The sequence below is a fragment of the Gymnogyps californianus genome, chromosome 17 (assembly GCF_018139145.2).
Source record: "Gymnogyps californianus isolate 813 chromosome 17, ASM1813914v2, whole genome shotgun sequence".
Taxonomy (NCBI): Eukaryota; Metazoa; Chordata; class Aves; order Accipitriformes; family Cathartidae; genus Gymnogyps; species Gymnogyps californianus.
The window spans coordinates 14,304,130-14,448,308 of NC_059487.1; the positions used below are offsets into that span (position 1 = coordinate 14,304,130).

The 144,179-nt window shown below is 44.6% G+C and overlaps 3 protein-coding genes across 4 annotated transcripts in view; all 3 read left to right on the forward strand.

Annotated features, from left to right (window-relative positions):
- Positions 1–6,008: 6,008 nt before the first annotated feature.
- NTSR1 (neurotensin receptor 1) lies at positions 6,009–68,037 on the forward strand. Its single transcript, XM_050907582.1, has 4 exons — positions 6,009–6,677; positions 52,239–52,440; positions 65,460–65,550; positions 67,788–68,037. Exons 1-4 carry the CDS (start codon positions 6,009–6,011, stop codon positions 68,035–68,037), a joined length of 1,212 nt encoding a protein of 403 aa, XP_050763539.1.
- A 61,991-nt stretch (positions 68,038–130,028) lies between these two features.
- MRGBP (MRG domain binding protein) lies at positions 130,029–135,898 on the forward strand. The gene is made up of 5 exons (XM_050907224.1): positions 130,029–130,260; positions 130,871–130,992; positions 131,551–131,632; positions 133,307–133,381; positions 134,451–135,898. The coding sequence occupies exons 1-5, from the start codon at positions 130,029–130,031 to the stop codon at positions 134,639–134,641; spliced, it is 702 nt and encodes a 233-aa protein (XP_050763181.1). The 3' UTR covers positions 134,642–135,898.
- Positions 135,899–137,612: 1,714 nt separating this feature from the next.
- Positions 137,613–144,179, forward strand: part of OGFR (opioid growth factor receptor) — a 12,229-nt gene continuing 5,662 nt past the window's right edge. For both annotated transcript variants that reach the window (XR_007767426.1, XM_050907437.1), the window contains exons 1-5: positions 137,613–137,895; positions 142,505–142,549; positions 143,279–143,341; positions 143,659–143,743; positions 144,129–144,179. The exon at positions 144,129–144,179 is cut by the window's right edge and continues 28 nt beyond it. Coding sequence is in view for 1 of the 2 variants with exons in the window: in XM_050907437.1 (XP_050763394.1) it covers positions 137,674–137,895; positions 142,505–142,549; positions 143,279–143,341; positions 143,659–143,743; positions 144,129–144,179 (466 nt within the window). In the remaining variant the exon portion in view is untranslated. The remainder of the gene's footprint in view (positions 137,896–142,504; positions 142,550–143,278; positions 143,342–143,658; positions 143,744–144,128) is intronic.

Genomic DNA, 144,179 nt, shown 5'->3' on the forward strand with positions numbered 1-144,179 from the left:
AAAATCAGCAGAGCTTGAGGTGTGAGATTGTGGTTCGGGGATGTCAGGCTGGGCCAGCGTGCACGGGGCTGTGAGCTGGTGCCTCTGCAGGTCTGCTAGGGTCTGCGGGACAACTCAGCCAGTGCCTTCGGAAAGAAATGTCCCCAGGCGAGCCCACGGAGAAGTGTTCCCGACAGTTCCCTGGCCACAGGGGTGCGAATAAACCCTTCCTCTTAGGCTGACATTCGCTATCGGAGCAGCAGGTCCTGCAGCAACATTACCAAGGGAGCAGCAGGACAGAAACGGGACTTCCCCGTGCTGCAGGTCAGGCTGTGGCCAGGCGGCTGCGCGATGCCGTTGCCTGTAACGGCAGGGATGGAGCTCAGGAGCCTCTGCAGCCTCTCGTTCTTCCTCCTGGTAATAATCAGGAGGGACCTTCTCATCACTCTCAGAGGCTGCAGACCAGTGTTAGCATCCTCTCCTCGCACGGTGAGAGGGATGCCGGCGTGGGCTCGGGAGCAGCCCACGCTCAGGCAAATCCAGGGTGCCGGTGCTGCGGAAAATGGGAGGATGTGGGCTCTTAAAGGGAATAATAGCAGGAACAAACCAGATTGCAGAGTACAAATAATATGTATTTACAGCAGGTCACAGTGTGCTTTGGAAGACATGAAGTGCCAAGTTTTTGAGTCTGCTGAAGTGGCACAGAGTGACTCGAAGCAAGTGTAGGGCGTCCCAGGAAAATTTCCACTGGGAACCTCTCTGGGGCTGATCCTGCTGCCTCCTGCAGCCCCGGTCTCCCCAGCGTAAGGAAAGGGCCTTTCTGGATGTAAGGGACCAAGGCAGAGAGGGGTGTCTGAACAAATGTCATGTTGTTCAGTGACACATGGCCAAGGAGAAAGCCCTACCAGCCCATTGTATTTCTAGCATTTAATAAAAAGACTCACAATAGGAAAGAGCACAAAGTATGCTCAGTGTTTTGTGTGTTTCCTGAAATCCAAGGAGTTTAATAAGGATTTGGGAGCATTTCAAATGTATGGGAAGGTCACTGGGAAAAGGCAGTAAAGAGTGTTTGGCTGCCAGGGATTTTCACTGTGCTGCTTTTTCATTTGCATTTCAAAATTGCCAGGCATGCTGAAATTTTGAAAAACAACAAGAATTATTTGAGGAGGGGTGGTGAGAAAATGAGGTTAATCTGCGCCTCCTGAGATTTCCTGAAAAATGTGGGTGCGCTGTAGGGGAGAAGGGACGGTGCTGAGCTGGGAGCTGGGAGCTGGGAGCTGGGAGCTGGAGCTGGAGGGTTCCCCGGCAGCGAGGGCTGTGCTCCGAACCGGCACCGCTGAGCGGAGCTGTTGGAAGCGCTGCTGGGAGAGCCCGCTGAGGCTCCGGAGAGCCAGGGCTGTAAAAGCAGATTAAATCCTTTAGAAATAGAGTAACTGCCCGCCTGCCTGTGCATTGAGAGTGCCAGCACCGTGCTTGGGGCTGCGGCGGAGGCTCCCAGCTGCAGCAAGCGCAAACTCTCCCTTTGTATTCCCCTGTCCCTTCTCTTTATGTTTGTTCCTGGAATAAAAGAGAGGATTTCCAAAGGGAAACCCTGTGTGCAGTGCGTGAGCACACCTGCCTATGTGTTGAACGCTTATATTGCATATATGAAGATAAAAGTACCTTTTTTGCCATGAGGAATCTGATTTGGGCTTGTTGCAGTAACAAATCAGGGGACCAAAAACCTACTTTTATCTCTGAACTAAAGCAGTTGATATCTCCTGTGTGCGTCCAGTTAATGTACCAGTGTCTGTTTGAGACAAATATTACAGCCAGTACATCCATTAACTTTAAAGGAGTTTTGCCAAAGTAAAGGACTGAATTTGACCATGCAGCACACAGAAGATAGGACCTGTAAAAGGTGTCTGGACACCTCATGTCCCAGCTCTCCCTTCCCAGAGACTGATTGTTCGTCGGGGTAGTTCTCTTACCAATATCATCATACACATCCCGGTGTGTTCTGCTCTTGGGGTTGCCTTTTTTTTTTTAAAAACCTGCCCAGGGACACAAATGCTGGGGTGTGTGATCATTGCTCTGCTCTGGGTATGGTCTGTCCGCTTTGCCAACCCACACACGAATGTGCTCACACTGCAGAGCCTCAGCAGGTTCCTCTGCTGTGAAAATCAGAGGCAATAAATATCCCATGCATCAACTGTTGTGATTTAAAACACTCTTCTGAAATCAGTTCAGCCAAAGGCAGTAAATAACATGCAGCCACTGGGAATATTTTATTGCTCATCCAAACTAGCAATACTTTATTTTGCAATATGTTGAGTGTAGGAAGGGATGCACTTCCATGCCTGTAAGTAACGATAGTTAATATTGTCAACAACAAAGCTGCTATATGTCCCTTTTTCTATCACCCCTTTCTCTTGTTTTTCAAGTGCAGCATCCTTAAAAAAGCCCCGTGCACCCCAGGATTTTACCTTCCTAACCCACCTTAGACACTCCTGACTTTTAGGGAGAGCCTGTCTATAATGAGTCCGCTGGGAACTGATTTTATAGGCTTCAATCAAGCCAGCGTTACCTGACTCAGCAACCTGCTCTAACAGGTATTTGGGGCTGGATGCTCAGACCTCAGTGGGAAAAAGGCTGACGCTGTCTCTTAGCACCCACGTTTTGCAGAGATTTCTCTCTGCTGTTTTCCGAGCCCTTCAGAAAAATCCCACCTGGAGAAATCAGGCAGGAATAGGATTAATATGAAAAATTCCTAGGGGTCCCCAACTGCAACTGGAAAAAGCAAAGATGAAAAACACTTGGGTCAACATAAAAGGGAGTGAGGCAACCTGTGGGCCTCACGTCTTGGTCACTGTGGGACCCTCAGCTCAAAGTCCAGGCAGTTTTAATAGATGAGGTCTTTGGGTGACATTTTCCTGCAAGATTTTAAGTAAATGCCTTGCTGTAACATTTGAGATCAGATGTCTCTTGGTTTCCATGATTCTTTTCCTTTTTAAGCCACAGACACACACATACAAAATATATTAAAACGAGCCCAGCTTAGCTAAAAGGTCGGCTAGTTCGGAAACAAACAGCGGGGATTTAGGTTGGATGCTTTGGTGCACAAGAAGAGAGCGGTGCATCTCCGGCTCTGCTTTTGCTTGAAGGGGAATATGGATTAAAACCTTGCAAGGAGCAGAAGCGAAGGCAAGAAGAGATACTTTCGTCATTCATTTCATTATCCCACACCAGCAAAGGGACTTCACACATCCCCCAGGCCACGTCCTAGCAATGGGGAGAGTAAAGAGGTGCTGGACAGATGTGCTACGTGGCGAGGAGGGAACGGGGTCAACGTCTTCCTTTGGCAGGGCTGAACCTCCGCCTGCTCCAAGGCCGGGGCTTGCAGGGGATCAGGTGTAGACCAGCAGTAGGTGTCCAGCTCTGTAAAAGCGACGTGAGGACAGAAGGTAGAACCTGCCTGGACAAAAAGCTTTCTAAAAAGAGAGGGGAGAGGTTGATCTCTTTCCTTATGGAGAGAGACAAGACTTTCTTTTACTTTCTCCTCTACAAAAAGTAACCCACACTTCTGCATGGGGAATGGCAAGGCTGCATCCCAGAAGACGAGCTCTTTGCTCAAACCCAGGCCTATGAGAAAAAGAACAGAGCAGAGCTATCTCCCCGTGATAGTGAGAATGCTTCACATGTGGCTGAGACAGACTTGCCAAGGAATTAAAGGAATTTATTAAATTAATTAGCTCATAGAAATATGCTGCTGAGGCCTTTACTGATGGGAGCACTCAGCCCATTTGTTGGGCGGTTGGTACTCTTCTAATGCACTTTTACGGAAGGAGAGGTTTGGCTGGTACAAACTGCACCAGCCTGCTAAAGTGTTGATTGTAAATCAACAGCTCCATTGATTCTGGGTAGCTGATATTTCAGTGTGTAATTAGAATGATTTTTTTAACTATATCTTTTGATATTCCCTGCCAGTACTTGGCATGGCGGGAAAGTGGAGGTGGCAGCACATGGAGCACTCGGGAATGGCTCTCGGGACAGAGCAGAGGGATGCAATACTCTCCTTGTTAGCAGCTGTGCTTGTGCATTGCCTGCGTGCAGAAACATGAGGCAACAGAATCCAAAACAGAGCATTTCTAGAGACAGCTATTGATACAAACGTGCACATCCACACTGTAAAATTAGACCAGCAGATGGGAATCTTGCTTGTGGGGATAGCAATTGCTTTCCACAAGGCCAAAATGAAGTTACAGGACCAGGAAGGGACAATAACTCTTCATTATAGACAAAGATCCCAAAGGAACTCACTTGCTGCCTCTGTGGGAGAAGTGCTTTAGTCCAGGAGCATGGGTTTGTGCTTGGACCACGCGGCCATTAGCTCCCCCCAACTTGGGCATTGAGGAACAGAGACACCAGGCACCCAGGAGAAGGCTTGCACCCCAGCTGCTGCTCTCCTTCAGACATCGGTACAACCCACCACTTATCTCATGTTCCGCTTTCCTTCTTTGGGATGAATGTTCTTGATCCATCCCAAGAACCCGTCCAAGGACCAGGAACAAAGGGTGAGACCAGCTGGGAACACCAACCCTGACAAACTCCTCTCGGCTAATAGAAATTTCATAACAGAAGCTTTTAAATGAAAGGAACATTGGTGTTAAGAGATTATTAGTCATTCTTTAAACTAGTGTGGGATGAGTGCCAGAAAACACTTCTCTCCGAATTTGTATGAACAATATGACTAAATAAATATGATCTTGGTTAGTCCTCCATGGCGATCCTATCAGATGGATTTAAGAGGAGGAAAGTTTGGGGGAATATTGACTCTTGGCAGATGGCTGTGGAAAGTTCATTATTTGCATGCAGAGATTATTTTATTGACTGCAGGATTAGACATCTTCTTGCATCAAATAGATAAGCAGTCTGCAGGACCTTGGTGAACACAGAGCCCTCTGGCTGTTGGGAACCAGGTACTCAATATCTGCTCATGAATGGGTTAAATTATGGCTGTCTTTGGATAAATCAGTGATTCCCTGAATGGGATTTTCCTGGATCTCCTCTATGCATTTGTGAAGATTTTATCATGAAGACAACTGAGTGGACAAACACTTCACTGGAGTTTTACAGGGCGGCTGGCTGGCTCAGTGCCCTGGGCCTGAGGGGGTAACCCCACCACAGACCGCTCATCCTCGGGGGGCCCTTTCCTGTGGGGGATCCCCTTGTCACCTTCAGCATCACCAAGGCACCCCCGCAGCCCCTGCCCCTGCAACAGGGCAGCTCAGAGAGGATTCCACATCCCCAAATCTGAGGATATGGGGATAAGGGAAAAGTCACTGCTGTCGCGGCTGTGCCATGGCGCTGAGGGTGCCCCAGGCAGATCAGGGCAGAGGTAGATATTTTTTTAGGTGCTTTTCCCCCTCCTTTAAATGCCTTTCACCCGAATGCAGGTGAGTGGGTATTTGGGGACTAGCGGGACATATGGATGCCCAAGAGTGCTGGAGTGGGGAGGGGGCCGAGCCGAGGGGTCGCCCCCCCCGGGGCCGGGGGAGGGCAGGGGCAGCACCGGCGGGGCCGGCGGGGGTTGCGCGGTCGCCGGCGGTTGCGGCGTCTCCCGGCGCGGCTGTGCGAGGCGGGCGGGGGTGGTGTGGTGTGTGGGTGTGCGGGGGGGTGTGCGTGTGCGTGTGCGTGTGCGTGTGTGTGTGTGTGTGCAGGGAGGCTCCTGCCCTGCCAGGGCACATCTGGGAGCCGGGAAGCTGCAGGGAGGAGAGAGCCGGAGCTGCGGGCTGCTCACAGCCAAGGCTGCTCCGGGCGGGGGGGGGGGGGGAGTGTGTGTGTGTGTGTGTGTGTGTGTGTGTGTCTCACACACGCACACGCACACGCACACGCACGGCAGCCCGGGAGCGGCAGGCGCCTCCTCCCCGCCGCATTAAAAGGAGCCCAGTTTCCACGCCGGGGGCAGCGGCACGTCGGGGCGCGGCGGCGGGTCCGAGCGCGGCGCCGGGCGGTGCTGCGGCCCCGGCGGGGCCGGCCCGGCCCCGGGGATGCACCCGAACGCCACGGCCCCGGCCGTGCCGGGCGGCCCCCTCCACCTGCAGCCCAGCGGCTATGCCAACGCCTCCAACCGCTCCGACCTGCTCCCCAAAGGGCCCGACGAGGAGGACCTGGACGTCAACACCGACATCTACTCCAAAGTGATGGTGACCGTCATCTACTTGGCTCTTTTCTTGGTGGGCACCGTGGGTAACTCCATCACGGCGTACACGCTGGTGCGCAAGAAGTCGCTGCAGAACCTGCAGAGCACCGTGCACTACCACCTGGCCAGCCTCGCCTTCTCCGACCTCCTCATCTTCCTCCTCTGCATGCCCATCGAGCTCTACAACTTCATCTGGGTCCACCACCCCTGGGCTTTCGGGGGGGCCGTCTGCAAGGGCTACTACTTCCTCCGGGACGCCTGCACCTACGCCACGGCGCTCAACATCGCCAGCCTCAGCGTGGAGCGCTACATGGCCATCTGCCACCCCTTCAAAGCCAAGAGCATCATGTCCCGCAGCCGCACCAAGAAGTTCATCAGCTGCATCTGGATCGCCTCCTTCCTCCTCGCCATCCCCATGATCTTCACCATGGGGGAGATCTACGGCAAGGACCAGAATCCCGACTCTCTCATCTGCACCACCATCGTGGACGCCTCCACGCTGAAGACGGTCATCCAGGTGAGGATCCCGGCGGCCGGGGCTCCCCGAGCAGCCGGGGCCGGGCAGCCGCCTCCTTCTCCGGGCTCCGGTGGCCAAACTTGGCGGAGACGGGCGGGACAGGAGGAGGAGGCTGGGAGGGGGGGACCGGCTCGGGAAGGGGGGTGTCCCGGGCACCCCTGAAGGGGCAGACTGGCCCGGGGTGCGGGTAGGCGAGATTTGGGGGTGGGGGGTGGGGGGTGTCTCGGCTCCGCTTGCTGTGCCCCACCCCGCCCCCCCTCCTGCCCCACAGGGCCGGGCTGAGACCCTGCACCGGGGTAAATCCTGCACCGCCGTTAATCCGGCCCCGGGGCGGTGCAAGCCCCCTCGGAGCTCCTCTCCCGGTGCGGCCGGTGCCCGGAGCCCCCGCTGTCCCGGACCGGGAGCCCCATGTGCCGCAGAGCCCGGGGCAGCCCGGCCCCGCTCTGCTGTGCGGCTGCTGGCTCGGACCGGGGATGCTCGGGTCCTCCCCAAATGTGGCAGTTCATCGCCAGAAAACCCACAAATCTCCACCCTTTCTCTGCATCCTCTGCGTCTCCTTTCCTTCTGGTGGAAAGCCGCCAGCAAGATCGAGGGAAAAAAAACCCCATCTCTTCCCCCTCTCCCAGTTTCTTGGATTGATCCAGAGCCCATTTCGTCTGTGTAGCGGCAGATCCTTATTACAGAAAGTTTTGGGAAGAAGGTGTAGCATAGGCAGCCGAAAAGGGACTGCATCTTCAAAGCCAGAGGCTGGTATCTTTGCTGTTTTGGGGAAATCCATAGCTGGTTTAACTAGCAGACCCCTCCTGACTTCAGAAAGGCTTTGCTGGTCTCCACACACTGCTTAATCTAACATGCCCATGCGTGGAAAGGATTTCAGCATCACTTGCTGCGCTCCAGTGCTCTGAGGGGTTGAGGCATTTGTTTACTGGAGCATTAGGCTTGAAAAATGTAAGAGACATGGAAGGAGAGACAGAAAGAGCAAGACACCGATCTCCACAGTCCCTTTGCTGCCAGGCTCGCATGCGATAGCTTCTCAATCTTTTATTTTGAACATGAATTTCAGGTGGGTTTAATCAGCGACCAATGAGAATTTAAAACTGCATGTGTACTAAAGCCTTGGAGATGTCCCCACGGTTAAAGGGAGGGAACTCAAATGGAAACAAATCAGAACCATTTCTCCCACTAAAAGCGGGCAAGGGTACATGCAGTTAGATTTAAGCCCAGAGCCTGTAGATGTTTAGACATGTCTCTCCAAGTTTTCCCCTGGACTGCTCCAGTAAATGGAAATCCACCCCGCACAGAAGCCCTGGATTCCCTCTGCGTTTTGCCTCGAGACCTAACTTTCATCTTGAGATGGTGGGGGCTGTATTTCTCCTGTCGGTGCTTTGTAGATTTTGTCAGTGGCAGCCCAGTGTACTTAACCCAAATTCTCTACTCTCTAAGGAGACGTGAGCCATCTGATTTGAGAACAATGTGGCTGAAATGCATTATTTCCAGTCATCTTCCTCCTAGGATTAAATTGATGCTCATTGTTACCATGATAGGGCTAAAAACCAAGGATTATTTCCTAGCCATGACCGTAGAGATTACAGTTTAAACAATGCTCAACATATTTTACAGTCTTGCTATTATTCAGGCTATACCTTATCCTGTTAGCCAAGTAAGAAGTAGGCAGATGTGAACGCACAGTATGTGAAGTTCACCTGTAGGCTTTTCCTCATGGTTTTTTTTTTTTTTTTTTATTTCACTTGTGAATTAATCTAAAAGTAAAAAGAAAGAAGCAGCTGTTGGGGAAAAAAAAACCCAAACCCTACCATACTGTTCCTTCTCAGGGGATCTGGCTACAAAAGTAGATTTGCTCAGATAGGAAGGGTGTTTAATGGCTTCGCTCCATTCCTCCGAGCAGAGGGAAGCGGCACACGACGTGATGCGGGGCCCTGGACCGGGGAAGGCTCCAGAGTGAATAAGCAAAGCAGCTGCAAGTCAGGTTTGAAGTGCATTAATGGAAACCATTGCACAGCGTGTGAGCGGGCATTCTCACGTTGTAAGCTGTGCAGAGGTTTTAAAAAAGACAAATAACGGAAAACTTGTGAAAGAAAGGGCAGTGGTAATGTGGAGAGTGACGTGCAGAGGTCTTGCTGGTCGGAAATCTGGAGCCCTGGTCTTTCGCAGTGGATTCAAGCTGCTTTACAGCAGGTCTTTGCATCTTATTGCGTTCATTTTCTGTCTTTAAATTAAGCAGAGCAATGATGCACTTGCTCAAGCTGGCAAATCACTTGTAATAAATCACTCAACATATTTCACTCCTCTTCCTGTTTGGCAAACTGTCTAAAGCAAATTGGGATTTTTTTCGGAAGCCATTAGTTCTCCAAGAGGTTTTATTTGTTGACTGATTGAAAGCCAGTCCCAGAACAGAGCAGTTGTAACCATTTATAGACTCAGAGCCCAGTGTGAGCTATGGTTCTGCTGGGATCATTGCAGGAGCACACTCCTCCCTGCACTGGAACAAGCTTCCCAGGATGAATATTTGAGTGTATTAATTTGACATCTCTGATTTTGAAAAAGTTCCTCCGTATTTGCTTTGAATATTTAAGTTTTAATGGGCATTCCTGAGTGAAACTAGACTGTGTGTGAACAGCCAGGTTTCCTTATAATAAGAAAAAAAAAGTAGCTATTCAAACAGCACTCGGCGTATTTGATTCTTGCTCATATTACTTACCTTGTACCACTTAAGCTCCACAACAACTGTAAGAAGTAATTACTGGTGTTCTTCTAGTAATTACAGATGGCTGAGCGCAGCACATACTGATAAGCAGGAAGAGCAGTAAGTGAGATGTTCTGCGGGGTGTCACTGTGTGTCACCACGATCAGTACGGCCGGGCACTGCACATCTCGCCTCGTGCCATCGAGACGTAAGCTCCGTGTGGCCTCCGATACTTAATTCTTTAGAACAGTACTATTTCCCAGCTTTGTTTATCCCGATCCTTCCAGCTACTTAAATCAGCCTGTGAATCTTGTTTATTATATATTCTTCATTGCCAAGCTTGCCTGTTACTTCTGTCAGTCAGGGACGTCTGGTTTGAATATTGGCATCAGCATGGGATCTGGTAGCAGGAATAAGTCCATTATAGCCACATTATTTAGATCTAGTTAACACTTTAACTGGCAGACATCCTCTAACACACTGCAGCCAATTTTAGGGTTTTTTTCCACATAAATGCTTCCTCTTAAAGCCATCCCCATACAAGTAAATTCATGTTTTCATGCCACTTCAGCTGGAGGAGGTTTTAAAAGCTACTCATTGTGGCAGCAACAGATCAGAGAGCTCTGAGGCAGAATGAGCTGTTTCCCCTGTTCGCTTGCGGGTCGGTGCCTGTGGGTTTGGCTACTTCACAGCCTTGCTGTTGGCTCTGGGGCCAGGTCCCCCGAAACAGGAGCCCGCCGAGTGTCCCGTCCCACCGCGTGCAGCCCTGCGTGCCGTTAGCATCATACACTCTCAGCCCTGTTTTTCAAAAAGGTCTGAATATTAGTGGCCAGATGGCTGCGCAAATCGATTTTCCTTTATTGCTTCTTACTTTCTTACCTTCATACCTCTTTTCTGGAGAGGTCCTTAGTGGACCTGGGGGAAGAGGGGAAGTTGAAAGAAATACCTACAATCCTGGTGCACCATCAGTCCCAGCACACAGAGTCAGGCAACTCCTTGACCTAAAATCCCAAGATTTTAACTGAGCCTGGATTGGGCACACGTGCGAGGGGAGCCTGGGTGTGGGCAGCTCTCTGGCACCCCATAAGTCACGGGAGAGAGAAGAACGTGTTTTCCCACTGGCATGGCACAGTCTGTGCTTGGACGGCTCTGCTGCAAAATGTCCCCTAAGTTATGGCAAGTGCCTGGGTAGATAGTGTCTGACACATGCTAATGTTTTATTTGCACAGACAGCTGGTGTGAACCCATTTATTAAAACACATGGCAGCAGGCCCTGCGCCTCCATAAACTGTCACAGCTCCATCAGCTCCAAGTTGCTCATTTGCTAGGGCAACTTCTTGGGAAGCACATTGGGAACTCCTCTGGACCTCCTCACGGGTTTGGGTGGACAGCTGTTTTGCTGCAGTTCCGCTCTGCATCAGCCCACCATTGTGAGGCTGCAGCTCGCCTATCCCTCCAGATCCCTTCTTTATTATATTTTATGAAGTCTGCTCATAGTTCAGATGATTTGTAGAGTAAATAACTCTGCACGTGAAACAACCGCTTGCCCAAGGAGGTCCTCTGCTTTATTTCCTCCTACATTTCTTCTTGCGATGCCTTCGAAGAAATGTGCCAAAGAGGCTCAGGTCTGAAGGGGATGGGAAGGAAGGACCAGGCATTGGAGCTGGGAGACACAAGGTGCAGCCTGGCCTCTCGGCATCCATTATCACGCTCTCTACACACTCTTCCAAGGACATCTATTCCATCCCCATTTGTCTGAGAGGCCCACAAAGTTATTAATTCCATGCACAATGGTGCAAACACTCCCTTACACTTTCCTCCGGTGAGGAGCACCTCGGCGGGGTGGTGCGATGAGCTTTCTGCCGCGATGGCACGCGGTCGGTGCTGTGGATGGCAGGGCTCTGCCCACTGGCAGATCTGTGGTGCCGTGTAAATAAACATGACAAGCATCTCTCTGTAGTACATGAAAATAGCAACCCATAAAACCAAATGGCTGAATTCTCTCCAGGTTTGCTGGCAAATCATATCCAGGATTAGTCAATGGCTTCAGTTCAGGAATCCTGCGTTTACAGTGATGTTGACTAGAGGAATTGAAGTTGGTCTCTTTTCCTTAGGTCGCAGCCAAATTCCTACTATGGCTTTTAATAACAGTACTGTTTTAAATCACTCACTGCAGCTCCATGCAGTGATAATCCCACCCGTTGGGCCTGGCTGATAAAACTGTTTTGGCTACACACACAGGATCTCTGCCCACCAGAGAAGCCCACGCCTGGGTGCCACTAACCCCTCTGGCAGCACGACAAATCGGCACCTTCGAGGCAGGACTGTGTCCCGTCAGGTCACGGTGCTGCTAGCCCCTCGGGTAGGCGGGAAAATGAAGATGCTAGTATTTAAATATGTCTGGATCCGTTCCCACAGTGATGGAGAGAGACACCCGCCCCAGTGGGGATGCTCATCTGTGGTGGCGTGAGCATCCCTAAAAAGCTGCCTTTTTTCCACAGACTACGCAGGGAACCCAGAGCTTTAATTCAGCGTACGCCCGACAGCCCAGCCTGCCTAATCCCAGCCCGTTTACACCGTGGTCCGTCTTGCAGCTAGATCTAAATTAAATAAGCTCTTGTGTTCATTGCTTTATATAACCACTTGGCCTGCTGTGTTTTGCCAGTTCTTACATAATTTCTTCTTTTTTTTTCCCCAATTGATTTTAATTCACTTGATTTCTTTTTCCCTCCCTCTTCCCGAGATGTCAGCTGGAGGGATAATAAAAGAATGAGGAAATGTGGCCGATCAACTTAGCTCTTAGGTTTTCCTCTTAACAGCAGTTTGTAAAGGCAGAAGAGACGAAAGTAATCTAGTGGTTCCTCTTCCCAGAAAAAAAAACCCAAAACCTGCAGCTGCCTTTAATCTTCTTCCAGATCATTTTAAACAGCTATTTAATTGTCTTCTCCCTACTTCCCCCCTCCTCTCCCTTAAAGGCTTTAACTATCGTCTCTGTGCAGCATCTGCTTGAGACTCACAGATGGCACTTTCGCTTCCTGACATTTAGAAACGCTTCTGTGTCCTGCCCGAGGCGCCCGTGATGGGCAGCATCCCACCGCAGGACACGTGGGTGCCTGGGTGGGGGACAGAGTGGCCTTTGCGCTTCGACGGTGTCACCATTGCGTTTTCCCTACTGTGAAATTACCCCTTGCTGAGGGGCACGGGACAGCGGGTGAGCAAAGGTATCTGGAGAGGCTGGGGAGCGTGGTGGGGTCCAGGGCTGACAAGGTGGGAAGGTCTGAGCGTTGTGGCCATCTAGCCCTAAAGCAGATAAACATTAGATGCCAAAACCAACAGTCCCAGTGCTGACATCCCTCCTGTCCCTTGCATTAAGCAGATGAAGCTGGGTTATTACGTTCCCAATCTGCCTGGTTGCTCTCTGGTATAAACCGCTCGCGCCGTGTGAAGCTGGAGATGTTTCCAATGCCCGTCCTCCCCCTATTTCCATACCCCACATCCCTCTCGCAGGTGTCAGCACCTTCAGTCGGGCACGGTAGAGAAAAGCGGACTATAAATTCCGAGCTTTCCCAGCCTTTTCCCTACTTCTGTACACACACGAGCACCCTGCAGTCGCTTGTCTGGTGTGACCATCTGAGACCAGTCCAGTCTCAGCTGCTGGCTCCCATCACCCACTCTAAGGACATGTCTGAGCAGGGGACCTGGCCAAGCCGGCCTCCTGGTTTCATGAAGAGCTGCCTTTCTCCGAGTGATAAATTTTGCTGCTTTTATTGTGGAATTTGAGTTGATATTTTTAAAATTGCCTTACAAAATGGCAAGTGTCCTCGCTAGTCCCAGACCTCTTTGAAATGCAAGCCAAGAGCGCTTTGCATCATAATTCATGCTGGTCTGGCATCATGATAGCCGGTGGTCCAGCAGCTCCCCTCCCCACGGCGGAGGGAGCGTGGAGCTCCTCGAGCACGGCTGGACATCGCTTCCACCCCGCTTCCCGGGGTGCAGGTGGCACCAAGCTCAGGGGCTGCTCTTCAGCAGGGAATTAAGAGTGAATCCTGCAAGGCTGCAGCCCAGAGGGTGGCAGGACGTGCCTTGGAGGACGAGGGACAGAACAACCGCACTGGCATGAGCCCTGCCATGGAAAGGGACCTGAGCGAGACACGGGCATGGGGCCACGCGCTGCTCCCCTGCCTGGCTGAGGGCACCAAGCACCCATGCTGTCACCTGCCCAGGCTGGGCTGAATAGCTCCCTTCTGTAATTTTGTGTGAGGGTGTGATCTCATGGAAAGGTTTGGGATTTTTCCCTTAAATGAAACTCTTGGGGGAAAGGGCCAGCTAACTCATCATGCTCCAATAACATCAGCTTCCACGTTTTGCCTCCCATGGATGCCATTTCTTCTATCCAATTTCAAAGCATCTTAGGTGTGGGATTAAAAAGAAAAAGCTGATGATACATCAGTTGAGCTGATGAGCTATTCAGGAAACAAGTGCTTGGGGCTGGTTTAGAAAAGGTGGTGGTGATGGAGTACTAACCCTGACTGGGCAGGAGAAATTTCTGAGCTGCCGGTTCATCCCCAGTATTTTCCTGCATTCACAGTATCAGTCGTTAAGTTTTCCATGGATGGGAGGGAAATAGCAGTGAGACAATTTTATATCCCTATATCCAAGTGCCTTCCTGGCGCATCTGTGTGTGGAGGTCCATCCTCCTCCTCCCTCCCTGGGGTACCAGAAACCTGTCATCACCCCTGCTCCTGCCAGGACAGAGGATGCTGTGGGACAGGGCTGTGCCTCGCCGGGGAGCGCTGCTCTCCTCCTCGGCCTCAGGAGAAGATGTCTCTGACAGGCTGGAGGAGCTGGTCACCCGCGGGTGGTCCGAGCGTGTGAGATTTGCTTCTCATCTCCTGTTGCTTTTTCACTTCAACAATTCTCAGCGCAGAGAGTGCACTGCCAGGCACAGCTTCATGGGGGCTTTTTTTCTCCCAAGGAAAAAAAGTAATAGAATGAACAAGGTCTTTTTAACTGAACGTTTTTTTTGAGAGAAAGTTCAATGAGGTTTCTTTTTGAAACTTTTAAGTTCTCAGGGACTAGAGACAATTGTCAGCCAAAGACAGAAATCAAAGAGATGAGATTTTACTAGTGGAAATGGAAAAAAAAAAAAAGGAAAAAATGTAAACTTTCACAAAGTCTTCAGTATCCAAAGTGGGGGAAAAAAGCATCTCTTTTATGCAAAGCGCTCATGAAAAAGCTGGGAGTACCTCTAAACTATAAAGCCACGCACAGAGCGAAAAGCATATTCAGTATCAGTAAATCAGAGAGGCATCGGAGTGACAGCTAAGCCGGAGGACATGTCCTGGGTTTGGTGGCATTGCTCGTGGCCGTGTTGCCGTCCTCGTGGGCAGCCTCCCTGCCTGCCAGCTCCCTCCATGATTTACACCCAGCCTGCGGATTTACGTCTCCCCAGATGCTGAACCCTGTGCGGTAAATCTCCCTTTATAAAACCTTCCAGGTGTCTCTTTGCCAGGCGAATTCCTAAATACATAAAAGAGGAATATGCAGCCTAGACAGGACTGGGTATATAGTCTGATTTCAGCATTTTCCCTTCTCTTTGAAAATACCTTCTGGTACTTTCCTGCCAGTTATTACTCCCTCTAGATAATAAAGAATAAATTTAGGGCCACTGCTGTTACAGCCAACTTGCACTCTTGAAGCGAATGGTTCACCTTGCTTCAAGAGATTTGTTCCTCCTCCAGAGCAAATGAAGGAGATTAGCAAACACTCCCTTAGCACGTGGTATGCCCATCAAGAGACTCCTGGGATCCTGGAAGCTGTCTGAGGACCTTCATTTCAGGGACTCAGGGTGGATCTGGTTTAATTTTTCCATGCCTTCCCACTTGCTGAATGACCCCAGGAGAGATCACACTTCAGTGCAACACTTCGGATGTGCCAACAAGCCCTGCCTCCCGCCGACATCAGGTGTGTTTGGAACTGTCATATGTTAAAATATCGTAAGTTGTCTAGGTAGTGTTTCTTTGGGGCCAATGAAAACCTGCTGTCCCTTTGCCTGGAGCACTTACCTGACTTTTGCAGCCTGCAGGATGGTTTCCATTGCAAGAGAAAGGGCTAACACAAGGTTGTCCTCTCTGATAGACACTGGCTTACAGAGCCAATGCACGGAGCTCTGTTTTCTGAGCAGGCAGTGGGACTCCAGGAGAAAGTTACAGTCCGTTTGCTCAGGTTTCTGCCGTGCAGTGGATGTGCTGGTTGCCTTCTCTTCCTGGGCAGCTCAGCCCTGCTGATGGATCCTCTCCTACCCTTGCAGGCTCAGCCTGACGGATGCTCACCCGCTGCCTCGGCTCTGCTGCTCAAGGCTTTGCGTGGTGTCTAGCAGCAGGAGGAGAAATCTCATCCCTTAACCATCTCATTTTCTTCCTCCTTTAGCCTTGAAGAAAGGGGTCTACGAACTTATCAGCTTCACCCAGACCTGCAGAGCAAAGACCTGCTGCATATCGGCTATGAGCGCTTTGATGCAGGGTGGCATTTAGCTCAGCAGACCCCTACTTTTGATCAGAACTCCAAGGAGCTAATTAATACAGTCATTGCAATGCCACATCCTATTAATTGTAACATAATCAAGAGCAATGCAGGTCTGCAGTGCTGAACTGAATACATGTGGTCTCCATACTTGGTAGGACTGTCATATCACCTTGTTCTCTCGGAGAACTTGTTTAATAAGTCTATAACTGTTTGAGTATGTTCAATACCAAATTAACCTGATTTTCCCTCCTATTCTATAATTTTTTCAAAACCATCTTATAAAAATGCAACTCACTGTCGTGGTTTAGGCCCAGCCGGCAACAAAACACCACGCAGCCGCTCGCTCAGTCCTCCTCCCCAGCGGGATGGGGAGGAGAAAGTACAACGAAAGGCTCCTGAGTCGAGACCAGGACAGGCAGGGATCACTCACCGATTATGGTCACAGGCAAAACAGATTTGACTTGGGGAAAAAGAAACCAATTTAATTTGTTACCAATCAAATCAGAGTAGGATGATGAGAAATAGAACTATATCTTAAAAACACACCTTCCCCCCACCCCTCCCTTCTTCCCGGGGTCAGCTTTGCTCCCCATTCCTCTCCCTCCTCCCTGCCAGCGGTGCAGGGGGACAGGAGTGGGGGTTGCAGTCAGTTCATCATACATTATTTCTGCCACTCCTTCCTCCTCAGGGATAGGACTCCTCACACTCTTCCCCTGCTCCAGCGTGGGGTCCCTCCCACGGCAGACAGTCCTCCATGAACTTCTCCAACGTGAGTCCTTTGCACGGGCTGCAGTCCTCCACGAACTGCTCCAGCGTGGGTTCTCCCACGGAGTCACGGCCTATCTCCGGGCCCAGCCACCTGCTCCGGCGTGGGGTCCTCCACGGGCTGCAGGGCAATCTCTGCTCCGCCGTTCACCTCCATGGGCTGCAGGGGAACAGCCTGCCCTCTCACCACGGGCTGCAGGGGAATCTCTGCTCCGGCACACCTCCTCCCTCTCCTTCTTCACTGACCTCGGGGTCTGCGTGGCTGCTTCTCTCACATCCCACTCCTCTCTCCGCTGCAGGGGGTTTTTTTTGCAGTCTTTTTCCCCTTCTTAAATATGTTATCCCAGAGGCACTACCACCGTCGCTGGTGGGCTCGGCCTTGGCCAGCAGCGGGTCTGACATGGAGTCGGGGAAGCTTCTAGCAGCTTCTCACAGGAGCCACCCCTGTAGCCCCTCTCCCACTGCCAAAACCCCACCACGCAACCCCAACACACACAGCTACTGGGAAAGTTTAGCTCATTGCTCGCATCACTCTGCTGATTCCTCCTGCAAAGACCTTACATTTTATCCTCACAGGGACAATTTATACATTTTAATATACTCGTTTCATTCAAAAGAGAAACTCACAGGACTGAGTTTCCCTCCCCAAAGCCCACGTTTCATTTTTTTATCACTGTCAGTCATGGGCTTATGACACTGTTGTACTTACTTGTTCATTAACTCGAAGTGTGTGAAGTGTGATAAAGCACTGTAGGAGGAAAGGGAAATATAGGTTCAGGCTAATAAATAGCTATTTGACCTCAAGATACAATGATGGGGTGGTGCATATGCCCCAAACACTTAATAGACTGCAGTCAATAACCCAAGGGACAAACTCTGCCCAGGGCTTGGTCTCCTTCACACCGCTTTGGCAGCTTGCAGGTGCTTCCCAGCCAGCACAGGAGAGCTGCAGGATGGAAAATCCCTTGAAAGGGCAAAAAATATGCAGGAATTTGGTCAGAAAGCATATCACAGTGCAGCAGCCCAGTGGAGCAGGGCACATGGCCAGCCTGGCAGTCCTGGTCCAGCCTGGAGACCAAGCCATGCTGGGCAGCTGTAATACCTGAGGCTCCAAGAGGCAGCGAGGAGCTGCAGCAGAGAAAGACACTGGGGAAAAGCAGCAATAAAGTAACTGATAAGTTCACTGCCCCTTTGGGATATGCTTTTTTTTCTCCCCTGAAAGTCTAAGTGAATTTTCTTTGCTCCCATCCTCAGCAGTACAAGAGGATGTACAGGCACAGCGCAGTCGTCATGAAGAAAATCCATAGGTAGAGCATGGGGAAGGGGAGAGGAAAGCAAAGGGATGGGGGTTTGTGGTGGTGTAGCAAGTTGGTTAAAAATAAGCTAGTGGGGTCTGAAAGCTGCTCAGGGGTTTAGAGATGGATTAGTGGGCTGGGCAGCACCAGGCAGTCAGGAGGACACAGAAATGTGGTGTGATGTTGCATTGATCGTGTACCTTCCTCCAAATATTTGTGGTCTAATTTGTGTCCTGGGGTGGAGGGACGTTTCATGTCCACGGTGCCATGCTGTTCTCTGCCACAGGTACCATGACTATTCCCAGCAGCTGTTACCAAGTCTGAGGCAAACCAGAACAACCCCAAACCCTTCTCAAGATGGTCGTTCCCACCTTGCCCTCCTCCAGCCCAGGGTCCAAATCAGGTGACGTCCTCCTGCACCACGGAGCAAGGAGGCCAGCACAATTCCCATTTCTTAATAGTTTTCAAACTGTCTGACTCTATAAAAATCACAGTGCTGGCAGCTGTGCTGCTGTGGCAAGGTTTGCAGGGAGCACGACGTTTTTCAGGGTGATGGGTATGTGTTTCCCAGGACCAAAGCCCCAACTCCCATTGCCCAAAATCTCCTCCTGAATTTGGGCCGCTGACTGCCAAGGGGTCAGGTGGAAGGCAGGTGTAGTTTGTGTTGCACGAGCCGAGACCCTGCACCCATGCCACCGGCTGTGCTCGTGCCCTCACTGCTCCTCTGAGCTCAGCAGCAGGCAGGACATGCCAGGGAGAAGGAGGAGAACTCAACCCCAAAGCTCTTCCCCAAAGGGCTTGTGCCGCAGGAGTCACGATCCTGCCGCTGGAACACCCTGTGTTTACTCGGATTTTAATTTTCATCATCAAAAGCTTCAGTTCCTTGACTTTTATGCAGTTGAACCCATCTATCACTTCATATACTCTGAGGCCAGGAGCAGCTTTCCTCAGTTATTTGCCTGAAATACGTGATGAATTCATCTCAGTGCAGTTTAGCACAAACTTTTTTTTTCCTTATTGCCAGAAGAGCAAGGCTGACTATGTTGCTGTAATGAAGATGTTTATATATCAAATGAAAAGACCGATGCACTTGAGGTATTTTGCTGAACATCAGCTCCAGCAAACCTATACTCTATTCTGCCCAAGTCAAAATGTCCACAATACAGACAGCACTACTAGAGTTTGGGCTGACACTACAAACCCCACTAATTGCCCCCCAAATGAGTTTCTCAGGGCACCAATGATGGAACTTGCCACTATCGTTTCCTCCAGCAAGTGAGGCAGCCGACCAAATCTGTACGGTCCACTCTTAACAGCTCTCACGCTAGAGTCTGCAGTCAACAGTGGGACAGTGTTTGACTTAAATATGGCCTTTAATTTATTTATGACAGCATATCCAGCACTCAGTATCATATTTAATGCAAATAACATTCAAGTGAAATCCCCACTGAGAGGCACATTATGAAGATTAACAGCCTGGCTTTTCTATTACTCCAGTTTATACGGTGCTGATTTGTGCTTGGTGCTTTATAGGCAAGTGTTAAGAATATTTGAATCAAGAAATCTATATCTAAGACTGCCATTTTGCAAAAATCAGTGCCTGAAAGCCTGCTTGGGGCTCCACGGCCAAAGGAAAGGGCTGGAGGCTTAAAAACCTCTGGGAAATGCTGACATCCAGGTAGGTGAGAACCTCGAAAGGTAATCTCCGCTGGTCACGCAGTAGGCCATCTGTGAGGGCTTTATTTCTTTTAATTATATAGCCCACTGTCCTTTTAAACAAACTGTCAGGAAAATTAATCTCACCAAGTTTAAGATGACACTGAACATACGGTCATGCCCTGCAATTATCTGGAGCTGTTTTACTCCTTTGTATCCTCGTGTGATGAGTTTGTCAGGTGTAATGCTGTGGGCTCAGCACCTCATTCTGGACTTTACTAAGAGGTTTGTGTCTGGTCTTCTGTCTGGGTCCTTCTCTGTCCCTCCCACCCTCTAGAGAACTGAATGCACTGCCCAGGTCACTGCCCAAGTTTACTTTTCATGGAGGAGAAACGTGACCAACATCACATTGTGAAATGTGGCCAAACTCATTATTTGCCAGGACAGGAATCAGTTTTGTTTTGCTTTTCACCATGGATCCGGCTTGCACTCCAGCTCTGCAGAGAAGCTGCTTCGGGCTCCACCACACTGAAAGGGCCTTTTGCAGGACGTTGGCTCTGCGACTTGTGTTGAGACTTGTTTTGGCATCTGCTCTGCAGGTTGCCATTGAGGTGCAGTTCTGAGATGCATGAAGGAAAGACACAAAACTCAGGGTCTAACCTGCTCCTTGGCTATTGCAGCTAAACAGCCACGGCTGTGTATATTGGGACCCCAAGCCCCCGGCCGCTGTACACTTGGTCTTGCACAAACAACATTAAAGGATGATGCATGGAGGCATTTAAAAGACGTGTAGACGTGGCGCTTAGGGACATGGTTTAGTGGTGGACTTGGTAGTGTTAAGTTAACAGTTAGACTCGATGATCTTAAGGGTCTTTTCCAACCTAAATGATTCTATCATTCTATGTGCCGAAGAGCTCACAGTCTAAATAATCACCGGAGCGATGCCACTCGTTCCCTGTGGCATTGTACAGATACTGGCTCTGTCACTGGCGTACTTGTTGCTCGCTAAGAGATTGCCTCTTGTAGCAAAGGAGAAGGGAAACCTCTTCCCCCTTTTCTTTAAGAGGGGGTCATGCAGTGGTGAGACGTCCTAAGGGCAGCTATTGCTCAAGGGCAGCGTTGGGGTATTGGAAGGGAATAACCAGCCCAGCTTTAACTGGAGACAGGTCAACGCAATGGCAGCATGGCCAGAAACACTGCCTGATCTGCTGGTTGTTTTCCAAGAGCATCCTGGAGCCAAGCAAATATCATTTATTCTTTAGTGTCTAGTGAGAAAGGGGTTTCATTTGAAGGTAGAGCACCAGCAGCTACCATAGCCATTTTTCTGAGAGTCAGAGAAAATGGCAGAAACCTGTTAGACCTTCTAGCTCACTGCTAAACTCTCTCTGCTCAGGAGCAGCAAAAAGCTCAGAGAATTTCCAGCAAGATCTCTGCTATGGATGCATTTTCCCTCGGTTCGCTGCCAAGCCAGAGTACGAGGCTCTCACTGACAACGTGTCTCAGGGCAGCACTTCCAGTGAAAACAAAACCACCCTTATCCAAAGAAATGGGACTTTTATAAAGGGGCCAGGGCAGAGAGGTGGTAATAATAACAAAACGCAAAGAGGCTGTGGCTCCCAGCACCCAGCTGCCCAAGCTCAGCTCCCAACCACCATCCCACCCCATCTGCCTGCACCCTCCCTGCTCCTCCCAAATCCCATTGGGTCCTATTGGTGCTTCCCACAGTCTTGCCCTGTTTCACCAAGGTTTCAGCTTGGTGCAATCCCTTAGCAACCTGCTCTTTAAATTCCCCCTCTCTAGGGTGGCTCCCCACTGCGTTAGGGGAAGGCTGGGGGCTAAAGGAGATGTTGGAGGCAAAAGGAGTATTTCAGGTTGCAAGCATGGATAGGGCTTTAGGATAGAGTGGCAGAGCTGCGTCAGAGGGAGCTACTCTGCTCCTTTATAAGAAAGAACAGGCTTCTAGTTCACTAGTGATATAATGCTAGGAGTCCTCTAGGAAAAGAGAAGGAAGATGAAGCATGGCAGGAGCTATTTATTTCAAGAATGAGATGCCAGGTGCATTACTGCTTGCCAGCTCTGTCTCTTCCAGCAAATGAGGTCTCGCAACCCGGTGACTCCCTGCCTAGCCTGAGTTCCTCTAAAAAGCATTGGAGAGATGTGATCTGCAGGGAATGGCTGTATTGCAGGGAAACAGTGCAGGTCTTCCACTTTCATGAATGCTTCTCTTTTCCCTTTCCCCCCCCTTTTATCAATGGAGATGTTTCAGGAAAGATTACCACATATATAGCGATGTTACAGCCAGAAATAAAGCTGGCTTGTGTCTTCGTTCCTTTGAAACAAGTGTGTTTGGGAAAGGGAGAATTGCAGGGCATACTCTAGAGGTTTTCTCGTATCGTGTAGTGCTGTGCTAAATTCCATCCCTTAAATATTGCTCAGGCAAAAGTTGCTTTTAAGGGCACTCAGGGGCTGCCCGCCTCGTTGCGAGGTTATGTGTCCTTGTTCTTGCACAAAACAAGTTCAAATAATGTTTCTGTTTTCTGCTCTGAAGGTTGCTGGTTTCTTCCCCATGAAATAATGGAAAACTTTGTTAAACTCATCAACTATTTAGGGAAAAATGTAATTTACTCAGTTTCAATTAAAACAAAAAAACCCTAAAGCAATAAAAAACCCACTGGCAGCCTGTAAAAAGTAGAAGCAAAGAGACAAGGGCAGAAACAGGGCAAGAAATGACAGTTTTATATACCTCCTGCTGGGTAGCGATAGAAGAGGTCTTTGTGCCTGCAAAACAAAACTGGTTTTCTGTTAAAGCAACTATTGACTCAAACTCTACAACTGCAGCTGTAGCTTTGCACAGAAGCCGTACGCCTGCGAACAGACCGACTTCCTCGCATCTGCTCGCCCCCGCTCAGCCGGTGCCCCTGCCTCCGAGCTGAATTCAGCTCTTTTTGGAAGAGGCAGGGAACCACCCTCCCTTGGTGCTGTAAATCAGAGCCGTGCCTTCAAATTCAGCAAAAAAAGAAAAAAAACATTTCAGGTGATTTTTCAGGAGAAGGAGCTGGTTTGGGTGATTTGCATGACTTTTTTCGTAGTTTTATGGGGCTGGACCAGTGTGGCTGTGATGGGTGGCTTTTGCTGGGGCTGTGTCTGGCAGGGTGCAGTCCCTGATTTTCCGTGCGGATTTGCACTAACGCCTTTCCTGAGCCACCCTCATGACAATGGAGAGCAGCTTGTTTTTAAGGCTGTGCGTATCGATCCAGCTGTAGAGATTATTTTGACTTGTGGCCTGTGGGTACTGTTGATAGAAAATTGAAGCGCAGCTGCAAATTTTCTGGGCATTAATTCCTTTTCAGCAATGGGCTTCTTTCCTCTCTGGGAGGCTGATCCACACCCCAGTGCCTTAAACTAAAGGAAAACCTTAATAGTTAGCAGATTTCCCCCTATTTCTGTCCTACAAATCTCACACAAGCATGTTTGCAAAACCTGCTTGTGCCGCATGGAGCCATTGCATCGACCGACTGGCTACTCCTCTTCAGACCCAGCATCCCCTTAGGAGCGGCGCTGCTCTTCCTCCAAGAGCTAGCCCGTGTCTGGGGCCTTTCAGGTCAGTGTCTCGGCAGCGAGGAAACCACTCAGGTGGAGAATGGGTCTTTCTGCCTGGCTGCCTCCACTTATAAACAGACACCGGTCCCGAACGCAGGGTTGGTGTTGTGGCGGGGCGAAGCTGGTTTCCTTCCTTGGAGCTGGGTGAGCCTGATGCTTCCAGCATCAACCCCGTATCGGCTTGCCAAGGCTGCTTTTAACGTGCATGTGTGTTACACCAACATAGCTATTGGCATAAATCATGGACACGCAGTGAATTGACGGGGAGATTCCTACAAATCCCCCAGGAACGAGGTTGGTGATCAAAGACCTCTTCACCGGTGGTGAAGGGCTCTGCCCAGTGTCCCGGGAGGCTGATGGGGAGAAAATCCCCCACCCTTTCTGGGAATGAACCTGATGAAAATTATTACCAGCAAACATCAAGGAAGAAGCCATGAAAACACAACTTTTCAGGCTGGGACAGTGGTTGTTTTGACAGTTTTCATACATTCATTCGATCTTCCATTGAAGCTTTGCTGGAGATAAACGATCTCATAGAAAACAGGGCTTTTGTGTCCGGTCACAAAGAATGAATTGCAAAGACTGCTGAGGAAAGCAGAGTTATTATCCAGGGAGGCAAGAAATTCAGCTGAAAATAAGCATGGCTTTTTAATTTATAATTCTAGCTGCAACTTGTCAGAAATCTGGCTCCAGCCAAGCTGATTGAGCTGGAAATGGGGCAAATCAGTGATGAAATGTGCATTGGTCACCCCTAAGAAACCAGCTTGTTCCAAGACTTACTCACAAAATGCTCCCAGCTTCTCCTTGTGCTCACAACGTAGCATTCAACAAAAACGGGATGTTTTTTAGGAGCACATGGTTAAGGCAGTAACGTAGATATGAAGCGAGGCTGCTGCCCTGCCAGCCTCTCCCAGCTGTTGGGTAAAGTTTTGTGTTTAAATTGTTTTAAGGTGAATGAGACAAGCTTGCCTGGAGCACCAGCATCAATCCCATGGCAGAAACGGACTGATTAAATAAACAGAGATTTCCCTGTTAATAGTGGTGTTTAGATAACTTTGAAATGCTTATTATTCAAAGTAAATTAATTACATAAGCTTTTTCCCTATTTTTGGCTCAAGAAGGAGTCAGTGAATTTCCTTTTTCAGAGCAGAACATTTGTGCCTTTTACCATGATTCAGGGAACAGCTTTGTACTTTGAAACCGGTGCGTGGATGATTCACGGTGACACATTTTGTGTTGGCAACGGGCCTCGTCTCGAAAGCCTCGATACGCCGTGTGGTCCGGGCAGTGCCTCTTCAAAATTTGGGCTTGCAGCTGCAGTGACGGTGGGGGAACCGGCTACAAAGGGATCGATCCCTGGACCACACCAGGGTGCAAGTTAGCATCAGGGCTGACCAGGGCAGTCTTTCATTACCTTTTGTAGTTAGAGTACATCCTTATATTTGTGAAAAGTTTCATGGGTCACTTTACTTCCAGTTTTTCCTTTTCTTTTCCTTTTTTTTTCTTTTTCCCCCTGCTTCATACATGCAGAAACTTCGTTGCTTAGCCCTGGGCAGTGATGATGATGACCATCTCCAAGCCGTGGGTGCCCGCTGCTGGTCTCTGTCCTCCTCCCCGTTCCCTGGCCAGGGACGTGAGCCACACGGGCAATATGACCCAGCTCCTCATTTCACCTCCGTGGCTCCATGTCAGGCCATGTTCCTGTACACCCAGATTTGCATCATGGTTTACGTGCTGTCCCCCTTGTTCAATGCTTTGTGGGCATCCTCTGGTTTGGAGCTGTGGGGCTTTTTTTTCTTCTTTTTTTAATGCAAGAGAGGTAACATGGCAGGAAGGGTTGGCGTATGGGCTGGGTCTGCTCCCCAGAAAGCTGTCCTTGCTGCACTGGAAGGAAAGTCATTTCCCACCCTAGTTCTCCCTGGTTTCTCTCACTGTAAGTGAGAAGAGATGGAGTGGTGCAAAAAGTGTTGTGGAAACTCTGCTGTTTAACTCTCCCTTTAGTGTGTTATCTATCAAAGTAATTACATGTGGCTCGGGAACCTCAGACTGCTGCAACATTATCATTCTCCTGTAGCTTTTCTATTTCCATCTAATTAAAACGTTATTGTTTCATTCATGTTAGTTTGCATTTGAAATAAGGAGATAGGGACAGAGTGGCTGATCAGTAACTTATTCTCTGTGTGGATAAAGATAAGCATTAATCACCCTGTCATACTCATGCTTTCTCTTTCCTTATGCATCTCAGACACCAAATTGCAAATAAAGGGGAGAAAGAGCCTGAGTCTCGATGACACTTGATTGCTTCCTCTGTTGGGTCTCAGGGAGGGATGGTGACACGCCCTTGCTGGCTGCTGGGGTAGTCACTGGCTGCACATGAGCTGCATTTTGAGGAATGAGGGAACTTTCATCCCAAAACAAAGCTCTGCTTTGGAATTTAACGGGCTTCCATCTCCTACTGCCTTTAATTTTCATTATATGTTTTATCACTGCCATGCACCTGCCTCTTCGGTGTGTCAAGGCAGTGGAGGGGGGAGAATGAGACTGGGCGTGTATGCAAACATCCCTATTAGAAACATAATCTGAAATAATCTTCACCATAAATAATGTGGCGTGGCTCAGCAGCCCCTCAGAGCCGTGATTTGCTCCCGAAACAGCCGGCGTGCAGCAGGCACACATCCACACCACCTTTGGGAGGCTCAGCAGCTTCAGGCTCCGTCAGCCTTCCCCACTCCCTGGGCACAAAGCACATCAGCCACGGCGGAGATGATCGATGGAGATCTGGGCACGCTAAATGGGAGCAGAGGTGCAATACTCAACACAGCTGGGTTTTGAGGTGGGGAGCTGCAATCTGACCATTTAAAATCTCCCATTTAAAAGCTCCAAGTGTTTCTGCAGCCCTGAACCACGTGTGCTTTTGTAGGATATTTTTAGCAAACTTAAGTTTACCGAAGGTCACAGAGAAGTAGAGCATCAGCATCTGGAAGAGCTGTCACTCTGCTTCCAGTCTAGCAGGAGTAACACATTGACTTATTTATGAGAGCAGTCAGCTCCCTTCTCTCTGTGTGTAACAATCTGCTTTACCTCTCCCAGCACAGAGAAATAATTTTATTGTCAACAATTCTGTGTTCTTAATAAAACCTTAAAGCAAGTTAAGCAAGATTTGAGGGAAATGGAAATGTTCCCAGACATTTTTTTTTATTTTTTCATTCTTTCCAAAATATCCTACTCTTTCACTGTCTAAACCAACAAACAGCAAACACTGCTCTGGCCAAAACGAGGGGGAAGAAATTATTTTTCAAAGCATGAAGACTGCTGGATAAACTGTTGGCTCCAGCAATTCCCAGTGGCTGTGCAAGCCTTTGGGTGTTAATGCCATGCTCACATTTGTTGATTTTCTCCTGTTTTGGATCTAGCTCCATCTTCCACCTTGGGAGAGGGACTGGCAGCATCTCACCAACACCAGCAATTCGCAGTTAGCTTTTATTCCATCTCTTCCGAGCTGCACCAACAGCCCTTCCTTGCAGGAGTAAAGGAGCCTGAGTGCACAGCAAACTTCAAGCAATTCATTAAATCTTGCAAGGCAACATCCAAATACTTTGCGTCCGGTAGGAGAAGCTTAATCTGTTAGCGGGAAAATGCCCGTGTCAAGAATGACTAATCTGAGCCCAGATGATACCTGGAAAATGAAGATATTTGATGCTCCCTGCAGAGAAAGATCCATCAAAATGACAAGTTGTTCAACAAGCGTGAAGAGGGAGAGTGCAAACCGTGACAGCACTATCTGGCTTATTTATGTCATTGTGTTATGTCATTGTGTGTTGATGCTATTGGGAGAGATCTGGGCGAGGACACAAGGAGAAATGGCCCTGGCCAGGCTGCCCTGGGTGCATGGCAGGCTCCCACCTGTGTCCTCCAACCCCGCAGGACCTTCCCTGGAGCTGTGATTGTAGCAGCACCAAATATTTTATTCCAGGCCCAAAACAGAGCTTGCGTGGCCAAGGATGAAAAATCAGAAGCAATAGGGAGGGGAGGCTGAAAAAGAAGCTAAGGAGAGAAGAAATCAGGGCTGCCCATGCTGTGAGGGCTGCCCATGCTGTGCCTACCTGTCCCTGGGTAGGCGTGCGCTGCTATTGCAGACTGCAGCCGCTGGGACTGGGTGATTCCTGCCTGGTGCTGAGCTCTGTCCTGAGCAGATCCTAAGTCTGCCCAGACCTCAGTGTGGCCTTGCATAGCCAGGGAATGAGGATTCACCAGGACCTCTTGGAGTCCCACACATCCTTTTAATTTTTACCTTTTTCTCCTGGCCATCCTTGATGAGTTTTGGCCATCAGAGGTTTTTTTCATGACCAGACCAATATCCTTCCAATATCCTTCCAACCAATATCCTCACATCTTCAGCAGCCAGAAGGGTTGGTTGTTGCGTGACACAAATCAGAGCCTCTGTGCCATGGCTGTGGTGAGCCTTGCCTTCCCCCAAAGGGAGGAGAGCCTAATCTGTGCAGGACAGGGAGGTCATAAAATGATGATGAGCATCAGAGATGCTAATGACCAGGCATTCATAAGCTTTTTCTAATAACCTTAATAATTTCCTAAGAAGTCTTCCCTGAGCTGGGTGGCAAGTGGCTGTGGCTGGAGAGGTGCTAAGGAAAGAGGATTGCAGCAAAAGGTTGGGTTGGTGTGTCTTCCCATCTCTAAGCATTAAAAGTATGTTGAAATTTTAGGCACTTTGGCCTGGTCCCAGTCCTTTGCATGTGGCTGGTACAGCGTTTAGCATACTCAAGGCCCACTGCAAGATGGATTATCAGCTTGGAAAAACTGGTATTGCTCTGCTGAGGTCAGTTCATCCGCCTGTGGTGCCGCACAGTTTGTACGTGTTGGAGATCTATTCAAAATGCTCCTCAGCTCAGAAATAATGAATCCTCCAGGCACATATCACATCCTTCCCTGCCTTACAGACAAGGCAGCTGCTCCAGATAGTTGGAGGCATTTGCCTGAGGCTGCCCCTTGCTCGTGGCAGAGCAAGCCCAGACCAGCCCGCTCTTTCCATCTACCACAGGCTTGTGACTCGTCTTGTGGCTTTCCTTGTGACTGCTTTTCTTGTTCATTAGCTGTGTTTTAACTACACTGAGGCTATTTCCTGAACTTTGGGAGCCAGGCAGTCATCTGCCAGAGGTAACTGGTGCTTTTCCAGCAGCTGGCTAGAAAGAAACCCCATTTGCACAGCAGTCTTCCAGTGGCCTCTCTTTTTTTGGTCTGCTGGTGAGTATCAGTAACTCAGGAAAGAATAAAAGTACTTGGTGAAGCTCTGTTGCTGCTTCCTCACATAAAGATGAGGCATAATCACCTCTGGTTTGATGAACTTGCTGTGTCCTCACTTAAATAGGTCTCTCTGCTCTTTATATCATGATCCAATGTACCCGTGTCACTTAGAAACTGAGGATTCTCTGTGCTTCTGCCATTCATCGATTGACAGAGTCTGCAAACAGAACAGCATGTTTTTGCCATTAATTACAATTTATGAGCACTTCGTGTTAGACGAAGGGACTAAGTGGAAAGGGCAGTGAATGAGTATGTTTGGAGCTACAGGGACTGCCCATCCAGCTACAGCACGAACCGGTCCCAAAAGCTGGTTTGAACCTAGTTGGGTGTAGGTGTCCCGCTCTCACCCACTCATTTCTCATGTGCACCAAATTAGATTAAATTCCCCAATAAATTATAATGTAGAAAAGGTTTCGTAATAAGCTATAAACATAAAATGTTAATAAATCAGCAGGAAATGCTAAAGTAACATGATATGAGATCTTTTAAAGTAACACGCAAATGATGTGGCAGCATAATGATCCTTAGTTTTATTCTGTATAAACTATGAGGCTTAATACAGTGCAGGCTCTTCAGGGCCCCTCACCAAGACAGACTGTTTCCTCCTCTTTTCTTTCAGTCCTGATGAACTTTCTTCCTTGCAATACTAGATTTTTATTCTTTTTTTTGTGGCCAAAATATTTTGAAGGCACTGTTGGTTCACATTTGAAAACAAGGTTGTCTTCTTGTCACAACCTCTGCACCCAAATGCTGATCGTCACAAAAGCACTGATGTTTTGGGAGAAATCTTGACCTTCTGTATGATGTTAGGAGCCTGGAGAGGTGTTGGATAAGCAGGCTCCAGAATGAGATCAGAGCAGGTGGATGGCCCTCAACGGCACGTTGCATAGAAAGAAGGCGTGAAAAGCTGGAGGGGAGTGAATGTACGGGGCCATGAAGACCTGCGACATTCACCTGCAATGTCCGATGAAGTTCTGAAGCCTGATGGTGGGTTTTCTGCCTGAAGTGGGCACTGTGTTTGCATATATGGGGATGCCAGCCTGATTTCATTGATTAGATTTTGATGGTACATCAAACAGTGCTTGCCATAAGCATGAACAGTCCAGAGCTGATTAGTCAGGGTACGGTAGTTAGGACTGTCAACCATCAAGACAAGCTTGGCTGAAAAGCTTAGGAGACTCTAAGCTAAAATGTCCTTGTGCTTCATCAATGTAATTATTTTCATGAAAAATGCCAGTTCTTATTAAACAATTGCCTGTCATAATTGCTTCTGAATCTGTCATTACCAAGGAGTCAGCTGTCACTTGCATAGATCTGCTTCTGGAAACGTTTCTGCCTAATTCTAATGAAATTGCCCAGCAGAGCATTGCTACAGAATAGAGATAGCCCTGGGGCACAGAGGAGGGCGATACATCTCTGCCCTGGCTTTCCCCAGGTGCTGGTGAGGTCTCGCTGGGCTGCAGCGGCAGGAGAAGCTGATCCACCCTACTGTTCTTATTCATTCTTTAGTGCTCGTCACAGGAAAACCGGGGTTGAAGACTGGAGATGCATTTGCCCATGGCAAGAGCTGCTTCCAGCGCTCATGGGCTGGAGACGCTATTTCTCCTTCATCCTCTCTTTCCGCTGGAGACATTCCTCCTGCACATGGGAGAACAATGGGGTTTGTGTTGTCATAGTGAAATAATTCATTTTCAAAGGAAAAAATATGTTTGGGTCAAACCAAGAAGAATGAATTAAGACATTTATCAGGGATGAGATAAACAAAGCAATTAATTTGAGGTTGACCTACAGCACTTTGTTTGCAAATAAAACATCTAGTTTGAGCTGAGGTGAATGACCTTGTGTCATTTTTGGCTTCTAATCCATCTTTTTGTTCTTTCTTTTTTAGCTTAGGACAATTCTGAAATAAAACAGAAGTTCAGCATGGTTTTTTTATTTAATATTTTGAAATGAAATGTGTTAGTGTTTCCAGAGAGAAAACAAGTGTTTATTTGAAAACACTGAAATAGTTCAACATTTCCCCCCTTTTTTTTGTCAATACTGTTTATTGAATTATAACATGAATCCTCAAGTAGCTTTTGGTTTCCTTCCAAAAATTCATTTTTCATCAAATTCACCATTCTTAGAAGAAGATTAGCTGTCTATAACTTCTGTACACTTAAGCAAGGGCAGAATCCTGTACCTCCAGGCTTGTAACTCCCCATCCTTTTGCATCAGCCTTCACCTGGATGACTTGTGTGAGTTGCTGAAGCTTGAACCAGGGACCTCCAGAAGTAAGAGCACAGCATGTTACCGCTTGCTTTAGAGGCTTCATTCTGTAGGAGAGGTCCTAAAAGACACAGCTTTTGCAGCAAGGGTGCGTACAGCAGCTACTCACAGGTGACAACGCAGGTAGAACAGGCTTCAAGGGGCACAAGATTTGCTCTTTCACTTAATCACGGCAATTAGGACTGCTTCAATTATTAGAAACTCCTTACAGGACAAAGACATTTTTCAGTTGGTTTTATAACTTGTATTCTTGCATCTACTCAATCCCTGTACTTTTCATTACCTTACAACAGTGTGTAATATATCCTTAAATAAACAAAGCTTTTAAATTCTCCAAACAGATCTTTCTGGTTATATTTTTTTTATAGCTTTCACTGCAGTGAGTCAAAGCATGTGTGATTTGGCTTCATCAAACCCTGAGCCAGGTTCCACTCCTTCTAAGCATTTTAATTAATGCATAATAAATAAGTAAATATATACATAAATTGTCCCCTAAAAGTTAGGCGCAATCTTCTTGGCATTCTCTCTTGATTCATTTTGTTTAAAGTATCTGTCTTCCAGTGTGTCTTTTTTTTAGTTTGCTCTTGCTCCTTCACTGCTAAAGATCAAATGTTTTTCCTTGTCTGTGCCAGGTATATACCAGGGAGATCCTGGAGGAAGAGTATTTAATAAGGTCTCTAATAGGCTCTAAATATAATAATCCCAATAGCACTCAAATGGCTGATGCCTCCCCCTCTTGATGTTTGGTTCAGGCTCTTTATTTTTGTTCTCAGGTTGTGAGGCTGACTATATCATTAAAGATCAGACAAATCCCCTTTTTTCATCTATGTGATCCCTGCTTTACCAACAGCTGTGCTGCAGAGCAGAACTTCTGAAAGCCTTTTCGACAAGCCCCAGGCAGATCCTCGCCTGTGAAACATTTTGATGCACTCGAATTAGGTTTGAACTCTAACTTTAGAATTAAAGCTGGTCCTGGTATCGCATGCACGTGTTTATACAAAAAGCCATTTCTTCATGCAAAAGGAGAAAAGATCAGAGAAGGTGGTTTCACAATTACCCTGAAAGAACTTTTGCAGAGCCAACAGCCTGGGCGCTTGTAGCAACTACAGCTGCAGAGACCTGGGTGTACTGCCAACGGGTTTGGGGTGAGTGAGGAGTGACCTACACTTCTCAGCTCTCTCGTATAAGCTGTGAACCTGATAAAGTGGCCAAAATTGGCATAACCCTGTCATTGTAGCTATGCTTTTCCAAATTAAGCAGTGCAGGAAATAGAAGGTAAAATGAATAAGAGCTGTAAGTAACGGAGAAGAGAGGTATTTTCAAAAACAGGCTGGGTACCCTCAGAGGGGGGCTGCAGTGTGATGCGGGCTAGGGATGGAAAGTTGCTATATGAACAAATAAAAAAGGAGAGTATCAAGTAGAGCTGGATCTGATGAGAGAGAAATGAAGGTAACCAGCAGCAAACCCTGTAAGATTCAGATGGTCGAGGAAGACAATGAGAGAAGGCAGGAGAAATGTGCCTCGGTGTGGAGATGTCTGGATCTGGGCGACCCAGCTGCGGCGCCTTGTCTGTATAAGCAAGGAGAAGCAGCATGTCTGAAACATCCCCAAAGGAAAACATTCTCAGCAGTGATAAAGTGATGCACAGCAAATCCTCTGGGCTGGCTGAGATCTGGCTTTGGCGATTGTCCTCTTCTCTATCACTCACGAGCTGATTGTAAACAACAGCCCAGCAGGGAGTTGAGTCTTGAGAACATTTAGTTTCTACCTTAAACAAAATCAAGTGATGCCTCCCTGAGCTGGTAGTTCAATACAAGCTAAATGGAGGGAATGGATCAGATCGGTGCTTCCCATTCCCACCAGCTTTACCTGCAGTGCTTTACCTTTACCAGCTCCATTTAACATGAAGGAAGCAGCATTTGCATCCTTGCTTACACCTGTTTTTGAAACCACTTAAAAGATGAGACAATCAGAAGGAAAATGTGCTACCACTCTTCTTGCTTTGCTCACGATGCCACCCTTGCTGAGCCTCGCTTGCCCGAGACATTGTGACCCATTGCTACACGAGAGAGATCAGAGTTCGGTGTAAAACAAGCACTTGCTTCCATTCTTGCACACCCCACTTTAACATCCCTCCTCCTCCTTCAGCACTTTCAGTGCCAGTGGAATAATGGAGGACATGGATGTTTTAATTTCTGTGACTTGGTTTCAGAGTTAACAACATACAGCAATTAGAAGAGTTACTCCTCCAAGGTACTGCAAATTCCTTTAAGTAACCATGAACATTGCTAGTGGGCTAAATTCTCTCTGCATTGGTGAAAAGGCATGCTTTTTTCCTGAAATCTAAATTTCGCTTTATTCATTTATAATATCCATGTACTCAGTCTGCCAGCCTCGCATTTCAGCTCCCCTGTGGATGTTTTTATTGCCTTTAGTCAAAGCAATATTACACAGGAGTTAGACTGAGGTATGGAAAGTCAGACTTCCCAGGGTCATTTTAAGGCTTTGTTTAAAAATAAACCTTGCTAGAAAACAGAGAAAGTCATTGTGAAAATGCTTGTGAAGAAGAGGTTTAGATCAGATGTAGTTATTTTCTGCCTCCGTTTATTTACCTGAAAAACAGGAATAATAAAAACTGTCTTGTACCCAGAAGGGAATGGACAGTTTTGCTTAATGAATCACTTAATGTCTTTGTCCATAAAATGCTGAATAAATTCAGTGTACTTCCACCATTTCAGCGCTATGTATGCTATTCTCGCTCCATGAAAATTCATTGCAGTACCTGAATACTGAGCACTAATGAGAATTCTGTGCACTTAAAGGGCTGAAATTAAAATATCGCAATTACCGAAGTATCTTCCATTAGATGGAATTATTTATGAGAACTTGTCACTTAAAAGACTCTCAATTTTTACTGAATCAGAAATCAAGAAGTTTCAGGCTGTTGTCATATTTTTTTTCTACCAGAGTGACACAGGAGCATCTCTTCCTACATTGCAATGAGTTATTTGGGAGAACAGAGTCCAAGATTTCTTAGGTGTATTCTCTAACCACTGTGGTTCAAGCGGGGTCTCTTAAAACAATTCAGAGCTGAAGAGCTTCATCTTCAACAATTTTGATGCTCATCCTTCTCATGACTGGTCCTTCATGGAAAGTGAATCTGGAAGGACTTCAATTTATTGTCCTGGCATTCATTTAGTCCTAGGTGTTGACCATAGGGAACATCACCCCACCAAATAATTACATTTTCCAGTATTTTTGGCAGAGACAGACCTGAACTTGGCATCCCAGATCCTTTATGCCCCTCCTCACATCTTCAAAACTTGGAGGGTTCATTTTCTAAGGCAACACTCAGATCCCGACTGAATAGGTCACCCCTCTAATACTTTGGGGCTTCACTGCAAGCAGTTTCTTTTCAACTGGAAGAGGTAAATAATATTAGAAGTGTGTCTGTCATCCAGTGTGAGGCATGATTTTGTAGGCAGAGAAAATATATTTTATTAAAATAATGAACTGAACTGAAAAACAAGCAAGCAAACAAAAGATCTTGGTGAGTTCCTGGGCAAGCAGGTCCTTCTTTGGTCTCAGGTAGGAGCAGACACCTCAGTTACGTATCAGAAAATCAATCTGAGTGTAACTTGGCTGTTAACAAGTGGGCTGCTAGCAAGTGGGAGTCAGTTTGGTCCCTGAAGATAAGGACACTAACACCCATGGGTGCCTGGCAGCAGGAGAGGTACATATAGTCCCTGGGGCGGGGGTGAGCTGGGGGGTATCCTAGTGTGCCATAAAAGCAGTGTGTGTCATGTTCCATCTTGTGTTAGTTAAAGCATTGGCAGTGGCTCGTCTCAGAAGTAGGTGCTTATGCTTCAAATACATTCCTCGGTTGAAGGGTAGGAGAAGTCACTGTGAATCTTGGGGTTTTATTAGCCTTTTGCAAACAGAAATGTTTTTGAGAAGTGAATAGCAATACTGCTGGTTCTCCGTCCCTGCCTTATTGTTGAAGGGAGAAAAAAGACTGGAGAAATTAATTGCATTTGAAAGGTATCAGATATAAAAAAATTGAAGAAGTCATCAGTCACTGAAATGAGGAGAATGTTTCATTAGGAAGCCAGTTTGCCCTTTAGTGAGACTGACACGTGCAGGTACTTGCCTGGCAGTATCCGTCAGCTTTCGGCTGTGAGGCTCTGAGCAGAGCCAGCCCTCTCCTCGACGTATGGGCTGATCCTGTCCCTCTTCCCATCCCACACCGACCCATGTCGGCCTCCAATCCTGGAGAAAAATGGAGTTTCTTTAAAACGTTTTGAGACAGAAATCGGCCACCAGAGAGACCCACACCAGCAAGGGCAGGGGCTAGAGCATCTCACCTCTCCTGCTTCTCAACTGGGTTTCTGTCAGCAGCTGAACCTCTGCACAGGGAAGATGAATGGGGTTTGGCACATCACCCTTGGGAGGCTGCCGGTCCCCACGTGAAGCAATGCAGCTTTCTCCTTGGTCACTGAAACGGTGGCAAAGAGACTGAATGAATGGGGTGGCTGGAGAAGAGCTGCAAGAGCACACCTTGCCGTTACTGCCAGAGGGTACGGGGATCCTTCCTTAGCGTGGAACCTGCTAGGTTTAACTGAGATATTTGGGCAACAGACTGAGGCTGACACACTGTCACCCTGGGCACAAGCCTGGGGCCGGGGAAGGGTCAGTACCTGCAAGCGAGCTCACAGGGTAACAGCCAGGAAGCACAAAAAAGGCGCTTTCTCACAAATCCCCGGGCATCTCTTTCCAGCAGGCATCTCGCCCATGCCAAGCTGGGTTTTGTGCTCACAGGGATGGCATTCAGGGCAAGTCAAGCTTCTTCTGTTTGTACAACTGTGAAAGCCTAAATGCTCTGCCTGCACGAGATGAAAGACCAGACACAGCGATGCCGGCTACGGCACACGGCAGCAGTTCGTGCCGGCAGCTGCCGGCTGCCTGGAGAGCTGCTTTCATCGTTTGTGCTGACCTTTCCTCGTTTCATGCAGTAATGGACATGACACATGCTAAAACAATGGCAGTGCTGTCCAATAACTTCTACGTAAATGTAGCTTTTTGCAAATAGACATAAGGAAAAGGATCAAAGGATGATTTCGCCATCAAATTTTGTTCAACGGCAGCATCAGAAACGTAATGTGTCGGTTCACTGTTGAGGTAGCAAAGCCAGATGCTCCCTGTGCTCCAAATAAAAGGTGCTTCATTTCTCTGTGCTTGTTCTGAAACCAGTTTTTAGTAGTGAATTAAAAATTAAAAAAAATTAAAGACTAAATACTTAATTGTTGGCTATGAATATTTATGACAATATTGGACTTGCAAATCTAAGGTAATTTAAATGTCAAAACTGGTGTAAAGTCTTTCTTTTGGAGGATAAGTCAGAGAAAATTAATCTTGATTACAAGACATAACATTGGGAAACTAGCATCTTAGGGCATCAGTGGTAAACACTTCTGTACATCCCCTTTTTAAGACATGTATTGTACAAAGATGAGAATTAATTTTAATAAAAACATAGCCCCTTAATTAATCAGTTAGGTAATTAACAGGGAAATCCTGGTTGGATTCATGACACTGTGATTATTTCATCTTGCTAAATCACCTCCTCTTCTGCAAGGACTCTGCCTCCATAACTGTTTGGAGAGGAATGGTTTCTACCTGAGACTGAGTCTTGTGTCTGGGGAGCCTGCCTTAGGGATAAAAGCAGCCATTTTTGCCCTGAAATTCTTGTGCTTAAAAAAGGAACTTACTTGAGTTAACGCATAGCAAAGGCCAGTGTAAGCAAGTGCCAGCAACATCAACTGCAACGTCTCTGTGAGCAGAGGATGATGTTACCAGCAACCACACTCGGATCCTTGAACAGGACCATGAGTTACTGGGCACCTGCAGAGATTTAGCTCCTGATTCTCGCATTGCAGCACGTTGGAAGCTGGTTTCTGCTCCAGCTTCTAGGTCAAGGTTTTCAGCCATTCCTCCATGGACCCTTGTGGTTTTGAGAAAGGTAAATCTGAAAAACAACCCTACTGTTAACAGGCTGCAAATTGCTATACAGGAGTTTGAACTGCCATGGGGAAAGAGTTAGGGATTTTTCTAAACCTGCAATCAGAATCTTAATTTAAGGAATAGCAATTTATATCTTTGCAGGCAGCCACGGCTCCATACAGAATCCAAGGAGTTAATTAACGCAGAACCTCAGACTTGCCTCATCCATCAGACTTTTAGCCAATATCTCAAATGCTGGCTACAGCCAGATGCTTTGGGGTAAGGTCCAAGGAAATTTATAACAGAAAAGTAGCCACCCCACAGACAAAACATCTTCCTCATGCCAGTCGTCTGGTGGCTGGATTATGCCTTAAAGCAAAGTAGGTTAGGTAAAGACTGTATTCAGTAATGACTTCTCAGCAGCTACACCAGAAACAAATCTGGCATTTGGCCTGTTAGTCTCATTTGCACTCTTATCCGATAGCATTTGGTCCCACATGTTCATTTTGTACCTTACTTTAAAAAGAAGAAAATAAATTTTGAGAAATGGAAATGCAATCAGGACTTGTCTTTGCTATGGTTTGCAGTAGAGAGCCATGACCTTCTTGATATGTTTTGCCTTGGGATCATTTTCTGAAAGACCATGGGGATTTGGGGTTACGGTGGCCTTCGAGCTGCCCAGTTAGGCTTCGGACCTGCAGCTCATTGGGACCTGACCTGTTTAATGCAGTGGGTTTTAATTAGCCAACAGAGACATTGTCACCAGGGAAGGATGGCTCTCATATCTGCTTCCCTTTCTATCTATGCTAGACTTAAGATTTCTCTCTCTGCTATCACCTTTCCTTGCTTGTCACTTGAGGCAACATGTACTTCCATACTGTCCCTACTATATGTGTATTTACCTGCTTCATGGTTTTGTGAGGCGGCAGGTCAGCAGCCTGGAACCAGTAGATCCTCTGAGCTCCTTGGAGATGCCAGGTCTCTCTGCAGCCCCTCTGTTTGTCTCATCTTCCTGGCAAAATGGCTTTTCTCCAAAAACATGCCCCCCCCCCGCCCCCGCCTCAGGTTGACACCTGTAATTCTACAGTAAAAGCAGCAGAGTGCATAGTATTACTGTGAAAATATTAAATAGGCCCTTTTAAGTAGTCTGGAAGCCTGTGCATGAATAATCTCCCCGGTTTCTCCTAGGGAGCTCATGGCTTCCCATCCAATAATGTTTTGAGACCCAAGGTGATGTCTCCGCAGCAGCCCTGAGTGCCCATTGCAGCACAGGTAGACCCACCTCAGCCAGCTTTAATACCCCTACTTGTGGAAGGTGGTATTGGCTGTGGATGGAGATGTCCAGGATGACTGTGTCCACCTGGGAACCTCTCGCAGCAGCTGCTCTTTTCCCTGAAACCCTCACTATTGCAGCGCTGAGCTAGCCAAGCCAATGCTCATCGCCGGTCTCTCGTGCCCCACTGTGGCTCCAGTTCCTGGCTGGTTCAACCCTTGCATCCATCTTGCACGGAGAGCGACCTGTCTCAAAGCTTCAGGCATGGAAATTGCTCACTCAAATGTAAATGCACAATTGCATCCAGTTCTCAAGGCTTCTTTGAAAAAAATAGCTCCGAGCGTCTCCAGCTATCATACTTTCATTTTTGTCCCTTTCTGCATTTATCTGAGCCATTTGTATTTCATCCTTACAACACAGAAAAGAAAAAAAAAGAAGTGGTACACACATTGACTGAGAGTGAACGGGCTTCTTTTTCCACCCTCTGGACAGATTTCTTCCCTTACCTCCTCCAGCACTTCACATCCTCAGCTCTCCGTCTCTCTCTTGCTGTAAATACCCTTAGCAATGCATCAACTCTACAAATGTACGGAGGAACATACAGTGCTGCAGAGAAACCAACAGCCACACTCAGATCGCACAGCCTGGCCTGAGAAAGCACCTCACAATTATGCAGATTATTAAAGGTCCTTCCCAGAACGAGAAGCTGTCCAAGATGGAGGTTGTTTCACACGCAGCCAAGATCTTCTTTGCAGCTGAGGATGCTGGGGCCAGGAGGAGGACCGAGCAGCAGCCACCTTCCTGAGCAGGAGCCCTGGGAGGCGAAGGGGACACGGTTTTCCTTCTGACCTCCCTGCTTTCCCCCAGGAACAGCCCCTGGATTTGAACACAGTGACTACGACATGCACAAACAAATTGTCTGCTGGTCTGTTTATTCAGTAACAGCCACTGCAAGTATCCTGCCGGAAAAAGACCTTATTTCAGCTGCTCCCCAAGTCAGCAGGAACAGACCTGAAAAAACAGACTGTAATATAACAATATAATGACACGTCTGGTGATTAAAGCTGCCTGACAAGGGCAGACGTACCAGTGCACTCCCATTCACGCTGGGAACATGAGAGGACCAAGCTGCTCTCAATTCACACTGTATTCCTATTTTTGTCCTGCTGGCATTCAGCTTATGAACTGGGGGGTGGAATGTAATTAATGGGGGACACACAGCTAGTGTGTGATAAAGGAAGAAAGACAAATCCGGTATTGTGTTAGATTTCTGTCTTGCCCACAGCAAGAGTAAAAAAACAAAAGGATTTGGCCAGCACAAAAGAGGTGCTCCGTGAAATACAAATGCGCTTTCCTCCTTCAAAAATAGAAAACTGCAGGGAAGTGACTGAAATTTTCTCAGGTTTAGTAAGATCATAAAGAACCTGAGACCTTCATAAATAGTCCCTTGATGATAAATCAGTAAAACAAGCCTATAAACAAAAATGTGCTTCTTGATTTGCCTTGGTCACACTGCTCAAGCGCAGCAGAGGGAGATAATTTTAGTCTTCCTGAAGACACTACCTAGTCAACACTTTTTCTTGGTAGCTCATCCAATCATCCTGATTAAGAGATGCATAGTCGGGTCTCTCAGAGCAGCAGGAGAGAGATTCAGGAGAGATGAGCTCACAGTCAGCGCTACTTGACCTTGCTTGTTTTCGAGAGGTCAGCTACATTTCCGAAGCAGAACATCTTGAAGAAGAGATGGAGATCTCTCCAGCCCACTTCAAAGCTTGATGAGAAGAGGGACAGGTACTGCCTCCTGGGAAGGACTGCCATGGAAATAGGGACTTCAAGAGGGTCTTACAGCATTAACTTACTCGAGAGAATGCTAAAACCTCACACTGCTAAATATCACCGCTGTACCAAGGTTTTGATGTCGATCAGATGTTAGAGTAGGATAGGTGCTGGTTGCTGCCCCTGGCTGTGGGGCACTACTTTAGGCTGCAATTAATTTGCGTAAACTGGAAAAAAATAAAGACAAAAGATCCGCACCGCCACAGCTTAATAATGCAACTTGGGGAGGAACTGTAGCATTTTCTCTGTAAACTGAGGAATGTTCCAAACTTCAGCTTTAAAGTTCAGACCCCCAGAGAGATTGTTAGATTTTAATTGCTACCTTAATCAACATTTATTAGTGCTAACCAAAGCTCCTCATGGATTTAAAATTCAACCCATTTGTCAACTACTAATTATTTTAAGCTAGACAAGCTGTTATTTTACCAGCTATATTAATGTGACTTTTCAGCATATGTGAAATATTACAAATAGCTTCAGAAAATTTGATCCTGAAACATAATTCAACAGATAAATCATTCTTTGCCATGATCTCACTTGTCTCTCAGACACCTGTAGCACCTCTTACCCTCATCTGCCTCCACCTCACGTGGCAGAATGTGCAAAACCAGAATCAAGTCCAACGTGTTTTTCAATAGGAGAATGATTTGTTCTTTCCGTGTGGTTTTTTTTAAATTAACTCTCCTTTGAATCCTTCTGTAGGGTGCGTGCCTCATGCATCAGGCTGAAGCCTTTCGTTGCTGGCTTGGTTTATCGCAAAGTCTCTATCTTAAATCCTCAGTATCATCCTGGGGGATGGAGCTGATTGATTAATTACCCTGCACTCTCGCTCTAATGAGTGTGTGCTCACCTGTCATCCCGCTGCTGGTTGCATCCCCATTTTTTCCCCACGAAGAGCAGGAGAGGGGGGGTCACTGCAGCTTTGCACACCCACGCTCTGGCCCCAGCGTGGGACTCCCCCTGCCCAGACCCAGCTTGGACGCGGGTGGCAGAGGGGAGCCCAGCACCCCGCTCCTGCACAGCCGTGCTTGGCTGTGGTGTTGCCACGTGCCGAGCGTAAAACTGAAGTTTGACAGGCACCGCGTGAGCAGAGCAGACCCACATTTTTCTCTGTCATGATCCATCTACCAAGAGAGTGTGGGAAGAAAGCAAGCAAGCACCACTTGATTTAACTGTTTACTGCTCTTTGCAGTTAGAAATCTTCGCTTATTATACTCCCATGCTTGTGCCTTTTGCTTTATTTTACTCCTAAAGCAGTGACTAGCAATCCCCACGCTGGCCTGCTCCCTCTAAGTGACTTCATACCCACGTAGGCAAAAGCCATCCATTTCGATTAGCAGGGATGAAATGACTCAATATTACCAGAACAAGAAAAGCTGGGGAATAATTGACTGTCACCATGGTTTGATTCTTTTTTTGACATTGTCTGTGAAAGAATATCCAAGTATAACAGTCTCATTCATTACAACTATTCCAAGCATGAACCAAAGAATTATGGAATAACAAGCAGATGTTAGAGAAGCAAGAAGATCCGGGTATTGGCTCGCAAAATTAGCTGCTGTGATTTATTTACATGGCGATAGACCCCCAAGACACACGTGTAGTCTGCGCTCTCATCAAGGCTGCAGTGGCTGCTGCTCCTGCACCCATCCCAGGCTGCTGAAAACCCCATGCAGCGGGAGCAGGAGTGTTGGATGTGCTGAGCGCTTGCAGTCGTGGCTAACAGCATAGGAAAGAGGATGATTTTCTTGGTTTTGACAAGGACATCATTAGCTACCCTCAACAGAGAGCATCAGCCCGCACCAGGGGAAGCACCAAGCCATGAGGGCACTTTCTTTGGGTGAATGTCCACCACGTGAGCCCCCATGGCTTATGCAATGCCCGGTGGAAAAGAAGATAGGCAAGAGGACAGACACAAAATAACTGCAAAATTTGGATTAGGATTACTCAGATGTCAGGAGCATTGGGCACTGAACGAACATTTATTAAATTATTTAGAGGGCTGACAAGCGGCAGAACTAGAGAAAACTAGATATATGGTGATAGGTGATGGGCAATATCCCTTTGGCGAAAACGAGTAGGAACCAAAATACCAGCAGATAGTGAGAACTGAAATCCAACTGCACTGGTAAATTATTTAAAGCATATTTCCAACCTGTCATTTGAAGCTGAAGTATTATTTCCCCTTCAGTAGAATGTAGCTGCTGGGGAGGGCGAGGGGGAAATAGTAACAAAGACCTGCATGTTCAAAGGGAAAATCAAGAACATTATTCACTGAGTTTTTGTTCAACCAAAAATATTGCCCTAAATAGTGCTATGGATAACTAGATCTGAGGAGCAAAGCTGAGGCCAGTAAACTGACAGCATACAAATTGACTTTATTCTTGTTTGCAAGCAAAATTGGGTAAATTTAATTAATTTACCTTGTAGCTTAATGTACCCAATTGCAGGAAACTAAGAAGGAAGATTTCCTGAAGGAGGAAGGGGGACGATTTGAAGCTTTCGGGTTAATGATGACGTGATGGAGGATCATCACTGTTGCTCTGTCACTTCTTCCTTCCTCACCAGGTACAGGGAGGCAGCAACCATCCTGGGCCAAAACCCTTCCATTTTAGCTTCCACATAGCCCTCTTAAATCAGTGGCAGGAGGCCCTAGATTAACCAAAGTGAGATGTACAAGACCCCCAAATCCTTCATCTTCATCAAGCGTAATCCTAGTGAGGATTTGGGGTTTTTTTGTTTGGGGTTGGGGTTTTTTTCGTAACTGGTTTACTCCTTCATTTTTCTAAATAAACATTGTTTTATCCTTCAGTTTTGAGTGATAAAGCTGAATATCCATGATGTACAACAAGGCATTCTGCAACACACAGTGGCAAATCTTAAAACCTTCCCATGTGCCCATTCTTCAGTCCATTATTTCCAGGATTTCCTGAATTTCACAGCTTTTCTCTCTCTTTGGGAGCTAGAATCAGAACAACCATTCAGGCTTGAGACTAGTGTCCAAAGATCAGGAAAGGAGGAAATTTTCTCTTATGAATAGTTATAATGAAGAAGGTTCTCTGGCATTTAGCAAGGGGATGAAGAGTTCTGAGGTCCCCAGGGAGTTTGATACTTAGGTATTACCCTTGTGTACAGTTAGGAATAATAAGCTTTATATCGAACACTTATGCATGAATCATACCTTTTTGCGATTACTTATGATAAATCTGAAAATACTTTAGGCTACGGGATTGTAACTGTGCATAGAAATGAGGTTAAATGATCTCTTCAGGTATCCAGTCAAGCTCAGGAATGCCACCATTATTCAGTGCTCTGACATCTTTGCCAACCCATCACGAGCAAGAGACCCATTTAAGCTGTTCTGCATCAGATGTTGTTTTTTATGAACAAATGTTTTCTCCATGGAGGGAGATTTATGAAGGGGAAAGCTGGTGGAATGTTTTTGCCATAGAGATATGATAGATTTTTTTGTCAGTATGCAATTTATTTCCATCTGTTCTGTATCTGATTAACTCCTGCAGAGTATGTGATTAACTTAACTTCTCAAGATCATTAGCTGCTCTGCATTCCCATTATAGTTCATCAGCGTGGGACCACACACAGGCTTGAAAATGTTACACGTTGGTTATTCTTAATATCTTAATCCACAATGACTGGTCATTCTCTCGTGATGGCCATGGGTCGAAAGAGAGAAGGCTTGTTAGCAGGAAAACACCACTACTCTGGAGCAAACACAAAATGCTAATGAAAACAGAGTTTAAGCAGATCCTCTTTCTGATCTCAATGCTAGAGCTAAATTAAGCCCTTTGGAAGAGTTCGTGTCTGGTGTTAGCCAGTTGGAGCCAACATCGGAGGCATCCAGCCAGCACAGAGAGAGGGGAGGACGGCTAGCCTGTGAGTGGTTCCTGTGCATTACCAGCCTGTACTGAACAAGTCCTGTTTTGCAGTAGGTTGCAGGTACTTGCACCTTGTAGACCTCAAAGTACAGCACAGACTGCAAACAGTGCACGCTGTCACTGTAAGCCTTGTAGTAACACGTGTTTTCTTCTGATATAAATATCTATCAATACCAAAATACCAAATACCTGAAACGTCTTAACAGAAGCAAGCAGCCAGAGCTCATGCACAAGTCTTTCGTATTGTCCTCTGAGTTGTCTTTTGAGGGGTTTTCCTTCAGTGAATAAGGCCAGTAAATGGATGTGTCAGTAACAGATGCTCACATGTCCTTGCCACGCAATTAATTGAGTACCAGTCTCATTGACATTAATGGCTGCAGGGCAGTAGCATCACGGGGACAGGGCCTGGTCCGGTCACTTGGAAGCATCCATCAGCTCCATCTGGTAGTTTATCTTCAGACTTTCTTTCTTCACCTAAGCAACAGTACCTCCAGTCCTCTATTCCCAGACCCTATCCAAAACAAGAAGAAAACTGGGACTCCTGCAGAGGTCTAAAATACACAAGTTTGGCCAATTCAAGCTCCTGTGGCTGATGCCAGCTGAGGTCAGCAAAACACGCTGAGTTATTTAGTCAGAGGTGGATTGGGCAAGCTGCACCTGCATTTGAGGCTTTTCTTTTTTTTCCTTTTCCCCTGAATGACACACATTTGATGTCCTGCTCGTCTCTGTGTTTAGATCAGGTTCACACCCGCATCACTGCCCCAACTCCCAGGGGTTTAGCTGCTTGTGACTGCCATCCGTCCCCCTGTCCCCGCGCAGCTGTGTCCTAGCTTCAAGGTTTGCCTCTGTAATTCGTAGCTGATCGTAACATTTTGACATCAGATACCTGTGCCTGAGAGCAACATTTCACATCATTGTAAACTTTATTTGAAATGTCTGGGTTTGATATTTAACGCTTTTGAAAAGGCCTCGCTGGGGCAGAGTGAAGGTGCTCCTCAATCCCTCTGGTCTACACTTACAGCTCCCAGAGGTGAACAGGGGAGCTGTTTGGGATGAGATTTGAGCAATTCACACCATCAGACTCTGTTACCTTGGATAAGATGTATGGCATCCATGCTCACGTATAGCTGGATAGAAGAGATACAGTGCTTACGGTGTGATAACAACCAGAGGCTTTTGTGATTATTTCTCAGAATGTTTTAAAGAGAAAATATTAGTTGGGTTTTGGCATCTTTTCTTTGGTTATTCATTAAGTTAATGATGAGATACAATGTCCCATCACCAGGATCTCCATCAGATATTTACATACTGTTCCTGGTTACGAGGCAAGGGGACGGTCATTTCACCCAGCTGCTGAAGTCCCAAGGCAGTGTGTTTTGTGTCGCGCTGTCTGATGGTGCAAGGGGACCCTGCAGGGATGCAGGGTCCGACCATACCCGCATGCAGCCGCCAAGTGAGCCTGACCTAGCACTACCCATCCACGTCACCGGACAGCCTCCGTCCGAGGGTGACGGCTGTGTCACACCGTATCACGCTGTCAGGGCTGCTTGAGATAGCAGCCACCAGAAATAAAACGTGATGGGCAAACCTGCCTGAGTTAAAACTGGCAACGTGTAAAGATCGAGCTGCTGCTCAAGTATGCTGTTAGAGCTCCAGATCTACACACAGGCTTCAGCGCTTGGCCCTGTTCCTATTTATCCAGGATTTGTGGTCCCACACCAGGATGCACTTATCCGAGATAAGGACTGGCGCCCGTATCCTGCAGTACAGGTCCCCACTAGTGTTGGATACCCACTCGCACATTTCACATTCCTTAGTTTATTCTCTCACTTCCATACTCTTTTAAGGTTCCTCCTTGAATCTGCAGATTTAATTTCAATATTTATTAAATGAATGATCAGAGAAAGGAAAGATGGGAAAGATTTTTCAACTAAAATCTAGTGCTAATACACTCTGAAATTAATAAAAGTTCCTCAAAAATTTCCAGAAGAGCTGAATTCCCTTCCTAGGCTGCAGTTTTTCAGCTTCCACATTCCTCCCTGTACCAGGTACTGGCTACGAAAGCAGTTGTTATTTTCTTCCATCACTCACAAACGCAGACCTCTCCTGCCCAGTTGTATGTAAGGAATGGCATTTAGCTGATAACTGCTAGATATTGGGCATGGAAATTTGGAAAGCTATGCAAAGATGGGGTTTAATTAGATGGTAATTTATTTACTGGGGGGAAAAAACCTTCGGATTTTTCATCAGACACATCCTGTGAACACCAAACACAAGTGCCATTGCCAAATGCTCCTTTTGGCATGCCAACACCATGTGCCTTTCCCTTTCCCGCTTTGTCTTCCACAGGTTGCCGTATCCAGGAATGCGGCACCATGCTTATTAAAGGCTGAAATTGTCCACTGGGTGGTTAAAAAAATGCTAATTCCGGCCACTGTGTGAGATCACTGGTAATTTTGTAAAGTACATTTAGTCAAATAAGATTTTTTGGCAGCTGAACGTTGATGTAGCAGAATGTGCTTTTCTGATTGACATATGCTAACAATACTGCCTCCACAGTCAGGGGAAGGATAATTTACTTTTCATTTCCATTGGAAATGAGGTGAACCAGAATGTGGTAGATTGTTAAATCCCAGCTATGTGGTTTAATTGATTTGCTCAAAACCACGAATCAAACGATACCCTGCATCCTCAGTCCTCTCCATCATCACTTCCAGGAAACCAGCAAAGACAAATTTCCTCGTGAGATAGTTTTCAGCTTCTTTTGGGTTTCTCAACCATTTCCCCAGGCATGTCCTCATGGGGTGGCTGGACCGGAGGAGAGTCTCTGCACTGAGAATCCTCCCCAGCAGAAAACAGAAAGGCTGACAGCCATTTCATAGCATTTCCCAGCCGGCAGGCAGGTGTGCCGCGGGGAAATGAAGCATGAGAGAAGCTTAGTCAGTCCGGGTGAGGTTTTACCAGCTCACCATCATCCACACTTCTCTCCGTTTTAATTGTCCTTCTCACATGCCTGAAGAGGAAGGGGGAAAAATTGCTCTGAGCATCCCAGCTCACTGCTGGAAGGGCCCGTGTCTCCGGAGACGTGGCGCTGACAGAGACCAAGAGTTTGGCTCTGCTGTCACCTCATTTATCAGGCATCAGGGGAAGATCACTGGTGTCTGCCACAAAACCACTGTCATAACCCAGAGCTAAAATTGTCCCTAAATCTCAGCTGCACCCCACGTCCGCTCCAGGGCTCTTGCTCCTGCTGGCAGGGGATCCTGGCTGCTGCTTCGTGGGACGCACCGGTGCGGTGCACCACGCCGTGCTGCTGCTGTGACCGGCCTTTCACGCTTCATTTGCTTTGTGGGACTTTATTTACTCATGTAGAAAAAAGGTGTGAGGGAAACAAAAGATGCATGTTCAAAAATCTTTTACGATCTCAGTAACGGAACATTTTCTCATCAAAATTCTTTCAATGAAAATATTATGAGTAGTTCTGGCTCTTTGCTTTTTTTATTGTAAGTACTTCCAGTGGAGGTGTTTAACTTGCTACTGTATCTCCAGGAAGAGCCTTTAGCCTAATTTTTTACTTTTAACCACTTAAGTGCTCCAAGACCTCGTATAGCGTCTACAAACACTCACTAACAGTTCTGTCCCCCTTCAAAGCCGTGCACTGATGGCCCATGGGAACAGCCAGTTGTAGGCGGCTCAGGCGATTGAATTGTGCTGGGAGCAAAGGTGACCTGTAAATGCCTGTAGCAGATGTAATATTTCCCCTCCTCCCCTTCAGATACATGTAAGACAAAAGTCTGGGCTTGTAGGAGGGATGGAAAAAACATCTTCTTGCAAAGTGGCCTTTGAGTCTGTGTTCCTCCAGAAGTCACCTTGGAACACAAAAGAATAAACCTTCGCAAAACTTCTGATTTACAGGAGTCATTTAAGCCCTCTGGGGAGTCCCTACGTGAAGTTATATGCTCATCTTCTCCATCACTGTTGCGAGCGAGCTGATGTCTGCTTTTAGTGGTAACCCAGGGAAACCACGGCAGCCAAATAATTTGAGGGACAACTTGGCAAAAGCAAATCATGTCAGCATGAAGCTCAGCAGAGCCAGGGGGACAGTTTTCCGTACAAAAGATTTAGGAAGAGTCACAAACCCAAGAACTGGCCTCTGCTTTTTTGTCACTTGATTTTCCTGGTCCCTTCCCCCAGGTCTCTCCCACACTCCTGTTTGGAAGGAAGAAGAAAACTCACATCATGCTGAATTCTCTAGTCTCACGCAAAGCCTGATTTTTGTTGAGTTGACCGAGAGAGGCTGATAGCTGCGTTTTTTCCCTTCCAGAAGTGTGACTTAATTTCCATGAATTTCAATTTGTCTTCTCAGGAGCTTATGAAGCCCCATCCCCAGATTTGCTCTGTCTTGTGTGTCCTGCAAAACCATGAGTAATTTTAACGCTTCATGTTTCGGCTGGAATTAAAATCACCTTTGGCAATAGAGGGCTAAGAGAAAGCTGGGATGAAAAGTGTGTCATCGTTAGAGAGGCAGGGAGGCTCGGTGCCTGGGCAGGGCAGGACCCCCACGGCCACCAAGATGACGGAGAAGGTGGTGTACCTCTGAGGACTGGGTGAGTCACAGCGGGTGTCTCTGCCAGGTCTTTGCATCCATCAAGTGATCAGATATCTCAGGCATGCCTTCATGGGGACAGGGTCTAGGCAGAGATTTCTGGTGGGAGCTCACCCTCAGACAGCATCCACGTCGTCACCGTCCTGCACAGCGCAGCCAGAGGGGGGTGATTCGGGTCTCTGAGTGTTACTGCTCAGGCGGTGCTGAAAGGGAAGGTTGTTCTGTATGAGACAAAACACAATTTGGTCCTGAGGACTAATCCCATCCCACAGATGCTGCCAGCCTGGTGCTTGAACGGCTTTTAGGACTGCACTGATTACAGGAGCGACAGCAGCATGGAAGTGGGTTAGTGTTTCATTCTGTCCTGCCAGTGGCAAACACTGGAGTATTGGGTTTTCTTTTTTTTTTGCCATGGGGATTTAGCACACAGTCGCAGGGTTTGTGGTGTTGGGTTTTTTTACACTAGAGAGCAGCCAGTGCTAAGCCTTTCCCTGCACAGCTTTGTGCTCCTGCACTGTGCTCGTTCTGCATGTCACTGTCCATCGTGGTGCTGAGCAGAAACCTCAGATCTGGTGGGTTTACACTGATGCAAACACATCAGTTTTAATGGAGAGGAGAATCAGACTGAACCGTGCTTGGTGATAGCGGAGATGAGGCCAGACCGCTCTGCTTGTGCATCCAAACAACCCTGAATACAGAATTACTTTAGATCCAGTATCGCACAAGCTGTCCTTTCCATGGTGAGCCAACATAAAGCTGGAGACTTTCAGGTCAAAAATGAACCTGGACACTGTCTAAACCCTCCTTCCCAGGACCAGAGCGATCTGTAAAGGTATATAAGGACCCAAAGGCTCCCATCGGTGTTCACTGACAGCCGTAACCACTTTAGTCCCACTGATGTTAGGAGTTTCGGTGCTGTAAAAAATCCCATTAAACACCTATACAAATCTTCCTGCTCCTGAAGACCTTTGAATATGTAGTCCTGGGATCCCAGACCAGCTCCTCTTGAAGCAGGTGGGAAGGTTTTCCACTGGCTTTGAAGAGGTGTTTGAGGCAGCAGCTTCAGCAGTGTGCAAACTAATCTGGAAATGAAGTGTTACTGCACTGACGTGCACAGCGTGCTGGGGTCTGGACTCGCACAGCCCACCAAGCAGCTCGCCAGAAAAAACACTGAATACAGAGGGCTTGCAGGAGGAGGATTAGCTTTTCTAGCCTTTATGGTCCTCGAGAGTTTGTGTTTGCGAATAATTCTTTCCGCAAATTAAAACCTTCTGCTTCTGGGGAAAATATTGATTTTTTTTTTTTAACTATATGAGAGTTTTGGTACAAATCAAGACATGGAAAAAATCTTTAAATATAGCCTTTCACAGAAAGCATGCAATTTTCACACTTTTACCATAACAATTCATAAAAGGGAAAGTCAATGCTATTCTAGACAATTTCCCAAGCTCTTTAAAGCCTTCACAATACAATTATGGAATGAATCAAGGCTTTAAAGAAAGCTCAGAAAAGACTTTTTGAGTTCTGCGTAATTACATTAGGCAAGACTAATTTATAGCTAGGACAAAGTTTTTGAATGAAAGCCAAAAGCTCAGGTGACAGAGTGAAGCATTTCCAGAGTTAAATGTTTCCTTTTGCTGATGTGCAAACATTGTTCAGCAGTAGGAAAGAAGGGCATTCAGCAGCTAAAGCCATAGAAATAGGAGGGGGGAACTATAGGGCTCGTTTCTTAGTCTGACCCGGTAAGTCTGAGCAAGTCATTTCACCCCTGTGTGTGCCAGCTCAGCCTAGCTGCATCGTGAAGGTTAAATAAATGAAGTAGGTTCTTTACAAGCACAAATTACTCTCTCAGTGAAACCATGTCATCTTGTACCAGCTGAGAACTTGGTCCCTACTGCTTAATGATCTTTCTTAGCATCTGGAGGCGACTCCAAAAGATAACTCTTCTTTATGTGCAGGAGGCTGTGAGATCTTTTAGAAGCTTAGAAAACTGCTATATATTTAACAAAAGAGGCCATTAACAGCTTGTAATGGTGGGGTATATCTAGGAATTTCCTCAGTCCACAGAGGAGCTCTATTATTATTACCAGCATAAACAAGAGATGATGTTCTCACCATGTGGGTTGCGAGAGACGAAACCCAGCTGGTACTTTTGCTAAACACATTGAGCTCTGGAGCGCAAAGCTGTATAGAGACTTGATCCATCTAAAGAAAACTTTGGCAACAACAACACTGCCTGTCTCCACCAAAAGAGGAGTTGCATCTTTCTCAAATTTATGAACAAAGAAACTTAAGTGCTTCTGATTGCCCGTGCACCTGCTCCCCATATGCTTATGTGCTTCTTATTTCTTTCTTTTATGGTGCTTCTTATTTCTTTCTTTTATGGATCGCCTGTAGCATCTTGGGGGGGGGTGGTTGGATTCTTTCTCCATCTTTCCATTTATCTCTGGCATTTCTGAATCCCTCCAGAGCAAAGAGACCACACATCTGCACTAGATACTGGGTGTACAGCAAATGCTTGTACACTGAGGTGATGGTCCTGCGTGGGTGGGTGGGTGGAGAGGGGATGTCTCCACCCGAGCAGACGGAGCACCTGTGGGTAGATGAGGCTTTCCTGGTTTTGCAGTCTGCAGGAGGGATGTGGGGTTGGCTTGGGGTGCAGGGTTGCTTCTGGGTTTTAGAGCACTGAGGTGCAAGATATGTGGCTATCTGGGGAAGAAGTTAGCATGCCTTCTAACCCTACCACAGGGCAAAGTTCCCTCTCGGTTTTAGTAGTTTTATCTTTTTGTCATTTTATCACTTTTAATAAAATTGCTTCCACAGCGATTTGCAGCACACAGTTTAATTCTTGATAACATTTTGAAATCTTAAAAATTTAAGGGGTTTTTGATTTGTCCCACACTCATCTCAGTGATGTGCTGAGCCTCCTCCTGAGCCGTACGGTGGAGAGGACAAGCCCCGCGGGCACCCAGCCCCTCCGTGCTGCAGGGAGGGTTAGCACGGCGGCTCACTATCCCACCACGGCAGCCTCGCCACAGACATGCAGGCAAATCCTATACACGCCTCTCTTTCCCTGGGCTGCTGTTTGTTAAGCTCAGCTCCAGTGGGGTTTCTAGACAGCCCATAAGGCCCTCACAAAGCCTTCCTGCATTTATTTGACACGAACAGTGACTTCCACTTGATTCAATCACTGCTTAATTTGATCCTCCATTTAATTTTATCAAAACTGTAGTAATCAAATAATTTGTACTAAAAACATTACATCTTCCACTTGTTTATTCCGATCAATTTTAATCCTTTAAAAGGCACAAGGTTTATTGGGTAATTTGGTTATGAGATAACAAAAAACTGTCATTAAATCTACAAGGAAAGGACAGAACACAAAAAAGAAAGTTAAAAAGACCCCAAGGAGTGCTCATAATAAAGAAAAAATACAATAACATACTGTTATTTAGAAGTCACGCTACGCACAGTGAAAGCTAAGAAGCATCCTGCTGTTCGTGAGATGAAAAGATCAATGGCATGTTTCAGTCGAGACATTTCTGGCAATGAACTGCACTGAAAAGAGGAAGACGATATAATTGGATGTGAATAAATTCGCCTTTTTTGAGTGTTGACCCACATGAATGAACGTATGTCAGTGGTGTTTGAGTTTTCCCTCTGTGCAATAAGCCTTCAAAAGCCAAAGCCAGCAGAGTAAGAGGAGAGAAAAGATTTCCACTGCAAGCTGTTCCTCTGTTGCTTTGAGAAATAAAACACAATCTCCTGCTCCACTGATCCTTCTCATCCCTTGACAGTGCCACATCTCTCCCCCGCAGGTCAATACTTTCATCTCCTTCGTGTTCCCCATGGTCGTCATTTCTGTGCTCAACACCATCATTGCCAACCAGCTCATGGTCATGTTCAAGCAGGCTGCCCAGGAAAACCAGGTCTGCACCATCGGCGGGCAGCAGACAATGCTCAGCATGTCCATGGAGCCCAGCCGCGTGCAAGCCTTGAAGCATGGCGTGAGGGTCCTACGTAAGTATTCGCCTATTTTGGCATGGAACTGGCTAGAGGTGTCTAAGTAAGTATGATTTGAAGAGTAATAGGTTGAAACTGGTAAATGCTTTCACCCAAAACATATTTTAAATGAAAATTAGCTCTTTTTGCAAATCCAAATTGCCCCAAAACACTTTGACATTTGCCAAAATTGTCCGGTTCCTGTCTCAAAGCCCTGAACTTAGTAAAATAAATTTGTTTGTTCTCTTGGTCTCTTTCCTTCTTCATCCATTTCTTGCTGAGTCACCAAGAGTTTTCTAGCTAATTTTATCCTCTATTTTCCACTATTTTCTTTTTCTCCCAGAGTCACTTTTCCGAGTCCTAACCTTCCCTTAAAGGATTTTAAAAAAATCATATAGAGAAAGGAAGTTAGAGAGAGATTTACGTATTATTTAATTAATTGTGCTCAATGGGGGAGAAGTTGAGAAAAAAAAATTTCAAATTTAAATATATTTCATGTTCTGTGAAACAGAAACAACTTGATAACATCAAGCTTTCCTATTTCTTTTTCTATTTCTTGCCAGCTCCAGGCTGAACACCTCTCTTTCAGCTGGTGCTGGTTTTAGGCTTTGAGTGCGACTGGGGGACTGATGTAGTTTTAAAACCAAACTTGTTTTGTGGGATTGGGTTTGAACAGATCAGGTAGAGTGGACACATAGCACAGGGTACACAGCCCCACTGGCATTGCCCATGGTAAATCAGATGTGCAAATTCCTCTCAGCTGTTACAAGCAGAGACTTTGGAAACCCAGTGTGGGTGGTTTCCTTCCCCTGCTCCCAAGGTAAAAGCAGGAGCTGCTCTGAAGGTGTTCTCTGCTTCATTAGAGATGTGGGGAAAATCCGTTTTCCCCTGAAGATACACAGATAGGAGAAAAGAGTTTCTCACCATCAATCACAGCTTTAATTCAGATTTCAATTTTCCTCTCTCTCTCAGGAAAAAAAAAGGCCAAATGACTCAGATTAAAAAAAAGATTTTTGATTAATTCAGACTCTTCCTGGTGTTTCTCCTCTTCAAAACTCTGATAAGAGCAAAACTGATTTGACAGCAAAACATTCCTCACGTAATCCCATACACCTGATGTTTTAGAATATCCCCAAAATAACTCCACTGCACGCTTGAAAACCTGAAGCGAGAGAGTGACAGGGGCGATCACTGTGTCGTCTACAGTGAGAGAATTCCCCTGTTCCTGTCTTGCACATAACGTCTCCCCAAGTCAAGTGTTCAGCTCTGGGGTAAGGTGACCCCAATTTATTGCCTTTCCTGGGGGCCAAACGTCTCGCTATAAACTCAGCAGAGTTCCCAAGGGACACGTGTGCACCCTTCTGTGAGTTGCACTTCACCGTCTCCCACCAGATATCGCACCCAGTGTTTTGCAAACTGTGACCCAGCTAATCACAATATCCAAAAAAAGGCATTTTTTTCCCCAAGCCAAATTAGTATGCAGCAGAAATTTAAAAAAAAATGCTGCTGCTTATATGATTTTTAACTAAATTTTGCAACCCTTTGAGGCTATCTAAACATATTTCAGACAAATTCCCAAGCCTTGTTCTGGAAAATACCTTCATCTATATTTCACACACAATAAAGGGTTCACGTTTGCACATGCAATGTCTCAAACAACATTCATAGCTGGGAGCACAAGTGGCCATTTATGAACTGCTCAGGTGGGTATTCATAACTTCATGGAGAAACTAGACAGAACTGTGATCTCCATGGATGAAGACAGAAAGACATTCGATTTTTTTTTTATTCTTCCAAACAACCACATTTGTGGGTAATCACAAATAATCCTTTTCTTTTGCCTTTGCTTGTCCATAGAATCATAGAATGGTTTGGGTTGGAAGGGACCTTAAAGCTCATCTAGTTCCAACCCCCCTGCCATGGGCAGGGACACCTTCCACTAGACCAGGTTGCTCAAAGCCCCAGCCAACCTGGCCTTGAACACTTCCAGGGAGGGGGCATCCACAGCCTCTCTGGGCAACCTGTTCCAGGGCCTCACCACCCTCACAGTGAAGAACTTCTTCCTTACATCTAATCTAAATCTACCCTCTTTCAGTTTAAAGCCATTACCCCTTGTCCTATCACGACATGCCCTTGTAAAAAGTCCCTCTCCAGCTTTCTTGTAGGCCCCCTTTAGGTACTGGAAGGCCGCTACAAGGTCTCCCCAGAGCCTTCTCTTCTCCAGGCTGAACAGCCCCAACACTCTCAGCCTGTCTTCATAGGAGAGGTGCTCCAGCCCTCTGATCATCTTCATGGCCCTCCTCTGGACTCGCCCCAACAGGTCCAGGTCCTTCTTATGCTGGGGGTCCCAGAGCTGAACGCAGTACTCCACTTGCCAGGCACAGGGGTAAGACTGACTGGCCTGTAGTTCCCCGGGTCTTCCTTTTCTCCCTTTTTAAAAATGGGAGTTATGCTTCCCCTTTTCCAGTCAGTGGGAACTTCCCCGGACTGCTATGACTTCTCAAATATGATGGATAGCGGCTTAGCCACTTCATCCACTAGTTCCCTCAGGACCTGCGGATGCATCTCATCAGGTCCCATGGACTTGTGCACCTTCAGGGTCCTTAGATGGTCTCGAACCTGATCTTTTCCTACGCTGGGCGGTTCTTCATTCTCCCACTCCCTGCCTTTGCCTTCTGCGACTTGGGCGGTGTGGCTGGAGCACTTGCCGGTGAAGACTGAGGGAAAAAAGTCGCTGAGTACCTCAGCCTTCTCCATGTCCTGGGTAACCAGGTCTCCTGTTTCCTTCCGGAGAGGGCCCACATTTTCCCTAGTCTTCCTTTTATCACTGATGTACCTATAGAAGCTTTTCTTGTTGCCCTTGACATCCCTGGCCAGATTTAATTCTGTCAGGGCTTTGGCTTTCCTAACCTGATCCCTGGCTGCTTGGACAATTTCTCTGTATTCCTCCCAGGCTACCTGTCCTTGCTTCCATCCTCTGTAGGCTTCCTTTTTGTGTTTGGGTTTGTCCAGGAGCTCCTTGTTCATCCGTGCAGGCCTCCTGGCGTTTTTGCCTGACTTCCTCAGCTTCCTCCCTGACTTGTTGATATGTAAAGCTAAAGAACAGACCTGCTTACACACAGAGACTCTCTGAAAAAGCAAAACTAGCCCAGCATTTTAACGATTTAGTCAACAGCAACTTAAGCCTTGCATGCATTGCTTTATTCCTTTTCTTTTTCTGCAGAGCTTTGGTTCAGACAAAGGTTAAATAAAAGATCCTGCACCCAGGAATTCAGTTATACTGCAAAATACTGGACGGCTTAATTAAATAAGCTGAGGAAAAGACCAAAGAATCTGGTAGCTTAAACTGACAGATGATAAAGTAAAAGCTGTTCAAAAATAGTACCCCAAAAAATCTAACAAAGTGTGCCAGTACTGGTTTTAAACTGTGAGAGTCCTCGTGCACATTAGATAGTGAGAGTTTGTTAGCAGAAAGGTTTCTGACCAGTGCTTTTCATGGCAAAGCTCTTGGTAGCTGAAGTGCTTTGGCCAAGGCCACATTTTCAACAAGAAAAGAAATCCCTAGAGAAGGCACCAAGAACCTCCATGAGATTTTTCCAGCTGTTTTTCACGAGGGATGCGTCCCACGCAGCGCGCTATGCCCATGCCATAGGCAAGCCACCATGCGCATCCCAGCTTCGAACACCACGCCAGGAAATGCCTACTGAGAAAAAGGAGAGAAAACCCCAGAAGACATTAAATTCCCCATAATTATCTTGTTGGGCTGTGTTTATTTACTGTCTCTGCACCCCAATTAACCGTCATCCACAGGGGGATAAGGAGTGAGCCTTGCTTCGGCACTGAGCCTGCAAGGACGGGGCCATACAAGTCCCTCGGTTCCCTGCTATCTTTTTCTGTTTCTTAATGCTTCTGCCTACTGCCATTAAGTGAGAAGCTGCCTTTTCTCACTTGCACTACAACATCTCACACCTCTCTCCCTCCTTTTAGTATTGTATACTCTTTTAACATCAAGAAGAGAGAGCTCTTCATGAATAATAAGGGAGAGACCTAAATTTACACCTGCCGTTCCCTGGGCATTGCTCGGTGGTGGTGGAAGAGCACCCCTCACCAACAGGTCCACGTTTCCTCCGAGGCACTGAAAAACAGCCCTTCTTTCTCTGAACAATAAGCTTAATTTTCTTCTTCTTCTTCTTCTACAGGCAAATTTTTGCTTTTGTTATGCACTGCAAAAGCTGAGAAAAGTCAGCAAAAGTGAGGGTTTCCATCTGGAGCCTGAAATGGTGCAAAAGTGGGTCAGATGTGGCACTGTGGGCAGTGATGCACAGAAATTACGTGCATCTCTGCAGTACCACCCCAGCAGCAGGACTGAGCTCCCTTCCCTGCTGGGAAGGCAATGAGAGAGCGGCCACTTGCTCCTTTTCTGGACTGATGAAGATCCAGCAAATAAGAAAACCACCGTCAGTTTTGTCTGTGATTCACCACATCATGCAGAAAGGCTTTTATTGTCTAGCAAGTGTGAGTGAAATCCTGCTTCATTTCATTTTTCAGATGCACTTGATTACTGGAGGTGCTTGATTCACATTTACTTTTGTCACCCGTTCCTCGCAACTTTTTTTTTTTAATAAACCAGGCCTCTGAGCTGTCTGAAAAGTAGCAAAAAATACACAAGGACTCACATGATTTATCCTGGGATCCATGGCAGCCAAAACCATGTACACAGTCTAGGCTAGTTTATGGAAGAGGATGGGAAAAGAAAAATGACACTTGTCCACACTAATAAAGCTGTTGGCACAAAATCAGAGCTTCATGGGGGTCAAAGTGTTTTCCATTTCCAAAAGTGAACTTTGGCCTGAAGTACAGAGAGCTTGATTTTGTTTTAAGGGTGAAATGTTTCAGAACTTGTAAAACTAGTGTTCAGAAAAGAAATTTTTGCAGTACATGATGTGCAGAGCTGTTGGATGAGATCAGAGCAGCAAACACTTTTCTTCCTTCCTTCAGATCTACTGGAATTACGTATTTATTTACATTGAAATAGGAGCTAAAAGTGATCAGGCTAACAGCTTCATTCAAAACATCCACAACATTATTTTCCTCCTCTTTGGTAGCATTTATGTATTTTCTTGGCTCTGTCTGACTTTGGTCGTGTACAAAATAATTAGGGAGATCGGGATCAAGGAACATGTCAGCCCTGCTGCCAGGGAGCCAGCTCGTTAATTCATTAAGCGTGTGATTTCTGATTGTAATTCCCTCTCTGCTGTCAGCGTTCACCAGGTGTGAGGATCCAAATTCAGAAAGCTGGAGGCACTGGCAGCTTCCCAGCTCTTTCATGAGGATAACAGGGCAACGTCTGCACCAGTGCTGCCACTGAAAATACTGCCCGCCAAGAGATTGCATACCCTCCTTCATCCATCCAATATTCCTTCCATTTCTCCAATTATAAACCACCTCCAATTCCTGTTATTATGCCTTGGCTATATTGTAGTGCTGGGAAGCTGAGTCTCTTGGGCGCCGTGTGATGCTTCACGGAAGGGTGAATATTCTCTGATTGCATAGCCTGATACACCAATCATCTGATAACAACCTAAATAAATCTTAAACACACACACGCATACACGCACCCTTCAGAATAAGCAGCCTTCAGCAGGTAAAACCTCACATACACTGCCCGGACTATTGCATACTGTATCCAGACATCGAGGCAATATGTGTCTTCCCCATCTCAGTCTCACATTTCCAAACAGCTGCTCAAAAATCAGGGCATATTTGAGCTTGGCTCAGGCTGAATGCGCTGTTTGGCCAAAATGTCTTCTCGAAAGGGGACAGTTTTGTGACACGGACTAATTGTCCCCATCAATACACCAGCCTGCAGCCCGTTCTCCTCCAAGCAGCCCTCAACAGCTCCCCGACTGCCTGTCAGATCGGTCCCTGCTGAGGATGGAAGGAAGGAGTTATTGAATGGCACAGCTGAGCTCTGATAACAATGTTGAGACAAACTGATGGACAGCAAGGGGAGGCTTTGCATGTCCCTGGGTGGATGTTGGCTAAGCCTATTAAAATGTAATCAGTTCCAGGTAGCATTTGCTCCGTTACAGAAGCTGCTTAGTGAAAGCAATTATAAAGCACTTAGAGAGGTTTACCCAATTAAAAGTATATCCTTCAGTCTCCCACAGCTGGCTGGGTGATGCCTCAGTAAGATGCTTTTTAGGAGATGAAGTCAAACCATATTTTTTTTACTGAATGTCTATGAATGTTTAAATTATGATTTTGGGGTCTCTGCATTTCTTCAAGTAATACTAGACAAAGGCCAGGTATTAATGAAGTATCCATGCGGCCTGCATTTCATTAATTTGTGCATTAATAATTCCCCTTCTGAACGAATGTTTGGAAGGGTTCATTCGTTTCTCCTCACCAATGTTCCAAGTCTGAGCTATCCATTTCAGGAGGAGAATATTGCTATGAGATTTAGTGTAACCATCCCGCAAACAGGAATAACAAATAGCTAACGCTTTGCAGCCACAATACACAGAAGAGCACCAGTCTGAAAATCTGCTCCTTAAACAGTTATATTTCATAATTCCCATATTCTAAGGAAATCAGATTTGTCCATGAATCATTTCTTTTGCAAGAAATGAACTAAATTCATGGCAGTTTGTATCCCTAATAAAAAGTCTGACCAACTCCAAGTGGAGTTCAGCAAAACCCCTGTGACATTAAGCGTGAGTGGACGCTGAGTTTAACAGCTGAAGTGTCACACTGAAATTCAGGAGGATAAATTAGCTATATAACAGTTGTATGTATTTCCCAGAGATGTTTGTACGTGTAGGTTTACTTTACAGCCTGCCAAGTGACATAAAGAGAGCCGTATTGGAGCACTCTATAAACACCGTCTGAGGAGCAGAAAGGGATGACGGCTGCACATCTCAGGACAGGGAGACTTTTTCTCCTCTCCCAAGATGTGTCCCTTCGCTGGCACTGCAGCTCCGGCTGGCAAGGCATTTCTACTGGGATTCAGGCTCTTGTGGCTGCAATTCTGAAGACAACTCTAGGGCTGGTCATGCCCAGCAAGCAGATTTTCCAGGTGTTAAACCCTGTCAATGTGAGTGTTTAAAAAGCTAACTAACTAACTGATGTGCTTTTAAACATAAAGTCTGGCCAGAGCCTTAGTCACTGCAGAAGCACGCAGTGAATACAGCCCCAGGGTCCTTCTGGTGAGCAGAAACCATTCTGGGAGGAACAAAGGACACCTGAAACTCAAAACTGGAGGGGAAAGAAGAAAGGGGCTGCAGAGGATGCCAGTTTGGGTTATACCTGGTCTTACCAAATAGAAAGAGCCTTGAGCCTGATGAGGAGAAGACAGGAGCCCTTATCTATCCTTCAAAGGGGAAATTTTCTTTCTTTCTTCTTCGTTCTCCTCCAAACACCCAGACATCCCCAGGGAGAATGGCACGAATGAAGTTTAAGTGGAATCAAGCAACTTCTTCTTTAATTTCCAAAAAAATAATTACCTTAGAAGGAAACTGGGGAAGAGACCCCAGTTTGCACTGGGTCAGCAGTGACACGCTGCTTGTTGGAGCCTGTTCTTGCGCTAGCTTTAACCTTCATTTTCTGCCTCGCTCCTTATGGACGAAACCGGTGCCAGTGGACAATTTAATCACCAGTGTGAGCAGGGGCAGGAATTCACATCCATTTTCAAATCTGTCAGCTGAAGCCATTGAAAATCAGGACTGGAGAATATAGTCTGAGTAAAATACATTGGTTTTGCATGCCAGAAAGTGTTTCTATTCACTCTGCTGTCTCGCTGCCATTAACAAAGAAGTATTTAGGGGAACATGGCTCCTTTCAAGCAAGATAGCATCTTCTACCCCTTAATCCAAAAAAGAGACAATCCTCCTGCAGTAGGAAAAAAAGAAGGAAAATGATACAGAAAGATAAAAAGCAGATCTCTGGCTGCTGGGAATGGAAATTAAGGAGTCAAAGCTAATGTTTACACTGCTCAGTAATATGTGCAAGAGCACAGGGGGATTGTATCCAGCAAATGCTGCGTGTTTTCAGTGGTGTCTAAAGGAGCTGAGGGTTCCCCAGTGCCATTGCTATTCCCAGTTTCTCCTTCTTTGCTCTCCTGAGTACTGCTGGTGCATACTGGTGGTCCCCAGTCTCCGCTGGTTGTTACCGACTTTTATGGAAATCCTTTCTTCTGCAGCCTTGTGACCCAAATACCAGCATAAGCGGTTTTAATTGTGCTAGGCTCATACCCACCCTTGCAGCTCCTGTAATCCCTAGTTTGGGGCCCGCTGGTATAAATATTGCCTACGACCTGTCAGGTAGTGCATCATGTTAATATCAACAGCGCCTCGAGGTTTAACTAGGCAGTGCCAGCTACATCTACACTTGGCCCAGCTTTTACCATCTCTCATATCAAATGGCACGGTGACACTTGCTCTCCTTTGTGAGAGATTCTCTTGTAATGGCATCAACTAAATAAGTATATAAAACCCAGGAGCTTCGAATACACAAGGACTCTTTCTCCAGAAATCAGCATTAATGCAAACCCCTGACATGAGCCCCATAACACTCTCATATACGTTATTAGTACCAGCTGGAGCGTGCATTCCTTGGGCAGCGTTGGAGACACAACTGAAACACAGAAAAGGCTGAGAGATGTTGTTCAGATGGGTCAGTACATACCCAAACAGCTCCTGCCTTTGCTCAGAAATTACAACACGCTGTTCCCCAGCTGTATGTGTTTCAGCTCCCCTTGAAATGCAGAGAAAAAGAACGCAATTGGCCAAAATAATCTGAACAAAACTATCAAGGAAGGATGGATCTGAGCTTCTCTGGAGGCCTTAGCAACAGTGTAGGTGGTTAAAAGAGGGAGCAGCATCTCTTTTCTCCCTCTCCTGGAGAGAAAGGAGGAGAGGACGGAGGGATACCCTCGCTGAGGGCCGCCTGGGAGCCGCAGGGCTGTGACTCAGCACGACCCCAGAGGGGACAGAACAGCTAAAGCGAGGAGGAAAACACCAGCCAAGTGTTTTGTACTGCAGCAGATCCCTGGGATCTGCCGACGTGAGTCAGCAGCGGCGGCACATTACCCATCGCTGTCCCAGTGCTCTGAGTCACGCCGAGCCTCAGATGGCCCCAGAAGAGGGACGGGGGCCTGAAAATCCCTCCCGAGCATGGCTCCCGTGCTCAGTCAAAGCAGCCACCGAGCACTCGCCGTGGTCTTTTTACACGTGATATATCGCTCCATGCTCATGCTAACCCAACGTGAGTTTTTCGAGACATTGGCCCTGGAGAAGGGCTGTCTCCCAGCCTCAGCCACAGGATACATGCAAGGTAAAATAAAATACTCAGTGCGATCTAATATAATTTAACTTCCAGGATTGCTTCCACATCCAGTTTAGTCTGAAAATCATGACTGGCACAGTTTAAATCTTCTTTTGCACAATGAAAAAGATGTCACTCAGAATTTATGTTTCCCTCTGCAGGACTTCCTGCGCGATAAACAAACAAGGGCTCGTCCTCCGCTGCTCCTCCTTCCTCTCTCCCCTTCTTCCTTGGGATGCGGTTCAAACGGACAGAGAATAGAGCCATTATAAGACAAAATAGAAAGACACAGGATGCAATAATTCAGGTTTAAATGCACATTTAAATTAGGAGTTTGATTTAGAAGGGAAATGAAGACACAGCTCGGTGGAAGGATCATTCCCTGGCATCTCCGGCACACCGCGGTCGGCTTGCTCGGGTCCCCTCTCCACTCCCCAGCCCTGGGCTGATCCGCAGGTTTGGCACCTCCTTTGCTCAAATGTGGGAAATATCAGAAGTTCATGGAGCAGCCTTGCCCCTATTAAAACCACATTGAATTAATCAGAAGTGAGGGATGGGTCTGGTTTATTTTTAGTTGAAAAAATAGAGGTGGGAAATCTCCAACCTCACAAACACCATCCTGGACCGTCACCCCCATCACGTGTTGGGTCGAGTCCTTCCCCTGCAGTGCTCAGCTCCAGCAGGCTGACCTGCTCCATCTTACTCCACCAAAGAAACCCCTGTGTCAAGCCTCTGATGATGGAGAACATGTCCTAGGAGCTGATAACAATAATAAAAAATCATTTTGGCAGCCACTTTGCCCAGCATTTGTTTTACAACTCATCCATTTTGATAAGCATGTGCTCAGGGAGGCACAAGACAGCAGCAAAAGGCACCAGGTATCTGGGAGAAAAGGACACTTTCATTCTGTATTAGATGAAAGTTAACACATTGCTGCGTTTCATATTCATCCCTGGGGAGGGGACCCAACAGGGCAGGATTGCCACCCTAAATCTGCTTGATCCCTTGTGTGATAAAATTGAAACATACGGATTAAGGGTGATAAATACGGGTCAGGGTCTCCTAATCTGCATGGCAGAGGCTGGCAGCACAGAACCACGCAGCGTGCTACCCAGCTGGGATTTCCAAACCAGACCATAAGTGTCTCCAATGCACTCAGCTATGTGTTTAATAGAGTTTTAATTGCAGAGTGATTGCATGTGATATTACAGAATTACCACAGATTATTTAATTGACTATTCATTTGCTGAGGTTGAGCAGATATTTCTCTCAATATGTGTTTTTGCTGCTATAGATCCCTGCCTCCATATTATTTGGCACAGCACTGTCTGAGCAACAGAAGCAGAGATCCTTTACGAGGAGAAAACCACTTTCATTTAACATGTTGGTAAATTTAACAGGCAGATGTGTAAGACTCTTAAAATTGGCTGTAGAAAGAAGCCAGATCCTGCTGTTCTTAAAGAGCCGCATGCAGGGGTAAGCAGCTGGGAAGTGCCAGTGCATGGAAGTTTCTGCAAAAATTATGATGTGCACAAATGAACTTGTGTTGGGAGCCATTTGGGAAGCTGCTTTCACAGCCTGAAAATTCAGCTAATCCTGTACAGGCACTGGGAAAGCAGGAGGACTGGAGCTGTGATGTTGGCTCATTCCTGTTGGCCCGATACTGATGAATGGAGAGGGAGAGGCTGGAGAGTATCGCTTCTCCTGTGGCCCCTGGGAGGGATCTCCTGGGGAGGCATGGGCGGACTGCTCCATGCGGGGCAAACCAAAGGTCCATCCGACAGAGACATTAATTTCTGGAGGTGGCCAAAAGCAGGTGCTCAAAAATGTGAAAGAGCAAGGCAGGCATCCAGCGCTCCCTCTGAGCTTCCCGGTGGACTTCCCCCCTTCTCCTGTGCCACGTGTCATTTAGGGGCTGTCCCCGTCGAAGTCCCAGCAAAGCTCCTCAGGGCAGGATCAGATACAGGTCAAATTCATTCACCTGATGGCGTCTGAAGAGCTGCAGGCCGTCTAGTGATGAATTACATCTGCGATCACAATGACCATATAGCAGCCAAAAATATTCAGCTTGAAATAATGAAGTCACTTGGACAAGAGAATAAAAACAGACCCTCTAGCCTTCTTTCCAAAACATGCCCCTTCAGTTGCCTGAAACTTGATTCAATAAATGGCTTTTGCGGCATTCCTGGAAGATGCTCTCATACACCATGCAGGCTGGTGCTGAAAGAATATAACCGTCTCCATTGTTAGTTATGTGTTTAACAAAAGAGATAGCACGTGGAGTTGAAGTAAGGCTGTGAGTACGGAGCTGGACTCCAGGAATTATTTAATTTCTGTACACATTAGGCAGTGACTCTGCTAGTGATGACACCCACAAAAACAGGGGACAGACACTTCCCTCCCCATTGTGTTACTGCAATCCCCTCTGTGCCTCTTGGCTGAGTAACGGTGATGGGGAGATGCAACCGCAGCCAGACTTGCTCCTCCTGGACCGCGTTTTTCAAGGGAAACACATCTTCTGCATATCTCCTCTATGAGCTATGGCATAATCCCTGTGGGATGACAGCGTCTGGGTTTGGGACATATCCACATAAATATTTTTTATTATTTAGGCATAAGGAAAAGCAGCCTTTGCCTCCATGTGCCAAATCTGCATTGCACTGGTGGTACATAGCTCTCTTAAGAGAGCTTTGCTGCTTCCTAGCCCTTTACAGGTCACATAAAGGACAAGAGTGATGTGGTCCTTATTCTCTGTAGAGCAAATCTGGGATAAAAAATTAACATAATTATTTTATTTAGCCTTGATTTTCTTCTTGTCTTTTATTGTGTTATGTTTTAACTGAGATTTCTTTATTTCCTGCTAGGATTCTGCCAGAATCCTGTCGTTTCATACAGAGGTTGAAATGCATTTTACAAAAGGAAACAAATCTTTCCCTTGATTGCCTGATATATCTACTTTTTAATCTAGATTGACAAACACAGTCTACCAACAGCACTTTTATCCTTCAGAGCTGTTGTATTTTATTTTCCATTGTTTGATGTCCCTTGGCAGGAATCTGGAAAAAAACATATCGTCTTTCTCTGCTTACCCTTTAATTAATCATTTTTATTATGGCAATGTCCAGACCCAAACGTCTTGTAATCACTGTCTCAGGTATTGCACAAACATAGAGCAAAAGGACGAGCCCTGCCACCAGCAAGCAGCTCCTCAGGCTGTTTAATGATCCCCAGCACCGTGGGGACTGCGGCCAGTGGCTCCGCGTAACAAACTAATGGGATTATGGTGTCCCTGGCTCCCTGTCTACCTGGATGAAAAACGTACACTAACTGTCCCTGCGAGTACTTTGGACAAAATACCTGGTGCCCCAAGGGCATGAAACACAGGGACAGATGCAAATACAGTTTCATTTAAGCCAGTGTCTGAATGGGGCATCAGCAGTCCTTTATTTGTATCGTACCTCCTTTTGTTCATAATGTCACTGCCCCCGTGCTTATTGCTATTTGCTATTATTTCTGTTATGCTCGTTTTTACAGACATTTGCAGGCTCGTTGTCCCTCAGGGTTATTAATTCTTTGCACAACAGCAATAGAAGAACAAAGTGGGGCTTTAGGAAAACAGTTTCCAGCGATAAACACCACACAGACAGGTCCCTTTTTCACGCCTGATGAAGGATTGCTCACGAAAAGTAATGGGCTTTTTTCATACCTTGCAGGTGCTGTGGTGATTGCCTTCGTGGTCTGTTGGCTCCCTTATCACATACGGCGTCTCATGTTCTGCTATGTCCCCTCCAGTCACTGGACAGAGTGAGTCGTGACACGGGGGACGAGTTCCCCCCATGCCAGGAGGGGGTGTGGGGTCAGGCGGGAGCTGGGGCTGCCGGGGCACCAGCAGACTTGGGGATGGAGGTGGGAATCCGGGAGCAAAGGCGTTCCCCACGCAAGGGGTTAAAGCCTCAACCTCCTAATTGTTGTTTTGTTTTTTTCTTTTGAATTTCTTACCGTGTTTGCCAGCCAAATTAAGAGCCCTAGTTTTATCATCTAAATCCCCCAGATGTGGGTGAAGGAAGCATTAGCTTGAACCGAAATGCATCAGCATGCCCTTCCTCCTTCTGTGGCTGCAACCACAGAATCGCCCCCGTTAACAACGGCGATGGATATTCACCTCTGACAGTCCTTGATGAAATGACATTTGGACAGGGGAGTTTTATACATCCGAAGTGGATTGCTGTCTCCACGGTGGAGATATCGATCACCGGCCGTAAGATGGAGCAGCTCCTGTTAACACACAATTTAGCTCCACGACGCCACATTTCCTTAGTGACAGGAGAGATTACACAGGTGGGGAAATAACTGTGCTGCTTACTGTGTCTGGGGCAGGTTATTTACTGGGTTTTGCAGGGAGTGGATCAAAATTAAATGCTAGCAGTTGCCACTGATTAGAAAATGTCCAGATTCTCAGAGAATTTAGGGATAATTGCACGCCTACACTGAATGCCCGTGCGCTGTTCACAGATGTGCAAGGGCACACAAACAAACAGCTCCGTGCAGCCTTGCTGCTGCGTCGGGCCAGGTTCTCTCGGACCGGGTCTGTTTCCTGCAATGAACAGGAAAAGAAAAACAATCTACAATACCAAAAAGCAGAGCAACTATGAGACATTAAAATTTCATAAACTCCAAGCACAAAAAGTAGTAATTTATGATATAGCAGTCTACTGAATGGAATTGTACATCCATCCATCGTAAAAACCAAAACCTATCCTCAATCATGAAAACAGAGCTCTAGGCACACACTGGGACAAACTGTTGTTTCTTTTTTGCTTTCCTATATGAAAAGCACTTAAAGCAGCAATCAACTATGTAATGACTGCATTTGCTTGGAGCAAGAGGGGTAGAGAAGTCTGTCTGCAGTTAGTGTGAATTTATGCATTGTGGTTGCATTCACATATTTTTTTTTTCTTCTTTTAAAAGCCATGAGCGATTTTAGGAAAACGTTGAATTTACAGGCATATTATGAATGGTGAACTATCAGTATGGTAGCTAATCAAGAGCTTGCAGCAGCTTGATGGGTTCATTTATAAATGCATGTGCCTGCCCCTGAAGAAGAGCAAATTTTGTGATATTAATTCTTCACAACTGCATAGAGAAACTCTGCTTGCAAGAGCTGGATGGGCCATGCCGTACTTGGCAGTGCTGAGGGGGTGTGGAGGGATTGGTGACACACTCCAGCACACGTCTATTTGTCTTTTGTTAGACAGTGCTCAGACTAACAAAAAGGTCTGCAATTTCCACTGAGATAAATGATCCTGGGGAACATCTTCCTGAAAATGAGACCCGCGTTGTTTATAAATGCTTTACCAGCTCAGAGCTGTCGGTCTCAGTTGTCCCAAGGAAAGATATTTCCAAAAAAAAAAAATAACTAAGCATTTTCAACCAATTCTAGTTGAGAACATTATATTGTGATGGTCAGGATATGTTTCAAAAGCATGCTATCATCAGTTTGCCCCCAGAATAGAGAATGCTATCCCAGATTACAGACAAATCCCAGCCCAGGGACCCATTGAATGAGCTGATGCAGCTCTCACTGCCGGGGGGAGGAGAGAGCTGCATCTGTTCCTGGATCTTGGCTCTTCTGCAGGCTCTGTAGACCAGAACTGCAGCCAGAAAGTCAGGCTAATGTATATGCATGACACAGAAACAAATTTCCATCTGGCTTCTCAGTTTCATGCATGTCTATTTTCGAAGACAAAATGAACGCACGAGGTAAATATCACATCCGGACCCAGGGCATACATAAGTTTCTAACTGCTAGTGCTTGGGGCAAGACCTTTGTAGAGGCATTTGACCTACGTTTGGCTAGTCCCAGTTGAAAACATAGATGTTTTCCTGGTGGCTCATGCACTGACTCCCACTGGTAAGCTCACATCCCCAGCTGAGAAAGGTTAGCTGAAAAAACAGCTCATGTTTTTCTCACCCTTGTGACTTTGAGTTATTTCAGTTCTCCACACTCTACTTAGATTTTTTTCTTTCATCTGTTCTTCCAGTTTCCTTTTCAACTTCTACCACTACTTCTACATGCTGACAAACGTCCTCTTCTACGTCAGTTCGGCAATCAACCCCATCCTCTACAACCTGGTGTCTGCAAACTTCCGACAGATCTTCCTCTCTACACTCACACTCCTGTGCCTGCCATGGAGGAAGAAGAAGAAACGACTGGCCTTCACCAGGAAATCCAACAGCATCTCCAGCAACCATACCTTTTCCAGCCAGGTCACAAGGGAAACTACATACTGAAGCCAAAGGAGGAAGGGAAATGCATTTCATTGTGGAGTCAAAACTTGAGAGAGGCCTCTGTGACTTTCATGCATGGTCTCCAAATTCACGTAACACAAATGTGTTTAGCAAAGTCATTTTTGTTGGAAAAATAGGCTTCATTCTGCCAGTAACTTTGAGGTTATTTTAAAGCATTGGCCTTGCCTCTTGTGAGTAATGTCTACACGTTTTGTAACTTCGGTCTGGCATAAATCCAGGTGCAGTGTTAACTGGGAAGCCAAAATATGTTAAACTTAGGCAAAATCATACTGCATTTCATCCTTTTCTCAATGCAGAGATGCCATGTTCACATCCAAGGGTTTGAGATCACGTCTCTTGGTGGCACCGAGCAGAGAGTCTGATGAGGAGAAAGCAGTTTTGAAGAGAAAGGGATGTTTTTGGAGAATGGACATGCTCATCTATGGGATGTTCAATGAACGAGGAGTGAAAACTCAGGGAGCCAGGTGGTTATTTTAGAAATATACCTAAATTATGATTAATATGACCTAGGTGCTCAAGAGAGCCGCTCTGGCTCCTTGAAATTAAATAACAACAGATAATGCCTTACCTAGATTGGGGTGGCTGTGGCCTGGGGGAATGGGAGTCGTCTTTCACTTTAGGGCATATATAGTGCCTGGCACAGTGAACCCCCTCCCTCGCTGGTATTGGTCCTGCAACACCAATAAATAGCAAAGTCTCTGGCAAAGTCAAGAATGCAGAAACTGTGCCCAGCTGGAGTGCTGAAAATGAACAGAAATGGAAAATCTTACTGTTGCCATACAGCCAAATCCTATTTTTTACCAGGGGGAACAGTTAGCTGGCTTGCATTAAGAGGTGAGAAAACTCCAAGCTCATGAGGGCTCCAGGCTGCTGAGATAAGAGCAACCAGCCCTAGTTCTGTGGGACCTTCAGATTTCTCCCATTCTTTGTCCACTTTTACTTGTTTCCTCACCATTTTCACAAGGTTGACGTCTCATAGGTTATATCAGTTGTAGGCAGCAGGATCTCTTGTTCTACCTTTTCTTTTATTTCTTTCTGCTACCAGACCTGTTGGCACACTGATCTGCACACACAAATCTTCAGATAGTGCAAATGAAGAGCACAGGAAGGTCCAAACTGGGGAGTCTTAGCTCTGAAACAACTTTCTTTTAACAAGCCAGAGGAACAGAAACAAGACCTGAAAGTTCTTTTTGAAATTTCTCAGCTGGCCAGGGTAGGTAGCATGAGCTCTTCTCCCATATGATTCCACCTCTAACAGCCCACTATGTGATGCAGCAAATTGCTCCAGCGCCTTTAGCACCAGAAACCACAGGCCTCTGGGACAAGCTAAAGGGCTTTCCCCGCTGTCACAGCACCAGAGGGTGACCTGCATGAACCAATCAATCACCCTGTGCAACCTCTGCTGTCATTTTGCTGGTGGTGACCTTGCGTCCCCTTTCACACCACACTTCATTAGGACAGCAGGGCTTGCCTCTTTATGATGACAAACTAGAAGGGTCACTTGGCTCAATTCAGCTTTCTGGGCTTTGCCCATACCCTGTCACTCTTCAACTAACGAGCAGCCTTGGCACGTAACAGAAGTCTCAATGCTGGAGGTGTGGATCTGGCCCCACTGAACTGGCACACAGTGATGGAGACCAGTTCCTGATCCACTGGGTGGATCTTCTCCTGCTACAGATGAAGGTGACTTCTCCTGCTACAGATGAAGGTAAATTCTCCTGCTACAGATGTGGTGTCTCGTGGGTTAGGCCCTGTTGGGCTCAGGGCATAGAGAAACCACCCGTGGGGCATTTGCTGTGAGTTGTGAGTGATGGCTATCTACTTCCAAGGCATTTATAACCTGGCAGTTGTACAGAGCTAGCTACCATGGTAGACCCGGCTACCATCAGCCATGACCTCCAACCACACCTACCAGGGACGGGAGATTATTTTAATGCCTAGTACAGAACCACTCCAAAAGAAAGGGCTCAAAATAGAAATCAGTAGGGCTTTAGTTTCTTCTGCCAAACTGCTTCTTCTTCAGCCAAACTGCAAGCTCTGTTCTGTCATGCCGTCTTTATTTCTTGCCCTGGTTGTACCAAACAGAGGGCAGAGATTATATTTGACAAAGCACTTTTGTTGCTCATGCACTGTTGTCTCCTCTTTGGCAAGAAAAACAGGTAATGGCACACAAGAGAAAAAAAAAGCAAAAAGGAGACTGGTCTCTTTGGAAGGAAATCTGTGAGAAACCAGCGAATGTTATCTGTGTGTTAGAAATGGCTTGGGCAGATTGGAAGAAGCAGCTCTAGAAGACCTGTACATATTGCCTTGTGGGAAAGTCCAGGTACGATGAGCAGAGGAAGAGGAGTCTTAATGTCACACACTTAATATTGGCCTTCCAGGCAAGACACTTTAAAATGTTTCTGGAGAGGACCCAAATTTTTTAACTTCACCTCTAAACAGAGTCAACAGCTGGGAGGTGGTTTCTGAAACCTCCCGTGGAAGCTGTAACTGCGTGTTGCTTTGACTTTCATTAAGATTTAACATCCTGCGTGTCTCAGTTGCTTTTGAAATGTTAAACATTATTAATACACTTGTTCAACACCAACCTGCTGAAATGTGCTTGATTATCTTAGAAAACACTGTACAAAAATTGTTGTTTCACGTAAGATGCTTGGCTTAGATTTTCATTACTGAGATACATTGGCAGCTTACGGAATATTTGATCACAGCTCAGAGAAACTGGTGGGTTTATTTTTGGTTTGACATGAAAATGGGAACAAGCCGGAGTAAAAATGAACTTCTCATAAACTCTTTCCACAATGGTTGTTGGGCCACTCGAGTCCTGACGAGCTGACTATTTGGGGGGATTTATCCAAGCGGTTTGCTGGCTTCTACAGCTCTGTTCCTGCAGTTTAACACAGAGCAGACCTGAGTCTATGGCCTTAATCTGAGATTGCAGCTCAAAGCTACCTCTTCCACTGGCCAAATTTGACTACCTTGAGCTGAGAAGTGTAAGTTACAGCTGATTTCATCCTCTCTCCCCAACTCACCTAGTTTTGCTATATTCGACCTAGAGATTTAGTTCCCTTGAGCTCAAAGAAGTGAGGATAACTCGCTGCAAGACCCCATGGCTTTGTAAAGGAAAGCATGATACTGTAGAGAAGAAAAAGGTACAAACTGCCCAGTATATACCAGAAAAACGGTTCTTTCCATGCCTTTTAACAACAATTGAACTACTAACCCAACAAGGTTTAGCTTTAAACCTAATCGAGTATAAGTGGCTTTTGCCGCTAGACAAAATGCATACTCCCATCCTTTGTATTCCTGTCTTGTCTGAACTCTCCGCTGCGGCAGAGGGGTGAGCGTTGGTGCGGCATGCTATTAATCTATGCAAATTTCCTATAAGTGTTTTGAACTGTTTGTTTTGACTAAAAAAAAAATCTGTTGAACCCATAGATGTGAAGTGCTGCCAGATGGATTCTGAGAAATTCCCATCTGAAGAGAGTCTATCAAGTGACCTCTTCAAATATTATTTTGAGGTTTCGTTTCTCTTCACAGTGTTCTTGTCAGGGCCATCCATTTGGCAGCGTGTGAAATCAGATTTACAAAGTCATTACGCTATTCGGAAATTTCCCCCGGACAGGACTTTCTCACCAAAGGCCCAGTACACATCAGCGTTTGAACGCTCTGCTGAGCTTGTCTTTTTTGTAAAGTGCATGAGACCTCGCTTCAGCGACTGTGCCCGTAAAGGAGAAAACTAAATGGAAAAGTCGGTGAGGAGGGTTAGCAGGACACATGCTGTAAACATGACAATAGCAGGAACTTTTCATTTATAGCATCAAACATTTCGTGAAATAAAACCCAAGGTGTGCTGTTGCTGCAGACGGCTCATGTTGCAGGTTTGAAGCCATCATCCGTGCGGCTGCCGTCACTACCTGCCCCCGGGGAGGGACAGACGTCCACACGGCATGAGAGCGCTGGAGCTTTCCTGTGCAACGCCTTGAGTGTTAGTCTGATATCCTCCTGGTTGTGTTGTTTGGTAGCTGTTTAAACAAAGCTGTATCTGCTAGAGCTCTGTCTGGTTCTTAACATTACAGCTCAACAAGTTCTTCTGTTCTCAGTCTGGATTCGTTTAGTACGAAACCAGAAATTGCTAATCCAAAATTTCATGATGCTGTGTCCTGGCTTTGTGATCAAGAGTCCGTCCCCAGCCGTGCCACCTGATAGTCCTGCACATATTGTATTTATGGCGAATATTTTTTAAAGTGCACCTTTTTTTCTTCTGAAATACAAAATGTTGATGTGCTTTATTTTCTGTGGCCTGTTGCGCAATGGGAAAAAAAATGAATGTTAAAAGCGTGTCAGCATCTCCTTTGTAATATTTTCTGTGACAAAGGGAAGGAAGAGGGTGTGAAATCCTTTTGTGTAGCATTGGGAAACACTCTTTCAATGTAACATGCTATTATTGATACTGTATTTACTGATCAAACTGTAATGAAATGGTTACTTCCTGATATAGCCTTTGTACTGTACGGTATTTTATTTTATTTTGTCATTTATCGATCCTAAGAAATAAATATCCAAATTTAAGGCTTGGGCTGGTTATGCTTGACATGGCAGCTGTGCCTTTATCATACAGCCTGCTTACCGGCACAGGCGATCTGGCTGTGGTCTAAACCGGTGAAATCCCATTGACCTTGAACTGACCTTTGCACCTCCTCTGCAGAAGGGCCCCCGAGTGCTCCTCTCCCACAGCCTGCAAGCGCTGGCTATCGGCACAAACGCAGCACCCCAACACCAGCTGCTGCTTGTGTCTGCAAGTCGGCAAACAAATGGGGGAACGGACGAGCTAGGTTTGAAGGAGACTCCCATCCCTGAGAAATCCCTCCTGAGACCTGGAAAAACCCAAGGGGGTCCGTGCTGGTTTGCAGTCCCGCTGCGCCCTGCTGTGCTGTGCTGTGCCCTGCTCCTAACAGGAGCAGGAACGGAGAGCATCCAGCTCCCTTTGGTTGAATCCCTGGGCTTTGAACGTGTGGCACGCACAAGCCTGAAGTATGGGAGTGGAGATCTTCTGGGCTTGCAGAAAGACCTGTGCTGCACAGAGGGCAGCTGCTGTGCTGAGATCCAGGTGGCATCACAGGAGTCGGGCTGTTTTCTGAACTCCTGCCTTGCTTGTCTTGCCTGCTTGCTTTCCCCTGTTGCAGGGCAAATGTTGAAGACATCATTGTATCCTGGCCATTATTTCTGCAGCAGCTTTGCCCAGAAAACTGGGCAGATCGGGGCTTTATTGCACTAGGAGCTGTAGGTACACAGCAAAGGAGACAGCCCTCACCCCAGAGAATTTGTTGCTGAAAAACAAAGCAGGTTTACTGTGCCTTAGCGGTGAGATTTCCCTTCCTACCTTCCCCGCTTTTGCATGCGCACGTCCTGCCTGGCATCCATTTTTCTAACACAGATGTAATTTTGTGGGAACAGAATACTTGGGTATCGCCCACTATATTAAAGAGTCTTTACACTTAATGAGCAAAAATCAGTCACCTTCATACTCCCTGCAGCTCCCGATTAAAGTTCTGTTGTGAAATAGCTCAGCTGAGCACTAGGAAAATCCACAAAATCTTCATAGTCTTTAGCCATTCAACCCTATTGTTTTGATTTCTGGCAGAGAGAAAGGTTGCTTGGAAAACAGCAACAAAATAAAATTTAAGTATTTGGAATCATTCATGCCTGGAAAATTCATCTTCTAAAACCTAGCTGAAATGCACCACCTCTCTGAAAGCATTTTGGTGCTGCTTCCAGATGAGAAGAGCAGGACCCTCTATTGTCCCTACACCATCAATTATTAAAGAATCAGATCATTTATTTTATGGATCCTTTTATTTGGTATTCAGCCCTGCTCTGTTAAAAGGTGTATTTTCGGTCCGCTGCCTAAGGAGCTGCGGTTCATGTCTTCAGCGGTGAAAATCCACAACACACGGCAATGTCCTTGTTTTCTGGCTGCAGGAGATTTTTGTGCAGGGCACAATGCTCCCAGTGGAGCCTCCATTGCTTATGCAGAGATCCAGACCACGTTCAAGCTGGAGTGAAAAAATGTTGCCCTCTGCTCGTGACTTCTCTAGCTCAGGGCTGACTCCTTGAAAAAGCAAAACTCCCGGGAACCAGAGCTCCTCGCTCCTCCCATGCAACCCTCCCACCCACTGTCACGCAATCGGGCATCCCATCACGCCCCACCAATGCAAAGGAAAACAAAAGACTGCGGAGAGTCAATGAATTTCTTTTTTCTTTTAGAAAGGCACAAGGAGTGTGCCTCGAGCAATGAGGAAGGCTTTCAATTTGGCCCGTATTTCTCATTTCAATTATAAAAGTAATTTCCATGTTCACAAGAGGAAAATTTCAGGCGCCTTTTGAAACAAATGTTACATTTTACTAAATGGCTTCATAAAACATAATAAACATCCATCCAGAAGTTAATTTATTTAAAATGTCTTTAAATCCTCCTCTGCCTTATTGAATTTGTTTGAACTGTAGATCAGGTTGGAGTATATTCATGAGGATATTTAAGCAACAAGGCAGCGCATCCTGGTTATTGTTACAGGTCTCCTGTGGGCTGTGCAGTATGAAGCAGAGCGTGAAGTGACTTTAGGCACCCAAGAGCAAAACCCTTCCAGAAGTACATGAGCACAGACACAGCCCCGAGTGCTGCGGGGCGGCCGAACCAAAGTGCTGGGCTTTGTTCCTGGGGAAAAACCCAGGCAGGGCGAGTGCACAGCAGCCAGCCCAGCCTCTGCCGGCTGCCAGCCCGGCCCCGGGCTCGCTCAGCCAAATGCCATGACGAAAGGATGGTGATAGAAAGTTTAGGACAGGTCAACTGAGCCCACCAGGGACCGTAGCTACTAAAGAGAAAGAAAACACAACTGTTTCGTTCTTGAAGAGAGACTTACTGAAAGCAAAATAAGTGGGAAGAGTCAAAAAAAACTTAAATGAAACTTAAACATCTCAGAGATGGCCAGAATATCACCACAGGTGTGACTACAACAGCCACACACTTACTCGTGCATACACTCACTATAAATTTTTGGTCTTTCCAGTGGGGAGCTCTTCCTCTTTCTTGAAAGTACTGGCTGGCTTGGCTGGTTTGTATCACCAGTGACACGATATTTTATTACGCTTGGCTGCTTCTCTATGAAATCCTGAAGAAATGGGAAGCAAAATCCTTCACCCTTTTAACACAAAAATGTAAAACCACCTTGTAAAGCAGGAACAGTCCACTCCTCTGCTTTCACACTGCTGCTGCTCCGCTGTGCACTGCTGAGATGTCTCAGCTTTGTTGTAAACTGAAGTTACATAAAGGAATGATTATGAACACATAGCGTGGAAGATCTGCTTCAAGATCTGCAAAGGTACAGAGAGAATAAAGAACTCCTCCCTTGTGAGTAACATTAGTATCTTGGATGGACCATTTCATCCTCCCTCATCTTGATGACATGCAGCGTGAAGATGAAAGGACAGACACACTGTATTTCGCCATTGCATTAGCTTCAGTCGCATTAAGGGCTGAACCAGTTAGCCTGGGATTTCTTTGTTCCTTTCTTCTGCTTCTCCTTTCTCCTATCTTTGGAAGCTGCCTAGTAGGTACGTCCAACGCTTCTGCAATGCAGCTTTCAGCCTCAGGCACTGCTATCACACATTATAATTAATCAGGAGGTCTGATTCATTTGTATCTCAACACTACTCCTTAACTATGTAATCTCCAATGAAAACATTCACACACTATTTTTTCTTTATAAATGTCTCAGGGCTGAGCAGGTATCAACACTAGGTCACACAGGTCTGTGGTTCGTCTCCCTGCCGACGACAAACATGCAAGGGAAGAGTCTCAGTGCCAGAGCTACAAGCGAGGTTTGTAAAACTCATGTTTTTCCAGAAATGCATGAAGGGAAAGCTGCTGCACAGCCAAGCTGGCGTTAATGTAGTAGCTACTCTGAATAACTGGAGTGTGGGTTGCACAACGTGATACTCACTCCTCTGAAGTCACATTTGTTGTGGAACAGCCCCCCCGGGCTCAGCTGGAGAGCAAACACTTGGCCGCTTCTGCTGTACACAGCCTCTTGTGGACTTGCCAGCACCCCAACATTTCATGAACATAATCGAGATGTAATAGCCATCGTTATCAAGATTTAATAGTGTTAGCGCGCTGCTAACAACTCAAGGACGGTAACGAAATCTTCTTGTAGTCCAGATATTCAAACCCCAGTGTTTCCAGCACAGTCAACTCTGATTCGTCTTTCCCTTCATTCAGCATAAGCAGGTAGTCCATGAGCTATTTTAAGCCTCCATTCCAAGATATGTATTAGCAAAGCATGCCAACATTCAACCATTTAAAAGCAACTTCTCGCTGGTTGTCAGCAACAGCAACAACCTTGGCATAGCACGTGGCAGCTTTCAAAGTGTTCTTGATGGCGCTGTTATCCTTCGAGTCTGCTTCATACAGATCGCAGGAGAAGGTGAAGCATTGTGTTCTGAATTTAAAAAATACCCAAACAGGAACAAACTCCATTAAATGGGAATGACCTTAGTGGTGCCATGGAGAACTATAATGAAATCTGACACACCTGACATTTTCAATGTTCGAGTTCTTCTGTCTACTCAAAAAGCAGCTACGACTGTCAACAGCATGTTTAGTACAGCTCTCACACAGAGTATGCATTCTTACAAAGTTCCACATTACTGCGATAAATCATTTTTGTCTTCCTTCAGACTGGCAATTGGGATAAGATTAATTTCTCTTCACCATCCTCACAAGCATGAAATTAGATTTTTTGTGACCATCCCAGAAAAACACCTTATGTAGCCAATGGTGTCTCCTGACTCAGAACTTGAGAGTTACCCCTCTCCTTCCTCTGGGCTTGATCTGGATTAGGACAAGCAAAAGGTACAGGGATTTTAAACCTGATCGCCGATGACACCACAGCAAGGCAGCCAGACTGGTTAATTTTCTTGCCCTGAGGAGTGAGCATCCTTCCCAGGGAGGGCTGATCTAGCAAGACATGTAAACACAAGCCTATAGGCTTTTGAAATGGAAGAAAATACAAATTTGTGGAGCATTTGTGAGCCTAGATGAAGGCCCACATGCACAACTGGTATAAATCAGTTTGCACCTGCAAAGAAACTCAGTTTGTGTTTTTAAGTGACCCAGTCCAGCTTTGTTTCTCTTTTCTGAGGCTTTTTTTTAAAACATCATTTAGCAGGGGAAAAATGAAGCAGTTCATTATGTTAGCAGCTCCACAGCCAATCCTAAATGCCAGAGGCACTGATCAGATTAAAACAGAAATCACAGTTCGTAGCTTGTGTCTGGAAGGGACAAAGACTCCGGTCCTGATTTTGATTGAATACAGGACGATATCTCTGGCTTATTGTATATATTACAACAGCAAGGAGGGAGAGCATTTATCACAGCATGCCTCAGTGCTTTTTAATATACTGTTTATCATATGGAGCTCACCGACATTCATAAAACACCCTTGCAGATTTCACTTTGTATCTTAATAAGTTTTCATGGACTTTGGGGGACAGAGAAAAACACATGTTCCCATGCTGCCACTCTCACTCCGTTTATACACCATTAAAACCAGCTCCTCATCGAAGAGCAATGTCCTTGGCTTGGTAGAGCTAACTGGTAGAAATCCCTCTCCCCCTTGCCCTAGGGTGGTAGGGTCTCTGTGAGATCAGCCACATTGTTATCATCTGATTCCTGGGGAAGAAGTGCTGTCTTCCGCTGGGAAAACATTTCATCAGTAAGCTTGAGGAAGAATAGGTGTAAGCGCGAGTGGCAGCTTTGTACCTCTGGTGAACGGGAAAGCCAAAGATAGCCACAGACAAACACGAAAATAGAAATTGCGGAGGGCTATCTCTGCTCCACTCATCAGTCTGGAAGGCAAATGCAAAATTAATGAAGCTCTGTACAGGGAGATAGAGGGAGAAAAGGTCTCTGCAAGGACAAGATCTCGTTTTGTTTGGCCCCCCGTTGAAACGCATGCCAACCCAAAAGCTACTGACTTTTCAATGCTCAGCTTTGAGGAAGATTGTGCCATTTCAGCTTAAGATGTAGGATTAAAAGGTACAAAGGACTCCAAATGTCTTCAGAAAGCGTGGGTGAAATAAGTGCACAATGATAATTCTATTTGCTTTCTGTGTTTCTATATACATCCTGTCATCAAAAGGATTTGCAGACTTTTTCCAGAGAGAAGACAGTTGTGTTAGCAACACCAGCATGTAACAAAAAACACTGGGAAATGGAAAAGGAAAAAAAAGAAAACATTCTGCTCCTGTCTGATTTTCACATCTTCACAAATCAGTCAAAAGCTTTTCTCTCCAACCAGAATCTCACTTCCACTTGTTTACGACAATTCTTCCCCCCTGTGCTATTCATTTTCCGTGCAGATTGCCTCCAGGGCTCAGGGCCTGCCTATTTTTTATATCCATCTCTCCAGGAGGCACCATAGGGTTTGAAGATCGGTTGTCTTGATCAACACAAAAAGGCTGTTTTATGTAAGAAGAGGCTGTGAGTCACAGCAAGACTTTGATGAGCCCAATAGACTTCCTTAGCGGTTGGTACTGCAGAATTAGGAGCTATAGGACTGAAATGAAATAGTGAATCAGATGATAGGCTGGGAAAGATGTTTTGTTGGGGTGACAATTGATAAAGCTGAGGATATTGCATATTTATTTGAAATTGAGCCTACTTCTCGTGAGGCACAAAAGGGAGTTTCTCAGGAAGCTGTTTAATTGTGCACAGACAGAGAAATACAGAATAGGACCATGACCAAAATGAACTAGAGGGGAAAGAGGGCTGGTCAGACAACGCACCCGATGCAGCGGGATGAAGGAAGGGCATGGGTACAACCCCATTAACCTGCTCAGTAAAGCATCTCCTCACCGAGCCTCAGAGTAAAGCAGAGAAGCAAAGAGTTAAGTTTGCTCACGTCTCCCAGCAAATGCCTGTTCCCACACTTGCTGTCTCTTTTTGGCCAGAGTTCTGTATTTTTTAACTGTTCTCAACTCTCTCTTACAGCAATTATTCCAAAGTGCAACTGAGGACATTTTCCCTTCTGCTCAGATGAAATTCACTTCTATTCAGTTTGATAGTAGCTCCTCGGACCACCTAAAAGCATTTCCTTTCTTTAGTTTCTAATCCGTACATACCCAACTACAGGGAGAGCTACTAAGACACTTGGAAAGTCAGTGGGAGAGGAGAGGAGAAGGGGAGAAAGAGGATCTGAGCTGATGCTGCAGAGGCTGAGGAATGGGACACTCACCTGGCTTACAGCAGAAAGAGAGAAGTGGGATAGCAAGGAAGGAGCTAAACATTCAGATTTGGGGAGCTTTGCAGGATTATCTGCTGCCAAACACAGCTCCAGAGCATGTAAAGCCGCATCTTTACCAGTACCCCCCTTCCCACATCCATCTTTTCAATCACAGATGTTTTCACAGTCGTCCCTATTCTCCAAATGTTAAATTTGGAAAAAATGGACAGACCCAGACCTTTAAAATGAGTGTGTGTTTGGTCTGATTTATTTCATCTCCACTGCAAATATTCACATCTTTCCAACCAGCTCCTTTTATTTAGGATTAACAAGTAGAAGTTTCACTTGAGCAGCTGTGGTTACACCCCACGAATGTTTCAATTGAGGATAATTTTTGTTTCTGTTCATATCAAAGTATCTGCTTGATGGCTTGAGCCATAAAATGGCTTCAGTCAATTCTACATTTTCACTGTTTGTGAGCAGAAATATTTCTGGATTATTGGCATTGTGGACAGATTTATTCCTAGCTTTGTTTTCTTTAATAAGACTGTAACTTTAATAAGATTTAAATACTGAGACAGTATACAGATTTCAGATAAATTTGTTCACTGGTCAAGGCACAAAAGAGAAAATATTTCTATTAAATTGAATGTTAGCTTCTACTATTCTACCAGCAATAACGAATTGCAATCTAAAATACAATTCAACTCTAACCATAAATATTCATAGCTAAAAGTCCTTATTTTTCCTTAAACTGTTCTCTGCTACAAGAAAATCTAATGTTTCAAAAGTCAAACACTGAGACCTCATCATAACCAGATGTACCCAGAAAAACTATGATGCAGAAAAGTGGATTTCATCTCAAATAAATCATGAACTGGGGTGGGAGCAATGCTATATACTGCGAGTTAATGCATGAAATTTGCATAGATACATAGAAAGTAAATCCGACACAGGCAAAACTGGGATTGCACAACCAGGATTAGGTGAAGATACTGAGATATCGCAGACAGACATTCTAGCCCCGTCTAGCTCCGTATCTCAGTCCTGTCAAACTTCAAGTGGTGATCTAGGATCCAGGTGCATGAACCTTGTATTTTCTCCTCTCTGCTCCCATCCCCTGGGCTGGCAGCTCACCATCCCTTTCAAACCACACAGTTTGCAGTTTGACATCCCCAGGAAGCAGGTAGCTGGGGAGCGAGACATCTTGAACCAACGCTCCCATCCTTGGATGCAGAGACAGAGGCACATGAGGCTATTTGCTAAGAGTGTTCGTGCGCACAACTGCACGGGGAGGGGGGAAAGGAAGAAAGGGTGTCCTATAAACCCCACGACAAATGAGAAGACAAAGGTAATTCAATTACTCTGCACAATGATGTTACCAAAAAGGATGAAGAACTTAAGTAGATAATTGTTTATCCTTTGTTTTCATTGTTGATTCAAAACTAACACAATTATTTGTGCAGGTGATGTCTCAGTTCTGATGCACATGGGGAAACAGTACTTCTTGTGCCTTATGAACTGTTAATTCAACATGACAGGTTTGACCTGAGAACACTAATAATGTTGTCATCTCAGTTGTCCGTTGGCACAAAGCTGGACTGATACATTCTATCTCACTATTTCAGGCAATTTTGTGAATTTTGTGGAAGCAGAGATGTCTCAGGTGATAACTGTGTACAAGGGGAATGTCTTTCCTTTCCCCCCCCTTTTTTTTTTTACAAAATCACTTTCCCCATAACTTAAAGCTGTGGTCCTCTTTCCTTTTGGTTTCACCACCTAAATCTTTCCTATATTATAGCTCCAGTAAGGGAAGAGATATGAGCGGGGAAGTCACCTGCAGAGTGAACTCTGGAGTACAGTGAGACAGAAGCTACTTGAACCTAAAGGCTAGGGCACAGATCGCAACAGATTCTCAACAGCATCCAAAGGAAATGATTCCCAAACACACATCAGACAGAAAATATCCACTAGGAACCAGAGCCGTGGGATGCCTCTTCTCACAAACTCCTCCACTCCTGCTGACAGCGGATGCTGAAATAAACTTGCTCAGATGTCACATTGGAGCCTGGAGACAGGCCAGGGGGAAGGGAGGAGGTGTGGGGGTGGATGAGGGGGAAGGATTTTTTTCTCTTTGCAAACATCCACTTTCACCACTGACAAGTCTGACAAGTGGAAACCAATTTAAAAAAAAATCCTACTCACAGGTGCCCAGCTTTAAGAAGTTCCTCAGTTCTCCCCACTCCTTTGTAGTAACTTGTGGGTGCTGACACAGGGCAAGTGAGCTAAAGCAGCCTTGCCTCCCTGGTGTCACAGCCCTCTCGCTTAAAAAGGGACTATGCTGAGGTCTTTGCCAGCTAACGGGGTAACATGGCCGCAGTCCCTCTGTTTGAACACTTTGTGGGACCACGCATCAACCACTCTGCTGCCCACACTCTTTGGAACAATGCTGCAGAAAGGTTGATTGCAGGCTTTTGCTCCCATTTTCCCATGAGATGCTAACAAAGCGTCTCAGAAAGACATAAGCTATTTCAGTTTGATGCTTAGCAAAGCAAGGACAAGGACTAGCCTATTAAGATGGGTCATTTGGCTTCAAAATTGCATTTTCTATCACATACTAAAAAGGATCTAAGGGAAAATATCTACGTCAGAAAGGCAGGTCCTGCCAATTCGTCATCAGACAGGCTTGACACAAGAGCAGAAGATGGATTCTTCCCCTCCTAAGGTCAAGTTTGAATTTAAACACACATATTCCTGGGAATCTGTATCAAAGATCCTAAACACCTCATAACAGAAAGAGCAAGATGGGCAAACAATGTTATTATTCAGCTACATTTACAAAATCTGCATGCAAAATAAATGTGCATAAAATTACTGCTGCAGCATCTATGAATCACAGGCACCTTAATGTTTTAAAATTCCCTGATGAGCTTTGCTCTGCAAGATACTACGCAAGTTTCCGCCTGTACCCTCAGGTCAGTAAGGGTGGAGAGCTGCCAACGCTTTGTAGGATAAAGCTTTTCCCGAGACAGGAAAGCTTTTCCAGAAAAGCAACTTGCTTTTTGTCACTTGCACTTCAAAAAAACCCCACGAGATCTGAACCCTGCAGACCCAGGTAGAAGCAGTCTGGGTTTAACGTTCCACATACAGATCAGACACCAAGAGTATCAGCTCCTCTTCAGCTCTGCAGCTTTGGGAAACAAATCACCACCAGCTCTCTGGTTATGCTGCATTTCCAAGCTGCTCCCAAGCTGGGCTGCACACTGAAATGCAACAACCGTTCACCCTTTCCCAGGGAGTCGTCTCACAAACAGGGTAGAACTTGATAACAAACAGCTGAGTACCATCCACGAACGTGCTCAGCTGGCCACAGTGGTGTCGAAGGGTTTGGTTTCTCAGTACTTAAAATGACAGACTCAAATCCTTTGATGTCAGGAGAAATCAAGTCACCATTTGAATTTCTCCTACTGTTAGGACACGAAGGACAAATACGGGTGTGACAGCAGCAACAACACTGTGAGTTGCTCCTCCTGAGGAAAGTATTAATATTAGCTGTGGAGACCCTGCTAATAGCAACAACAGAAAGAAGCCACTGGCTTTCCTTGGCCCACAACAGAGATCTCACCTCAGTGAAGTAGTCTCAACTCAAGCAAAGGAGGCCCTTTCTCTCCCTCCAATGGCCTCGTCAGAAGCTCTTTTTTACTTAGCGTTTGTTCAGGGATGCTCACCTCTAAGGATGCTGCCCACTCATCCTTGTTCACATGTGAATCTATGAGAGATCTTATGCTATGAAGCCTTTCAAAAGGTTTCCCCTTTAATGAGAGTCACTTCTCTGCAAGGACCCACCGTGGCCTGGTGATCAAAGTCAACATCCATCATCAGACAGAGCTGCATTGTTGTTATAACCCAACTTGCTGCAGTGCAAAGCTCATTAATACAACTTCCATTCATCACTGGTCATTACACGTAGGGTCGACATTTTGAAATGCTTGGTCAAATCACACAGCAAGGTCCCCTAACCCCAGCTTACTCATTCCTTCCCTGAAAGAAGGATCTGCGGAGTAATGACTGACAGAAGGTCTTATTCGCCAATGTCTCTTAGTCTGCACTCATGAATTTTCATCCCGATGCCTTCCTCATAAGACTTCAGAAAGCCAAACTGATTTTATTGAATGTGACAGGAGATAACGGTGCCTTATAATAATTGCGCTTTTTTTTCCATCATGAAAACTATATAATGTAGCAACCTCAAGCTCGCTGATGAGCAAAGGGATACCTTCCTAAGTCACAGGCTATAATGTAAGCAGCTAGAGCTCTACTTACCCTCATTACATCCCATGTAAAGAGGATGACCCAGGAGGTTAGCACTGACGTCTGTAGCATCTTATGATTCAGTTAGTCCCCTTATGGACAACAAAGAAGAAATTAGGGTAGGAGCAGAAACACACTGGAGTGCATCTCCCTTCTGAGGAACATCCTGCTAAGATGGGGAACGAACAAAATGGCTCACTCTACCTTGTTATTCTAATTTATTCCTGGAGATGGGCAGTTAACTATTGGATAATGCCAACAAGGGAATCTTCTCCCATGGCCAAGAAAAAGCCTGCCTTCATTTGTGAGACTCAAAGGAATCAGTTGCTGAAAGGTTATCCAAAGCCAAAGGGAAGACTTCTGCCTACAACATCTGCCTCTCTGAGATGGGCATCGCTCACCATGTATCACAAGGACAGGAGATGTAGCAGGTTGGAACAAGGCAGGCTTGAGAGCAGAGGAACCAGGCGCACATGTGCTTGAGTTTCGTGTCCAGTTGCATGGGTTGGTCAGGCACTTGGCTGCACAGTGGCTCCCACGAATGTCTGCAATTCGCACTACAAGCACAGAAAAGAATGGCTGCACATTTTGTTAGAAGAAAATCAGGCAGTTTGGTGAAGATTAGAGCCAGAGCAGGAAGCAATATCACTTCTGAGTTCTGCTTTTTGCACAAAACCACTGGTGCACAGATATCTGTATCCTAAAAGAATGCTCACATCCTTCATTTCTTCCTTTCAGCCCCATCATTCTCCAGTGACTCTCAGTTTGCTCCACTCATAATATTTTTCCTCCAACAATAATGAAATTTACGCTGTTTTCATTATCCTTCAATTTGCTGCACATTCTAAATAGCACTCTTGGAAACTGATACAGGGAGCGTGCTGCTGTCATTTGAAAGCAAGAAATGATTAAGGGGCCTACAGCCAGCCCTCAGATCTACTCCTTGGCTTAGCACAGCCAAAATGCGACAACGCAAGGATTACATTTGGAAAAGGGAACACAGAAATCACTCTTACAACATATGGCACTAAGCTCCAAAAAGACCGTCAGACACTTCCATACATGCACGCACTGGAACATGCCCCATGTTGCGTAGGCATACAGGCATGCACTTTGTGAGATCGTGGTAAGGGTTACATGCATACTTCAAAAAATATGCATGGATTCTTGCAAACGCATGCGATAGATTGGCTTTCTGACTTGTTGCCCATGCCAGAGCTTCAGTCTCTTTGCACTGCCCACTTTACCATTCTTTGCTTGAGATGGTGGAATTTCACCTTGAGCTCAGAAAGGACTGGTGAGGTATGATGTTTTCTCCTCGTGACAGCTCTCTGCATCAGGATGACAACAATGAGCCAGAGCAAGAGAGATGTAAAAAGTTCCTGAAAGCGCAGCTGATTCTAGGTGCACTCATTCAGCAAAACATTTTATGATGCCGCATGTGAAGGACATTGTGTGAAATTAATTGTACTACATTTAATTAGCTCTCTGTCTCTTTTTCAGGTCTGCTACATGCATATTTCCTTTCTTCCTGTTCAATTATTCTACATTACTCTCTTTCAACTCCTTTTTTCATTTAGCACTGTAGCTAATTCTGTAGCTGGTTGTTTACTTAGGAAAGTGGAACTGAGGCAATTTGTACAGGAAAAAAAACCCTTCTGTGCTACAATATGCATTTCTAGTGGCAGTCACCAGACACGGACTCTTTTTGCCTCTCCCTGTAGAAGCCAAACAGCTAAAATTACCCCTGACTGCACTATATGAAGTCCAAGCTGCAGCCTAGCTTAGATCTATGCAAATCCTACCTCCCTGGCAGCATTTTAAAATCAGGAGGAGCCGACGTCGATGGCCTTCTATCAAAGTAAAAGAAGTACATCAAAGTCTACACCTTTGGATAGAGAATATGTCTGATTAATTTTCAGCTAAATACCATACGCAGTGGAGCTGTGTTAATCCGACTGTTTGGATTAGTAGAAGTTCATATTCCTGTGCTGGAGTGATGACTATTCTCAATACTCATTTTTCAGCTGTAACGTGGTATCTTTCACCAGACAGAAAGATACCTTGGCATAAGCAGAAGCAGAAACAGAAGAAGCGATAGCATTAACACAAATACAACACATCCACAAACTGATGCAGAAACTATTGGCGGCAGAAGGACCAGAGGAGGAATAATCCAATGAGCACTCGCTAATCGAGGGGTTTGGATGAGCAAGCTCCAGGAAGGTGGCTGATGAGATGATGTGTGCTGTGCAGTCAAGGACAATAATACATTAACTTCTACCATCATGGGCAAATACTGGTTACCAAGCATATCCCAGTGTCTATTATTATATCCCTAGAAGCAGCCCAACCTGCAACCATCACCGTTGGATGATGGTGACATTGAAGATAGACAGTAATATACTGTCCAAGGAACTGATGGCAACAAAACCTGTGCAGCTTTGTTTTGCATCCACAGTGAAACAGAGGTCTGCCCCCCTCCCAGCTCTCACTCTTTGAAAAATTAACTTCGATGGGATCTTGCCTATTTCTCACTTCTCTGTTTTGCTAGAATTTCTTTGAGATGTAGATACTGCAGTAACAACCAGCTGAAGCGACCCTCAGTGAGCTCAGATGCAAAGCCAGGCTTCCAAAGTTAGAATTTATGCAGAAGGGGAACAGGTATTTTGAGTTACTTTTGCCAGAATCTTAACTTTGATGTGCACAAATACACAAGCGTATTTGTTGGTGAAGAAGAGAAGTGAGTCAAGGTAGCAGTCCATGAAATTGCATTAATGCTCTCTTTTCTTTGCCAATAAGAATTAAAGCTTCAGGGCAAAGGTCTGTTCTTCACCCGATTTTATTATGTGGCCTGGATTTAATTGTGAGCATCCTTTATCAGCTCTGTTCATTCTCTTCATCAGACTCCAGATGCACACGTAAGAACACACATTAGTCTTCCCCTGCTATTTCAGCTGTCCCTGAAATACTGAAGCACCAGTTTTCAGGGCAGCATCAGTGGCTCCTGGGATGCCAGAGGGCAGCTTAAATGAAGCTGGACAAAAACGTCTAGCCAGTTAAAAACCTGCCACGTTATAGCCACATTAAATAAATGTTGATGTGGCTGGAAGAAGAGCATGTCCTAACATCAGGATGTAGTACAGTGAGGATTTAAAAACACGAGGAAAGGATCTGTTACTGAAAAGTCAGCCTGGAGAAATGATCACCTATTTTGTTTACCCAGTTTTGCCTACAGATCTTTTTCTTTGCTTATTTATCACTCAGCTCCATTATGTACTTCCTTAGTCTTGCTGCACTATCCAATTGTTTCGGGTTTTTCTCTCTCTGTGCCCTTACAACCCGCTTTCTGAAGTTCCCATCACAGGCTGAGACCAAATGATAGTGACAAAGCGATTTTGTAATGCAAAATTTCACAATGAGCTCTTTTCCCCACACCATTCCAAGCATATTACTTCAGAAGTGAAAGACTCAAAATAGCACTACTGCCACAAGTTTGTACTGAAAACTGAGGCCAAAGACATGAGGAGTCTTTATTTATGAGTTCCAGTAAGTGCTAGTAAGCACAGCCTAAACTTCAAATCCAGAATGTAAGGCGAGCATTTGTAACACATAAGAACTCTTGGTCAGTGATACCGAATGTGGTATGAATGTTACTGTAAGACACCAGCTCGTAATTTTGGGTAAGAGCCACCTGAATTCAAAGGATGATTTCCTATCATCTCTGATAGGCTTTGGGATCACGCCCAATTTGCCTTAAATCAGGCATCTGGCACTTAAATAAACTAAAAGGTTTCTTAGTTTGTGGGTTTCCAGGCAGGCTAGCAGCAATATGTTGTGCAAAGAGAAAGCTCTCATGTAATATTCCTTCTTGGCTATAGCTTTGTCCCAAAATGACAAATCGTTTTCAAACAGACTCACATGATATAATTCTATTACAGATGCTCTGTGCATGTTTCATGATGGGTCTTTCTACTTCTTTAAACTCCTTCAGGAAGCATATTTTCTATTAAGTGTATTGATTTATATATATCAAAATCCATATGTTTAAAGGAAAAGGACAAAATAAGTTCACTTTTTTTTTAAAAAAAGGAAAAAGAAGCAGGAAATAACAGAAAATGACATAACTTGTAGTGTGTTAGAGTAATTATTTGCTGAAGGAAGAGATAAAACCTGTTCCAAAGCAAGCTCAGGTAGATGGGAACAGATCACCCCAGCATGAAATTAGCCCTTGTTTTATTTACAGAAGTGTCCTGTCAAAGATGTGTTTGTTCAGTTGAAATCTGGTTTCTGCTCAACCCTTGGAAAACTGACCAAGCATTTGCACGACCTGATTGGCACAGATGAGATGTTCATCTTGGCCATGCAAGAGAAGGTTGTCAACTGTGCTACAATATACGTGGCTGACTTGATAATCAGACTCCTACCTGTTGAGAGGATCTTGACAAGACCCTCCTGACACTGCCCTTCCATCATACTCTGCCAGCTTCAGGGGTTGGTTATTTCAGTTCTTCTACACATTGGACATTCAAACAGTTCCTCAGCTGCTGCTGTTTTATTAGGAACAAAATGGCACAGCTTTGGTACAGGAGGAATCGAGCCCTCTACTGCCAAGAGGCTCTCATCTTAGTTTGTGTGTCACTAACCTGCACTTACCCTTTTTCATGCTGGGATGATCATGCATAGAAATAAATGTATGCATAAAACCCCTGGCACTCAATACCTAGAAGATCTGGTTTTGACCAAGAATATTGTGCAAGGAATTTCATGTGTTAAATTCTCTGGATCCTAGTTAGAAAAGGCAGTCCCTAATATTTACTCCGTTTCATGTATATCTTTGGCTTTCACAGCCTCTTCATTCTCAATGACCCAAATAGTTTCTGTCATGTCTTGTTGATAAACTGACTGTGATAAAACATCTCTTAGTGTTATTAATCTCTCATGCGGAACCATGTGAGCAGAGTCCTCAGACTTATCAAAGCCTGCTTCAAGAGCCTTTGAAAGCAATACTCCCGTTCCATCTGTCCCATAGATCAGCCTTCAAATATGAGAGCAAAATGTCAAGTTCCCGTTAATATGCATAGGGACTTACTGCAAATTATATATACTAATGTTAGGTATGTGATTACCAACTATTATTATATCAAAGGCACCCATAACTACTTCAGCTTTAATTATATTGATTAAACAACACAGGCGGAAAGCAAAAGGAGTTAATCGATCGCTGAGCACAGTGAAAGGCTCTTCCTTCATCTCAGGAAGATCCCTAGATGTAATTAGAAAGATGCAGGTTGGCCCACAGAGCCCAGACTGTGTTAGGGCAATGGGCTGCCCTTTGCAATTTCGATCATCTATCAGGCTTGCCTCCCCGTGTTCTTGCCTCTCCCAGATTTGCAGTGATATCCACAGCAGGAGCTGCTGAACCCTCGAGCTTTCTGCCATTCACTTGCTTCTTCTGATGTGGATGGGATGCATTGGGCAATCCTGGGGGAGCGGGGCGGGCAGGGAAGCAATTAGCAATCGGCCAGCTAGAAGGATGAAACCATTTAGTCTCAAGCAGCTGCATGGAGGCAGCTGGAAGGAGGGCTTTCCTGAATGAGGATCCTGCTTATTGCTCTCTTTTGGAAGGAGGACTGGAGGGCAAGGGTGAATTGGGATATTGGGGGGGGGCTTTTTGTTGTTCTTTTGTCTTTTCAGCTTCTCTTTCCAACAATGACAGGATGTATGATATACAGCAAGGGTAGAAATGTGTGGAATGATGTAAATGGGAAAAGAAGTCAAGCCAAAGCGTTCCTTGGAAGAAATGAAATCTCTCCGAGTCGTCGTATCTTTTCTCATCATCTTTCTTTGCTTGAATCTTTTGGCTAAATGGCCAGCTCTCCTGGCACTGTTTCTCCTTCCCCACTCCTGGAGAGGATGTTTTCCCTAGTAGTGGGCTGTTTTCTGGGGTTTGTATTGGCTCTGTTGAGTGTAAAACTGGTGTCTGCCTTGGAGCGGGAAGCACTACTCCTGCCTTTGGGAAGCAGAGACATGAAATGTATACAAGCCATGGACATACAATGTCTCTATTCTGGCGCACCCAGTTAATAAGAAAAGCTGGGAAAATGTTGATGCTATGGACACCTACCTGCTGGTAGAAGCTATTCCTCACAAGTATTATTTAGTTTACCATAGCACCTAGAGACAACAGCAAAGCCAGAGTGCCTCTGGGTTTGATGTTGCTCTACCTTGGACAGTCCCTTGCCTACATTTGGTTTTCATTGTCCCCAAGATCTAGAGATCCAGGAGCATCAGATCAAAAGTTTCATTTTGAGCTTATCACTGTGACAGGCGGGTGAGTTTTCTCATTCCATGGTTTGAAGATAAGTCAATTTTTTTTCTCAAGTATCAGCATAACTTTTATTGAGTCTTCACAATAAAGATTCTATTGTTTAGTCAGTGTTATTGTTTCTAGAAAAGGAATGATTGTCAGTGCTGCTGTGGACTGGTACTTTCTCTGGATTTGAATTGAATGAAAAGTCTAAATTAACAGTCTGCTGTAAAAATGAAGAGATGGCAACAGCTGTCATAAATCTGTCTCTCTGTGGAAAGAAAAGTGGAGTTTGCTGCTGCTTTGCAGATGGTAGATCTGGGTCTCAGACCAGTGTACAGTATGCGAAATGGAGCTACACTGAGGTCCAATGGATTAAACAGCTGTAACTGCATTGGCAAGAGGATACAAATCCTCTATTACAATCAAAACATAACCAGCCAAATTATTTCCACCTTGTTGTTTCTTCTGGCTCGTGGTATGGCCTTACTCTTAGGAGAAATAACAGGATGAAAGACAACAGCCTGTATGACTCTAGGAGAATGCTTGGAACAATTTCCCAGACATAGTGCATCATTTTGCATTGGTTTCTCTGTCAGCAGATCCAAGGCAGATGGGGGAAATTCCCTCATCACAGAGGGATGTAATGGTGCCATAGCAGTAATGACTCGCAGTGACCTGCAAGATAGGGAGCAGAAAGTTGCCAAACCCTAGGAGTCTTTTACTGTGAGCACCCTGGGGAGACAGGCGTAATGCAGAGTCCGTCCCAGACAGAGATATGCTGTGGGGACTGTGCATTGATGAGCAATCCAGACTCTGCAATTCTAAATTCAGTGGGACATGTGGGGACGGAAGACAGAGGCAAGGCCAAAGCACTCAAATTTTCCAGATGGAGTTGTCTCTCCACCTCAACTTTATCTCTAGAGAAAAAGGGAATATGGGATTGAAAGAGCTATTGACAGAGCCTGGGATCCAGAAAAGCCATGTGATGTGTTTTTTACCATGACTGCAACATAAAAAGTTCATCTTCCTGTCCTTGCCTGCAATGCAAGTTTGCCATTTCCTCTGCTTAGGAAAGAAAAAAAAAAAAGATGGAAAGATAGAAATGCTGTTCTGCTGTTGTAGCCCATCTCATAAAACATCACATCTGATGTGATAGCTGGGAGTGAAAGTGGGTCACTCTGCTACAGCAAGTGACTTTAATTAAACTTCTTGGCAGGATCCATGAAGGCACTGTGTTCACACCTCTAATTTAATCTTTTTCGGGTGGTTGCATACGGCCACAGGATCTCCCTTTCTCCCTGTCCTCTCCTAGCGTCCTCTGTGCCCTCTGCTCCCTCTGACCCAGCCAGCCCATTTTCATATAAAAGCTGTAAAGAGTAAAGCTTATTGAGCTCACGGGCAGGGGGCTGGATTGGTGGCATTTTGAGGATTCCCCTCTGACAGCCCTTCTTCCCTTGCTGCTCTTCTCATAGATGGTCAAAAGAGGACAGGGTGGCACAGAAGCAATCTAGCTGATAGCAGCAGGTGCCTATATCAGACCTGCAGGCAATAGACAGCCTCTATACATTGGCTTGGGAGATTTTGGTGGAGAACGAGAGCTTTTAAGTAAGCCCTCTGCAGAATTTTGCAAGATAATGCATCCTGGTATAAAATACCGAGTTATGTCATGGTGCCTCCTACATCACATTGTATTAGATTAAGCTCAGCAGCAGGACAGTGTATTACACAGCATCATGGTGTATTAACTTGAATTTGTACTCGGTGCATGTGCATCATATGATAATGGTTTGCTGTCAGGAAAGGTTGTTGGAAAAAGGAAGACTATTAATACAGACATAATGAAAACAGAGATAGCGGGAATAGTTACATTTCCTAGTTCTTGTTAGAAGTCTCCTGGCGCTCAGGGAGTGGCAGGCACAGCCTGGACATGGCAAGAAGGGAGCAATTAAGGGAATTCAGAATGGGGGGAAAAAAGAAGTATTGCCACAGAAGTTGAGGCTGGATAGACAACTTTTCTTCTTTTTAAATTAGGAAGGATCCTACTTTTTTTTCTGAAACTATATGCCACCAAGTAAATAACTATTCATGGAGATGCTCTTTGGAAATAGCCTCATCTAGAAGCTCTGTCCCTGATAGCAGACAAGGATTTATTGGGTTTATAGGAAGAACAAGGTGTTTCTTGGGAAAGATCTAAAGTTTCAGCCACCTTATTTCTGTCTTCCAGGCTTCTCATCAAAGGAATAAAACTTGATTTAGCACTGGATCGCTGTCTGTGAGTCACCTGTAATTTAGCCCTCACTTGAGTTAGAGAGACATCAAGCACAAATGGACATGGAGTAAAAGCCAATGTACAATTGATACTTTTCTGTCAGAGATAATGATTTGCAATACCAAAACCAGGACACAGCTGATTTTGAGGTGATCTCACTCTTGGAGAAGCAGTGAAAAACTTGTTAAACTGTATCTTCTGCAGATATATTTTCAACATGTATATATTCAGAAGACCCCGGAGGAACAGATTAAATAGAACAGTTTTTTAGGATGCCACCTGACAAGTGAGTCTTGCGGTCAAGATATTACACTGCGAGTTACAAGAATATGCTTTAGTTCCTGGCTCTGCAAGAAATGCTCCCTGTGACCTTCAACATCTCATTTATTCTCCTGCTGTCTCCAAAATAAATAAAATAAGAAAAATCTTAATTTTGTTACCCAACCTCCAAAAGGTACTACAGTGATAAATGCATTCATACCTCTAAGGCACCCAAGTAATGCCATGACTACAGCCTTAGTAGAACCAAGACAGATGCTTCATGCTTTGGCCCATCACTCACCTATGGGTCACCAAGTCAATCCGTACCCTGTAAATGGAAGTGACAGTCACACGACAAATTGCAGGGCTGTGGGAGAAATGGATCTGTCATGTGCTTCTGACCCCATCACCTGCCCTCTGCCCACAAATGCGTTTATTCCATCCTTCCCCATCTCTGCAAGCTCCAACCTGCCAGCATTTGACAACTGAATCTCAGCTTTGATGAGAAATATTTAGGGAACTGCTTTGTGATAGCTGCAAGATGAGCACTATTCTAATTCAACCGTGCTCAGATATCAGTGTAGCAGGGTGGGAAGTGTCTTCTGTCTTCGCTTTAATTCTATATCTAAATTATTGCTTTGCATTTAAAGAATATTCAAATGAAAACCCTGCAGTCACCAACAACCAATTTCATTTCCAGTGTCATGGAATAAGTTACCATACATTATCAATAAATAGAGGGAGAATGTAATAATTCTAGAGAGAAATGTTGTTCAAAAGGAACTCAAGTGGACTCGAATGGAATAATACAGCACAAAAAGATCACTGCGTCTACCCTTATCACCAGCTATTTGTAGCAAGCACAGCATCAGCCATATTACCCCAAGGCAGTCCTGTCAGGATCAATGACATCTTTAATTAATCCAGCCAAGACAAAAACAAAGGAAAGAAATCTCTGCATTCAATATTTTCTTTGCACTTTGTATATCCCACAAAAATGAACTTTGGGGAAGGCAGCGTAATAAGGCATTTCGGTCCCCAGACATCCATCAGCGCTCTCCGCACTTCCCTTCCAACTGCCTTGCAAGCCGTGCTGAGATGGGAGATGGTTGTCTGCACCAAAGAGGGTGTATTCCTGCCCTTTCACGGATCTCAGACTTTTAGGTTCTAGTCTTTTAAAAGCCTGATTAGCCACAAAGATTTTATCAGCCCTTTGGTAAGGGCTGACCTCCATCAAATTTGGGGTGTCATACCCTTCTTATGAGGCTATTTGCTTGTGTGCATTCAGTACCCGGTCTCTGCTTCCGTTTCTCTGAAGCAATCTAATGAAATATATTAATCTCTCAGTCTCTAGTCCCTAGCTTTTATTTTTAATTATCTCCTTTGCTTTGCACATGGAAGGCTTGAGAAGTGAAGCCGCCAGGGGCCAAAATTTAATTTGGGTGGATCACGCACCTAAGCAGACCTGATAAGCCAGAGTATTGGCAACGCTACCAGCCTGGAGACAATGCTGCAGATGGCTGCATGACCTCAGGTAGACCAGATGATTGTTATTAAACATGATCTCAGCGCATCTAATGCTTTAGAAACTAGAAGTTTATTAGGCTCTGTATTGACATTCCAATCTCCAGCAGTTGACAGAACAAGCACAGATTCATCTTCTGGCTGACTGGGCAACCCTCTGCTCCTCTCATGTTGACAGATCTCAGCTGAAGCACGTTTTCAGTTTTCTTGGCAGATAAGTCAAGGATTTTTGCCATCTGAGCTGTCTCAGGCCAAATTAATTCACTGCCACATACACGCATGCCCAGCTCAGGACACCGCGCACATTATCTTGGTGCCTGGAAGCACATGCTAATTGACGGGTAAAAGAGGACATCTCAAAACCCCGGTGACCCTATTACACATCTCCAAAGTGAAAGGGTGGTTCCAGTCCTGTCCAGTTGTGGGCACTGAAAAACCAAAGGATTTTATTCAATTTTGTTTACATACATATGTATGTAAATTTACACACACATGCACATATGCAGGTGTTTGTGTGTGTGTGTTGGAGAACATCCATCCAAACAACCTAAGCAGAAAACAGAGCACTACATTAAAGTTGATTGGATTATGAGGAAATACTGTACAGTACGCACATTTGAAAGAAAAAAGTAGAGTAATAGAAAGCATTTTCCCAACTGATCCAGCCTCCCCAAATGCCTTTCCCTTTACTCAAGGGACTTTTTTACACTATATTTGGAGTTGTTGATGATTTCTAATGATTTTCTGCATGACCATGAAGGCTACAGATGGACTCCGTGCTCCTGTACCATGGGGCTTCATGAATGGTGCAATCAAGACCTTTCAGATAGCTCAGATGGCTACAGGTAACAAACCGATTACCTAGGGTACATGGCAACTCAGAGAGTCTGAGGGGCTTAAGGAGTTTCTCTGCTTCTAAACATGATAACATTTTGCCAGAAGTAGCACCCTGTGCTTGTTATAAAGCCCAGTTTAACAAACTGTATCTCGAAAAACCTCTTGCTGTTGCCACTTCACACCTCGTTTTCATATTGTACAGGGTCACTGTATGAAGCAGGGCTCTCTCAGACTCCTTGGGTTTCTGTGATTTCTCAATAGTAGGCAGAAAGGCAGATCTCACCGGAGAGAGCACACACAGGAGGTCCAGCCAAGGATTTTCTCATCAAAGGAACTGCCTGCTGTGTTTCTGCGATGTTCACTGGAAATTTGTGTACATTCTTCATAAATTAATGTCAAAGATACAAGTCAGACATCAACCACTTCTCATCCTCATGGAAAGAACTCTAAAAAGCTGTGAATATTGGCTAGTCACACAAGTGAAAAGGGCAGCAATTCAATTAGCCAACCATTAATTATTAACACAGCATTTGTTTCTTCACTTTTCTGAGGAAACACAGCAAAACACTAAGATAAAAATCAAAATGCATGATAAAAGCAATCCCTAAGTGTGTTTTTATTAACACTCACTTTTTGATTTGCATAGAGCTGCCACCTATAACAAATAAAGTCCTCGTTTGAATCTCATTTCAATAAAACCCACACGATGTGCAGAGGAATACCCATCCTGCTGAACGTGGGTGTCTGGCAGCCACTTAAGCTGGTTCCACTTCTAAACACCTGCTTGGCTGGCTGCTTGACTGGGTTTTTATAACTTGTCATCCCTGTGAGATGAGGATGGTCCCATCCTGCCATCCCCATCTGTCTGAAGCTCCAAGACTCGGTTGTCCATTCTTCTGCTTCTCACAGCACAAATCTGTGCAACTCGGTCAATTTGCATCTTTGCTGCGTTCTCCATGTGAGTCCCATAGTAACAGTCAGCGCACAGACTTCTGCTGAGAGGCAGGACCTCCCGAAAACACGTTGCAAGCTAAAGGGAGGTGGTAGCCAGGAAGAGTCATTATCTTAATTTTGTGAGCGGACAACTGAGGTAGGGAAACAGGGTCTACAATCTCACTCAAGTTTAAGAATTAAGCTTAACGCTAACCCATTTCTTGAATCCTAGCCCAGGGTCTTACCTGAAACCCATTTTCTAGGCTGTGGTTGTGAAGGGATAACTGAAAAACTACCCTTTTGTTAACTTCATCATTTTGGATCCCATTCTGTTACCTTTCCCCACATGGGACAACATTTAGCTCTGCAATTCATCTTACTTAAAACCCAGGAACTCTATGGAAAGAGCAAGTCACTGATCAACTTGAGAGCAGACAGAATCTGGCCTTTAGAAGGGGATGGAATGAAAATGGGAAAGCAGAGGATCTCTAGGGAGTTTAAAGTGTCTGTCAAACACACACCAAAGCTCCAGTTAAGTGGGCTGTGGAAAGTTTAATCGGATGGCATTATCCCAAACTGAATTCATTTGCTAGTGTATAATGTTAATGAACCTCGGCTGCTCTTGCTGAAAATAGAGTATGAATGTGCATTATTTTGAGTGCATGCATTAGCCACTGCTAGTTCCTTAATTAGTTTTTCAAAGACTGTGTCTGAATGGAAAGGTTATGGAATAATAAGTGATAATGGACTCTTATTTTATTTGGTGCTCTTTCCTAATTTATGGAATGTTAAAAGAACGGTGAAGAGAAATAATTTCTTTTCGTCAGAGGTATCCATGTTGTGGGCAATATGAAGCATGTATGTTTTCCACAAATGATCTGAAACTCTCAGATCCAGACAAGTTTGCCTTTGATGGAACTCCCTTTTCAAGGGACAATTTGCCTGCCAAAAAGGAGTGTATTTTTCATACAACTTTTGGCACCTGCCAGCTTCGCTGTAATCCACTTGACTGATGCTCCAGTTCTCTTTAAAGAGCAGATCTGCATCTAAACTGCTTCAGATGCAAGGACAAAGGAAACAGTGAAATTCCAAGAACTGAAAGCCATCAAGGCACTGGCAAATACGTTGACGTACATGAAAAGAAATGGATCTGGAGCTACAGAGCAGGCTTTCATGGAGAAATGGGGTTGATTGATGGAAACACAAAAAAGGCCAGGGTCTTAGACAAAGACAGCATCAGGTTTCCTGTAGAAAATGGGAACAGTTCTCGAAAGAGGTTTTTTTACTAGCAACGACCTTTGCATTTTTTTAAGCCAGATTATGTAGCAGTGCTCACAAAAGCAGTGATCTACCTGAAACAGGAGACCCAAAATCTTACCACGGAGCAATCTCCTGACAAAGGACCTCTTCTTTCCTGTCTCCTAATAGGGAACCCCATTACCTCCTTTATAGCCACAGGTGAGGGAGAGATCACCCTTACCCTGACATGGGTGAGCAGTGAATTTCCCCCCACCATCCTTCTCCTGCCCCTTGCTGAAGGCTCTGTGTTGCTTTAGGGTTTGCTGAGGAGGGAGCAAGGAGCACTGAGCAAGCGCTGTTTTCTTTACCACAGAGCCATCCATGCTCCGCAGCCAACATTTGAGGGTGGAAGCCAAGAGAGAAATCTGAATACAGGCTGGGATGGCGTGGCCTGGAGTATGGGGACGATATGTGCGATGGGGGCCCATCCATGCACAGAAGTAGAGCTGGACTGATCTCAGTCACTTTCAAAAACAGTTTCACTACAAGAGTTCAGAATGCAGATGCCCATATACTGTCTTTAATCTAGTTTGTAGTGGGTTTTTGCTCTCCCCAGAAAATTAGAGGCACAAACTACACCCACAGAAAGGTTTGTATGGATGTCCATGCATGCCCCGCTTTCACTGAGCCATGTTTAAATCACACGGTTAGTTAAATAAGCCCAGCTTCGTGCATCAGGGAGGCATTAATCAGATCGCAGGGCTCTGCTGAGATCTGGCAGAAGGGCTGTGCTTCAGCCCATGCATGTGGCATGGAAGGATTTGCTTACAACTCTGCCAAGAAATCATCCATTCCCTGTGCTCCCTCTCTGAGGATCTCACAGAGGCAGGGTGGGGTCGTCTCCATTGGCTATTGATCGCCCTGATGGAAAAGTTCAGATTAAAATTTTTGAAAACATTTTTTTATATTTAAAAAAAAACCCAAACAATTCCCAGGCTGTGTCTCAGACTCATGAAAAGTTGGATGGTACCTTACCAAATAACACAATGATCATCAGCTTCCACTGACATGGTTTATGGCTTGATAATAAATGATTTCATAAAATAGTAGTAGGCATTTCTGTTTGTATGAACCTCTTTCCTGCATGAGAGATCCTTGAGAACATTCTCATGCTAGAAATACGTGAAATTCAGGCCCGTTCCCTCTGGTATGTTATAGCTGTTCTGTTCACATCCATTTCCTTCACCCTCATATATAACCTCTTCTACCTTCACTCCTTTTGTTATCGCTTCCTTATTATGAACTCTTGATGAAGTAAACTGTGTTTTGACTGAACACATACAAAAATGTAAATTTCTATGTTTATTCCACATAATTGTGCCTCAGCATAATTGTGCAAGGCTTGATTTTGCTTGTAAGGGATCCATTTGCATACAAAGACTCTCTATGCCTTAGCTATTTTCCTTTACTTTATTGCTTAGAATAAAATGTAAACACCACAGTCCCTGCGTGGTTGTGCATTTCACTGTATCTCATTTCCATACTTCGGGTTTGCTAGCAAGTCATACTCTTGTGATTTATAGCAAAAGAAAAATGAGAGACTAATCTGTCAGCCCTGTCATTGAAAAACTGACACATTATAATGTCTAGAGAATTGCCCCTAATCAAACAATTAGTAAAATTGCAGTGTATTTAATTATTGGTAAACTTACCAGATACTGAAGCACAGAGCAGTCAAAACCCCTCAGAAATCATTTTTCCTTGGAAAGCTGTTTTCTCGTGTCAGGAAAATATTTGCCATGTTCAAACTTCTCACCCTGGATTAGTAGAGTCTTTAATGTAGACAAGGATTACTGTATTATTTGCAAACTTATTCAACAAATGCTGATGCCATGATGAATACAAGCAGTATTTTCCTGAAAGTCTGGGATATAAATTAAACCCTGAGGGAGACTAATATCATCCCAGGCTGTTCTGAAGATCATGAAGGGACAGTGAGGCTTACTTAGATGCTCTTTCATTTCAACCAGAAATTTAATTTTTCAGAACACTAGAACCAATCTCTGACAAAATATTAATACAAACTGTTTTTTTCCACTCCTGTGAAGGATTACTTTCCAAAGAACCTGCTTTTTCCACCAAAAATGTTTCTGATCAGCTCCTGCTCACAATCACGTCCCAAACATATTTAAAGAAGGGAGGGGATGCACAGTATCAGCCACAAAAGAAAAAAACATCTGCAGCTGTATCTGTCAGCCAGATGCAGAGCACCTTGAAATGCCCCGGCTATTCGAGAGTTTACAGATGAATCTTGGCCCCCTGCAACTGGCAAAAAGGGAGAGTGAAACTACCAGATTTAAGCATGAGGAGCCCTGCCGCAGGCTTGCATCCTTGCTCTCGTGGTTAGAAAAGAAGCCTTTTTATCAGCTGCCAGAAGACGGGTTTATTACTCCAGACAGAACCCCATGAGCCTGTCGCTCCTAATTCAGGACTTTAATAGAAGAGGGGAGAAGAAGGGTTGGAAATGGGAGATAAAATGAAAATCCCTTCTTAAATTCAAGTGATTAATAGATAACAATTTATTGAGGTTTTTTCTGCTTCTACCTGTCAAGTAAAATGCCATCAGACAGAGGATGGATGCTTTCTCCCAGAGTGTAAGGACTGAGAATTGGGAGACACAGATGTAGTATTTGTTCATACCCGGCTACAGAACCTCCTGTGCTGCACTTTTTTTCTGTGCCACACAATAGGGAATTACTGGCAGAGGAAGAGTGGAATTGCCCAAAAGCCTCTTTGAGGGGGACCATGGTGGGCCATCTCTGCCGCCTCTGATACCCGGTGCATACTTGGTTCTGGGTTGCCGTCCCAGAGGCACAAGACCCAGCACCTAAAAGTTGAAGCCAGGCACTGCAATAGAGTAAATAAGATCTTGTTATCTTCAGATCAATACTGGGTGTCTTCCTAGCCATGTATCAGTCAAACATAAGTAGGTCAAATGCAAGGCAAATGGGTGAAATCTCATGGCTGTGACATATCTGAAGTAAAACTATGGGATTTGATGTCCCTTCTGGCTTTAAGCTCAATAGGGTTGTACTGCAGTACTATGACTATAAAGTAGTCCTTGGTCAGAGCTTTTATATTATTTCATGTAATACCACGGTGGTGCCCAAAGGACATGAGGAATTTGTCTTGACAGAGGACTTCAGTCCCTCAGGATTCTGTCTCTTAGTCCCTTTAGCAATATTTCTTCTCTGGAAAACAAATTTCATTTTCTAAAAACTAACCGCTGTACCTTTTTGGTGTGCAATGCTGAGAAGGAAGGAAACATCTGGAAATTTCATTTAACAAAGTTAAGAAGTAAGACTGGTTTTTGGGGCTGCATGTTCTCACTGGAACACCTCCAACTCCTTACTCAAGGCTCTTTTTGTCTCCTCAGGGGAAACATTATAGCAGTACTGATGTCCTGATGGATTAGACAATTTCTTAATAATTAATGACAGTTTCCCTGTGCAGCTTGGTCAGCATCCCACTAAACAGCACAAAACAAATGACGTAACAACAAAATAGTTCACCGGTAGGTAACGCAGGGCAAGAGCTCTGAATCTTCTTTAATTTTGCCATGCACCTTCCAATTCCTACTGTGAGAAGCCTGTTTCGGGTTGCATTTTTTAAAATAGGTCATTAAAGACCATCAGGAAAATGAGCTCAAAATTTCACTCTCAACAATATCCCCTGAAGCACTGTAATTTATGTTCCTTGAGTGCAATATACTGTAACAACTCTGTAGAGACTTCATCACTGCAGCGTACTACCCACCCAGAAGATAGGTAGATGGGGTAGGGCTGACTGCCTACAAGGGAAGAGCTAAGCCTCTGCAGAGGACAAGTCAGAGAAGAAGTCTACCCAAGTTACCCTACGGAAAAACCTCTCCGTTTCTCTCAGCTGAGTATATGGGGACTTACGTTGAGCCTTCTAACTGAAGAGCTGTTTGCAGATGCCTGACGTGAATGTATCCCCAAGTCTCCACAGCCTGTAAAAGGCACAGCACTGTCATCCTGCCCATGCTGTGCTCAGGCCACGTCGCCACGGTTTCTGATCTCCTTCGGCAGCATCAGGGACTCACATGCAGATGAAGAGACATAATGTTGCCATCAGAGAGGCACCGCCTTATTAAATTATTAATGTGCTGCTGTTTTCCCGAACGTTACTGAGAAATTATTATTTGAAGAAATATTAAAGTATACTTTATACATATATATACACACACTTTATACTTCATATATATATAAGGATAAAGTATTAGGAAGAATTTTCAGAAGCATCGGGTGTTTGTTCCCACAGACTTTGGTTATACATTTTCACTCTTGCATTTAGTTATTTGAAATATTTGAAATATTATTCCATTCTTTATCACGAAGAACACTAGCCATATGGGATAACCAAGCACAGAGAAGCGTAGATCTGTTAGTTACTGCAAAAAAGAGCAAATTATAGATGAAATGGGAAAAGGTTGAAATATTTCATAGCTGCTTTGCTATACCTTCACCAAAACTAAATAAATAAGTGGAAAACAGTATTTTCACACAGAGTGAGAAGTGCAGGCCACATACAGATTAAATACTATATAAGTAAGGTGGATAACTGAGTTCGGCAGGACCTGCCGAAATCTCTCATACAGTGTTTAAGGAAATGGCCAGATTTAAATATCTGACCATAGGTTATCTTATATTTTCCTACAGTCTTTCCTGAGTATTTGCTATATAATGGAAGTGGAAGAAAATTACAACTATTGAAGTCATCATATCCATTTATCTACCGAGCCATGTAAACACATTAAAAAAAAAAAAAAGAGCTGGATTTGGAAATATTTTTATTCTGTTGGAGCTTACAGCCTCATTCTTTACTTGTACAAAAAATCAGTACTGGGATCTGTTTCAGCAGAAATCAAGTCTTCTAAACCTGGGAACAAATTCTGTGCTGAGTGAAAATTTCTGTTACCCCAGAGAAGCACGTGGCTGGAAACCAGTGCAGATTTGAGGCAGACCTCAAATCAGAGTGCATATAAACTTCTTATGTTGTGATCAAGTCCAGCCCCAGTTTAGGATTAAGGTTATGAAATGCTAAAATTATGTAATCAGAAGTGACAGCAGCAGATAATTTATCAAGTTGTTAGGGAAAGAGGGCTGTTCCAGCTAAATCAGATGTGCCTTTATTTTAAATATTCTCCAAAGAGAACTAAAGGATCTCTGAATGGGAGAGGAGAGCAACAACCAAAAATTGAAGCTGCTAATAAAAAATAATAGGCTGAATCCTCCAGTATGGCTTAGCAAACTGCTGCTCTGCACAGAGTAAAATACCAGCAAATGTAACTCATCTTCTGTGTGTGAGAAAATTCACCCAGAGCCAGGGCAGGCTCAGTGACACCCAGCGACATCCAGTGCCAGAACATCTGTAAGGGCATGGGCAAAGCAACCTCTGGAAACATATTCTAGTAGCATTAAGGCTGCCTACCCTTCTCCAGCCCTGGATCCTGTGCTGACGGTAGCTCAGCCAGACTGGCAGATCTCCCAAAGAGTTTTTATCATATTTTATTGCCCATATGGATTGCAATTCTAGCTAGAAACTCTCTCACCTCACCATCTTTCTGACCATGAGTAACCTACTAATAGGTCATGCTGGGTGACATACAGTCCCAGGCTTGGGCTGTGCAATGGGGACTGCCAGGCAACCCAAATCTGCAGGCTGTAGGAGGATGTCCATCAGCAACACAGTCAACACAACCAACCTTGTCACTTAAGGGACTGGGGGCCCTTCAGAGCTGTTCTCACTCTGTGACTGCAAACCAGGACGGGTGATCTCAGTTCTCGGAACCATGTCACATCGGTCCTATGACTCTCAGCCCCTTGCACCTCTTGCTGTGCAACCACTAGAGCAGAAGGCTTGGCCACCCTTTACTAGTATCTCAGTGGGTGAGGGATTTCCAACGAAGAGAGCTGCCTTTTTTGCCTCTAAAAAGATTTCTCAAATTCTCTTGTATCACAGGTGCCTACATTGCCATCTCATGAATAAGTAAATATGATCACTGGTGAGACACTAATAAGAATTTCATGCTATTGTTCTGGCAAAAACTGGTGCCACCAACTTTCTGAAAGCGCTGGAATGTTGTAAGCTTGGTAGGAGTTTGATTGAACTGTAAATGGAAGTGCTGAGCGCTACCACCAAAAATCTCCCTGCAGCTGTAGCCCCAAGTAGCACTCAGTCACCTGCAGGTATTCTAATCAATCAGAATTACAGAATTTCTCAATCAGAATCAGAATTCCTTGTTCCCCAAGCAATACTCTGACTGATAGTCTTCAAACACAGGAGACAGAGAAGAGGCAGATCACTCTGCAGATGGATGGATGGATGGATGGATGGATGGATGGAGCTGAGCTGTTGCGCTTACCACTGAGAGTAGGTCCCATTTGTGACTGTGGCTGTCAATAGGCTTGAGCTGGCTTTAAACCACTCAAGTACCATGAGCACTACAGAACTCAATGGGGGCTGGGAAACCCCCTGCGGAAATTAAGCACGCATTGCAGCTGTCAAGGAAATTACATATTGGGGCAATTCCAATTACTCCTGATTTAGCTAGTTAAAAAGTAATCTGGGTAGAACTGTGTGACCTGACAATTTTCATAGTCTAAATATCATTAGGCATAATTAGGAAAAGATGCCAGCTGGTAGGTATGATTTAAACACAGATATCAGTTAAACCCATTCTGTATAAGAAGAGGGCAGTTCATGTCAGTCAGTTCTTTAATCTTGCCTTCACACTTGCTGTTTGCTCTCTGTTATGCATTCACCTCTGCAGTGTGCTGAAATTTCATACTCCAGTTCATCCAGTGTTTACCTTTCAGGTCTTGCCAGTTCTACTGCAGCTAACTAAATTCACGGGTTCTGGAGGCTGTCCTTAGTAGGTTCCTGTTCTGGAGACAGATCCTGGTCGGTAGGTGAGGGCTCAGGATAGAAAAGGAGATGAACTAAATAGCATTGCCCCAACCTTTGCAATTTGCTGTAGCCTTCTTGTAATTGCCGTGCGCTGTCTTTGGAGAGTTGCCAGCACTGCTCTGCGAGCGGCTTTGCCTTGATTGATGGTTCTTGTGCTCTGCTCTCTGGGGCAGGAGATTCAGGGACACGTGCCCAGCGCTAACCAAAGGGGCTAAAGGGGTTAATTCACATCATCTTACAGCCTTCCCCTTGGCTGACTCAGGAGTGATGCCGAGAGGTTCGTAACATGGCTCTGTCCAAGCCTGAAAGATGCCAGTTCTGGGAAAAGGTTTGAAACCAGGGCCATGGATTACAGCTGAGGGGGATGTTCCCGGGTTAGAGAGCCCTGCAGCAGATCCTGGAGGAGCAGGGAGAAAAGGAGAGTTACTGTTGCTGTTCATCAGGCAGAATAATCACAGCCAGCAAGATGCAGATGACAAAGATGTGCTGTGTTCCCATGTTCAGTGAGATACCTGCTTCATAATTAAAGACTTTCACAGCAAGAAATATTGCACAGTGGATTTTATAGCAGTCTATAAAGAAGCAGAAGGGCGTTGTTTGCCTTCCAAGGTCAGCTGGGAAGCCTGTACTTAGATAACTTGTCTAACTGTGCCTGCTTTCTGCTTCCACCATCTAATGTCTCTGCCCTGAGGAGCTCACTTGCAAAATCAAGCACTTACGGGATAAGGCATGGGATAACAGCTGGGGAGAAGAAAACTGGATGCTTCCAGGGTATTCATAAGCACCTTGTTCTGTGAGCAATGAAGCCTGGTAGCCTACAAACTGGTGTTTCATGGCTGGATTCTCTAGTATTTATTAAGGTGTATTTTTTTTGTCTGAAGTCTTCCCCAAAGATTGCAATATTCATAACGACTCCTTCTTGTGTGTCTTCTCTGATGTCTACTTAGGGCCGTGCTCATACTGCAACCATTCCCCAATAAGAACACTAACAAAGTCGATCCCCCTTGCCAGGCTACCTTCTGCTAAGAGGGTTGTCAGATGTTAATTTCTTCAGGAACTCTTCCTATCATATGAAATCAAACAAAAACAAGACTGACCATTTGGGACACAAACTCAGAGTTTGTTTACACAAGAATTCCTACAGAAAATTAGTTAAAAGCTGAAAGATGCGACACATCTCTGATCCACTGAAAGTCAGCCTTTCTTTCTTACTTTTCAGGGCACCTAAGGATTTCAAGTCTAGTAGTGCCGCTGTGGCTTGCTGTAATACCTGGCTTTATCCACCCTTTTTCTTTCAGTAGTTATAGACTATAAGCACTTGGGACAGAGTCTGTTTTTGTAAGACACATCTACAAATGCCTGATGCAAAGGGATTCTTACTGGATTTTCTGGCTAGTATCACAGTCATATGAAGAAGAAAAACACCTGGACATTGAACAAAAATCCATGTCTTTTCAGTCACAGGATAAAGCAAAAGATCATTTTGAGTGTAGCTGGGGCAAAACAGAATTAGCACTTATGACCTTTTTATTTTTTAAATTAATAAACACTGTGTGCTACTTTCCCCCCCCCCCCCAAAAAAAATCACTTAAAGATTTTGGAAAGTTTCTCTTTTTCTGGTTGTTTGAGAATTGCCTGGTATTGCCTCAGGTTAACAATAATCAGAATAGAGCGTTCTGCAAATGAGCTCAGGAAACTTTCCCCAGGAAGTCTCTCAATCCATCCTCTGCGGACCAGCGTTTTCAGCTTCCCTGTCTGTGGCTCTGCATTAACAAGATTTATGTGGCTTCCACTTGTCTTGGACAGGGGAACCTCCTCTGATCACCCATCACTGCTTTCCCCTGAGTAACGTGAGCAGCAGCAGTGTGTATCCTTGTGCTGTAAGAAATAATGTACTTTCTAGTCCTTCATGGTGTTAATGCACCAGATAAACTCAATGAATTCCCATAGAGACTCAAGGGTAGTCAACAGCAGCCTAGAGGAAGGGCTACGGTATGGAAAAGGACATTTCTTGTGTTGAATCCATGGCTGCACTGTGTAGATAACATAAGTATTGCTTATTTAGCTGTCAACAGTCATGAAGATTTTCTTTTCTGCAGGCCAATATCAGTAAGTGTTAGCACATCACCGCAGCAACTCCGGTTTGGGGTTTTTTTCTGGTTTGGGGTTTTTTGGAGGTTTGTTGTTGGTTGGGTTTTTTTGTTGGTTTGGGGTTTTTTCCCAGAGAAACCTAACAGAGTGGGCAGGTAGCATAAATACTGGCAGAAGCCAATACAGAATGGAGTTGAGGACAAGTAAAGGGAAGGATAAAGGAAAATCCATCCTGAGTACATTCCCGCTCCCGTTTTCATTGGCAACATAACAATTTTGGGCTCAGACACACACGGAATAGGCTTGCTAACTACCCATGCTGGTATTCAGTTTGCAGAAATTGTATAATGAGTTAGCCTAGCCCCAGAAAAGGCAAGATAAATGTATTCAAATTTATCTAAAAACTATTACATAATGAGATCAGTATATCATTAATTCAGGAAGAAACTTAAGAACTGTTTTGATTTCAGAAGAGTTGCTCTTGTCACACACCACTGAAAGCTGCGTGTGGTGTTAAAACAGTCGAAGATATCTTTTTAAAGCTTCTGGAGGAATCCCTTGTGTTTTGTAACATAAAAATTACACCTTAAGTGAACTTCTGAAATCCCTGACAGAACCAAAAGACCTTATTCTCCTTTCATTTTTACTGGTAGAACTACTCACAGTTTATACTGATAAAAGAGATGAGAATAAATAAATCCAGGTTGTGCACTAACACTCTCCAAAGACTCATTAAGCTAATTGTGGCTTGTTCACAGGGGCCTGATTCCAGTCTCCCCTCCCTGTCTCTACACCAGCATAGCCAGGGTCAGCAGAGTTCGTTTTATACACCCAAAGCCTTAAGATAGGTCCTTAAGATAAGTCCTAAGGAAAAGGACAGTATAACTGAAATGCAGCACAGCAGTAGTTTTAATACTACCACACTTCAGTTTGTTCCCCAGGGATATGCAAGAATCGTAATGTATGCAAAGCACTCAGTGGGACCGTATCTCCTCCAAAAATGTTTCTCACAGGAAGCCAAATAATACTCCTTTATTCCACCCAGACCAGTTAAATTTGCATTTGCAAAATGAGTACCAATTTCTTCGTGATTTTTTGCTCCTCAAAGAGAGATTTCTTATCATATGTCACATTTCCATCACATGCACAAAATCCCCACCCAGAACTGCAGCCATTTAGTTACCACAACCTGGTGCACACAGGCCAGTTACTCATCTAATGGAGAAACAGTATATATATTATAAATATTAAATGTGCAAACCTGGCATGCAAATATGAATGTTAGTCTGAAATTCAGGATCTGTGTACCAGTAATTTTAATGTAAATAAACAAAAGTGACCTATTTCAGCGCATCAGCTCTTCCCTGATATAGATGGTTCTTCCAAGATTTTCTTGTTGCTCTAGGATAGAGTTTAATCTTCATTACACAGGTGTGGATCCGTGACTACGGATCTACTTACGCGACTTCAGCAGCTATCGTGCTGATCCCAATAAAAAGATTTGGACTGTACCGACTTGCCCAATGTGTCATAGTGGATTTGTGACAGAGATGAAAAGAAAATCCATGAGTCCTGATGCACTCCCTGCTGTTCTCCTCCTTACACAACACTTTGTTACATAAAACTTTTTCTGGAAAAAAAAGGGGGGGGAGAGATGGAAAAAAATAACATCTTTTTGGTTGTAAGCCAGTTTTCTGTATCAACATGGCAGTAGCGTGTGAAGTGAAGCAAGATTTCCTTATAGCACCATGTGACAAGGCTAATCAAAATAAACATCCAAAAAATAAAGAAATTAAGGATGAGGTAGCAGACTGTGGGGAGAGCAGATGGTTATTTAAAATAACAGCAAATTTTGCATGCTGACTGCAACTATAGCTCTTGTCACAAAACATAGTTGTTAATGGCAAAAGAGAAGGCAGAAACATCAGCAGAGTATTTTGTGGGATTGGTGAAAGCAGAAGGATGAAAAATATATGGGGAAGAGCGTATTTTCAGCTCTCTGCAAAATCTGCCCCAAATATTAATGGCACTAGAGCAGAGGCAGGGGAAACAAATGCAGTAGGTGGAAAGAACATCATATTGATCAAATTTGTCACACAATGTAAAAGGTCTCTCACAAGCCCAGGGATCAGACACTGAGCTAAAGGAGAATCTTTTGCCTCCCCAGGAAAAGAAAACCACAAAATCCGTAGTTTATAGTAGTTTGAAACACAGAAAAGAGAGTCCAGACCCTGAGAAAGGAGCTGGGAAACCAGGACTGCACTGACAGCTTAGCTCAAGTCGTGATTCAACTCCAGCCACTAGCACAGTTCCCAGCCCCGTGCACAAATCCATGATTTGAGTTCAAAGTCATGGGTCTAGCCATGGGTTTTGCTAATCCTGTCATTTTACAGGCTCTTACTATGAGAAAGCGTTGTTGCCAGGGGTCAGCCCCCATACAGGGCTGTTCAGCCTCTACTGTATCCTGTAGAGGTGTGCCAGGGTATTTTATCTCAACCTGAGCTCTCAAGGGAAGGGGCAGCAACCATACCTGCCCTCCCAAGTACTTCCATCCCCTCGCGACTGCCACTCCAGCCGGGCGAGCGTCAGCCACGCAGCTCCGCGTTACTCTGAGTTACTGCTGCATGTGGACTGCCCCTTGGTTTTGCTAGGATACACAGCAAAGAGAGGGGCAGATTATCGCTAGGCTGCAAATCACATTAAATAACAAAATAAAAGCCAAAGATGGGTCCTTTTACAGACAGACAGGGGCATGAGCCAGTTCACAAACAAACTTTGTAGCCCTCAAATTTGTACCCAGTAGCCAGATGGCTCATAGACTCTGATTAGGAGCAAAACACTTACTCAAAGAGGCTACCACCCCCTCAGAAGGGCTCCCAGTCATCTGAACACGCTCCATTCATTTTGCAGATGCCATTCCGTGGGCTGACTCCCTGAAAGTTACACTTGAAATGTGCCTGGCTAAAAAAAAACAAAACAAAAAAGCAAACAATCTCCTCCTGACATGACTGTTGTGGCAAATTGAACTGCAGGAACAAAAACTTCTCTCTGTACAAACTAACCACTTGACAACTGTGTGGGAAGGTGGGTGGGAGCAGGAGGGGAAGGTGGCTCAAAGCACTCCAAAAAATCCATCTTTTTGTACTCCAGCCTGCAGCAGCTGCTGTGGGAAGTGCTCTGGAATAGCAACCTCCCTCTGCGCATCCCAAATGATGCTACAGCACCAACCCATCTGCTCTTGGAGACCTGATCTTCAAATGTTCTGCAATCAACAGGAGCTCCAGGTCTGAATAACAAGGCAACAAAGAGTTTATCTACGTGGTCATCTCTGCCCAGGCCACTGTTCACCCCAGACTGGGGAGGAAAAGACACTTCACTGAAGACCATACCCAGATTACCCCATCCTCCCTAGACCCATGCACCCTATGCCTAAGCTTTCCACACTGATCTCCGAATCTTTCCTAGTGAATTGTAAAATAATGTGTCTTTGTAGTTCTACAGGAGGGACTCTAGGACGGAGGGGTGGCAGGTCTTTCAACCCACATCACCATAGCAAAATGGGCAGCTACCAATCTGAAAAAAAATCCTCAGATTCAAACTCATACTTGTTTCACGCTGACTGGCCACTGCCAAGTGCATTCCCCCATGCAGGCAGCACCATGCATACTGGCCACTTTCAAGGGCAGTATATCCACCAGCGTGTTCTTTTTTACGAATTCAAATTTAAATGTGTTGCTGGAATCTCAGGTAAAAACAGGGAGATGCAGAAAGAGAGGATGCTGCCAACCAGCTGCCAAGCAGCATCTTGGGTGTCTCAAGATTCAGCGGAGGGGACCTGGGTGCCTCTGCCTGCAATTTCTCTCTGCCCTGGCACATGCTGTTTGCAATTTGCGCAGTGTTATCTCTGCTAACTGTGAATTCCTTGCTGACCCTCTGGCAAGGAGCGCCAGCAGATTGCTATTGTACTGCCACCCTGTCCCCTGGGACCAGCCATCCAAGCGGGGTCAGCTGAGCAATGATATCAACTCAACAAAAGACAGATATGCTTTTGTAAGTTCACAGAAAATACCTGTTTCCTCCTGAGCTGCTAAATTTAAACCACTTTTTACTGTGAATCCCCCGTTAAGGCTGAATAATAAAAATAATAATCAGAAATTGCAGACAAATTGCTTCCTCTCTACAGTTAAAACTTTCAGAAGTGAGCTGTCAGCACATTGAAAGAATGGAGAGCAGCCAGCTCCGCTCTGTGCTATTAAGTGTTTTTAGCACACCAGACACTTTAGGATCTTGGCACAGTGAGCAATAAATGCAGAAGAAGCATCTTTTCTGTCTCCTGCAGAGGAGGGGGAAGTAGAGGCACATAGTCTAAAGCCTCAAAAGCTGGAGATGACAGTGATATAGAAGATGCAGCTGTACGCTTTTTCCAAGGATGACGGGTTTCCATGGAGTTCACACCACCCATCATCTGCGGTTTTGTTGGTCATGTGTGGTACCCACCCCAGTCCGGCCTTCTGGATGCAGGAAACCCTGCCAAGTGTGTGTACGTTTTAAAGCCATAGATACAGCAACACAGCCCTTTCCCTGACACCTGAGCACTGGCTTTGTAATTGTGTCTCTCAGAAAGGTGGAAGTTGCCAGGCTGGATCACTCCCAAGGTCCAGTTGCTCCACTCGCCTTCTCTGGCAGTGGCAGCGCCAGATGCTTTGGAAGAAAGTGAAAAAAAATCCCTTGAGCACTGCAAGCTGGGCAATGCCCTCAGATCTGGGAGGCCGGGGCAAGGCCCTCGTCTGCCTTATTATTTGCATTTTCCTATCCTTCCAGCTGGTTTTCTGCCCTGTCTAATATAACTGTTTGTGTTTTGCATGACTGTGAGACAGCTTTTGTGTTATTTCACTCCTTTAGCAAAAAAATAGGGTGCCTGAGTTTTCCATTGAATGGCAGCTTCCGATCTGTTGCATCAGCTTCTCCTCACTCAGATACATCTCAGTTCTTGTCTCACACAACTTCCTACTTAAAAATACATTTAGCAGCTATCTCAGCAACAGAAAAGACAAAGGCAAAGGCTTATTGCCTGCCCAGAAACACAGAAATTTTCATCTGTCTATCCTGATAAACTACTGCAGCTGAATAGCAAATGAAATTAAAGCATTTTTCTAATTCTCTTCCTCCTAAGTGATCATCCTTGCAAAAATTAACTGTGTGGATGCTCACAGTATTTAAGATCATGGTCTGCTCAAAGGTGTTTTCTGAAGAGAAAGAAAAGTTTTGCTGAGAGTCTCAGTTCCTGGTGACTGGACTTTATACAAGATCCTTCTGCAGCAGTATCTAAATAAGTTATAACTCTAAGTTTCCTCAGAAGTCATGCATCTTTGTACTGGTTTTGTACACCCTTCTTTTTAAACCCTCTGGTATTATGCAACCATTTTATATCACCCTTATCAGCACAGTATCTGAACACTTCCCACATAAAAACTTAGAGTGAATAAAAAATTTGGTTAATTCTTTGTATTTCTTGCACATTGGGGTAAAACCTTAGCTTTGAGGGAGGTTTTATTTTTTATTTTAGATGTTACTATTTCTTCTTCATTTAATATTGCTTGGCTAAAAGGGATTTATTGAATAGAAATGTTGTTTCCTAACACGGATTGTATTTGCTGGGACTCAGGGCAGGATAAATCTCATCACTAGCAGAGAGAACAAGGATATTTCCAGGGTTATGATACACAGGTGGGAAAAAGGTGCTGGTAATCCACAGCAGAATCCCAGAACCACAGCTTGTGAGCACAGTTAGAAGGCCCCAGGACAAATAGCAGTAAGGAAAGCTTTAGAAGAGCTGACAGAGACAGTGTTAAATCCACTCAAGAAGCCCTGTCTCCTGTGTGTCACAGGCAGAGGTGGTGAGTCACCATACCGCTGTTGGGGAAGCAGAGCTAGAGAGAGAGAGATATATATATACACCCAATTTTCTAGTTCCTGCCAGAGCATTTCACTAGAGCTTTTTAGTCTGTTTAATTCAGTTTTGCAAATATATCCTACCTCAGTGGTCTAATGAAACAAAAGATTACAGCTTTCTTCATTGCCGAAGGCCTTGAAATTCAGCACGACAATTTCATTAGAGAATCAATTTATCAGATTACATTAGAGTCCTTCAGATTTAAAAAATGGACACTTGGTGAGCTTCTGTATTACATTTCCAAAACTTCTTGCACTTAGCGGCATTTTTCAATAAGTTTCTCTGCAAATTAATTGGCAGTGTGATTAAATTCTTACTCAGGTACTCTATACAATGATTCGAGGACCCATGTGAATATGTAATGAAACATAAGATTAGACTCACTATAGAAGAAGAACAGGAACAGTGACTGGCAATTTTTGCTTGGATTTTTTCTTTTGAGAATAAAGTTCTTGCTGAGTTTTACTACCCAAAAAATTACACATCTGTGCCTCTAATACCCTAATAAACAGTTGCTTTGAAAAACATCCAGACTTGAAGGATAAATGATTAAGTACAACCCCAGAAGATACAATGGAGGCTACTGCCATGTCTACAGGCTTTGATTTTCCTTTGAAAAATAGAAAGTTTTCGCATCTAATGCTTTCTGTCTGCAGGCTCCTGGCCTGCTCAGTGAAGTACCTGCCAGGTAACAGGGAGCCTTCACTTCATTTTCAAACTGTCTGGCCTCAAGGGAGCTGTGTACTTAAGGAGAGGTCCATCCTTTTTGCTCAGGTGGGAGGCTCTAAGGCTCAAATTCCCCCTCTCCTTTTGCTTTGCCACTTAACAAGTAATGCCCCCTGTTATTTGTGGTGTCTCTGGTTGATGGCTTAGCAGGGATCATTCTGTGCCTGCTTACAGAAAGATAGGCAAAAATACCTAATGCCCTCCGGCTGGAAATGCAATCAGCTGATCTGCAGACACCTTCCTTGTAAACAGCCTGATCCAACAGCCCACAAACGTCTATGGAAAGTCTTCACCAATTTCACTAAAGCCCAAGCTTGGATGTGGCTCCTTCTGGAACCTGGCATGTTGAGCTCACACCCACGGTAGCTGTCTAATGTCACAAAGCATCACCAGCACTTCTGTACCAGCCCTGATGGCAGTGTAAATGCAGATAACAATCAGCAGCCTCAGACTACACAATAAAAACAAGTGATGTTAACTGCCCATTAAGCATGATGAGCGGTACGTATCTTCCCGATCAAGGGAATAATAAAGTAGATTTGGATTTGACGATTTCGACTGGTGCCAGGCCTGAACAAAGCCTCCTCCTTGTTTTTATCTCCAGGCACCTGAACTAGAAACATTTTCCCTGTTCCCCTTCTTGCTACCCACCAGGATCACAAACACACCGCAGGCATCACAGACCTGCTCTCACTGATGCCCCCCAGTACCAGCCAGCCAGCCGTGGTAAAGCAAACGCAGAACTGCTGTTGCCATGCCAGGGCTTCGGATTTGCCTCCAGTGCAAAGTTGCTATCATTAAAGCCTGTTATTTTCACAACACAGCCACCCTCGGCACTTTGTCATTTCCCTCTGTATGCTGAACTGTTGTTATCTCAGTGCTGTGTGTCTGTCTGATTCCCATGAATGCTGGTGTGTACTTTGTTATAGGAACAGAGAATGCAAAATCAATGTCTAGGAGGGCTTTATAACTGAAACAGAAACACCACGTTCTGGGCAGACGAATGGAGGAGAGATAAGAATGAAAATGGAGCTGTGGGAATACCTGAATCCTGCCCCAGCTGGATATTTAGGGTGGTATTAAAAAAGGCAGTTATGGGTTTTCTTCTGCTAGTTCATTTGTGAAAGACTGGGGCGTTCTTATCTGTGAAGCCTTTGAAGCTCCTCTATTAGTCTGTTGTTACGAATTTTTAATTATTACAAATTATTTTAAAATACTGTAAGAAGGCTTCGTTCTCTACAACCTGTTTGTAGTAAAAACTGGAGAAGGTGCTTTAGAACAGGCTTCCTACCAGCAACAGTCCAGCAGGACCAGGAATACAATCCATTGCCATGGGATAATTTGTAATAACAACTCAGCATCCAGACTCCGCTCTTCCCAGCAGAGCTGCTCCTAAAACAAGTCTCCTCCAAGCAGGTTTGTCACCTCTTGTGGCCATTCATTTGGAAAACCCTTGCAGCTCTCAGATAAACCAGTTTTACAAGAAACCCTGATGCCCTTTTAATAAGGTATCACATAGCAATGGTGGGAACACAGCCCCCGCTGTCCATCACACATCGTGCAGGAAAAAGAGGGGGCAACAGTCACCTCCAAATTCACAAGAGTGCCAGCTGTATCCATCAGTTAGGGAAAGGCGTGAGGAGCCGGTCTGGAGGCAGGGAGCACTGAGAACTGGACAGCCTGCTGCCGCAGAAACAAAGGCACCTCTAGGGGCTTTCTCCAAATGACTGCTAATGCAACAAAGGGGACTAAAAATAAGTGGTTTGCATGTAAAACAGCAGTCACAGGCAGTTCCACTTCAATGCTGTGAAACCAAATATTTTCCACTTACGATTACAGCCCATAGTGGCATATCCTAAAGGATCTTACTGTGCTGCTGACACAGACTAGAAGTGAATAGGATAGTCCCAGTAAAGCCTGATGTCCAATGGGTTGCTGGAAATTATTTATGCTAAATGGTTCCCTGAATAGCTTGTTCTCCTTCTGCAGAAACTAGGCAGGAGCCCACCTCCAGCGTGACTTGGCTACTTCTCTTCATCTTGCTGTGCCCCTCCACATGCATCTCGGAGAAACACAAGAGTATTCAGACAAAAAATTCTGACAAACTTAGTCACAGACTGACATTTAAGGGTGTGTGGGATTAATTATATAGGAAAAGTTATATATCAGGTGTCGGAGGCCTGCGGTATTATGGTGAGAAGAAAATCACAGAAAATCAGAAAACTTGTTTTCATTAGAGTGGGGAAGCATAGCGTGCAATCATCATTTTTACTGTACTTCATCAGTGCCAGAAAGGTTGACACTAGCACCTCTCTTGCAGCTTCTGTTTCAAGACGTAACCCTGCATGTATCATAGGGCTGTCGGATAAATTCACCCCTGCCACTTAAACTAACACAGCACCGCTACTGCTGCTACTTCCGAACCTCCAACAAAATCGCTTCTTTTCTGCCAAAGGTGCTTTTTTGCTTTATGAGAAGTTTAAGAAAACTCTGTACAGAGACTAAAATCCCAATTCAAGCCCCCTTTTGAAACTGTTTATTTCTATAGATCAGACATTTTAAACATGTTTGTTGCTTAAAACAGTTTTACTCCAAACACTTCCAGTTATAAATGTTATCTCTGTGCCGGTATTTCTTTCTAGAGGTAGATTTAAGCATGAGGACTAACATCAGATCTTTTCTGATATTAGAGAAATTTGAGTCCAAACCCAAACTGCCTGACTAAAATCTATTCCAGCAAGAATACAAACCAGAGTACAATTCCAGATTATAAACCCATAAACTAGGCATTTGGATTTGTAGCCCAGATTACCTTTTGCACTTCAGTCTCATCCCTTAAAATCAGTGAACAATCGTATTTGCTGAATATAAGGTGGATGGAGACTGAAGACATGTAACAGGGTATACTAAAAAAACTCTGGATTGATTTAAGAGTTCATGGCCCTCAGAGTGGGGGAGTGGTAACCTGTGAAAAGATTAAAGAACTAAAACATTCAGGCTAGAAAGCATTACTCTTCTGCTCTATCATGTACAATAACATCACAGAAGGGACAAGTACAAATAAATTCAAAGATATGTAATTGGTGTTAGTAGTACTAATTCCTCAGCCACGAGAGAAACGGTGTTGCAGAAGGAAAGGAAAGAAATACTGTGAGAACTTTAAAATGCACTGAATTTCAGGGGGTATCCAACCACCCAGTATCATCAGCAGGGCTGCACTTAGCTGCTTGACCGTTCTTAAAAGACAACCACTTTTGCATTATGCAGTCAGAGCTATGTTTAATTACTTGTAAAGTTACACTGAATTTTGAAAGGAAGAAACTGTCAGAATGAACCAAGAAGCCAAGTAATTAGCCTGCATTAATCTTTGGTTGCCCCCATTCCCTAAGATGACCTGAATTTGTAAGTTATGTGAGCTCTGAAGTCTATGTAACCACTGGGTCAAGCCACGAGGATTACAGAGAATTTTCATTCTGAGGCTGAATGCAAATGCACAAAAACCGAATTGATTCTGAAGAATATTCAGGTTTCCAGTTGTTGACACCAACAGAGCTTATAAAGCAGCAAAAAGACAGCTGCTTCCATCGAACAACATCAAGATCTGATGGATGCTTGATCCCACTTATCTTAATTATAACCTTTCATTAACTGTCTAAAGAGAAAAACAATTTTAATATAGTATCTCTTGGCAGAAGACTCAATTGAACAGTAAATTGAGGAAAAAATTCAGACTCACAATGCAGTTAGTAGGAACAATGAAAAGCTTTTTCTCTCAGTTGCCCTCTTATTATAATAGGTCACAAAGTGTAAAAATTACATTATCTTCAACGATCGGTCATTTTTTGCAATGTAAATAGCAACTGTTGTTCCAAACTGAAAATTAAAATGTAGGGTTTGGTGACAGAAGAAGGTTCTTATATTAGGACATATCATAGATATTAATATTAGCTCTTAACAGGGTTTTAAAAATTTTTATTGTCTTGTCTTCTTACATGTTTGAGGAATACGGCAATTTAAACCTCTTGGACAACCCTTGCCCTATTGGGAATCCACTGAAATGAAACTGCTCCCAGTGCTGTCCACTTGGGAGGTTTCCGGCTCTCATGCACGTGGAAGGGTGTTTTCCAACCCTTTATCTGGAGCTGGACTCGGACATGAAACTGCCCAAAAGAGCAAATATCTAAGTCTGAGTGTTTGAATTAGATCCACCTATAGTGAATAAATAGAGGATAAACAAAAAAAGCATTGTGTAAAAGAAGTAGCTACGTGGTTGTCCTGGTTTCGGCTGGGACAGTTTTCTTCCTAGCAGCTGGTATAGCGTTATGTTTTGGATTTAGTATGAGAACAATGTGGATAACACACTGATGGTTTTAGTTGTTGCTAAGTAGTGTTTATACTACGTCAAGGATTTTTCAGCTTCTCCTGCCCAGCCAGCAAGAAGGCCAGAGGGGCACAAGAAGCTGGGAGGGGACACAGCCAGGACAGCTGACCCAAACTGGCCAAAGGGATATTCCATACCATATGACGTCATGCCCAGTATATAAACTGGGGGGAGTTGGCCAGGAGGGGCAGATCACTGCTCAGGAACTGACGGGGCATCGGTTGGTGAGTGGTGAGCAATTGCATTGTGCATCATTTGTTTTGTATATTCTAATCTTTTATTATTGTCATATTATTATTATTATCATTATTATTATTTTCTTCCTTTCTGTCCTATTAAACGGTCTTTATCTCAACCCAGGAGTTTTACTTTTTTTCGATTCTCTCCCCCATCCCACTGGGTGGGGGGAGCGAGCAAGCGGCTGCATGCTGCTTCGTTGCCAGACGGGGTTAAACCACGACAGTGGTATGAATTATACTGCCATATAGACGCAGCATCTCCTTCTGTTTGCCCCACTGTGAATCAGGAGTAGTTCCAGTGACGGAACTTAGTAGATTTAGTCTAGTGTCATAAAACAAGCGATCATCATCATGTTTAATTGTCTGTTTTTTAAAGTACTGTCTGTTCGTAACTAAAGAGTAAAGGGAGCAGCACACATTGCGTATTCATTGTTCCGGTACGTTTGTGATTTTCATTTTCTAGAAATATGTTTGTCAACCAACTTCCTATTATGAACCTGAATATTACCTGTATTAGAATCAGGAGCTTCAAACAGCTGTTGTCAGAATTCATTTTAGAAATTGGTCTGGAAGACAAGTATAAAGAAAGACACCTAATCAGGTATCCTACCTAATAAAACTGATTAGAAGAGCACAGTTTTGCATGAGCCCGCCTTGATCACAGTGAGAGCAAACAGAAACTGTTCTGAATTTGAACAAATTAGAAACAATATCACATCAGGGCACAGAGACAAGGTAATATACAGATATGAATTGCAGCAATAAAAGATGAAGTGGAAAATGAGATAAGAATATTTTTCTTAACAACCCGACTAAGTTGATCCAAGAAGAATAACTTAAAAAATTCGAAGTGGTGAATGCAGCTTGTTATGTTCTCGGGTTCCTCTTCCAGAACAGACTGTAGATGTAGAGGAAAATTCATCAGCTCTCCCTAATTTCCCCACCTATGTTGAAGATAAATTACACTTCTGCATGTGCATACATAAACAGCTACACACCTTATACGTGAAGCTATTTTCTAAGGGTGGAAAGATTCTCATTTCATCCCACCTTTGATCATGGAAAATATCCAGACGGAATCAATCAGACTCCCCTTCAATCGAGAGAAATTAAATGAATGTAGTAGCAAGACTCTAAAACAGCGTTAGAAACTGCTGTACACAAAATGGGGAGAAACTGCCACTTCCCTTGCTGTGCCCATGTGTGAAAGCCACCACAGATCATCACAGCTGGACACTCAGAAAGGCAATGGCAGATTAAATGTTGTCCTGTGCAAGACTAGAGCTTCTGAAATGAGAATACCATCAAAATCACCTCTGAGGGTGAAAGTTTGGCAGCTGTATAAGGACAGCAGTCATGTTAGACCCAGCGCTAACTCTACATCTGTGTTTCTATCACTTCCACTGATGAAAATCCTTCCCATAAAAAAAAAAAAACAATTATGAGACTAGTTGAAAGAAGATCATTTAACAAAGGCAGTGAATGACCCAGCATTTTAAATTTCGCGCAAACATTATTTTTTCCACCTCTCATTTTAGGTCTTTCTCCACTTTGGCTATTGAGCATTTGGTCTTCAGGCTAAGAAATAAAAGGGAGGACAGCAGAACCAGATAGAGGGAAAAAATGACAGCATGAGAAAGGCCAGCATAAAAGGGAACTTCTGAGAAACTCAGCTGATAAGCAGATTTGGTGGAAGGTTCTTGCACTCAACGGAGCTGGATGATTTTGTCCTCTGACCAAGGTCAGGTGGTTCCTCTAAGGTCACATGACTCTTCCTTTAAAAGCATCAAACAAAACATTGGTAGATGCAAGTTCTCTTCTAAACTTACCCCAATTGTAAATATTTTCTAGTGGAGACTTAGTCATTCAAATGAAAAATTGTGGTGATTATGTTTAACATCACCAAAAGTAGAGAGCACTTCAGGTAATAGCTTCCAGGGAGGGGAAATAAAACACTGGGAATAAAGCCATCCTTTTAATCTTGTAAATATTTATTATCATCGCATAAGCAATTCAGAATTCCGGTGTGCAATGTTAATAGGACCCATTATAGTTCACCTGAGCCCCAAATTTCCTACTGTTAAGGCAAACCAGATTTTTTTTTTATTCCTATTATTTTCTTAAAGTACATTGTACTCTATTATATGGCAAGATGTGTATGGATTCCAAATGAACTTTCATCTGCTTCTAGCGGTGAATAAAAAAAGAAAAACTTTTGAAAGTCAGAAACATAATGTGATTGAATAATTCCTATCGCAGGACTGCTAGTGAACCTAGGGCCTAATTTAGTGTCTCTGAAGTTGCTGCAAAAAGAATTTTCTGTTTTTTTAGGTTTTGATATCTCATAGCAGCAAAGAGAGGTGGGAAGAGAGCTGTGTTCTGAAACACTTGGATTTAGCTCTGAGGTATAGTAAGTTTGGCAAATATAAATTAAAGACATCAAATTTTCCTTCACATATATACAGTCCCTAAAATACAAAGTGCACAGATACCTGATTTGAGGCATGTGAGTTAACAAATCATCCCTCAACCAGGATGACATTAGTACTTAACAAATGCACCGATTTTGTGTGAATGAAGGGTTAGCTTTGCCTCTATCCCATCCAGCCAGATCGAGACACCCTGGCAAATCTGAAAACTAGTCAGTGAAGGAAGATCAGAAAAAAGGAGGATTTTTATCCTCCCTAATTCTTTTGACCGTGCAGTAGCATCTCTAGCGTGCTAAAGAACCTCCAGGGCCTAAGATTCACAGATAGGTGTAAAGTGGTTGGGGAATCACAGAGCTCTGACATTCCCTAGGCTATTCTTAAATTACTTCTCCAACTCCAAGAGGACAATCTGTAGCAAATGCTACTTCTCTACCCCCGACTCCTAATGGCTTCCTAAGGATTGATCTAAAGTCTTCTGAAGCCAGGAGAAAGACCCCCACAGACATCGGTACATTCTATATCAGCATTTCCTTTGGACAGTGGAGGCCCTTTTTCCTTTTCTAATGGGAATGTAAGAAAAGTGTGAGTAATTCAGACCATCAGCAGAGATGGTTTTAAGAATGGGATAAGAGCAAGAGATACTTGATTACTCTTACATGGGCTGGAGGATGACTCAGTAGCACCAGGATGTGTAGGTGGGATCCAAAGCCAGTCAAACCATTATGTGCACCTGAGTATCAGTCTCTCATGCCTCACCTTCCTATTCTAATCTATAAAGAAATAGTTAGCGAGCTTTTAAAAGTATTCCCCCCAATACACATGAAAAAATCATAGAATCATAGATCATAGAATCATAGAATGGTTTGGGTTTGAAGTGATCCTTTGGGTTTGAGGTGATCCTTGAATATTAACCAGCTTGCTTGGGCCCCTCTTCCCTCCAGGGCTGTATCCCATGGTACTCTACCAAGCAGATCCCTGAAGAGGCCAAAGTCTGCTCTCCTGAAGTCCAGGGTAGAAAGCTTGCTGTGCCCCCTCCTCGCTGCCCTAAGGATCTTGAACTCCACCATTTCATGGTCACTGCAGCCAAGGCTGCTCTTGAGCTTCACATTCCCCACCAGCCCCTCCTTGTTGGTGAGAACAAGGTCCAGCATAGCACCTCTCCTCGTTGCCTCCTCTATCACTTGGAAAAGGAAGTTGCCATCAACGCATTCCGGGAACCTCCTGGATTGCTTATGCCCTGCCGTGTTGTCCCTCCAACAGATATCAGGGTGGCTGAAGTCCCCCATCAGGACCAGGGCTTGTGAACGTGAGGCTGCTCCTCTCTGTCTATAGAGGGCCTCACCCGCTCAGTCTTCCCGGTCGGGTGGCCTGTAGTAGACCCCCACTATAAGGTCACCTGTCCCTGCCGTCCCTTTAGTCCTGACCCATAAGCTCTCGGTCAGCTCCTCATCCATGCCCAGGCGGAGCTCCATGCACTCCAGCTGGTCACTGACATAGAGGGTGACATCCCCTCCTCGCCTCCCCTGCCTGTCCTTCCTAAAGAGCCTGTATCCTTCCATTCCCAGACTCCAGTCATAGGAGCCATCCCACCACGTCTCCGTGATGCCAATAAGATCGTAGCCCCGCAGGCGTGCGGATGTCTCTAACTCCTCTTGTTTATTCCCCATTTATAAGTTTCCCACATAGTTAAACGATGAAGTTATCTATTATGAAAGAAATTGGGGCCTTCCTACCATTTAGAAAATGGCTTAAAGTTGATACTTTACCTCTGATATTGTCTCACGGAGCACAAAACCAGCATGAATGGCTGAGGCAATTGAGAAATCCTGAATAGGAGGTAAAGCTCTGTCTCTGTCCAAAAAGCTTACAGTCACAGCTTGCTGGGAAAAGCTGTGAAATGTGCTAACGGGCTTTGTCGCTAACATGATTATGCAAAGGAGATAATAGTAATAGCGCTGCCTTGCCATCACTTACCATGGCATCTGCTCTCTTTCAATTTTATGTAATTTTCATTGAATTTAGGTCCGTCAGGTTGCCCTGCCATAGGATTCATGTGAAAATGAGATCCTTATTCTAAGCGACTGATGCAGTTGAAGAAATGGGAAGTGTTAAGGCTGCTATTCATTATGCAAAGGGAGGATGATTATTCCAAAAATGCAAAAAGATAAAACCTATTTAAATGTGCAAGTTTTCAGTTACTTCCATCCCAGAAAAAATTGAGGCTATTCTAAATAAGAGGTCTGTATATAGAATCATAGAATGGCTCATAGAATTGTAGAATGGTTTGGGTTGGAAGGGACCTTAAAGATCATCTAGTTCCAACCCCCCTGCCATGGGCAGGGACACCTTCTACTAGACCAGGTTGCTCAAAGCCCCAGCCAACCTGGCCTTGAACACTTCCAGGGTTAGGGTTAGGCATCCACAGCCTCTCTGGGCAACCTGTTCCAGTGCCTCACCACCCTCACAGTGAAGAACTTCTTCCTTACATCTAATCTAAATCTACCCTCTTTCAGTTTAAAGCCATTACCCCTTGTCCTATCACTACATGCCCTTGTAAAAAGTCCCTCTCCAGCTTTCTTGTAGGCCCCCTTTAGGTACTGGAAGGCTGCTACAAGGTCTCACCGGAGCCTTCCCTTCTCCAGGCTGAGCAACCCCAACACTCTCAGCCTGTCTTCATAGGAGAGGTGCTCCATCCCTCTGATCATCTTCGTGGCCCTCCTCTGGACTCGCTCCAACAGGTCCATGTCCGTCTTATGTTGGGGGCCCCAGAGCTGAACGCAGTACTCCAGGTGGGGCCTCATGAGAGCGGAGCAGGAGGAGAGGATCACCTCCCTTGACCCGCTGGTTATGCGTCTTTTGATGCAGCCCAAGATACGGTTGGCTTTCTGGGCTGCAAGCGCAGGTTGCCGGGTCATGTTGAGCTTCTCGTCAACCAACACCCCCAAGTCCTTCTCCTCAGGGCTGCTCTCAATCCATTCTCTGCCCAGCCTGTGTTTGTGCTTGGCGTTGCCCTGAATCCATGTGCAGGACCTTGCCCTTGGCCTTGTTGAACTTCATGAGGTTCACACAAGCCCACCTCTCAAGCCTGTCAAGGTCCCTCTGGACGGCAGCCCTTCCCTCCAGCGTGTCGACTGCACCGCACAGCTTGGTGTCGTTGGCAAACTTGCTGAGGGTGCACTCAATCCCACTGTCCGTGTTGCTGACAAAGATGTTAAGCAGTGCTGGTCCCAATACCGACCCCTGAGGAACGCCACTCGTCACTGCTCTCCGTCACTGGACATCGAGCCGTTGACCGCAACTCTTTGAGTGCGACCATCCAGCCAATTCCTTATCCACCAAGTGGTCCATCTGTCAAATCCATGTCTCTCCAATTTAGAGACAAGGATGTCGTTCGGGACAGTGTAAAATACTTTGCACAAGTGCAGGTAAATGACGTCAGTTGCTCTTCCCTTATCCACCAACGCTGTAACCCCATTGTAGAAGGCCACCAAATTTGTCAGGCACGATTTGCCCTTAGTGAAGCCATGTTGACTGTCACCAGTCACCTCCTCATTTTCCATTGGTCATTGACTTATCACAGCTGGGCTCAGAATACTCTAATGTATGTGTTCAGATGGGAATTATGATATATATGTAAGATTGCTTACAGACCTGACCCAGCAAAGAATGCATTCTGGTAGGAATCTGAGTTGGAGTTTGGAGTGAACGCTCACTTCTGCTAGCTTGAAATAGCAACTTTGGGGTAGAGGCTACCGAGCGAAATAAATAAAGGATAAAGCAGGACCAGTAATTTAAAGATGGACAGTGATCTTAGCAAAGTAGTAGAGCACATTGGCCAAGTCAGCCTGTATCAAGCCACTATAAATTCCTCCAACGTCAGAGTTTAATTATGTGGTGGTCCTAGTAGGAAACAGTGCAGAAGGCAGTAATTAGAATTTTGGAGTGCAGTAGAGAACTGCTGATCCAGCGGGCAGGTTTATGCAATTAAGTCTCTCATGAAGGTAACATACATAATTTGCCAAACTTCTTAAGCAATAGCTCATTGGCATCATTGACTTTTACATCAACTTATATCATGTCTGTACAGTTTATAAAATCACTGAGTTACGGTATAGAAGCAGCAATGCACTGAAATAAAGGTCTGTCTGCTGAATCAGAAAACAAAAAGTGGCTAAGTGTATCAGCCCATAACAAAAAGAATTGCACGTATTACCTTGGTAATATTGTTAGCTGTATCTGTTCCTTTTTACAGGAACAGATTTTTATATATATACATATATATATATTTATATTTTTATATAGTGATGTCAGTCATGACAGTGTTGTCTGCAGCCTTTCTTTAAACCTGTTTATTTATTTCAGGGTTGGTTTTTTTCCTCCTGAGACGCCCTAGGCATGCACATGGTAAAAACTGACATTTCGTTGGCTATGAGGATGGAAACACTTCCATGCTTCAGATCTAATCCAAATACTTTAAATTACTGATATAGTTACTTTGGCATTTTTGTGCTGTTTTAGGAATAACTGGCTTTGAAATATGTGCTGTAAATTACAGCAAAAAAAGTAAGAGTCGCAGGCCTGAAATATAGTAACCAACTGTCTCCTGTCTCCTCTTACAGGTGTCTCCAAAACTGCCAAATAAATAGAAACAAGAATACAGTTTATAGGAAATTCCACCTTCACTGAAATAAATGGATTTTTTCCCTTTGATTCACACTTAAGCATAAGAAAACTTTTTTTTTTTCTTTTTGCAGTCGGTCTGTTTTAGGATTATTAAAGATAGTGGTGGATCCATTGAAAACAGTGAAGGACAAAACTCAGAGACTGTAGGCAGTTGAACACCAGTCAAAGTTGCTTCTGATCCAGGACAGTAGCATCTGTCTGGTTGAAGGCAAACTCTGACCCATGTTAAAAGCATCTCCTACCAATAGAACCACTGCAAATATACTGATAATTTCTGAGGATCCAATTTCTTCTCCATGTGACGGACTTCACTCCACACCCAGTGAGGAATTTGGCTCAACAGATAAAGCTCCATCATCAGATATGTTGGTTTATCAAGCATTCCCTACTGTGAGTAATAATATTCTTTACACATGAGGATAAACCCAGAATTATACAGCTCTGGTTTGGTTCTGTAAAGCAAATGCAGGCTTGAAATTTTGGAATCAAACCAGAAGTGTTTGTAAAACAAAACAGGAGACAGGACAGGCCTGTTTTCCATGACTAATGAGGAAAAAAGATCCTCTTACTAGCACTTTGTGGACTCTCTTGTTTCAGAGACATGCTGAATCTAGAGACATATTTGTACAAATCAGACAAGTTCAGACGTTCTTTGACAAATTACTGGCCTTAGGCCTGGATGGTGCTATTGACTTATCATCATTGCAAGCCAAATTTCAAACTAACCTGTTGTCTTCACGGCTTTCTGTAACAGCAGCATTGCCTGGCTGGCTGCAGCTGCAGTTTCTTCCTAACACGTTCTTGTTTGCCAATGCATAGGGTCCATCCTAGGAAGCAATCTTAAACATCGCCCAGATGTTGTAGCCTAAAGGATGATGATGCTGAAGGGTACTTGTGAATACCCTCAGGTAGTCAAAGTTGAAATGCAAAAAAAGGGCCCTAACAGAATCTCCCAACCCCTGGACTTGCATAGTTCTGTCAAGGTTTGTACGTGCTTAAAGGAGCACACGTACTTTATGAAAATCCACTGCCACCCTCCGCCACAGTGAAAGGCTGAGTGTGGTCGTCATTTTAGTGTCAGCTAGTCAGGTTTAGTGCTTGTCTGCCTTCCTTCTGAAGATCCTTTCTGTTTATGCTGGCTCTTTTTTATTTTAAAGAGTAGTATTTTTGTTTTGAGAAATGAATTTAAAAAAATGTCCCCTGAGAAGAAAATGATGATCTGAACAATCCCGATCACAACACTGAAACTGTCAAGGAAGGGAATCCCTTCTAGATTTATATTGACCAGCTGGGCTAGTGTGAGTTGAGTTTGGCAGGCACTTCAGGCACCATCAATAAAAATCACCTTCAGTAAAACATGCTATGGTCTTCCGATGTTGGCTTGGGATAGCCAGGCATTCATGAACTGATTCTTGTGCTCTCCTTGAACTGGTTCATTCTAAATCCACTGGTTCTTCTTCATGCTTCTCTGTAAGCCTGGGATACGATGGATTTATTGAACTGAAAAATCAATAAGATGGCTTTTCCTTCTCCAATCCCCACTCTGCGCTGGGATATTTTAAAGCATAACAGCAGCAGCAATGAACGCCTCTGTCCGTGTTTAGAGATGATTATTTGCACTGTTTTCAATCTATTTTTCTAAGGCTTGCCATCTGATGCCCATCTAGTATGTAGCCTCTCTCTGCTGGGAGAATGAGCACAACCGATCACAAGGGAGAAGTTCAGTTCAGGAGCATATGTCTCAGGAAACAGAATGTATCCTCTGTCTGACAGCTGCTTCCCTCTTCTTTGCTGCTTCATACCCCCCCTCCCTTATTTTGAATTAAATTCCATATTTTTGCCCCGTAAGAAGCCATGCAGGTCAGATCTGAGAGTGAACTCCCTGTTCAATGTTCTTGTTTAAAATAATCAAACACACCTTTTTGCCAAGAACTCAGGTAACCGGGAGAAAGCTGGGAATTATCTCCTTGCCAACCACGGGAAGAGGCAAAGCTGCTCTGAAGGGCTGTGTGATAAGACTCTAACAACAAATAGGTTTATCTTTCTGGTTCTTCCTCCTTGACAAGTTTAATGGGGAGAAAAGCATGTCTATAGCAAACTATCTTCAGTGATTTATTAAAAGATACACAAAATGATCAAGCTCCAACTTTTGGACAATTCCCTATGAAGCTCTGTTAAAGCAAAACTTCCCACAGGTTTTACACTGAAAGAATGGATTTTGAAAGTACGGCTAAAGCTTACAAATCAGATCAGAACTCCTCTTTTCAGGAGGTCCGCAACAGTCAGAAAGGATATTATATTTGGAAATACTGAAATATGCCAAGGCACTGAGACTACTTATCTTGTAGGAGGATTTATGGACCTGAGAGTAATTTGGTGCAGGACTAGGCCCCAACTGTGTGTACTTCTGCATGTAAAAACTACGTATGCAATGAAAATGGCATAATACAGTAGCTAATTACCCAGTTTGTCAAAAATTAAACCCAGCTATGGCTAGCGACACACACTCACCATCAGACGGCAGTGACTGCTGAGCACATCCATCAGCTTTAGCAGGGATCCTTGTCCATGGTCTCCAGCAAACTGCAGCACTTCTCTTTCTCAATTTCTGTAGAATAAAGCTGGTAATGCTCTCTGGGGGTCTCAGGAGGTTTCATTCACCTATGTAAGAACAATTCTGTTAGATTCTATATCAAAGATGTACTAAAAAACCCCAGCAAAGGTTAAGTGACAGGTTTTAATGCAAAAGTATGCAGATGATATTCTTTTACAAATGTTCATGTGGCATACCAAAAATTATCCAGGATTCGGAATGAAGTTTTTACTTTGTTAAGGGCACTAACACATGGTGTTCTAAAATAATGACAGAAATAGTTGTAGCCATATTGCTTATCCCAGAAATCCAACGCTTCTAGAGAGAATGCCAAATGCTAGGCATATTTCTCAGTTGTTGCAATGTCTTACGAAACACCAGATCGTCTCTCCGCGGGGACACGACCTGATCCAGCAAAGGGCTGAGCACCCTTCGTTGATGTAATAGGCGGCCAGGTTTCTAAGGCTGAAAGCAGCCTAAAGAGTGGGAAGAAAAAGAGAGGAACTAAATTGTGCATGTCTTACCCGGCTGGTATCTGCTTAAAACCGAAAGTAAGATTTAAACTTGAACAAGAGGAGGGCACATTTTTCAGAATCTGGAAAATCTGTTCAGTGAGGGGGAAAAAGAAAAACCTCTAAAATTTAAAGAGAGAAAAACTTAACTCTGGTCCGAATCCAGGTAGAGGCTGTATGGGGCATTATTATACGCTCCCATATGTTTCCTAGAGGCATTGAAAGAGACAAGGAAATTCAGACACAGGGAAATGTAATTATTTGTGATTGAAACAAAATAGCAGCCAGTTTATGCATATACTCTTCCTGTTGAATTAACATTATTCTACTGAATTAAATTATTTTCATATGCTATTGTACTTTCAGAGGTAGCCATATGGTTTTTCACATTCTGTTTCACATGCTACTTTTTTTAGTCATCAGAACTTAATGACATAAAAATTGCTATCTGAGTTGACACGGTTATTCCCTCTTGATGATAGTCTTTAAGTAGAAGCATAATGTGACAGATGAGAGTGCTGAAGCTAAGTGTTTCACACAGACTTAAAAATAATAATAAAAAAAATCATTCCTGCAAAACTTTGAAAACTATTCTGCAGGGGAACAATTTTTATACTCTGTAATTTATTTGCTTTTCTTTCTTCCTTCGTTTTTCTACACCTAGAAACGTGTATGAAAACAGGAATTTAGTTGTTCAGGAACTCATTTACTCCCGCTGTGCAGTCATCACAGGAAATCATAACCCTCTCTTTGGGTAGCAGTTTAAGACTAGGTAGCAGCATAGATCAAATAAACATTGGAAGATTAAACAGGTCTGAAATCCATACCGGACTTAGGGCTGGATTTAACTGGAAAAGCATGCAGACTTGTATTCGAGATCAGCAAAATCTTGTTGACAGGTAATTTTGGCTCAAAACGAGGAAAGTAGCGTGAAGCCTGAGCTGTGTAAAGGCAGGTTCAGCGCAACCAGGACATAGGTACAGAGGTGACAGTAGGCAGAAGAAATCTTTCTGGAGATTCCTGTAGTCTTGATGCAGAAAAGTCATTCCAGCAAGATCTCTGTCGCTCTGAATGGAGCTCTCACAGAAACAGTTATTCTTGGAAAATTTCAACAGCATCTAAACCAGACTGGAGTGAGAGACTCCTTTCCTTTTTGAGAGGCGAGCCTGAACCCCGCTGGAAATGAGGATTTGTATCCAGGCATCCATATCCAGGATCCGCACCACCAACCTTCCCAAGGCTTCACACGTGAAGTTTTGGGTTTAACTCATTTCAAATGTTTACATAATGCTAGATTAATCTGTTTTGGGTATAAGCATTACATCAAGCCCCAAAGAGCGATATGAGTCATGTTAATTCTTTGCGTCTCAAAGGTACAGAAAGTTTTCCATTTCAGAAAATTGCATCTTCTCCTTCCTACTTTTTATTATTTGGATAATTTGCATGAAAATAATGTCTCTTTGCTTGTGAGTTTTTGCCCCCGCTGCTTTATTATTCACTCAGAACAGTCATTTTTTGCGTATGATGTCATTGTTATTTGCTATTGAAGTAATTTTAATGTCACAAAAAGGATTAAAATTTCAAGTGAGCAGTGAGCAATAGGAAAACCTGATCGCCTAAGCAACAGAAATCCTGTTTCATGCCTGCGTGTCCAATTATACCTAACAAGGCAAAACCCCCTTGTCACCGAGGGAATGATACATTCTCTTCCTTCCCAAACAAAATGGTTTTCTACGCCTTAAATGACGGGCAAAGCTGGTGGGTTCTGCATTTTTTTAAACACACCAGGCATAGTTATTTGTTAAGCATCAATGTCAGCTTGATATAAAATGATCCTGTTGCGACAAGGACGAGCGGCTCCCGCAGCGCTCGGGACCTTTCCTTCTACCTTGGCAGCTCCTTGTGCCAGAGGAGGACGGGCCGGGAGGGCAAGCCCTGGGGTGCCCGAGGGTTCCCTGGCAGCAGGGCCAAGCCCCAGTCCCCGCTCCGACCTCCGAGTGCCACCTCCCCAACCCTCTGGTGATCTCAAATGCAGAAGAACAGGCCTACGGAGGCCATTTGGGATGGCGGCGTTGCGCTGCCTCCATCACTGGCCCAAGAAACCCTGAAGCTTGACAACGCTCGGTAAGAAACTTCTCGGAGGCAGCCTGCGGCCTCGGTCCGTCCCTGAGGGGACGGGCTCCGCGCCCAGCTCACGCCTCCGGCGCTACGGCCGCGGCGCGGCCCAAACCTGAGGTAAAGCTCCCCCCTGCTCCAGGAGAGAGGCCACAGCGCGCCTTTCCCCCTCGCCCCGCCCGCGGAGCGGCCGGCGGCCCGCCACCCCCTCCTCCCGGCCGGCAGGAGCCGCTGCGGGCGGCGGCGCGCCGAGGGGGCGGCAGGGGGCGCGGCGGCCCCGCGCGGCGCGGCGATGGGCGAGGCGGAGGGCGGCTCGGCGGGCGCTGTGGAGAAGCCGCCGCTACCCGCGGCCGGGCCGGGGGCCGCCGCGGCGGTCGCTGCCGCCGCTGCCGCCGTTGCGGCCGCCGCGGCGGCAGCGGCCGCCGCTCCGGAGCCCGGCGTGCCGGCGGAGGAGGCCGTGGTGGTGTGGAGCCCTGAAGTGGAGGTTTGCCTCTTCCACGCCATGCTGGGCCACAAGCCCGTAGGTGAGAGCAGGCCGCGGCCGAGCCGCGGCCTCGAGTAGCGGCACTGGCCGGGGAGGAGAACCAGGCGCTGGGCCCGGAGCGGCAGGGTCCGCGCGGGGGCCTCCCCCCCCCCGGGGAGGGGGGGCTTGCGGCCCGGCCGCGCTGCGGTGCTGCCCCTAGCGGCCTCCCGCGCCCGCTCCCGCCGCGGCAGCCGGCCGAGGGCCCCGGGGCTTCTCCCGGACGTGGCGGGGCCTGTGGGGAAGGAGGCGCCGTGCCCTCCGGGCCTCCTCAGCCGCTCCTCCTGAGGGCTCAGAGCCAGCCCTCCTCGCTCCCCCATGCCATCGCCTTTCCTGACGTGCTGCCTTGTACTGTCCTTAGGTGGTTTTTCACGCAGCCTCTTTAAAAGCTCTGGCTGCGGCCACACATCAGCATTACCCAGTGGGGCACCCTCAGCCCCTCTAGAATAGCACCTGTCATGTAGGGTGAAATATCAGGCAGGCAGGGCTGCTCAGATTTGCCATGTGTTTCTCCTATAATGTATGATTTCCTTGTAACAATAGGATGGTTTTTTTAATTGTGTGGCATAAATAAAACTGTTAGTAGTGTTAATTGCATTGACTTCTTCCCCCAGGTGTGAATCGCCATTTCCACATGATTTGTATCCGAGATAAATTCAGTCAGAATATTGGACGGCAGATTTCTTCCAAAGTGATTTGGGATCATCTGAGCACCATGTATGATATGCAAGCTCTTGTGAGTATAAAGGGTTGATGCAGCCACGTTCTTATTTCTCACAGTTCAGGGGGTTTGGTAGGCCAAAATCACTGGGCCTGTCATACCTTTCATGTTACTAAGAATTTCATGTCGTTCCAGCGAGTTGATGGGGTTTTCCCTCTATAAAAGTACATTAGGTGGGAGACAATAAAACCTGCAGTGGTTTGTGTTTTGTTCTTTTTTTTTCCATGCTGTGTTCTGACTTTGTTTATTAAAGTTGCCTAAATGCTGATCCAGCAAACGTTTACAGAGGTACTAAAGTGTCAAATAAGGAGGTTATAGTGTGTTTACATAAGAATTTGCCATGTTTGGGTTCCAGAAATGATCTCAAATGATCATGAGTCATGATCTCAGATATTTTGACCTTAGTAATCAGTTTAACATCAGGAGCCTCCTGATTCTCTAATGTCTGAAGTGTCTTGTTAAGAATTATTTAGCTACTAATTGCATGTAAAATAGAACTTGAAATTGCACTTCTAAATCCAAATTAAAGTTTTTACCAAAGTCATTCATAGGGATCTTTCTTTTCTTTCTAAGCACGAATCTGAGATTCTTCCGTTCCCTAATATAGAGAAGAATTTTGCTCTTCCTGATGAAATGATTCAAGAAGTGAGAGAAGGTAAGATATGATAGCAGTCTCTTAGTCTTGGTTGCTCTAATCTCATCTCAGAATGGGGAGTTTAACAAAACTCCCCCCAAAAAAGAACGTAACATGCCAAGCCAAGGCCATTCTTTCAGACTGGTGTGTTAGTTGTATCAGGAAAAGGAAGTGTTAAACAGATAGAAGTTTATCTCATGAATTTTTTATCAGCTGACCGAAGAAAACTGTCAGGGAAAGGATCACACTGCTTGTGCTGTTCATATTCTCACGATCAGCCTGTGTGATTGACCACTGTAGGAGACAGGCTAGCGGGAGAGAGAGACCTTTGGTCAGATTCCACACAGTATTTCTCATATTCTTAAATATAATGTAGATGGGATGCTGATGTAGCACAAACAGGTTCTATTTATACCATTTAGATCCATCTTCTCCTTTTGGGTATACGCAAAAGATCCGTGTGCTTCACTGGTGAAAGGCAAAATGTGGTTCTTTGCAAGGTGATTAGTAGTTTATTGTGGGTTTTTTGCACTTTGTTGAGACGGCTGTAATATTACATCAGACCATAATTTTTGCTAAAATAGATGATCTGCACACTTTAATATGGTTCATTTTGTAGCAAGATCATTTTTTGAAGAGTAGGAGCTGTGGAGCTGATGAAAATAACATTTTCTGCATATAATCTGTATATAATAATATTTCTGTGATAAAATCTTCTGTACCAATGATGATATAAGGCAGTTAAATAGCAGTTCAGGTCATGTTTAAAAATGTACACCAGGAAGATACTTACTGAATAGCTGCAGTTTCAATAGCTGGAGAAACTTGCTTTTTGGCCATGGGCTTGTACCTTATGCTGGTATAGCCATCTCATTTTTAGACTATTACTAATTTTAATACGGTTCATATGTCTTACTTTTAAAAGGATTACTGTTTTTTAATGTCTGATGATAGATTTTTCATTAGTTTTTTTTTTCTGTAGTTGCATTAAAATTGATTGAAAACAAAACCAATATGAAATGTTTAGAGATGTTTGTATAAATTCACGGTGGTTTCGTTGCACTGTGAAATCACGTCTTTGTTTTTTTACCGTCTTGGGATTCAACTACCTAGTTCTTCCAAATCTCTCTCACTCATGATAAGCCTATCTGTATTGTCTAGTCGAACAGAAATATGCAGCAGTTTGACAGAAATCTTAGGTTGAGCAGTGAGAGCTGGATTTTCAAAGTTTAGCTATATGTGGGTTACTTAGTACTGTTATCCAAGGTAGGAGCTAGGAAGTTCAAGCATCTGCCAAGGGAGTTCTTGGGATATTTTAACCTACAGTGGAATGCTTCTCAATTAGTAGGTACACTAAACTTTACACTAAAAATTCAGTATAAAATCATAGTATAGCTAAGACTTTGCAATATGTTTTGCCTATTTACCATTTCACTTTCTTCCTGTTAATAATTTCAGTGGAACTTTTTGACGTGTGAATTCGTCTTGTTCAGTGCATTTACCCTACATTATGCTCATAGTATGCCTGGACTGTTAGCTATGTTTCTCTGTCACAGTGCTAAGGAACCTTTACTGCTGAATGTTGCAGAGTATTTGTTAACATTATGCACCTATGCTGAGGCTACTAATCCAGAAAAAAAAATACATACGGTTCTTTAAAATCATCTAACCACTGCCTTACAATCCTTTCTATAGGAAAAGTAATGATAGAAGAAGAAGTGAAAGAGGAAATAAAAGAAGAGATGGAAACGCATGCAGGTCCAGAAGAAGGTAAATTTGTAACTCTCTACTGTGTAATATGAGATTAAAAAACAACTGTAACTCTTGAGAAATTAATGTTAAAATGTAAATCCCAAATATGGTGTACGTTGTGATTTGTATTCAGACTTAGCATATGCTCGTGCCAAGAACTAGAATAATTTAAGAATGCAGAGAGTAAGCAGTTGCCAATATCTGATACTTCGCAAGATTCTCCTTTGCTCCTAATTCATATGTACAAAGTTGTATAGCTTTGGAGTTTTTTGTTTTTAATATGTACTTGACAAAACCCTGGGAGTCTGAAGTAATCTAAGAATCTCTGAAAGAAAGTTGAGTCCAGTTTTAGTGAACCTAAATACTCTGTGTTAGGATCTTTATAGTCATGGGGAAAAATAGGGCCCATAAATCAAAAAAGATTGTAAGATTGTGTGCTTAAATGGGAAGGCGGGCACAGTGTTTTTTATTTTATTTTATTTGCATTATCTTGCTTCTTTTAAATACAAGGCTTATTTTCCTAACACTTTGCTGTAGCACAAAGTCAAATGTGAACAGTAGGGATTCTGCTATTTACCTTAACAGACCAAGCCAACTGTTAACTATATAATTTCGTAATATTTATATCACAGAATAAGTGATGTTTTAAGATGGAGTGTATTAAAAGATCTAAAAATGTATTTTTAAAATATATGAAATTTCACATTTTGGGTGTTCAGTTTTAAAATCTATCTATAATACCAAATGTAATGACCGTTGCTGATTATAAATTTCATAGATTGGTCCTATGTTCTGTAAGTGTTCCTATTATTTTAATTTTAAGTGCTGTTTAATTCCACTTAATGAATTTCACTTTTAGCCTGTCAAAATCCATGCCTGTCTTTAAAGCAAATAATAAAAGCAAGATGTGCCTTTCTTACGGAAGATTTTTCCTTTAAAAGTGAACTTAATACTTAAATGGTGGTTAAATACGCTGAGAATTGATCGGTTTGAAAAGTTTTATGTAATATAAAGAAATTTGATATCACTTCTTGTTTGCCTATGTGTATGACTCTGATCTGGAATCATTACTTTGATCCTATTTCAGTTTTTGCACCCTCTGGAAGTTTAGGAAAAACAACTGAAAAGCCAAGCAGCAAAGAGAAAGAGAAAACTTCATCAGATTCTGGGTCCAAAGAAGGGTCTGATAAGAGGAAGCGCAACAGAGTCACTGAAAAGGTCTTAAACGCAAACAGTAATCCTTCCAGTCCAAGTGCTGCAAAACGACGCAGAACATAAAGCAAGCTGTGAAAGAGAGAAGTAATAAACTATGGAACGTGAGGAGAGAACAGTAGAAACGAGTAGCAGGATAGTCACTACATAAACTTTTTGAGAAAGGAAAAGATACCTGAGCCAGGTATTTGAAGAATCTGCACATTGGCTTTATACATGCAGGACACTGTCTGTCTTTCCTGATGTGTTTGCTAGTCAGCACCGAGTAGCTGAGCGACGGCTACCTTCTCAGGGCGTTGGGGGAGAAAGCTGGCAGCGTTAAGAGTTTATGCGGATGTAACAATTCCGGTGGTTGCATTTCAAACAAGTAACACACTCTGTGTCAGCATAGTTCATGAAGCAAGTGCTCAGTGAAACACGGAGCCTCAGTTCATGAAAAGCATAGGTTATTTCTGTAAATTTGGGATTGTTTTTTCTGCCTTTGCTTTGTTGCTGTCTTTGAATATTACAGACCCTCTGCGGGTAATGTTTGGCCATTTTACTTATTGCAAACATAGCGTTTGTATCAAATGCCCGAATTCTTTGGTTCAGTAAAACTAAAATTCTTTCAAATACAGATAACTACTGAATTGAAGTATTCTTTTGCTCTGTTTGCTGGAGGAACCTTTACTTCTTTCACCCTTAGTGATGTAACATTTTTCAATCTTTATAAGTTTATATACTGTAAGTGAAGTGAAAATGATAATGCCCCTAGACTGAATAATTAATAAGTGTCCTAAATAAAATATCCACTGATGTCACATGGTTTTGTAAGGGATCAGCTGAGCTGTGCGTGAACCTGGAGATGTTGCTTCATCCATTTGTAATATAGTAGTCTATAACAGTGGGGTTTGTACTTCATTATTTATTTTTTTAAAGCAGTTTTAGTAGATGTTGGAATTGGTATTCCAAAATGTTAATTTTGTTCTACAACTTAAGAATCTTACTGACGTTGTAATGCTTATCTTTTATATGCTAGAATATTAAGATTTGATGAAGTTACTATTTTTGTGTTGTGAAAAGATGGACTGCAATCAACAAACGTTATGTTAAATGGTGAATGAAGTAGACTGAAATGTTACTGAATTTGTTTCACCATATTAACTATCAGTTAATAAAAAGAAGAATTACTTCTTAATCTGTCAGTGTTGCCTTCAGGGTGAGGAACTAGGAATCTACTAGTTTTTGCTTTTATTCTAGGTACGTAGCCAAGTTCTTGTCTGCCTTACTTGCTTCACTTGTTTTATACCAAGAATAAATTTGACTTGTTTTTATTTTATTAAATGGTAATTGTTGTGTAACTTGATTAAAAATTGGCCCAACTTATTTTGAAAGTTACTTAGGTATCTTGTGCCTTTAGTGAAATTGGTCAAAAGTGCCTACCTGTGTGATTTTGGGGTTTTTTTACTAACTTTGCCTGGATCTTATGAACTACTACCCTGTTATTTCTGTAAGATATTTGATAAGAAATCCTGGCCCGCTGAACTCAATAGACAGGTTGCTGTAAGCTTCCAAACTAGAGGATTTTCTCAGTTCTAACTAGCATAATGCAATTGTGAAGTACTGAGTTGTGAAGATGAGGTTTTTGCTGCAGTCTTTTGGAAGCTCACGTGTGTACCCTCTCATACGCACCGGTGAGCTCTAGAAGGTCAGAACTCTGCCAGGATGGCCACTATAACCGCTTTTACAGCGTGATGCAAACTCGCTGTTTGAGGGCCCGAAATAGCGGGGCGTGAACGAATTCTAAACCAGAAGGTATGAAACGCCGTGAACTCAGTGCTGTGCTCCGGTGAGCCTTGCAAAATGTCCTGTGAGATACCTGCCAGCGGCAGAGCTCCGTGGAGCTCTCGTTGTGGGAGAGGTGCTGCAGGTGTCTCAGAGGTTTTCTGGGTGGGTAGAAATCGAACTTTTGTAACCTTACGTGAGGAAGCTCCTGGTTTTAATTTTGATGTTTAAGAAAAACGCTCAATTTATTTGGTATGATCAAGGTCCTAGAAGTTGTAATCAGGCGTCGCTTAGATCTATCATCGAAGTGAGTGCTGAAAGGTGAATGCTTCTGTTAAGTTTTGCTGTTTCCTTAAGAATTAAAGTGCTGGTTACTTTGTCATGATCTACATAGGTCTTGGCCATGAAGTGCAGATTTTGTAACTTCCAAGTCTCACAGCCTTGTGGGTAAATCCTTTTCATCCAAGGGATTCTAGTCTAATTTTTTTTTTGCTATACGAATGAAATGTTTTTTATAGCTTACAGTAGAAATGTGTCAACATTAACATGTACTGGTGCAATCTCTGAACACCATCCTTGAAGCAGGGAAAGTCCACTTGGGTCAATCCAGCAACACAGATTTTTTTAGGAATTTGTTGGTTGTGAAGTTAGGTGTTTGGAAAATGTAAATGCTTTAAATGAGCCGAGTGCTGCAGGTCACATTTCCTCCCTTCCCTTTCACCGAGTCCTGGCTTCTTGGGAAGATTGTTCTTTTATTCATTTTCCTGTAAGAGGACTGTTACCTCTTCCTATGGAAGCAGTATGTTTTTAACGTGTGAAGAAGTTAAATACACGTTTTGCTGAATTCTTCACTGAAGGAGAGAGGAAAGCTCCCGTTACTCTCGTATCTTGTTTCCAACAGCAGTCCATTTGTGTGGCCGGGGGGGTGTGGGTGTGTGCATAGCCTGTTCTGGACCCCTTACTGCTGCCCAGCGCCGGGGTGGATGGAAAAGAGCAGAATTACGTTTCCTCCTTTTTTTTTTTTCCCCTCAGGTGGACGCGCCGAAGGGAAGGATCCCTGCAGGAACACCGGAGCCGCCGGCGTGAGTGAAGGGGGAGAGGGACGGGACGGGACCGGGCGGGCGCAGGGACCGCGCGGCGAGCCGAGCGACGGCCAATGGGGCGCGGCGCCGCAGGAAGGGGGCGGGGCGTGCCCGCGCTTCCTTCTCCCCCCGGTCCCGTCCCCCCCCCCCACGTGCTCGGGCTTTGTGCTGGGCGCGCGGCCCCGCCGCCCCTTTCGCTTTCCCTTTCCCTTTCGCTTTTCCCTTTCCCTTTCCCCTGCCCGCCGCGGTCCCATGGCGGCCTGGGTCTCCCCCTGGGCGGAGGAGGACGAGGCGGAGGACGAGGCGTGCTTCTGGAGGTACGACTCCACCTGGGAGGAGGAGGAGGAGGAGGAAGAGGATGAGGATGGCGGCGGCGGCGACGACGACGACGACGAAGGCGAGCCGGAGGGAGCGGAGGCGGCAGCCGGGGAGGAGCCGGTGCCGAGCTGGGCGCGGGGCTCCCGGCAGGCCCAGGTGGGTGCCGGGGGGGGGATGCGGGGGTCCCCCGGGGCGGGAGAGCGGGGCCCAGAGCAGACCCTCCGCGGCGGGACGGGGTGAGGAAGCCCCTTCCCTGCCCGCCCCGAGCTCCGCGGGCTCCTCAGCCGCCCCCGGCTCCTGCTCCGCACCCGGTGTCTCTCGCCGCAGTTCTCCTGCGTTTGCAAAGGCAGCCGTTTAGGTGTCTAACAGCTAGATCGGTACTGGGAGAGTCACCGTAGCCCTTGGGGTTGTCTCGGATACTTTCGCGTGTGCGACTGATGTGCACGCGTGGATCTTTGTATGCTGTCAGTGTATTTGGGCCCCTTCTCTCTGGTATCCTAATTTACTATCAGGAGCTGGAGCAGCTTAACATACTTACAAGAAGTCAAAGGTTTTTTGTCCTGGCAGCGACCACTAGCATATAATTTTGTCCTCGTCTTGATGAAGCCGGTCCTCAAGGAGAAGAGGCAACCTGAGGCCCGTTCAGAAATGAGCTCTGGGGATGGCGAAGGCAGAGGTGTGCTCTGCCTTTATGACCCCTTAAGTTCCATTAGACTGTCATGAGCTGGGTTTTAATATTGTTTTCCCCACTATTCCCTGTGATCTGGATACTTTATCCCATAAATACAAGTTCTGTCTTCTGTATGGCGCCATTCTGATGGCCACTGGATTTGACGTTAAGACACTGATGTTCTTCAGCAGCTCCTTGCTTTTAAGTTTTTTGTTGGTATCCTCATCTTTGTATGGTGGCCTGTCGTATGCTCTTTCATGCCATCGATAAAAAGCCATCACATAACATCTGCTCACTTTAAAAAATGAGCTGTAACTTTTTATTTCTTTTAGACATGTTGTTTTTCTAGGGAGCATATTTAGAGCAACTCTGAAAACCAAAAAAATACCCACTGATGTTTTAAAAACTGCAGGTATCTGTGCGGTTATAATGAGTGAGGTCGTGCTGCAAAATGTGGACACTTGTGTCTGTGCCTTAAAATAATGTTGATTTGAAATAAAAGGAGCTTGTTAGTCTCATCTGAGGTTCCTGTCTTTAGCATCAATGTTTTTGAATTTGACATTAAGCATCAGTAATTTCTTCTACAGCAAAACTGTGTCTCTTTTTCAGTGTTTCCTTGGTCAGCCAACACACCCTACAGTAACTTAACTCCTCCCCTTTTGGGGAAAGGGAAACTAGTCCTTCACTTGAGTTTCATTTCAGCAACTCATCCATATTCTTAGACTATAAATAGGCAGATAAAGCTTTCTAATTAGTACGCTTTTAAAGGAGTTTAATATTAAAGTTTAATTTTTTTAATAAGCATTAAGATATTAAAATAACCTCCCTTTTAAAAAAAAAAAAAATCTGTGCAACATAGTATTCCAACCACTCATGACTTCCTACAAAAATACACACTGTATAGTTTGCAAACAAAATCAAAGTTGAAATACAGCAGATGGACATGCCCGTGCACATGTCTGCATCTTCGTGGAATTTACTGCAGGGAACGTAGTTAGGCCTTAGCTGTGCAGGTAGATCTGTGAAAGGTCGCGGGTATTTTAGGCGGAATAGCTGTAATACTTAAAGGAAGAGGCAGGAATTTCCTTTGAAGTGTTTTGCATTGTTTGGGGGCACGCTGTCAATTTTCTTTTGTACATGGCTGGAGTTCTGGTTTTGTTCACAAGTTTTAATGCCTCCAGAACATTCAGATTATTCTTTTTGAGTGTGTTTATTCTTCAGATTTTTTTTTTTCTTAGAGGAACTTTTGGATTGTGACAGCTGTAAAAGGAAGGACCATTTTTTCATTTCAGTGAGTGGGCTTTTTGAACTTTGCCTTGCAAAGGAGGATGTTGTCCCTGAGACTTACGGCCCCTGGAATATTGTTCTGCATCTTTAAAGAGGAGTTCTTCCTTCCGTGATGAATGTGTAGTCAACTCTGTCTGACAGTGCCTGAAAAATTTTTAAGGGCAGTGAGAATAATACAAAAAGAAACAGTAAATCTTCTGCTATCCATTTATGCCTTTACAACCTGCCAAAGGCATGAATCAGTTTCCAAAACTAGTTCCTACTTCTGCTTATGTTACACTAATTCTCATTCTTCTCCTCTCAGCCTAGATGGCATACTTTATGGCTGAAGCTGCTAATGTTTTTATTCAGTACCGAGGTTGGGGGGTTTTTATTATTATTTTCACTGTGCACTTTCAAAGCCAACTAAAAATTCTGCTTTTATCTTTGCATTTCACTTGTGTCTCTGCAAATACTCCATATTTGTGGTTTGAAATTCCTGCAGGTGTGTCTTTTCAGCTCTTTTGCATTTCTGTGCTTTTAGCTTCTAAGAGCGAGCGTTGAAAATCTTGAGGTTTGTGCTCATTTTAAAAAGGTTACCTCTTAGTCTGCTGTAATGCATGGGGTTCATGTTCCACTGCTCAGAGCCATGTTTTAGAAACAAGCCCTGTAGTTCTGCCTTCTCCTAACTCTTCATCAACAAAAGGTTTCGATCACTCTTTTAGGATTCTGTCTTCTTTCTTATTCCTGTGTCTTGTTCACAATCCGCACATTCTCTCATCCCTTTCGGTTGCAGCTGGTTTCCAGTTTTCAGCCAAATACTGTTTGTGTTACCCTCTCCTGGCTTTGTTCTCTTCTTTCCTCATACTCTTTGCACAGTGATGCACGTTCTGACTGATGCGTTGCAGGTTTGGAGGGAGAAACACACTTAGATTGCCTGCCAGTGTTGTGAGAAGTAAGGGGATTTGATTTATGCATGCAAGTTTCAGTCTTGCAGTTCAGTTTGTCTTTCTAACGTGGGAAGAAAGGTTTCTGTGGTTTCAACAGAAGTTTATAGAGACCCAGGAACAACACCTGCTTGGAGGGAGGGCTGAGTTTTGCTCTCTTTGCTTGCCCATCTTGTTCTCTTTAATTCTGTGCTCCAGAGTGCCTTTCTCCTGGATCTAGCTTCTTTCTAGACAAGCCTTACAGCACCTTGCACCATGGCATTGCATCTGTCTGTATCCACACTTACTCTTCAGCAAATCAGTTCTTGTTCAAAATTTGAGCCAGGCTGCTGTTAGCCTGTCCCACCTGACTGTGTTAAAGGATGTTATTTTACAACCTTAAGTGTAAAGAATATCTGGAAATTGATTCTTCTGTAATCGGGAATAAAATTTTCATTAATTCCACATGTATCAGAATTTCATCCTTGGAGTTCAAAAGTTATAGTCAAAAGCATCAATGAATTTCAGAGTGCTAAATCCCAGTCTCTGCTTACATCTTGAACAAGAGAGTAATACTGATCTGTTCTGGCTGAACATATTTCTTAGTCTTGTGTTTGCAGCCACTTACTTTTTTTGCAAATGTTAGCCGCGTAGCAAAGCTTTTTATAGTTGTGTGCATTTCTGCAGCCCGGGTAGGCTCTGGGGATGGACACCAGCGCCTGGACTTCTAATCCCGTATGGGCCGTGTGGCTGTGGGAAGTTCTGCCACCTACTTTGGTCTATGTTGTCATGTATAAAATGGAAATGTGTTGCAATGTAGACGGGCATTATTTTAGGTCATCACAAGTTACTACATTTAAAAAACAACTTGAGCTTTATTTAATTCCTGTCACCGAAGTATGGGGGAATCATAGGGTGTAAATGTATTTTTAAAATGTAATTTTAAAAACTTCTGCATTGTTGACCTCCCTCTGTGGATAAAGCTTTGATCTCCCAAATGCTGTGCATGCTTCATAAATTTTAAGTACTAACAATTAACAGGGCTGCTGAATGGATGACTTCATTACAACGAGGTGTTAAAAAATCTAATCCAGTTCCTCCCTTATTAATGAACCAGTGATCTGTGTTCACTAGAAAGTGGGGGGTTTTTTTATTTTTCTCTGGGCAAGTCAGGTTAGGAAGTATCAAATGAAGTTAAAAAATAACTTGGGAGAGCATTTGCTGCTTCTTTCTTCTAAGTTTCTTAAAATGCTTGTTTTGCAAGAGTCTGCAAGTCTTATCCCTGTTTCAGAAAGAGCCGGCTCTTGCTGTGAGCTGGTGTTGAACGCTGTAACTGCGCTGCGCTTCATGAGCAATCCTTGTTCATTTTGGTGGTTCTGCCTTGACAGAACACTTCTAAGCGCTTTCATGGTTTGGGACAAGATGGTTCATCACTCAGCAAGATTAAACCTGTCTGTGTTGCTTGTGAAGTGTAACAAAATCCCTTATTATTGAAGTAATCCACTGTAAAAAAAAAAAATTATATAATTCAGTCAAAATGCATTTTAAATTAAGTCATACTTGCAACCTTTATTTCCATGAAGTTCAGAGGAAGGAATGAAGCTGTTCTTTGTGATTTCTGTCTAAATGCTACATTTGGAATGAATCTAGCACATCTGTGTAGCAAGGAGAACCTGACACCTAATTGTCAGGTGGACGTGGCACCACAGGTTTTTCTCTATAGCAATTTGAATTATGAATAAAATGAAGTGAATTCAGCTGTAACTAGGTAAATCTGTCACTTGGCAACTAATAGGAATCATGTGAGTCACTGCCGTGGGTATTCTCCTTTTGTATATACTTTTTTATTTTATTAGTGAAGTTTGGTTTCAAAATGCTTCAACTAAATGCCTTTTATTTGTAGGAGCAAAGATTGAATTTGTCACCGCTGTCTCAGAGGGGTTTTCAGGTAGGCTTGACATAAACTTTGATTGCTTGGAGAGATGAGCGGTAATGAAGATGATGATTGTAATGGAAGTCCAATAAAATAAATATCTCATATGACCATGTGACTCTATTATTGTCCACTGTCTAGATCAGCATGATGCTAAATCAGCAAGGCTGCTCTCGAGCATAAAGCAAAGATGAAGAAAACTTTATTTCAATAATGTCTATAGGGAATGAGAATCTTGAATTTAAGAGATATCTCTGCATCTTAAATTCTGCGATTTTAAAGTCTGATCTCTGTCTTGACTAGGGTATATAGTAACTCAGAGAGAGACAGACAAGCAGGGCTTAGTTTGTCTTGTTTTAAAACCTTTGAGTTCAGGAAGAAAATGACATTTTACTATTCAGAATTTCCAGCTAGTCCTGACCATTTCTGTAGGAAAACCCAGCTGGGATAAAAGATATGCATAAAACATGAAGACCTTGATTAATAAGACTTAGAAAGAAAAGGAAATGTTTTGGTTAAAGGAGATGGTGTGAACTTCTCTTAGTCCAAAGTTGTCTTCAGGAATGCAGAGAAACAACTGCAGTAACAAACTGGCTGGTTTTGGGGGTGCTGGGAGCGCAGAGTGGAGGGCACAGGAGAGCGATAGGCAGGGGAACGTGTGTGGATTTTTTTTTTTCTTTCTTTCTTTCTTTCTTCCCAGAAGACAACTTTATTTGGGATCTCTGATCTGTCTCTCTTCTCTAGTTCTCAGGCAGGCGCAACTGGAACGCAGCAAAAGACTTGCAGAGATACAGACATCGTTACCCGGTATGGACTAAATGATGATGCACACACTCTTGTGGCTCTTCCTCATCGCATGCTAAGTTTAGGAACACTTTCCAGATTTGAGGGCACCCTTTTGTCATTACATTGACAGGCTCAGAACCTTTAAAGGATTCATTTGTGAGAGGGAAGGGATGATGTACATGTGGGTGCATCAGAAACAAGCTGTTACTTCCCAAAACACATTTCAAGGATTTAGCTTGAAATGTTTAGGAAAAGTGAGGGAAAGCAAGGAGAAGTGTTGAAGTGAATACTGCCTTTTAAAAGATTGCTGCTTGTTGATTTCTTGTTCTCATCTCCAGGATTTGGTAGAATCAGAAAATGAGGAGGAAGAAGAGATGTGGAACTTAAGCTTTTATAAAAATGAGATTCGTTTTTTGCCTCAGGGTGAGTAGCTTGTGTGATGACTGTTTGATGCAACTCTGCTGCAGCTGGTTGAATTGGTGAAAGAGTAGCTTGATCCATGTGGGACAAGTATTAAAAAAACCAAACCGAACAAACAAAACACCACCAAAACAAACAAAAAAACCACCAAGAATTTCCATTTTAAAATGTCCTTGTTCCTGCTGTATGTGTGTTCCTTAATTTTCTGTTTGATGGTAGAAAACTAAGGGTTTTTTTCTGGCTTACCAGGATAGTTGTCTAGTTAGAGAAGCTAATGCCTGTATGCGAACACCCAGCTCTGGATAATGAGCCACCTTGGGTGACTGGCTAACTTGAATTTTCATTTGGTGTCATTTCTTCTTGCCTGACTGTTTCCTTTTCTTTTCAGGTTTGCATATTGAAACTCTGCTTGAATCTTGGTGGGACAACTATGAAGTTC

What these genes read in the sequence shown, in the direction of transcription:
- NTSR1 (XM_050907582.1), top strand. Translation starts at nt 6,009, where the DNA reads ATGCACCCGAACGCCACGGCCCCGGCCGTGCCGGGCGGCCCCCTCCAC. An exon ending in CGCTGAAGACGGTCATCCAG is followed by an intron (nt 6,678 to 52,238) that starts GTGAGGATCCCG and finishes TCTCCCCCGCAG; the next exon opens with GTCAATACTTTCATCTCCTT. An exon ending in GCATGGCGTGAGGGTCCTAC is followed by an intron (nt 52,441 to 65,459) that starts GTAAGTATTCGC and finishes CATACCTTGCAG; the next exon opens with GTGCTGTGGTGATTGCCTTC.
- MRGBP (XM_050907224.1), top strand. Translation starts at nt 130,029, where the DNA reads ATGGGCGAGGCGGAGGGCGGCTCGGCGGGCGCTGTGGAGAAGCCGCCG. An exon ending in GATTCAAGAAGTGAGAGAAG is followed by an intron (nt 131,633 to 133,306) that starts GTAAGATATGAT and finishes TCCTTTCTATAG; the next exon opens with GAAAAGTAATGATAGAAGAA. An exon ending in GCATGCAGGTCCAGAAGAAG is followed by an intron (nt 133,382 to 134,450) that starts GTAAATTTGTAA and finishes ATCCTATTTCAG; the next exon opens with TTTTTGCACCCTCTGGAAGT.